This window comes from Panthera uncia, assembly GCF_023721935.1.
Source record: "Panthera uncia isolate 11264 chromosome A3 unlocalized genomic scaffold, Puncia_PCG_1.0 HiC_scaffold_11, whole genome shotgun sequence".
NCBI classification, from domain to species: Eukaryota; Metazoa; Chordata; class Mammalia; order Carnivora; family Felidae; genus Panthera; species Panthera uncia.
Window position 1 is genome coordinate 67,472,449 of NW_026057578.1, and position 144,179 is coordinate 67,616,627.

Consider the following 144,179-nt stretch of genomic DNA (forward strand, 5'->3'; position numbering starts at 1 on the left):
CTACTGCATCACAGAAACTCCCAAAGCCTCCTTTATTTTCCCAGCATCAATTGTCCCTTTTGATTCTTCCCAACCTCTTAGAAGATCATAGACCAATTGAAGAAATACAGTTCTTTGGGGGCACCTGCCTGACTCAGTTGGTTAAGTGTCCAACTTCGGCTCAGGTCATGATCTCACGGTTTGTGGGTTTGAGCCCTGTATCGGGCCCTGTGCTGACAGCTCTGAGCCTGGAGCCTGCTTCAGATTCTGTGTCTCCTTCTCTCTCTCTACCCCTCCCTAACCTGTGCTCGCTTGCTCTCTCTCTCTCTCTCTCTCTCTGAAATAAATAAACTTAAAAGAAATACAGTTCTTTGGAAGCAATTATGTTTTCTAAAGGCAATTCAATGGTTTTTAAAATTCATATACATCTCATTTTTAACCTGTTTATTTTGCTTTGAGCAAAACCATCACTCTAGACACTTGATGGCAGCCAAGAAACAGCCCTTTACTATCCAGGACATCATTAAGGTACAACACTGAAAAAAAATAACACTCTAGATTATTCCTTAGTATGGATCATGTTGAAATATTTGCTTCCTGTGAGGTTCCAAGGTTCAAATTTTACTTGGTCTCATGTGCTCTGAAAATTCTACCTACTTACGCTGGATCACTTCTTTCTTCTGAAGGGCACTCTTGAGTACGTGATTCTTGTCAGTATATATATTCAGTGAATTTTAGAGCATAGATCCCCAAAGACAAAAAGGCTGTCTTTGTCCCCAGCGCCACAAAAGAGTACAGAGTGGCCAACGCTCCCCAGTGGCTGCCCAAAGATAGAATGGCTGCTCTATGATCAGAACAAATACCCAAGAGGCCCAGGGGTTGAGGACCTGATTGGATGGAACAATTACTCTTTTCTGTGCCACTCTGGCAATGTTTCCTAGAAATTCCAATTAGCTCTTGTCATCAAGATCCACATTTCTCACAGAGATATACTGAGAGGACAACTTGATTTCATATGAGTTGGATGAAATAAAATAAAATTCAGAAATATGTTTGGAGAAACTGAAGTCAAAGTCCATTTCATAAATCTATCACTGGCTCCTGATTTCATTAATCATTTTAGTCTAAGGATTTCTGCAAAGCCTTTTTAAAAATATATTTTAGAAACTGCATTTTGTTATTTTTTAAATTAGTTTATTTTTGAAAGACAGAACATGAGCGGGTTGGGGAGGGGCGCAGAGAGAGAAGGAGACACAGAATCCAAAGCAGGCTCCAGGCTCTGAGCTGTGAGCACAGAGCCCGACAGGGGGCTTGGGCTCACAAACCATGAGATCATGACCTGAGCTGAAATCAGATGCTTAACCCACTGAGCCACCCAGGCGCCCCTAGAAATTGTAGTTTGAAACCAGGCTGGCTTCAAATTAGACACCTCCTCCCAGAGAAATATATTCTTTTTGGAAACCAAAAGGAAAAGTAACTTACATTTGAGAATGTTAAAGGCTTATGGTTTATACAAAGAAATAAAACAAATACAAGAAGGAAATGCAGGTATGCCTAAGTGAGAGATCTCTCTCTCTTATAAATACTCTCCCTCTGACATTAACAAGTGATAATGAGTATATTAGTATCTTTATTTAAATTTTCTGCTACAAGCCAAACTGCTAAGGCTATTTTAATGAAGGATTTGTTCATAAATTCCTTCCAAGAGTGGCATGCATTCCCTTTTTTTTTTTATAATTTATGATATCACTTTGAGTTATAAGAACAAGTGCATTAACTAACTGAATGATACAGGATGGTCCACTTCTCTTTTCCTGAAAAAAAGAGACACATTTCTCCCTGAGAGACTGCACTAAATGCAATTTATTCTCTTTGTCTGGACAATCTCATAAAATAAAAGCAGAGAATTCATCCCAGAAAATCAGTCATTAAAATACTATAATTTTATTACTGTTTCTGGACAAATTTTTCTAACATCCCTACAGCCCTCTATTATGAATCACAATGTCTGCAATGAGGAAGTAGATGAGGAAAGAACCCATTAAGAGGCAGTTACTGTACTGTCGGACTCAGCTAATAACCCCTTTATTTTTCATTTTTATTACTCTAGAGTTTATGAATGACAATCTACTCACTGCCTATTGTTATAAATATTTTGATTTAGCAATGGGAATATGCGTCAATAAACAATACCTACTGGAAGCTCTCTGTAATACTTAACAGCCCATGAGTGTACATCATATCATTTGCTGCCTACTAGACGTATTTCTTGGGAATCTAGATAAACTCTTAATCTTAGCTATAATAACTGCTTGTAAACACTGCATCATTTCTGCTCCTTTAACTGTTTTATCTACTGTCTGAAATCATAATGAATCTGCCTTATTCATTTTTCTATCATGAAATACAGTCTTCTAAGCTACTCATATTCTTTCAGAGAGATGAGTCTTGACCTAAAACAAGGAAGGGAAAACTGGAATTGTGAACCTGAAATTTTCTAACAAGAAGTAACCAATGTTTTGGCAAGAAGTGTGACAAGCTTACCGAGAGCAACACAATTTACTGAGTGTAAATGCAGAAAGCTGAGCAGGCTCTCATCGGTATACCCCCTCTAAAAATCTCATAGCTTTTTTCTCCCACTTGCCAATATTAATGTCAAAAGCATCCAATATATCAAAGGTTTTGTAGCAATCTGCAACACTATCATTTGATTTCCTCTAAACCATTTCTACAGGAAGTAAATATAACCCAGATACAATGAATGAAATAGAATCTTGGTGTACTGAGGTATGGTTTTCAAAAGTAAGAACAACTTTAGAAAACTAAACTTTGAATCATCACTGAGAACTTTCTGGAGACCATGAAACTTGCGTTAGGTTAGCAATGTCTTGCCCCCTCCTCTTTTCATCCTTGTCTTTTATTTTTTTTTTCTTTTTGCTCAGTCCACACTAAATAAGAATATGCCACCTATAAAGTGAAGGTCCAGTATTTACCCTTAAATAGCCCTCCTTCCTTTTTGCCCTGGTCTTCTCTTTATACTAGGTCTGCTCTGGTTTTATCCCTATTGCTAATGCTCACTGACTAATTTCTGAGACCAATATCATAATGTCTTTTCACATATTGTTTTCAAGATGTATTATGCTACATAAAATCAGTACACAGTTACTTGCTTGGGACTCCATCCAAGGTACTGTGCTCTATGCTATGCAGAGATTAAAAAAAAATATGCTCACTTCTGTACAGTAGGTTAGACCCTAATGGGGAGCATAGAAATATAATAATCACAAGGTAGTTCAGTGATTCTCAACCTGGGCTACACAACAGAATGTACTATGGGGCACTAAAAACTGTTAATGCCACTTGGATCCATTAAACTAGAATCTAACGTGGTTAATGATGTCTACCAAACAAATGATGCTTTTAGGACTTAGTAGAAGATGTTTTAAATAAGTTCTTACATGTAAGTATCACATCAAGTATCTTTAAAAGTTAAGGGTCCAGTGAAGCTTTAAAAATCTATGTAACTCTAAAGACAATAATGCATTGACACCGTTTTAAAATTATTCAGAGTGCTGTCTTCTCACAACTTACATCGTCAGAGTTTACAGAAAATACCCCATGTCACTCTGAAATAGATTCATTAAGAAAGGAGGATGTATTATCTACTGATGTATAATAAATTACCACAAAACTAAGTAGATCGAAACTACGATAAACATGTATTATCCACACTGTTTCTGTGGGCCTATAATTCAGGAACAGCTTACTGAGCAGTTCTAGCTCAGTCTCATGAGATTGCATGGAAGAATCTCACTGTGGCTGTAATTTGCTAAAAGTTTTGAACAGAATGAAAGAGCCACTCCAAGGTGACAGAGAGTCCTTGTCATGGGGCCGGCATCACGCTGTTCTCAGTCCATTGCATTTGCAGCTCTCCCCTTTGCTATATTTATATTTATTTGTCTTAAATTGTGTTTCTCCCTACCCATGGTTTCTAATACCAGCAAGTCTACTTTTACTCTGTAAATGTAGAATATTTCCTCTGTGCAAGACACTGTGCCTCCTACTTTTCAGTCTTGAAGACATTACAAATAAAATTAGAAAAGAGATGTGTTCATACACAGCTGCTATATCTGGGGTACTATGATAGACACAACAAACCAAGTAATCAAAATGTTACAGTAAATGAAGGGAAAGGGAGATCAATTACAAACAAATGACTATAAGAAGAATGAAAAAAGATGAGTCAGCATTGAACTTGTGCACTGATGATAAATAAGAGTTTTGAGGAGCAAGAAGGGAAAGTAAACGCTATTTAACTTGAGTTTCTTTTCTGGGACCATTGGTGCCTTTGCATTCCTATCTCACATATTTTGCCTAATTAATATGTTTATAAGATAAAGAAGAGATATTAAGTAGAAGCTGACAGATGAATCTAAAGATTATCTTAACTAGTCCAAGTGCATTCAATGATAGGGGGATATGAGGAAAGATTAGAGAAGGCAGGCCAAATAACTTCAACCTTGATGGTAAAACTAAATGCAATGTCTTTGGTAGCAAGTGAGCAAGATAAGGAAGGTGGTGAAATTCACGGGATCTGAAAAAGTATGAATTTTACATGGAAACAATTACTATGTTTTGTTTGTTTGTTTAACTTTATGGCAAAACTCAGTAATCTGGGAGAGAACCAGAAAGAGTGAACAGAATCAAATCATGGAGATTAAAAATGGCTGGGTGTCCATAGAAGAAGGAATTGCAGGTCCAGAAAGGGCAGCCCAGACAATAAAAAGGAAGATTTTCCGAAGCCTGCAAGTGTACGATGCACAGCAAAACTAGGAAAGAGCCTGAAGAACCAAGGTTGTAGTGCAGGTAAAGAGCTAACAAATCTATTGTCAGGCCTTCTGATAACTGACTTAAAGTAATAATTGAGTTCTTAGGGTCAAAGTCAGCATGCTTTGACAAAAGTCAAAAAGAAACAGCTATTTTCCTCAAGTTTTACAAAGGTAACAACAGCAAATTAAATTGGCCTAACTTTTCCTTCACAACTTAGTGTAAGAAACACAAAATCTCAAAAACCAGCAATCAAACCAGCTCTACAGTTTCTGATATGGGCCTTCACATTCTTCAATGTGTCTTCTGTTATTCCTGAACTTCATTTTTGTACTAAGGTCTCTGTTTGAAGTGTTCAGGCATTTTTAGACCAGAGAATATTTCCTCTTCATAGTGTAAGTGATATTTCTATATTCTGGCTTACTCTGGACAGTTGGTTGATTCTTGCTTTGCTCTTTGGATATTGTCTATTGGCACACAGGTATAATGATGCATACAAGTCTGCCTTAGATGTCATGGAGATTCCACTTCTTATTCATAAATGATATCAAAATGCTGTAAAAGTCCATGATCTTAGGATGAAAAGATTAAATCTCTATGTGATATCTTTGTGGATGGAAGACAGGGGCAGATGTATGTTATTGTATTATATTATGTGTGTTATACTTCCAAAATGGCATTTCAATAAATAGCTCAAAGATCAAGTTCCCTCCCTGCCCCACTTTGTCTTCCTCCTCTTCTCCTCCTCCTCCTTCTTCTTCTTTCTTTTTCTTAGAACGGAAAGCTGCTCTATAACTTCATGTTGAAATTAGGCTTCCTTATTCCTGGCACAGCAGTGATTGGGTCAGTTTTCCCAGAGAAAAATAATTCTGAATTCCACAGTGCTTAGGAAATAATACAATCTGAATTTGAGAAGAAAAATATAAAGATAATACTATGTGAAATGTTTCCCAAAATATGTTTTCCACAAATTTTCACGTTTCTAGTTTGGGTTATGTAACATCTACTAAAGTGAACTTAAAACTATGTAAAACATCCACCACGGGAGAGCAACTCCCAACAGCCAGCCCTTAACTTTATGTTAATAAAGAGTACAATAACATAAAATGCTGAAACGATAAAGTTAATTTTTAAAAGCGGCATTCAAAATTGTAGAGATTGTATTACCCAATAATCTGTAATTAAAAATATGAAAGGAAATGAGTGATGGTTCTGTCCATGACTGTCTTTCTCCTTTAAATTTTTTTCAAATTTCCGTTAATAAAAAATGCATTGTTAAAAATATAAGAGGTGTGTGTGTGTGTGTGTGTGTGTGTGTGTATCTATGTGTATGTGTAAGACATATCTCAAAAGGGCTTAAAGATACAAAAGACTGCTTTCTAATTCAAGTGTAGATATTGGCTCTGTTAGTCCTTCAAGCTTTCCAAGTTGCTTATTTCCTTGAGCTTAGACAAATTACCACTGACTAATGTGCTGCTCCCTAGGCCCAATGAGAACATCAACCTTTAAAAGGTGCCTTAAAAATGAGAAGTGTTACATGAATTGATATTTTAGTTGTGTGCATGTGTATAAATCTTTCTGGATATGGCTTGCCATTTGGTTGAGTACCTATTTTGGGCCACTCAATGTGTATATGGATGTGTGCAATTTCATGTATGTGATAAATCTTGGCATTTGGATTATTTTTGGCCAAAGAGTAGGTGTGAAATTATACACACATGGTGGCCAAAAATAGCCAAATGGCAAGCCAATTACATAAATGTAGTCTGGCGTGCCAAAAAAAAAAAAAAATCTGGATTAGTTATCGTAAAATCAGAGTTTTAATCTCAATTATTGTTACAACTACTATTACTTCCAGCTACTACCGCTACAACCACTAATCTCTGCTGTAGATTTATTATGCATGCAACGTTCACAAAGTTTTACGTGAACTGTTCCCTTTGCACCTAACAATAATCTTATATATGAGCTAAGTGTTATTATCAATACCACAGAAAGATGAGGAATATGACACTTGGAACTGTTAAGTACCACAGCCAAGTCATACACATGTAAGTGATAGAGTTCAGATGAGAATCCAGACATACTAAACTAAAAATATCAGACAAGTGAATTGCAAGGAAATCCTGCCATTAATACATTATGTGACCTTGAGCAGTCATGAGCAGCTTTTATTTTATTTACTTTTATTATCTGTAAAACGGAGATGATCACATATGCTCTAGAACAAGAGTGAAACTGCTATGTAAAATATGGAATGTGATCTAATGTATAAATGATTAATATTAAAGTATCTTCTCCCTTCCTATAAACCCAATAGATAATTTACTCTTACATCAACCTTCAGGATAAATATTAATGATGAATAGAACACTAAACAAAAACACTGGCCCTCATATTTTTTAATGTATTATTTTAAGTGTGAATATACATTGTAATTCATTTCAATTATTTCAATTCTTTCTAAAAAAAAGACCCCCAAAATAAAGAAGCTATGTGAAGAAGCTATACTGTAAAATCATATACATGTGTGCATGAAAGGTAACTACTGCCTGTATAGAAACTTGCACAAAGATGTTCATAGCAGCGTTATTCATGAAGTGGAAACAACCCAAATGTCCAGCATTTCATGAACAGATAAGCAAAATGTGATTTATACACGCAATGGAATATTATTCAGTGTCGAAAAGGAATGAAGCACTGATACCTACTACAACATGGATAAACCTTATAGACATTATGCAAAATGAAAGAAGCCAGTCACAAAAGACCACATATGGGATTCTATTTGTATGAAATTTGCAGAACAAACAAAGAAAGAGGGACAGAAAGCAGTGACTGCTTAGGAATTGGGAGTAGGAGAGAGAAAGGGTTTCTTTTTGGTGGTAGAAAATATTCTAAATCCAAATATGTAGATGGTTACACAAGTCTTTGAATAGACTAAAATACACTGAATTATACACTTTGGGTGAACTATATGATATGTGAATTGTATCTCAATAAAGATTTTTATAAACAAATAAAAAGTTCACCACCACCATTAAAAGGAGTTTCTAGAAAACTTCCTTATTTGCAGAATTTTCCACAGCAAAAATTACATGTATCAATACATATAAACATATATAAGATATAGCAAATTGCATAGATAGAAGGAGAAACACATACATGTACACATCTTTTAAAACTAGGCCTTTGAAAAACAGTTTTAGGAGAGATCCTTATAGTTAGAAGTCTTCACTAGGTGGCTAGGCCAATTTTAAATTATACACTTCATGGCATTTTTACTATTTCCCATGCGAGACTATGTCAGAAGATAATAAGATCTCAGAGGACATTTTTTTCTTCCTAGTCAGCTGAAATTGTCCTGACTTAATTTCAATCTATTTCTCCTTATTATATTTCTTTAGACAGCCTAATTCCTCTCCCTTCTTAGTGGCTATATCCTCTGCCTAAACCTGAGCACCTGGATAACACATCCTCAACATGGCAAGTGTAACATTATCCAGGTGTGCCAATAAGCCTAGTCATTATGGGCCCTTAGGCTAGAATCTGAAATAATATCTGTAAAGTTTTATTTATTTAGCCTTGATTTGTTTTTCAAGTAATGGCTAAAAACTTGTCACGTTTTAAAATGTTAACATCAACATATGTATATTATCTATAACATACATAGTATATATGTAAATTGTATATGCATATTTAACATATAATGTTTTATATATTATGAATCCTAGGAACCTGGTATATATATACCCAGTGAACCTGGGTGATGCCCATTTTAGGGCCATTGGGCAATATTGAAATCTATATCCCAAGTATACATTAGGTTAAAAATAGCTACTCTTTAAGCACTCTTTTCCTAGAGAAAATACATAGTTAGAATAGATTCAAAAAATATTTTAGATGCCAAAATTCACCATGAATTTAATGATAGAAAGTAAACAAGATCCATCAAGGTAATGAGCTAAATTTCAGGAGCAGTAAGATTGTGTTCACCAAAACTGATCTGCCTGACATAAAATCATTATCATCATCATCATCATCATCATCATCATCACCTCAGGTTAGAAAAGATACATGAATCCATTAAGAGTATAAGTTGGAAAGTACCATTAAATTGCTGTTGAAATAGTTTTCTTATTTCCCTACCTTGTCACAAGATGAACTTTTAAAAATAATCTCTCTCCAACTCACCTTTTGAATAATCCCTTGTGTACACAGAGAAAAAATCTGATATTTTCTAATATATGTTATTCTCTGTCACAGTAGCTTAATTTATATTTTGTCATTTAGTCTTCTTATAGGAGTTTGACATCATTATTATAATACTACCATTAAGGAAACAGAGGGTTGCAGATGTTAACTTGCTTAAGGTGCCATAGCTGGTATATGATATACCTTGACTGGTTTCAAAGGCTATATATGCATGTTCCTTCAAGCATAAGTTTTCCCCACAAAAGCATCTGACTGTTAAAGTATCTAAAGTCAAGAAACAAATATGAATGTTTTAAATTTCTCCAGTAACTGTTCCAATCTACACTACACTTATTTACTAAATAAGAATCAGCTTTCTTATTTAGTAAATCTCTCTTAATAGTAGCTTGGCCCAAGTTCAAAGCTTTTCGGTCACTCCAAAGCTCTTCTCTGCTATTCACACAAGCATAAATTAGAAGCTTGGGTGTAGCTATGCAACATCAGTTGGGATCTGACTTACATAACTCCTTCTCCCTTCTTCTAGGGCCAGCTTCTTCTTGGACTTTGGGTGAGAAGAAAGGGGAGGAAAAGGTTCAGCTTTCTTTCCTGGACCTGGATAGCCATAGTGCTCCTTCAGTTAGCTGTGGCTCACTGGCCTGCAACGGCCGGCAGAAGAAACCACTGTCTAGTGACCAAACGCAGTTCTCCAGAAAAGCACCACGCAGTGCCCTCTAGTGGAAGACATGATTCCCACTCAACTACTCACAGGTTCTCAGCCAGTAACTCATGCCACTGGGGGCACCCTCACTGAGCACTGAGCGCGCAGACTTCCTGTGTGCCAGCACAGTGGTCTCACTACCAGCGACTTTCTGAGGCATCCGGCGAGTGGGTACGAGACACACACATCCTCGTCACACTGAACAGTGAGTGTGCAGATGTCTCCACCACTACCACCTCTCTGTTGGCCCATTTCCTGATGAAGCAGATGTTAAAACAAGGAAATACAATTCAAGTCCCTTTGTCTTATAGTCATCTCCAATCTTTATATATCCTTCTCATAAGGTATCCCTTTCTGGATTTGAGAAGGGAATAAAAGCTTTTCTTCAAGCACATTACATTCACTAGAAAGCCATCTGTTCCAGTTTTCTCCTTACTTTGGTTCAGCATAGAGATGATGGAGAAAGGTCCTGGCTGCTCTCCGTAAGCCTGGAGAAGCTGTGGTCCACCTCACTTCCCTGCAGTTCTCTAACTTAGCATGCACAAGTCCCAAATACCCACCGTTCTCAGCTTTAAGCCTGAGATACACTGAAGAACATTAAGAAATAGCTCATCACGCATTCGATTACATCTGACTATAATACAAATCTTTCTGATTTTAACCATTTTTTTTAAACATCAAGCTATAATGGCTTTTAAAATGTGCTAATGTTCTTGTGCTGACACATTTGATGTTCAAACATGTGAGTCTTTGTACTGTCTATTTTAATAAGCTACAAAAGGTGATTAGACTTCTCACACCAACCCTGTTCAATACAAAGATTAAATATATGTAATTTCCATTTCAAATCTGCAGCAAATGTGACATTTTACTTTATTGCACACCACTTAATTTCTTCATTCCAAATAGTTCTGGTCCAGGTTTGAAGTGAAAAAAGAATGAGAATTCATGCTTACACTCCAAAGGTGCCAAGATTACATGATACCGAAGTACTCTAAACACTAAAAGAGGAAACAATCTAGCTATCTCTGTAGGCTTCACCACTGGAGTGCTCTAGCTCTCTGACAAAGCTATGATTTTAGTTAAAAAACATACCAAAGTTAGTGTTTCATTTATCCCAGGTTGAGACAGGGAGTTAAACTGGACCTTAGTGTGCCCTCTGAATACTGAGGATTTGATATACTAACAGATACCTAAGAGTCTAATTCAAGAGTCACTGATGTAAAATAATAATTACCATTTATCCAGTACTTATGGTGCATCAAGTATTATGCTAGGCCCTTCACAGGTCTTACTTCGTTTTATTTTTATGTATTCAGTCTAACCCAGTGAGCCCTCATTTCACAAATGAGAAGATGGAGGTTTAGAAGATTATAAAGGTAGAAACTATTAGACCCATGATCCAGATTTATTCATTAACATAATATAATTAATTCATTATTAGTTTTGACCATCTCTCATTCTGGGATATGCTAGCACTACCCAGCGCTGATGGGTATCATAACCAGCTACCTGGGCCAGTCTGGCACAAGATTATCCCATGAGATCAAACCAAGAAATCAGGTAGAAAAGGACATATTTTTGTGCCTGGTGCTTGCCTATTACTGATTCAGCTCTAAAATATAAATAAGATAAGATGATATAAGATACAATAGGTACAATACAATACAATACAATACAATACAATACAATACAAAAGAATCTTATATATAGAAGTTCTCCCATAGGTCCTGTTTATAAATCCAAAGCAGACACATCCTACCCCTAAGAACCTTGTGACTCATTTTGTGAGCTGGAAAATTAAGGCACCGTGCCAAAGTGCCCCTGGAGGTCAGCAACACCTAACATGTGAAGACCCAGGTGTCCTGACTTTCAGGGACTCCACTTCCTCAGAGGTAGGACAGAACAGGGAAATGCCAACTTCTTCTCTAGTCTACAGAGCAGGGACTCTCTGGTGAGGTTTTCTGAGGAAGCCCCAGTCCTCTCCTGACAGGTGAATTCTAAGAACATAGAGGGGCCAAGGCCCCAGGTAAGCTGCTGCTCCAAGCAGCCAGGAGCCATCAGGAGACATGGAACAGATGTGAAACCAGGGCTGGTTCATATGTAGGACCCAGCATATTATGTCAGGACCAAGGCTTGGGTACTAAAATAAAACAAACATAATCACTGTCTTTTGAAGTTTCTATTTAGTTCAGTTAGAACCCAATGCCTACATTCTTAATTACTAAAGTATATATATTACTCAATAAAACCAAGGAAAATGTTTGACAGGTATGTGATTTACTCTCATTAACCAAATACTAGATGTGATTTTGTGTTTTCAAGTTGTTTGTTCCAGTAAAAAATGAGTAAGATTAGCAATATATTTAAATGTTAGCTGTCCTTTAAGCCTCTGCAAAAATTCATTTTGCAACCACTGTATGTATTTATTAATGATGTATAATAACTAATTATAACACTGCATTATAGCTTGTTAATGCTCTCTATATTAATAATTATAATACTGCATTAATGATGTTATTAACGTTGTTTATCTTTCAACTCTCAAATATTCCTTCTTCAATCCAAACAGAAAATTAAAATTGCTTCTGTAATTATTATCACTTGCAGGCAAGTAATACAAATTTGAAGAAAATCAAATCAAAATTTGCCAGTCCATCCTAGGCAAGGAGATCCAACACAGGTACATGCATGAACTTCTGCCTAAAGAAACAGGTTTGTTTTGTTTTCTCATTTCATTCATTTTAAAAAATGTTTTAGTTAAGACTTGAATATTGTGAATTTATTATATAAATAACACATCTCTCCATCATACTGTGTTTGGTTTATTAAAACATACTTTAAGTCATGAATTTCAACTTCCTAACTAGAAAAATCCAATTACAATCTACTGGCATTTTTGGAGATGAGAAGATTGGTAGTACGTTATTGTAAAATTTAAATCTGATTAATATTTAATTGCATCCATGTTCACAGGTATTAATTAGAAGTGTTTTCTATGAGCCATAGCTATTACTGGAAAACCAGGAATAATTCTGCAATTAGCATGAAATGCATTGTAATTTTGAATAATCACTGATAGCGGTTATTGAGTGGACCTTGTAGAAGTAATAAACTTATTGATCCATGTATTAATTTATATGTAGGCTATATGTTATTAAAATGATACTTTGGAGACATTAAAAAAATGACTTCTTCCTTTAGCAGCCAAGTAGGAACATGTATTTCACAGGTTTTCAAACTACAAAGTCCTTCTTTGCTAAATGTAAATTTAAAGCAGTGGCAAGAAACAGATTATTTACTAGCTATGAAATTATTAACAGCACAATCAAAAACACAATTTTATTTCCAATCATATATTACTATGTGCCTATTTTAAGATGCCTCTCAAATAGAAATATTTAGCTTTTTAAATATACAAGTTTTAGTCATTACTTTCAGATCTGGGGAACTTGTGGCTATGCACCTCATAAAATAGGTGCTTAACATAAACACACACTATTCAACTGGTTTAATCAAGTTCAAGTGATGGACAGTTACTGACAGAAATTCCCAAACAACAAAATTAATGCAATGATAAATAATAACTATTAAAATTTTTTTGAATCATTATCATTACCCACTTCTCAAAATGGCTGTGATAACAAAATCTGGACATATAAATGTGATTTGAAAATAATTAAAAGTGGCCACTAGATTCCAGCAAAACTTTACTTTGGAAGAAACTAATTTGAGGAAGGTCCTTAGACCTTATGTAAGAAAAGCCAGTATCTCAATTAACCATAGGAACCACTTAAAAAAGTTTCCCCAAATGTGTAGATGAGTTCAGTGAATAAACCCACATATTTATATAAGACTTTGTTTTCTTATTCTGAGTACTTTCTCCTAAATTTGAAGTACATGTGGAAATCAGAATGCAAAATAACATTTAATGATCAATTACTTGTATTTAAAATGAAAATATTCATGCACTGAAAAGATGATTAAGGCTCTGTATCAACAGACTAGTAATCTGAATTATAAAATTTGCAATTTCCGTATTAGAAAATAATAAAAATATAATGTGCTTAAGGTTTCTAGTGTAATAGCATAAGATATATGACAACTGTATAATTACAGATATCTATTTTCCTATGAATTGAAACCTATAAATCCTTTTGTGTTTATAAGCTCTAATTAAGTCTACTATTATGCAATAAATACACAAGGAAATGACAGCATAATGAAGATTAAAGTTTAGAAATAGCTCAAAACATCAGTACAGTATTTTTTTCTGTAGGCAAATTTCTCAAAAATCAATTATACACATGATATTTATCACTCTCAGTCCTAACTACCAAATATCTCTTCGTCCATCAGCCTTATTTTGATGTGTAATCATTTTATCTCATCAAGAAAAATAAAAAGAAAAAAAAGGTAATTTTTGTTTTTCACTCATTTAATAAATACACTGTTTGACAATTTCAGGAATGTGCTGCAATATCATTGCTTGTAAATCCTGCATTTCCTTTTGCTCATTCACGGAAACAAATCAATACAAAGGACTGATACATCTTAAAAATAAACTAAAAATTGTGCTTATTAGCAAACTGAAAACACTCTATATTCATTATTAAAGTTTTCTGTCCCTTAAACTGTCCCCTCAGGATCTAATTTATAAGCTTGGGATTCACTGAGCACTAAGCATTTTCTCAGAACTGAAAATTGTAATTAAAAAAAAAAAAGTTTGTGCGTAATCTATACTTTTTTTTTTTTTTAATTTTTTTTTCAACGTTTTTTATTTATTTTTGGGACAGAGAGAGACAGAGCATGAACGGGGGAGGGACAGAGAGAGAGGGAGACACAGAATCGGAAACAGGCTCCAGGCTCCGAGCCATCAGCCCAGAGCCTGACGCGGGGCTCGAACTCACGGACCGCGAGATCATGACCTGGCTGAAGTCGGACGCTTAACCGACTGCGCCACCCAGGCGCCCCCGTAATCTATACTTTTTAAAGTTTTAACTCATACTACTAACCTCATTTTAGATGTCACAGAAACTCTTAGAAGAAAAGAAGAAAATGAACAAGAACAATAATTTCAATAGTGATCAAAGTATGCTTTGAATTTGCAAAGTAATAAATGATTCAGCCTAGAAAAGATCATATCAACAGTTTTATCCCAAAGATTATTTCCACCATTACTATGCCACTTTAGCTAAACAGCTAATTTTAAGGCCTATGTGTGACCTTACAACATAATTCTTGTGAAGGCATGGGTTTTTGTCTATTCTGTTTCTCCATTTTATAGCCAGCCTCTAAGAAGTTGCCACAATTTAGAGATTCTCAATAAACAACTGTTAAATAAATGGCAACTTTTGTTATACATATGTAAGTTTCTAGTATCAAAACTGGAAAAAGAAGTTGAGAGAGGTGTGGAATGTTTGGAATTCCTTTATTTAAGTGGAGTAAATGCTGTACTTTACAAGTTGTGTTTGTTCAACATTTTGTTGAATGACCTTTACATCTTGTTAAATGAATGAATTAAATGCATTAATAAAAGTGATATGACTTTAAAAATATAAGGATAGGAAAGAAAAATTATGGTGAATATATGGTTTGCAGAACAGCATGGCAAATCTCTTTCTCAATAATTTAAATTTGTGTGTCACCTGTGGCTTGTCAATTTCTGCTACAATTAATTTACCTTTTCAGTATACTAGAATAACAAGAAAATGTAATAGGATTGGGATGTCCTTTAGTCTTGTCAGTTGGCTAATGCTTTAATCTGTCCAGACTCCTCACAAGGTGACTTGAAGTACTCACTACCTCTTCAATACTCACTACCTGATTCTGTCTCTAAACTATTGTGACTTAGATATTTCTTCAGGTCAATTAATTACAATGCCTCTTTGAGCTATTATCTACTGGCTCAAGTGATCTCCTTTGGGTCTCCTGACCAAGAATCTTAATTCCTTCTAATTCTTCGATGATTCTACAATTTAATTTGGCTTCAAGTTTGTCATTATCTCCCTGTTCTCCTCCAAAGATATTCCTTTTAGAAAGCGTGACAAGTAGAGCGGTACACAAAACACCAGCCGACTGATCAGTATAGATAAGAAGAATTCATCACACCCATCCTTCTAAAAAAGAATGCATCTTGAACTGATTAGTTTTACTTGGTAGCCTCCTAACACGGATGACCTATATTAACTTTAGGCTGATTATTATGGTGTAAAAGTTTGCTGTTCATTTTGTGTTTTACTCAAACATGGGTCTTCATTTCTATAGTTGTCAATCTGGTATTCTTGCATTTCACACTTCTTCTAACTGGAGATACATTTAGCCATGACTCCGATCCTCATCTCATCTATAAACTGAATAACAATATCTTCTATACTTTCATTCAAGGTACTGGATAATTTTTATCAGGCCATGACAAGGACAAGAAACTTTAGGAGGAACTAGGAATTTTTCTCTACAAATGCAATGGTTCTTGAACAGTTATTGTACCTAAAAATGAGACAATCTTGAGCACGTATGTCTTTATCTTTTCCGAATGACTTACATAAGAGATCCATCAGCAAACCTCTAAGACTAAATGTTTTCAGATCTTTCCAAGCTAACCTGCAACTTTATCTTGAAGATTTTCAGTATTTAATGGGTAGATTATCAAATAATTTGGATATTTTTTCCTTAAAAGACTGATATATTATTAGCGTGACAAATACAAGCTTCAGCAATAATATTAAGAGGAATTACTGCAGGTACAGAAAAAAAATCTGTTACCTAGTTACAAAATGATATAAGAAAATCTGAATCCAGTCTTTATTCCAGACACTTCCAGATTTTAAATATAGAAGCCTAACTCTTCTGATTTTTAAAAATTTCTTAAGAGTATCTCTGTAGATTTCATGTCAAAGTTATAACCTACGTTAAATTTTCACACAGTCTGAATATAAGACAATGAGACCTCTTCCTTACATGATTTTTGGAAGCCATATCACTTTATGTTGTTATACCATATAGCTTTATATAATGCTATCAATGTTCCAAAAGTACATTCACATCCTCTATTTCATTTGATCTTCAGAATAATTCTGTGAGTTAGGTGGCAAAGTATTATTAACCTAATTTTATAAACTGATGCAAGGTGAAATGAAATATGTAGCACAGCAAGGATGCAGCTCACTTTAATATAGCCAGGTCATTGATTTGCAGTCAGAGCTTTACCTCAATTCTACATATCACAGAAATGAGATAGGTGTCTATAACACTTGCATAACTCATTTCAGACAATACTGCATTCATGTTATTATTTTCTATGTTCTCCCAAGTGTTAGAATTATTTTTTTTTTCTGATGAGTACTTCCTTGTTTTCTTACAACAGTATTGTCCCTTTACATTTCAGCGCCACCAAATCCTACTCCCATTTCCCTCTCTGATTGTATATGCTGGTGTCTCTCTAGTCTTGCATTAAAATAAAAAGGTTATAATAAGGTTTCTGAAAGCAAAGAACCTTAAGCCCTAATTATATCCTTGGAGTATGTTTTAAAACAAAGACTAGTTATAAATTAAAATCATGGGTTATGGGACCATGTGCTTCTTCGAAATCAACAAATGAGTCCAATTCATATAACATAATCTCTATCATGTGTGAATATTACAGTTCTCTATGCCTAAGATGGTTTCAACCAGAGTATTTAAGGGAAACATTTCATTTACAAATTAAATTATGTATGTTAAATTAAAGTATGGTAGAAAAAATAATGGGACTGAAATCAGAAGAATTCTGATGCTGAATTCTGATCATTGCTCTTCCTCTTAACTCATCATGTCATTTAGCTTCTCTAGGCTTCAGTTTCCTTATTCACAAAATAGGCACAACAAAAACTGCTTTCCGTAGCCTTGGGAGATGTTTTAAAGATTATATGCAAAATGCTTTGAACACAAAACAATATATAAAATATGAGAGCATCGTATCAATAATAGTAGACAATCAAGATAATCTGAATGAAGGAATTACTGTCATCCAGCCAAACTTTTGTTTAGCAAGCAATTATTTTTGCCTATTCTTCAGTTCACCGGCATGCATTCTATAGTTTGGCCAACCATAAGTCCTTATGCAAAGTGAATTATCCAAAGAAAATCTTAGCAAGCACATAATTGGCATGGTTCTTCTGATTCCCCAGTTAATATTCAGGTGGTTTAGGTGCTAAGAGCAAGTGCAACAAACATCTTTTGGGGGGAATAATAGTTATAAAAATAGGACAGTTAAAAGTAGTTACTATATCAGGTATATTAGACTGGAAATTGGTCCAAATTTGTAATTTGGATATTTAAATAATATCAGGTACTTCTTCAGAGAATAAAATATCTATCAATAAATTATCAGAAATAAAAGTTAATTTCACACATGAGCGTAGCTAAACGTCAGCTTAAATTGGTTAAATATTTAAAGGAACTAAATATGCTTCTAAGTACAAAAAAGTGGGGGGAGTGGAGGCAGCGTGAAGATGTCACAGGTTATTCTTTTATACTTTAAAGCTAAATGTATTAATAAATTGTGCCTACAGTTTTACTGTTTTGATGCTTATGAACATTATTATATTGATTGCATTGTATTCAAATTGGATGCTCTACTATGAAGTAGCAACATGTTATGGGAAAATTGGTCCAATTTAAAAATTTTGGTTTAGAAGTTGCATGTGGGGATTGTATTTATAGGCTTCAACCCACATACCCAAACTATTTACAAACTAGAATTAGGAAGCAGAATTACGCTCTTTGAATCATTTTTTATCTTCATGATAACAAATCAAGAGATTCTGCAAGATCTAAATTTTTTTTAAATGTAAATGAGCAGAGATTGGGACATGCCAAAAGACATTTTCTCATTTTTAGCTTTCTGTTTTCAAGCCTTTAAAAAAAAAAAAAAAGAAAGAAAGAAAATGGAGTGCTTTATTGAACTCAGGAAACCACAGCCTCTGGGGACAACAGAACTGCCACACTAATTTTCTGCATATGTTGTAGAATAGAAAGTTCAACTCAGGTTTTAATGATCAATGGGACCATGTTAACATAATTTCAAAGAAAGGATTTCATATTTGTGGGTAATTCCAAATATGCACCTGCTATCCTCAAAGCAGAGAATTCATGTCCAGAGTAATCATAAGGTCTAAACTACACAGAGTATATTGTGAAATATTACTATTTTTTTTAGAAAGTAAAGAAATATCTATGACAGAACTTATTTTATGTGTTGGCAGCCTCCAAAAGATGTGGCTAAAAATAGCTTCTTCATATGTCTTGAAGGGTCAAAAGCGATGACCTTGTCATGTTCCTGGCAATCCTGGTATATAACACTTGGGTCAGATACTAGTGAAGATTAATATGGTAATTAGAAAGGGATCAGATGTGTTACTGTAGCAAAACAGACTGCATAAGCAGTGCCTCCTAATACAGTCAATATTCTCTACATTTTTTCCCACTCCTTGATTATGAGCATCACAATAAATATATTTTACAGACTAATTTTTGTTAATGTTAAGAATAGCAAAGAATGTTTAAAAAGTAGTAAATTTATCCTCAACCACATCTTTACAAATTATCTTTAAGCAGTATGTTCAGTGTGTATATGAGAATTACAGTAAAATATTAAGCATGATTCAACAACACAGCTATTGCTGTGTCTGTGCCCACTGAATTAGTTGAGCAGCCAAGTGACTAGAAAAAAACAAAGCTTGGAAAACCCCTAAAATCATAGGGCCATCATTTATCTGACTTGATCTATAATTACTTACTTTAAAACTCTTTGTTGAAGCATGTAATTATACAAAAACTTCTCATAGATAGGGGGCTCAACTCTCAATTTGGATCACCTTTCAGAAATGTCTAGAGAGAAGGACAGAACTAATTATAGCAGGGGACCCAAAGAACAAGTCTTAGGACAGCATGGGATACAGCATTCTGTGGGTCTGTGCAGCATGTCTGTCACCAGAATGCCTGGTTGAAGGTCATCCTTACAACCTTCACAACCCAGAGTGCTATCCTGAATGCAACTTACAGTAAAGCTTCAGGATGTTACTTTAAATCTCCATGTAGTATGACAGTACTTGTACTCTTGTTAAACTCATGTTGCTTATTTTCTTTCAGTCCAAGTTATTATTATTAGAAAACCAGATTAAGATGTTTCCCATTTAACCATTCATTCAGAAAACATTTTCCAATGCCTCCTCTGTGATATATTCAAGTACACACAATTAATAAGACACTCTGTGCTATATCTACCCTTCCTTATATTATTCCTGATGCCCCCCTTTGCTTACTTTTGTGTATTTGGCAAACTCTTCACCCACACATGCCTGACACACTACCTCCTTGGCAAAAGTGCTCCTGAGGCACCAAAGCAAAATTCATGATTCTTTCCTTTATGCTACTAATGTAAGTTCCAGTGCTTCTATTATTGTCTTTACTATATCACTTAAAAATTCTTTCTTTAGGGGCACCTGGGTGGCTTAGCCAGTTAAGCATCCAACTCTTGGTTTCAGCTCAGTTCATGATCTTACAGTTTCATGGGTCTGAGCCCCACGTCACAATCTGTGCTGACAGTGCAAAGCCTGCTTGGGATTCTCTGTATCCCTCACTCCCTGCCCCTCCCCCACTCACTCTGTCTTTGTCTCTTTCAAAATAAATAAGTAAATTTTAAAAATATTTTTCTTTAAATGTCTTATCTTCACTATTTTTCAATTTTATTGAAGCATGTGCAATCTCTTATACAAATTTATATCATAAGAAACTAACAAGGTTTTGTGCACTTGAAGGTCCTCAACAAATAATTCATGAATGAATGAAAGACTCCCTACCTCCAGTGGGAATTCAATGTATATTAGCTCTAAACATCCTTCTGGAGAGGTCTTCCTGCTTCTAGTATGGACCCCATTCTCTCTGTCAAATGTAGATGATTCTCTCAGAATAGAATAATATCCCACCACAGTTCTCTAAGACTTGATTGTGCTCTCCTTAAGGTTCAGTGCCTTCTTTATTTCCCTCAGATCACAAAGTCCTTCAGTATGCTTCATATTCAACTACAATTATAGCCTCCTCCACACCCAAGATTTTGTACAAAAAGACATTTGTGTATCTTGGTGTGTAAGACAAGATCTAAACCTTCAGCAAATTGCAGCAGTATGATCCATTCACTTTCTAAAAATTCAAACATCTTGGGGTACCTTGGTAGCTCAGTCGGTTAAGCATCCAACTCCTGATTTTGGCTCAGGTCATGATCTCATGATTTGTGGAATTGAGCCCTGCATAGGGCTCTGCACTGACAGCACGGAGCCTGCTTGGGATTCTCTCTCTCTCCCTTCCTCTCTCTCTACCCCTCCCCCACGCTCACTCTCTGTTTCTCTCTCTCTCTCAAAATAAATAAATACATATATATTTTTTTTAATTTGGGCATCTTTAGTCTTTAGTGAGTAAGAAAACAAATGAACATCTAAGTGAGCGCCCTTTCCAGATACTGAAATTCATCTCAACTTTTTGGACCTAGTGACATTTTAGTTCATCTTAACTTAAAAGCACTGAGATTCCTGTTTTATATATGCAAAACAAAGTAGTCAAGAGTGCCCTTTCCAAAAACATTTAATTTTATTCCACATTTGAAAATAGTTTGAGAGAGAGACATACCAGCAGCCTCTACATTTTTTATTCTCCATTGAATAAATCCTATGAAATTAGGTGTCGGCTTCACCATGATGTTCACCAAATATACAATACTCCAGTGGTTACAGGTTTCATTCCTCTGAGTGAATAGTTACCATCTTTCAAAGATTCATTTGCAGTTTTAATGGGGGTGATACTGCTTTCCTTATATTCAAATGGGCTTGGAGCCATCTCTTCATCAGGCATAGCAGAAGACAAACAGCTACATCTAGCAGTCTTACTATCTAACTAACTTTAGAACTCCTCGAAGATGATAATTTGTTTTGTGACTAACTACATCTGTATGTTATCCACACAGTTTTCACTATTTTAAATATCATCCTCCTATGTACCATTTTGAGAGAGAGAATAACATTCTGGTTGGTATATAAGACTCTGGGTTTGGAAATAAGAACTCTTAGTCACAATATGAGAATTTTACCAAAAATTTGTCATCAAGCCTAGGTGATGAAAAGGCCTTGTGAGCTCAGGTTTACGTTAACTCCTTATTTTCAACAACCCAAACAAGTTAAATTAAGTGGTTATAGAAATACTTATATCCTTAGTATAAAATGAAAAAAACAAGGTTAAATCAAAGAGTATGTAAACCTCTTATCCTATTGTCCCGCTTTAAAGATATTCCAGCTTCTCAGTCCTACTGGCCAGAAAACAGATGTTGAAGTGATCACTTATTAGGAATGTTTTCTTGCAGCAGGCTTATGTGAACATGTGAATTATGAGTCATACTAACAGACAGCATAATCAGTCCAACTCCCTAACCATGGCTGCCGAGGTTCAACATTATAACAGAGAGAGGTCTGAGTAGGGGAAAACACTTCACCACTCCTGCAATGGAAATAAATAAATTCTCCCAGTTGTGCAAACCTAGAGGGCTACTTGAAGTCACTGAATTAGTGTGGACTGTTGAGGCAATGATAGATTGGGCATAATAACCATGGGGCCAGGAAAAGACGAACATTGTGAGTGCTTAAACAGATTCTGGGTGGTGATTATGCAGACCCTGCTAAAGTAGATGGTCGATAAACCTGCAGAACTACAACTGCTTTGTCTCTTTCAGATAATTGATAATTGCATTAGGACAGTCCATCAGATTTAAACCAAGCTTTTTCACATTTTAGATTCCATGGCAGTATAATTCCCTCACCACACAAAGCACACCAGAAATCCGTGAAGTTCAATAAAATGTATCCAATTTCAACAATTTTACAATTTTCAATATAGCTGCACAGGATCTTTGGTAAAATCTATTTCAAATGGTCCATTATCAATTCCTCATCTTTCTGTGAATCTCAAAATACATTAGCTAGACAGTCATCTTATTTTAGCTTTAGAATGTATATCAGTATTTTTTTTTCTAGATACAGGCAATTAAAGGATTGGAAAATAGCTCATGGAAAACTCCAAAGAATTGATCCTCAGAGAGCAAATCTTGCAACACCAAACAACCCCAGTTTCCCTTGGGCATCTCTGCTGACAAGAGCTATTGCTAGTTAAGTAAAGCAACTAGAAGATGTATATACAAACCGTCACAACCAAATAACCTGCTTACCACATAATTAGTATCTACTGAAAGGCTGATTGCTAGAATTATCTTACTAATCTGATGCTTACTAATCTGATACAGTACAGATATTCCTTGAAGATGGTACTCTGTCCATTTTGTACTGAATGCATGTATTTTAGGGATATGTCATTCTGAGTGTTGTGCGTCTTACCCAGTCTTGCCCAGTTATTTTATTATAGAATCTCCCAGGCTTTGTATCTTGAAGCCAAACAACCTGTTGGAAGTAAGCAACAGAGAACAGAATCTCTCTTATCTGCTTGCTGCCTAACAAATCAAAACACACTGAAATCTGGGATTATTAGAGAAGGTTTGGGATAAAGAAATAAAACAAAAACTGACTTGTCAAATGGGACTCCCTGCTGCTCAGTACCATGTGTTGCCATAGCAAGATGCATCTGTTCAGCTATTAAATATGTTAGTGGATATAATATAGACAGCCGTGGCATTATCAAATATTCTCAGTGCCTATTAAACTCCATAGTTACATGTTTTAATTTTACCTATCATTAGTAAAACTCAAGGTAGTAGCACCTTGAAAACAATTTAAAAAGTTCAAAGAAAAACTATCATTTGGGTTATATTTCACATGCTTAAATTACATTCATGCATTACTAATAGAAAATGGCAAGCTAACTAAAATATTCTCAAATTTTAAATGTGGTTCTATCAGCTGTGATTTAGCTCATAATGGATATGATAAGACTCAAGTAAATAATCACATGTAGAATTTGAGAAATTTAAATAGCTACATCTTTTTTCCCCTTCTGAACATTTTACTTCTTTCAGTTTAATCTTAGCCATTACCAAATGGTACACAACATATGAGCTGGTCCCTTGATGTAATCCACTTTCTGAGCTCGAGAACTTTCTCATTTAAAAGGGCTATCGAGAGCGTAAGACATCCGTGCCTTACTAAACGCTTAATAGCAGAACCTGTTGTTACTCTGTTATATTAAGATTAACCACAATAATGTTGACAGTATTAATACATTTAAAAGCCTGTCACGTTCCACTGCTGTTGCACAAGTCCTGGGGACTGCATGATCAAAATAAGAAGTGACTAGGGGCAAAATGAAGAATTATGGAACGTGTGGAAGGTGAGGAACACAGAGGCAGACTCTGAAATGAGTACTGCCTCCCACTGGGACATTAACCTCTTGTCTGCCTGTCTCTTCCAAGAAAACTATGTAGCACTGCTTTCCTAAAAAGAGCTACATGATTCATAAACCTGTTATCCAGCCTCCTTAGCCCACTGCTGTTCTGAGAATGTTGTCAGCATATGAGAAAAAATTGTGTCCAAAGCTAAAGGGGCTTTGGTATCACCTCTAAACCAATGCAATTTCTTTTCTTTTCAAGTTTATTTATTTTCTTTTTAAGTTTATTTATTTATTTAGAGAGAGAGAGAGACAGCAAGAGCAGGGAAAGGGCAGAGAAAGAGGGAGAGAGAGAGAATTCCTAGCAGGCTCCACACCATCAGCACAGAGCCCCATATGGGGCTCGAACCCACAAAAAGTGAGATCATGACCTGAGTTGAAATCAAGAGTCAATGCTCAACAGACTGAGCCACCCAGGCACCCCTGGGGCTCAATTATTCAGAAATGATGAGGAAGTTTTTTTATTAAAATGCCCTACTTGTGGCATACTTATATACTTGCTTGTGGGAGTGTTTGACAGTACAGTGTTCTTAAAGGACAATTCTGTACTAAATATAGTGGTTCTGCTTATAGAAGTTTATCTTCCTAAAAAAAAAAAAACATACATATGAAATAATCTTCTTACAAAGTTAAGAAAATTTTTATCTTTGTAATATGAAAGATTCTGAAACAAAATACCCATCATTAGGGAATCATTCAATAAATTGTAGTATATGCATACAATAGGATATTATGAGGTAAATATGGGATTATATGCTCTAAAATGGAAAGATGTCCAAAATATATTAAATAAGAATAATCAAGCTGCAGAATAGTATGTATCATACAGAAACATTTTATTTTTTTAAAGAATGTCCAGGTGTGCCAGCAAATATACAACTATTTACACATATATAAAGGAAATATATATGTACATGTGTAAAATTAAAGATTAGAATGTCAGACATCACAGTAAAAAGGTTGGTGTATTTACAGGCAGTTTTTACTTTTTACTCTCATTGTATTTAATTTTTTTAAAAAATACTTTTATGATCTAAGAAAATAAAATTTATTTAAAATGTGGGTTTTTTTTTCTGGAAAATAAACAGAGACATAGGACAACAAATAAAATTCAACTCCCTCTGAACAATCTGTTATAAAATATTATTGGCCTGGTGGACCCAGTTCTATGCATTACTAATGTCTTGAATTCAGTTTATGTCTAGACAGAAGAATCCCCCCCCCAAAAAAACCCTCAAAAAAATAGCCAGTAAATTAAAAATACAATTATATAATAGAAACACAGTCTACTAAGGAGAAAGTTCACTGAAAGCTAGTTAATTATGAAGACCATGGTTATACTATGGTTCTCCCATAATAATGAACAACATCTACATTTCAATTTGGAATACTAAAAAAATCCAGCTGCTTCATTTATTTAACACTCTTTTCAATATCCAGTTACAAATGACCAACCAACCACTGGTCTTGAATCAGGCATTGGGAGGGGGACTAGAATTTACAACCTATTTATACATGTGAAATTTCTCTGCAATGCCTGTCTTTTAAAGATCACATGAGCTCAGTTCTGAAACCTACATGGCAGGCTGCCTGACCCCACTTCACATATAACTGCTAAAATATCAGCCCCATTTCTCTGCGGTTGCTCTGTGGAAAACAGCCTCCAAAGCCTGGCTTTTACAGCTAATTAACAATAATGAACAGGATGACATACTTTTCCTTTGAAGACTTCTGTCAGGAAGATGTTCAATCAGCAAGAAATACAAGCAATAGATAAATTCCCTATCTCCCCCCTCATTCACATGCTGAGAAACACAGAGATTCAACTCAAAAAAAAAAAAAAAAAAAAAAGAAGAAGAAGAAGAAGAAGAAGAAGAAGAAGAAGAAAAAAAAGTAAGAAAGAAAGAAGTAGGACAAGCTGTCTAGGCTTTATGCATTAGCTTTAGAACCCGAGGAAAGGCTAAAAGCTGCCTCTCCAGCCAGTTTTCAGAGTACTGCAGGTTATTTTTATATTCATCTCCACAGAAGACCAAGAGTCTTGTGGCAGTATTAGTTTAGCCTCACATTTAGGCAAAACTCAAAAAAAAAAAAAACTCCACCCATTACAAGAATTTTAATACTAAATATCATGTGTTATATCATGGCACTCTACTGTTATTTCGTGAATTCTTGTTGAAGGACATAGAGATTCCGCCTTGTGCCCATGCTTAGAGAATCTCACAGTGCAATGCATAGTAAAGACTCACTCCTTAGGGTCAGTAAATTGTTTTGCATGATCATTTGAAAAAGTATCTGGGCTAGCCTGAAATTTTCCTTTGCACGAAACAAAAACGTGGCTTTGAAGTCAGAACTGGCTATGTGATTTGGGTCAATTATTTATAAATGCCGTTTGCTCATCTGTAAAATTGAGATAATAATTCATACCTCAATAGGTGATTGTGAATATCAAATGAAATATAATTTTTATGCAAAGTGTTTTGTGCTTGGCCCATTGTAAGCACTCAATACATGCTAAATAGTATTGTTTAGCTGTTGTTCTTCTTACTAAGCAAATGAATAGGGGAAGCATGATTTCAGTGGGAAATTTTAACCCTACTGAAGATAATTAACAATACCTTCAAGCATTTAATATATATTAATAAACATCATTTTTGAAAGCTCTTTTAATAAAAGGGAGAATCAGTTTCACCTCCATCATTTAAACACATGTCAGAGGTTAGCACAGCAGGAAAACAAAAAGAAGATGGACAAATTGCCAGAGTAGTGGAGGATGATTACCCTCTACACCCTAATCGACTGAGGTTGATTACACAGAGAGCTTGCTTGCTTGCTTTCTTTCCTTCTCTCTCTCTTTTTCTCCATTTGGATTCATCTCTTCTCATCAAGTCAGAATACAGGGAAGTATATCATAGACATTTTTATGTAAGTACCCAAAATAATATAGACAGCAGATGAAAGGCATGCTTAGACTAAATCTCAGGGAAGTGACTACCTGTTTGGAATATTTGAACCTGAAAGTGGTGCTGGTCAATGGTCTAACCTGCAAGATGTCTTCCTTCCCTCAGAGAATACCGTGCGGATAATGAGACCATTTGTGATAGGCCCCAGCACTTGCCTTGAGTGTGTCAGCCTCCATAGGTTGTAAATGGGGAGTCCCAGGGCACTGTCACATGCTTTCACCATTATCCTTTGGGAGTCTACTTCATACTGTGCTCCAAGGAGAGCACTCCTCTTGTGAGCTCCTGTCCCTACAATGGAAAACTACCAGCAGGAGGGAAGGGGAGGCCACAAGCCAAAAAGAAAGGCTCCATTCACTCACACATACATTTCTTCATCAATAAACAGTATTAACATGTATTAATAAGCACTGTGCTAGTATCTGAAAATACAGAGATATAAAGATATATAATATATGGTCAGGGACCTTGAAGAGTTCACGGTTTAATGAGCTGAAAGGACACATAAGGAAAGAGCTGTGACTTGGTAAGTAGTATCATAGAATTAAAAACAAAGTACTAGGGTAGTAACTAACGAGAAGGACCTGATTAGTTTTGCCCTAGGGAACAAAGGAAAGCTTCGCAAATATATGAAGTACACGATCCAAATAAATAAAATGTGCACCAGGTTAGGAAGGAGAGGAGGGCAGGTAGGAGCGAAGCAAACAGGAATATTTCAGGGAGAGAAGCAAACATGAACACAGGTGTCTGGGAGTCTACATTTCCGGACTACAATTTCACTATCGGTACAGATACTTTTTGAAAATTGTGTTTCGAGCCTTTAAAAAATATGCATGCCCCAAATTTATAAGGCAGACTAATTACAAAAGCTGGTTAGCTAATTACAAAATGGTTGAGGCAATCAGTCCACCAGATAACTTTCTATGTGTTTATTTAACTAGAGAAGGTGGTTTTGGAGCTGATAATCTGGAATGCTCCATAATTCATACGATGTTTGGCATACTAAGAGCTAAGGTTGTCTGATTTTATAAAGTGACATTCAGCAGAGTGGTTGGGTGTAACCTGAGGAAGGACTGCCTCCTACTCTTACCTGCCCCCCACATGGAAGGCCCAGAGATTAAGTGCATGGACTCAAGGGTCAGACTGTCTGAATTCAAATTTTGGCTTTACTCACCACCTGTGTGACTTGTGCCTCCTTTCCTTTCTAACCTAATAAGGATATTTTTTTTTCTCATATGGTTTTTCTGAATATAGACAGGATACATATGTAAACTTAGAATAGTTCTACAATTATTAATTGCTTTCATCAAAAGCCACGTTAAAGATTGTTTCAAAAAGTTTAAAAACTTTTAATTGTGCCTTTATGGAATGAAGGTTTGAAATACCAGCCTGTGTCTGTATTCTGTGGCTAATGTGTCACTAGAGTGAAATGTATTCATTAAATTTGAGGCTATTTAAGGTCAAACCCAGACCTTACTTTACGCTATATTCCCAGTGCCTCAAAAGGTGCTTGTTGGGGAAAAATAAAATACAAAGGTTTGCTGGGGTTCCTGGGTGGCACAGTTGGTTAAAAGTGTCTGACTCTTGGGGCTCCTGGGTGGCTCAGTCGGTTAAGCGGCTGACTTCGGCTCAGGTCATGATCTCGCAGTCTGTGAGTTCGAGCCCCGCGTCGGGCTCTGTGCTGACAGCTCAGAGCCTGGAGCCTGTTTCGGATTCTGTGTCTCCCTCTCTCTGACCCTCCCCCATTCATGCTCTGTCTCTCTCTGTCTTAAAAATAAGTAAACGTTAAAAAAAAAAAATTAAAAAAAAAAAGTGTCTGACTCTTGGTTTTAGCTCAGGTCATGATCTCGCAGTTCATGGGATTGAACCCCATATCAGGCTCCATGCCGGCAGAGCAGAGCCTGCTTGGGATTCTCTCTCTCTCCCTTTCTCTCTACCTGTTCCCCACTCACGCTTTTTCTCTCAAAATAAATAAATAAACACTTAAAAACAAAAGCAAGGTTTGTTAAATGTATGAATTAAAGAAAGAATATGTGTGAGCTGCAGTGGAAGTAGCAGCACAAGGAGCTGGAAAATAAGCCCAGATTGTTAAGTGCTCACTGAGGCCAGCTAAGGAGCTTGTCTTTCGAGGTATTTTACTAAAGACCAGTAGTTCCCCAACAGAGCCAGGTAAGGTGTGATTCACCAGACACTTCCCTCAAGATACGCATCAGTAAAGATGCAACATATACACTGGAAATATGTTAGTAGTTGGCTCAGCTTTGCATCTCTAACTCACCCCTAAGAAGTTAAATATAAACTGGTTTATCCCAAAGGAGACAATCCAGCAGCACTGACCCATTGCCCCAGAACATTTTCAGAATGCACACATGTGCATTCTGGCAGAACTTGTGGAACCAAAAGATTATTGCAACATTTTTTTTTCTTCTTTTGTATATTTGCTCAATTCCAGGCTGAAGCAGGACTCAGGGAGTACAAAGGTACAGAAAACAGATCAAAGTCTCTGCCCTCTTGCTGCTTATTGCTGCTCAACATCTCACTATCCAACATAAATGAAGAAATGGCCATTGGAACTTAATCACTTTACTCTGAACCCAAAATTTTGCATGAGCCACATTTGCTAACAAAAACAGAAAAGAGTACAAAGACTACAAAAAAAAAAAAAATAGTAAAGTGTAATTTGCCAATTCTTTGCCAGACAATCGACTATACTTTCTTTTTCTAGGAGTAGTAAAGTACAAAGTGCCTGTGTACACAATTCTGATAAGTAGAAACAATACTACCTGGTGAAAAAAAGCAGGGAGAGTAAGGACAGATCCCGGCACTCTACCTGCCTGTGCCTATAACCCTTCCTTCTCTGCTCTGCCAGATTGTGTCTCAACTCCTCACCTGCTAATAAGACTGGTCAAGGATGAGTATAGATTCCCTGTTCACTCTATCAGTTTGAAGCTCCTCCAAAATATTATGAGAAACATTTCTGGAATTTGGTGAGAAACAGATAACGTCATAAGAGTAACTATGGGGGAGATGTCAGGTTTTAATCCGTAATTATTAGATGGATATGTGGTTGCAAGATGAGAAGTTCAGTTTTTTGGTTTTATTTTTTAATTTTTAAGTTTATTTGTCTATTTTGAGAGTGGGGGGAGAGAACAGGAGAGGGATAGAGAGAGAATCCCAAGCAGACTCCACACTCAGTATGGAGCCCAATGCAGAGCTCAATCCCATGACCCTAGGATCATGACTTGAGCTAAAATCAAGAGTCAGATGCTTAACTGACTAAGCCACCCAGGTGCCCATGAGTTCAGTTTTTAAGGTGGTAAGTTTGAGGTGCCCATGAGACATCCAGGTGGAAATGCTGAGTATAGTCATCAGAAGGAAAGTCAGTACTAAAGATGTGTATTTGGGAGTGAGCAGTCTATACTTCCTAGCTAAAATTCGACTTTGAATTTTATATAATACTCAATATTAAGATTGACTTATTTTCACAGACCAAAAAGCTCCAAGAATCAATTAAATTTTGATCTTTCACCAAAGAGCTTTTCAGGCCTGTCAATCTTGTGTTTCTACTTTTTTTGGACAGGATGACTCTAATGGGAACATTCAGGAGGAAGTATTTTCCTTGATGGGAAGAGCCCACCATTAAAGTGTCACCTCAGAAGCATAATGGCAGGATGTTCTTCCAGGGCTACATTTGTTGGCAGAAAGTTAAACAGCTTATCCACCTGATCTACAGTAGGGTATAGGCCTCCTCTGTCTTGACCTAAGAATTCTGAGGTCCAGCATACTACCTCCAAAAGTAAGCTCCTAAAGACAACATAAATTGGATTTCACAGCTCTGAAAATGTTTTCATCAAAATGACTTTTGCAAGCTCAGTGAACATTATCTCCAGTTCTTTCCTCCTGATTTAAAATGTAGATTATTTATGCCTACCATTAACTTGAGTGTCCCCTAGTATATTCACCTAAGTCATTTCCTTCCTTCATTGAAATGAGATGCATCTGTCTGCAGCGGCCCAGCATCAGCTTTAATAGGACTCCATTGCCATTGTGTCACTTTCATCTTGCTTCCTGATCTGTGGCAGACATATTTAGCTATGCTGTTTGCATTTTTAAATTCTGTTTCTCTCGTGCATTTTGCTTACGGCTTTCAGTGTGTGTGTGTGTGTGTGTGTGTGTGTGTGTGTGTGTGTGTGTGTAATAAAAGGAGTCTTCCTGATCAGTGTATGAATGACTCCTAATTCAGTATGTATTCCCTAAACTAGTTCTTAACCCTAAGCAATGTCTTCATTACTCATTTTCCATCAATCTATATTGTGTTTAGATTTCTACAAAACCAGAATCCTTAATAACCTGTTTTCATATGCTTTCATTGTTGCTCATCATTTCTTCCTCATACATGTGGACTCTGTCTGGATCATAAGAATAAACGTATCAGGCATGTTCTGAGCATGGCAGATCTTAACCATGTCTTCTCCTGGGAATCTCTTAACCTGGTTCAGCTGCTTCTGGATTCCCAAGCTCGTATAAGATTCCAAATATTTTGTTTTAAACTACTGAATTGTAGGTAAATTTGTTATATAGAAAAGGATAATTAGCACAGTCTGAACTGCATCATAGGTGATCAATAATGATGTGTTGAATGAACCAAAAGAGATGTTACTTGAAAGTAGGTTTTGAAAAAGAGCCACAGCAGAAATGGAAGTAGAGTCAGTAGTTAGAAAGGATTCAACAACAGGTCCCTTGTTTTGGGAGCTTGGCATAAGAAAAGATTTGCTAAGGAAACTCATCAGGACCTAAATGAGAATGGATTTGAAACTATTTCTGTAAAATAGCTTGACATCTGGGGCGCCTGGGTGGCTCAGTCGGTTGAGTGTCCAACTTCAGCCCAGGTCATGATCTCACAGTTCGTGAGTTCAAGCCCGTGTCAGGCTCTGTGCTGACAGCTTGGAGCCTGGAACCTGCTTTGGATTCTGTGTCTCCCTCTCTCTCTGCCCCTCCCCTGCGCACACTCTGTCTCTCTAACTCTCTCAAGAATAAATAACAAGGGGCGCCTGGGTGGCTCAGTTGGTTAAGCATCCCACTTCGGCTCGGGTCACGGTCTCGCAGTTTTGTGAGTTTGAACCCTGCATCGGGCTCTGTGCTGACAGCTCAGAGTCTGGAGCCTGCTTCAGATTCTGTGTCTCCCTCTCTCTCTGCCCCTCCCCAGCTCATGCTCGCACTCTGTCTCTGTCAAAAATAAATAAAATAGCTTGACATCCACCACAGAGGAATGGATCAAGAAGAGTAGTGATCATTGGTTGGAGCAGAAACTATGTACAATATTTTCTCTACCTAGGTATTGTTTCAGCAGCTCTTCCAAGGACAGTTCTGAGCCCTAGACTTCTTTCTGCTAGCTCAGGAGGCTACAAGATCCCAGAGACAACCCTGAAAACATCCAACATTTGAATAGAGAAGTTGACGACTGAGCAGAATTGAGACAGTGAGATGAATAAGAAGAAACTTTCTGGACAGAGTTAGATATAGAGATATGACAAGAAGTTCATTAACAAATAGATTAATACATTTCCTGGAGTAAAAAGATAAGTATAGAATTATGTGAAAATGGACCTGAAAATGGAAATTAAGTTCAGAATGTTGAGGACATTAAATGTCAGGCATAAAATGTGCCTTTCATTACCTGTACACAATTGGGAGACATCAATGTGTTTAATAGAGGAACAAGTGAATCAAAGAAACATTTTAGCAAATTAACCTGATATAAGTATATGGAATGGCCTGGAAAGTATTCAGAATAGATACAGCAAGATAATTCTAATTGATAATTACATGGACTGAGAAGGTGTATGTAGAGATAGTTGTTTTGGTTCTCTTTTCTTAAAGTACAAAGCAGTGGAATTTCAAAAAAGGAAATAATTCTAGAAATCTAGCAGTCAAATTCAGAGAGTTACTGATGTACCACAGGTGACAACCAGCAAATCAAAAAATGAGAAACTGAATTAACTTCCAAGGGAAAATGATGAGGGAAATAGTCTGTATTAATGCACTTGACCACACCCATCCTGAAAATAAAGACTATATTAAGATATCTGGATGACACTTAAGCCAACAGAACTATGACCATAACTTCCCCCATTTTCTCCAAAGATAACTTGCATCTTTCATTCCTTAGAAGCCTGAACAAGAATTTTACAGCACATACTATAAAAGACATCATTTTAGTCTTTCTTTCAATATTCTAGTCAAAAAGGCAACATGTTCTCTAATTCATGCAAGAACCAGGAAAACAAAACCAAATAAAATATTTACTGTATATGATTAACAGGGTCAAATTTTAATATTACATGGCAAAGTAAAACTCTTAAAATAGGTGAATCTATTGGTTAGAAAGAAAATTTCAGATGGAACATAATTTAAATTCAAGAAAAGCCTGTAAGAGAGTAATTGTGTTTTATCTTGCACTCATGTATAATTGTTGACTTTAAAAAGATGTTTTTACATTTAGTTTTAATAGAGCAGGATTATAAAGTATACAATATACTAAATAATGTTTATTAAATAAAATTTATTAAAGCAAAATAAAATGTAGAGATGAGGAGAAAGATGAGAAAGTGTTGACTTGCCACTGATATTGATAAGTTATTTTAGGACAAGTAATATTTACTCTAAATATATTATGCTTCTAGGCTACACTAAAACCACTGATCAAAAGGTGTATTTCTAAATCAAAATCAATTAAGAGCTTAGTTTCAAAAATAAGGCTTCCAACCCAGCAAAGTACAAAGAAGAAACACTTACGGCAAATATGTACAACAATTCACTAATCAAATTTGCAATGCTCTTTCATGCTCCCAAGATGAAAGAATTTCAAAGAACACTCTTCACTCTTCCTTTCTACCACCCTCCACACATTTCCCCTGGTCAGAACCAATGTACACGTTAATATTCATGGCAGTGAGTGAGCACACATTTGCACTGGCTTTCTCCTGTAAGTCAAAGAGGGGTTAAGCAATCTGTAATTAATGTTGCCAGACTGACATATATGAGATGCTTCCTCTAGAGTGAAAACACTGACAAAATTTCTAGATATGCCTTATAAATTAATTTTTAATGAATTTAACTTTTTTGTTAATTGTTTCTAATAATTATTTTACTCAATATTGATTAAATAATCTTTAACACTAACTTCAATGTGTATAACACTTTACAGCTTAGAAGTGTCTTCTTTATATTCTTTATCCTAAAAATCAATCATCTGTTTATATTCTTACAAATATTATACAGATAAGAAAGTTAAAGCTGCAAGAGGAAAAAACTGAGATGAACCAAATGGAGTCACATTGGGACAAAGTATGTTTGCTGTAAATAACCTAAGCTATCTGGTGACAAGGATCCTATTTGGCTCATTCATTCATCCATTCAACAATTGTTCATTGAGATGATTACTAAGTGGTGAGATAATTTATTTTTGTATCCATGGAGCCTAACATAGACCTGGGCCATACTAGTTGCTCAGAAAATATTTCTGGATAGGCTGCTAGCATGTAGTAAAATGAATGTTGAAAAGCCCCAATTCTATATTATGCTATGTTTCTTATTAACCATCATTATTATCAAGTTGTGTTCTCTGACATGAGACAGTTTATCTCTTTTGGAAAGTAATGGGCAGATATGAAACAATTAGAGGACAATTCATGATAAAAATGAGTTATAATAAATGAGATAATTACTAAAGAGAGACAATCATTCATCCAACAAAAATTCCCACCACACGTTTCCTCTAAACAACCAACTACCATAATCAATTCTTACTTGACGATTCAAAAAACAAATCAATAAAAATATGCAACTTTTCAATAATATAGCTATTGCATATCAAGTGCTACATTTTTTTCTGTTATAACTAAGTAGTTAAATGACTTTCTGAGTTACATAAAAACTATACTGCATCTTTGGCTTCATGTTGACTAATGAAAAGCTGTCTATTCTTAACCTAAGCCATCATATTTTCAATATATAATTCATTAATTCATTTATTATTTCAGAAAATATTTATCAAGTGCTAGTATTCTAGGCTATATGCTAATTAACTGTTCCTTACTTCATGAGTGTATCTTGCCCTCATCCCCTCCTAAAACCTTACAAGTTTCAATAGCAACGTCATATGGCTTTGAGCATAACAGTGGTAGCAGAAATATTAATATTATTTAAAATATCTTAAAAACCAGGCTACCTGACTCAAAAAACATTTTATTCCAAGTTGTTATAACTTTAAGGGTACAATTAATCAAAATTTAAATATGATTATATTTTCAAGTAAAAACCCAAATAATCAATGTAATGAAATGGGATGATGTCAAACATTTACATCTTCATCGAAATTATATGCCAGTCATACTTTAAAAGTTATCTAACTGAAATGGCATTGCACATTTCAGCAAGACTGGAGTCCCTTGTGAGGAGTACAATCAACTTTCCAGCTTACTGATTAACTTATTAATTAAAGGTAGAAATACAATTTTTAAAGATTAGCACAGAGTTTATGTTTGGCTGATCTTGAAGGTTTACAGAAGTTTTTCTGGCATTTTAATGGATAATAATTAACATTTACAGATAAAATATATCATCTATGATATCAATCAGGTTAATTTTTAAGTCAGTAATGTTCATAAACAAAAATCAAACAACAATAATAAACAAACTATAATTCTACAAATCTTGCTTTCCTTTGAAACTTCTAACCCTGAAAGAAGCAGAATAAGTGATTCAAAGAAAATTGGGATAGATTTAAAGGCACCTAAATAATGTAACAAAATACAGTCTGAATATTCTCAAATCTAATATTATTTAAGAATATTTCTATCACCCACTGGTATCAACTCTAGTACTCAGACATTTAATTTTCCTTTCCTTTCCTTTCCTTTCCTTTCCTTTCCTTTCCTTTCCTTTCCATTCCTTTCCTTTCCTTTCCTTTCCTTTCCTTTCCTTCCTTCCTCCTTTCTTACATCCTCCCTCCCTTCCTCCCTCCCTTCTTACCCTCCCTTTGCTTTTTAAAATATCTAACTTCTCTTTGTGTTCCTCTTCTATGTAGCCAACATTATAGGAGTTAGAGGTAACTTCAATAGTGTAAAATGCGTAACAAAAACAAAAACAAAAACAAAAACAAAAACAAAAAAACCCACAACACTGGCCTTGTGTTAATTTAGTTTGTATGTTGAAATATGTTAAGAAGTGATTTATTTCCATATAGGCAACTTGCTAGGTCATTAATGGCTGATCACCACTTACATGCAATGAGGAAAAAGGGAGGGAGATAAATTTTAGTTAGCCAGGTTTGGACTAAGACAGATACTAGTAATTGATATAGGAGAAGTAGGGCTGACCAACAAGGGTGTTTAGTAAGCCCAGGGAACCAATATACATTTTGCATTTCCCAGTCAAGTATTGGCTCTCAAATCAAGGGAAAGTTTGAAGATAGCAAATCCAAGAGGGAGAATGTATAGAGACAAATAATGAATCCACAGTGAATAGCCAGGCAAAACCAAGAGGGAGATACAGAAAGAAGGAGGCCTTCACAGAACAGCTGTCATAAATTCATGGCAAGTAAAGGAACTGTGGAAGGTACTAGGTTGGTACAGACACCTAGAAAGTCAATCCATTATGTATGGAGGGACTCTTAAACCCACATTTGATCAGATTTGGAAGAAAAAGAGAACACCCATTCTTATAGACTAAAACCCTCTGACCATAAAACAAACAACAGTGGTTTGAGTAAATTCAGTAACATTGCCCCTTACGATTTGAGAGTGATCATTGTAGAAACTTTTCTGAGGGTAAGTGTGTAATTGGTAATGGATCAATAAGTAATTTCTTTCAGGAGCAAAAGCTCTTGTTTTCTTATTTATTTATTTTTTTGAAGTTGCAAGGCTCTTAAATCAGAGTGGAGCAAATACATTTAGAAAGTTGAGATTACTCTAAACAGCAACATTCCTTACTGCACTAGTTAAGTTTATCTCAACTAATCATTTATTTATGATGCCATAAAAATCCAGATGCTTTCAATTTTGATTGTTAGATATTTGCTGAAAGGCAGTTGAAATTACTTTCCCAGGGTTCCGATTTGACAACTGCATTTTGAATTGAAAATTTATGGCAGTTCAATAATGGTTGTGCTGAGGTGTGTGTGTGTGTGTGTGTGTGTGTGTGTGTGTGTGTTGTGTGTTTTCTCTTTTCTTCTTTCTAAGATTAACAATGAATTTAGTTCTTGTGGTCAGTGTAAACCCCTACTGAGCTTATTTGAAATCATAGAAGTCTAATGGAAAACTAATTAGAAATTATGGAACTAATGGAAAACTAATGGAAAATTTATTAAGAAAATAAATGAATAAAACTGAAAATTAAGACCCTGCAAAAGTCTGTGATAATGTATTTTCCTCCTATATGTGTTTGGTGGTTTTCCTAATTGTTTTAGGATGAGTGCCTGAAAGCCAGTGTCCAAGAGGAAAGAATCTGTTGACCTAATCAAATTGTCCTCTGAGGCATGGGTGCTAGTAAAAGGAGAACCTATAGGGATGGACAAAAGCAAAACAAAACAAATTTACACAATCACATGAGACAGAAAAGATAAACTATGCCTCACAAATACAAAGGGAAATGGAAAGACTTATATATGTTTGGAACCTTCCAGAAGATACAGATTTTCAACTAAGAACTATGATGATAATAACCCTTTAGAGTTTAATAGTTGACCCTTTCTTATGGTTGTTACTTTTGTATATCAGTAAAATATTGATATCTCTTAGCAATAAGAGATTACCTGTACTTTGCAAATATTTTAATAAAACAAGAAGATAAAGAATTACAACTATACAAATTAGTAACTCTGAATGCAGAAATATATGGCAGAGTCTTCAAGCTATAAATCAGTTAAGGCAAAAGTTTAAAAAAATAGCTTTCTATTCATGACCTATTATTTTCCATCTATGATATACTGACTAAATTCTTCCAGTAGGCTTAGAAATTGGAGCAAAAGGAATGGTCAAGGGTTCCAGGATATTAATGGTAAGAGCTTACTGTACTTTCTTGATATTTATGTATCAAAATGAATATAAGAAGGCACAGAAACAATCTATTCACTGCAATTCCCTGTAATTCTAGAGTGAGGAAAGAACTAAGGACACCAGATTCAGATCTTTTGATGTTACCAGTATTACAACCTCCTGCTTCCAGTCAGATGTAACAGTATCAACTAGGCAATAACTTAGTTTATTAATTTGGCAAATCTGCTTAAAGTCAATAAGAACATACCAAAATAAATCTTTGTGAACAGAGAACTGAGAAGAATTCACACTTAACAACCAAAAAAATATATTTTCTATTGTAAAGAACATTTTTAGCAACAATAGTAGGAATAAGGTCTTATTACTTCTAGATTGTATTTATATTTTCTGTACCAAAGTACTGGTTGCTGGGGAAGAGAAACTTCCAAAAGAAAAAGTATAAGTTATTAAAAAAAAAAAAAAACTAACAGTAAAGACAAAAGTTAAATCTTATTTTTAAAGTACTTACTATATGAAGCTCTAGGTAGTCACCCAGGCCAGAAGAACTGTCCACTCGCACCAATACAGCTTCTTTTTGAACAGTGCTAAACCCTATGGCCAGTCTGTCTGCTCGTGTACTTGGCCGGTCATTAGGAGGCCACTTATACGTGATTTGTCCACCACCTTTGCTAAAGATATATGTTGTCCCAGCTGGAAAACAAAAACCAAAACCAATTAGTCCAAATATATCAGGTGTACAATTTTCCTATGTTTGTTACATTGACATATCCGTAAAGGATTAAATTTATACCAAGGCAAAAATTAAAAAAAAAAATGAAACTATAGCATAAAAAGTAAGCAAATCACAGATTTCAATCAAACAGGCTCAAGAGAGTGAATAGAAGATTTTTAAAAGAAATATCAAGGCAGCTCAGTTTTTAATACACTCATTAAACCTACCAGCAGGTGTTCCAGAACAAATGGGAGATTACTACTTTTTCCACTGAGTTGGACAAGCATGGAATCTAATGGGGTTTTATTTCTCCCTGCCAGTTTTTCAGAAATGGTTTAGTAGGAAACACTGACTTTGGCCGCTTCCAAAAGGAGCGGAAACATGTATCAACTCGCTTTTGTTTTTGAAACAAGAGTTGCATGTGCATGTGACAGGGTCATACAGCACAGTGAAGCAAATCACAACAAATATACTACAAATCAACTCTTATGGGGAAAGGGTCTATTCACATATGACAGATAACTAATGGGTAAACAGTCATAAGCCCCAGGAGTCATGTCAGAAAAACACAGATAATAGAGCTCATCAATAGAAGTGAGATCTTATTTAACAAGCAATATCTAGTAGCTGTCAAACTATCCAGCATCATAAAAAGACTCATTTTTTTTCTTCAAAAGTGAATGCTTGTCTTACAGTAGTAAGAATATTATAGCCTCATTTGGTGAGTGTTCAATTTTTACTTTATGGTGCTGATGTCATTAAATTATCCATCTTACTTTAAAAGATTTTCATTTCAAACAAGTTTACACTAAGCATCCAATGCACTGAAGTCCTATCTCATTATATCACAATGAAATCTATCTCACTGAATGCAATAAAATGAAATCTTTAAGTCAGAACATTTGGAAGAGACATGCAAAGAGACATGCAAAGATATAGATATAGATACATATAGATATAGATATAGATATGAACACATATCTATACACACAAGAAAAGACTTTACTAAAAGTAAAGTTTGTCCATACTAAAAAGGACAATAGAAATATTTGCATAGTTATCCCAGGAAGAGCCATTGGGGTAAAATAAATTTAGAGGCTTACAGTAATAAAGGATACCAATACATGTTTATTGTGTTCCCACTATGTGTCAAACGTGGTAAAGAAAATGGTAAGAGTGAATATTAAAATTAAGCCAAGGGTGCCTCAGTGCCTCAGTCGGTTAAGTGTCTGACTCTTGATTTCAGCTCATGTCATGGTCTTGTGGTTTGTGGGATTAAGCCCCGTGTTGAGCTTTGTGCTGATGACACAGGATCCTTGGGTCCTCTCTCTCCCTCTCTCTCTGTCCCTCCCTTGCTTGTGCATGTGCTCTCTCTCTCAAAATAAATAAACATTTAAAAAATTTAGGCCACAAAATATCTTGTGTTTATAGAAAAAAAGCTCCTACCAAGAGTGAGGCTTGTATGTAAAAGGTGTTGGTACAGCAGTATGTATTCTGTCTGAAACATTTCCAAAGTCCTCTGCAATATGCCTCCTGCTTGACTGGTTAAAAGGGCCTTGGTATGTAGGGATACCTGGGTGGCTTAGTTGGTTAAGGGTCTGACTCTTGATTTCAACTCAGGTCATGATCTCACGGTTCCTGAGTTTGAGCCCACGTTGGGCTCTTTACCGACAGGGTGGAACATGCTTGGAATTATCTCCCTCCCCCTGTCTCTTTGTTGCTCCCGTGATTGTGCTCTCTTTCTCAAAACAAATCAATAAAAAAAAAAAAAAGAAGGCCTCGGTATGTAGACATGACACAAGAAACATGTCAGAATAATACTGAATGTAAAAGTGATAAAATAGAATCTTGTTAGAATGCAATGGTAGAGAAGCTGTGTATTCTCTATTAATTTTTTTGGATATTAATGCATGAAAGTAGTTTATCTCTCGCATGTGGAAACAGGTAAGTTATACTTCAAAGGAACCAGGCAGTGTGCAAGTAAAGAACATTCAGAATATACAGATTTGTGTATCAGAAATGTTGGAGCCTCCAGGACCATTTATGTTCTATATCATCAGAAGCTTGTTACTCAAGATATTAATAAGCAAGAATCATTTGATAAATATTCTTCAGCGTGGTAATTTTTGTAGATGATTAACGAACTATTGAATGGTTCAACAATGCCCACATTGATAAAAATGGGACAAGAACACATAAAAGTGAAGGTTTCTTTAACAGGAGAATGTCGTGGTGACCTCTGAGTACAGGTACTCAATTTTATTTTCCTCCTTTTAATTAATTTTGTTCTCTAGTGACTATGCAGTTTCTATGAATTAAGACAAATATTCAAAACTAGAGATGCTGCATAACAATGTAAATCATATCTAAAAATTCAGGTGTCTTCCAGAATCACCAGAGGAAGGTGATGGTGGAAAGCAAAATATCTTGTATTACATAGCAATTTTTAATATTAAAAATATCACTTTCACAACAATTTTTCATGTCTTCTGTACTTCTGTATGGAAAGTAGGGTAAGGGCGTCTGGGTGGTTCAATCAGTTGAGCATCCGACTTGATTTTGGCTTAGGTCATGATCTCATGGTTCATGGGTTCAAGCCTTGATCAGTCTCTGCACTGACAGCAAGGAGCCTGCATGGGATTCTCTCTCTCTCTTTCTCTCTCTCTCTCAGAAATAAATAAATAAACTTTTGTAAAAAGCAGAGGGGAAGAAAGTAGGGTAAGCAGTTAGCACCATGTTACATCTGAGGAAACTTAGTCATAAGGATTGATTTGTTATCTCAAGTTGCAACCTTAGTTAAGTGACAGAGCCGGTAGGAAACCTAGTACCCAGACTCCTACTCTTGCATTTTTTTTTATGACAGAAATGTTTCTGTTATCATAACAAGACAGTCGAGAAAAAGTTAATTGGATGTGTCAGTCTGAATTTATCAAGGCCGACTGTTATCATATTCTAATGTCTCATATCCATAAAGTGACATTTGCACCTCATGATCATATACTGTCCTTTCACCTCACAAGGCTTTCAAAAAAAGAAAAATAACATGTAAATGTGAAGTGACAGAACATTTAATATATGTAGATTAACATTTAGTTTAGAGTATACTTCCCAAACTTATGGAACTATGAAAGTGTCCAGTTGCTCAGTTACAGAATGCAAGGATAATAAAGGTTTGTATTTTCAGGAAGATAAATGTCACAATGCAAATATCATTACTCAAGATTTGATTTCATCTCATATTTCAGTGAGTGCTAAGACCTAGCAACTAGCATTCTATGAACCACTCTACAATGATTTCTGGCTCTTTCATTTCACCAAAACAAAGTAAAACCAATTGTACTACCTTGTGCCAAACAATGCAATTATTTCCAGCATCTTTTGTCTCCAGATGTATCTGGAAAGCAATCTCTCTTCCCTCTTCTGTATGCATGATAGTGCAAATGTCTTGTATTCATCAGCATAATCAGAATCAAGAGAGGATAAGAGAGGATAAGATGTCCACTCCCCACCCACAGCTCCCTTCTACCTACCTGTATAAGCATCTTGGTTTTCTTTAAAAAAAAAAAAAAATCACTTCCTATAAAACTCTACAAAATCTCCTATGTTCTTAAATCCCCCTTTCAGAAAGATAGAAAATTACCTTATACTCTATTCTGGTAATCTTAAAAATGTGAGAATACTCCTACAATAAAATATAGTGGGTCATGCGACTAAAGTTTCAAAATCTACTTCATTTAGCATGCATCTTCTGGAACCAGGGACATAATGTCCTTACTATAGCAGATAACTAAAAAATAAAGAATGTAAGCTCTGAACAGACCTGGGTTCAAATCCCAGCTGAATCATTTACTAGCTACACTGACCGTGACTAGCTTTTTATTCTAAATCTTGGATATTCTGTCTGTAAACAATGAGGATACTAAAACTATACACCCCATAGAGCTTCTGTCAAAATTCGATGGGTATCACACAGTCACGCCTTAGTCCAATTCCTGGCATACGGTAAGTGCCCAGTAAGTTTTACAGAGAACAGATGTGTGTGTGTGTGTGTGTATGTGTGTGTGTGTGTGTGTGTTAAAACTATAAAATAATGGAAAACATACAAAAAATAACAAACACTGCAACATTGTTGTTTTATTTTAATATAAGATGTCTTAGGAAAGTTTGATTCATTTCAAAGTTGTGTGAAAGCCAAATGCCTTTGAAGAAATGACTTTCCTCCCTCCCAGTTTTTATTAATCTTTTCAGTATTTCATTCCTGGGATTAGCACTTTTTTCACATAAACCCATTATATTATTATTTACATTCACTAGTAGTTGACAATGAGAAGGATATTAAATTGCATCACATGGGAGCTTTCATGAGAAAAAGAATATTAGTTCATCATCATAAAACATCTCGCATGCTAAGATTTATAGCAAGATGCAAAAAAAATTCACTTTGTTAAATAAAGGAGTAAGTCTACATAAAATGACTGCAATCTAGCTTTATTATTTTAATTTTATTTTTATAGAAACATGGTTTATTATATTATATAAGTGAATTCAATGTGCAAGAACTGTACATCTTAATCACAGTTCCAGGTCTTAAGAACACAGTAATGTGTTCACCTCTATTATTTATGCATGTTTCTGTATGACAATCACTGACATATCAATGCCATGACTACTAATGGATTTATTGTAAATTAACCTCGACATCCGTCACATTACTGAATGTATGGATGACTCAAACTTAAAGTGGTTTTCAGCAACCTCCACATTTAAGTTGTGCAGCAAATCTGTATTACTCCAAATTCATTAACAGAGCTGGCTCAATCAGATGCAAATTTATTTGTGTCAACATACTTTACATGGCAACAAATGTTTGTACAAATTATACATGGGCTCTTATTTCTAATCTCAAAACTGTCCTGTGATGTTATGATAAGAAATATTTTTAGATTTTATTTAACATCTATTTACCCAAAAGGCTCTCCCCCCTCCTTGTTTTATGGCCAACCACTCATTATCTAAATTTGCCCACTTCAGCTTCGTTTCCATAAAAGTTAGTATGTCCCCAAATGGATTGAACCTTTCTGAAAAAGAAAACCAACTGGCATGTATAGGTCTGTTTGATTACTGGTTGTTCTGGATCCTTGCTATATGAACAATAACTTCTAAGTAGATTAGCTTCTAACATAAATATATGAATAAAAGGTTCCTTTCTGAAAGCCTGTAATTCTTCAAATGTCACTGTGTAGCCAACATGCAACATTCAGGCCATTATAATTCTATTAGATATAACAGAGATATAGCACTTTTTTTCCCCTTTAAAGTTTTCCAGGTAGTCACATGGAATTAAAATAAAACAAATAAAAGTAAGAGGAGCTTTTATTCCTCCAGTAAACTTATTGGAATAAAGAGGCTAACTTAAATTTAAAATTTCTGAACAATTTCTACCTATGTAAAGGCATTCTTTTGAGTAAAGTTCATAGAAAGCAAAAAACAATGAAAAAAATTGTATAAAAAGTTTTTGTATAAAAATTATTTGTGACCATGATAAAATTTATAAACTGGTGAAACTTAAAAAAAATAATAAATGTTAACAATCTGACAGGTACATAAAGTAACAATTCGTTGCAGTTCATTTTCTTCCTAAGTTCCTGTAAATTCTTTGTAAGATCACAAGGAATTATATCATGAAATTGAGCACTATTGTTTCCTAATTTCTGAAATTTCATATAGGAGGATTAACAACTCAAGACAGGTGGCCATTATATTAGGAAAGATGAATGGAATCAGAACAATAACAGTTCCTACCTATAAGATGTAATCAACTCTACATCAAAAAGTAGTAACAATTACCAACTTTGAGAAGAGACAGCAGCCCTCAATGCTGCTATTCATCTAAAGGGGAACAAACACTAGGAAAAGACAATGAAAATAAAGACTATATATCTTAATTTGAGCCTTCTTATGGAAGACACAGACTTGGTAGAATTGACAACTGGCTAAAAAAGAAAGAAAATGACATAGGATTTTTACTTATATGTCTTTGAGAAAAAGAGCAGGATAAGTTCTTAATAAAGGAAACAGGGCAAGAAACATGGCCTGTCACTAAAATGGTTTTGATACTGACCCTATAGTCTGAATCAGACCAAAGCAAAGAAAGTCAAGAAGAGTTTAGGTAATTCCCAAACAATGCAAGTCTTTTCAAAGTAGCTAATAACTACACTCAGGATAGAACAAACAACAGGAGGTTTCTCATATATGGCAAGTCATGTGTTCCAGCAGAATCCTAGACCCTGAGGAATTAAAGAAATTTATTCAATTTTAAAAGAAAACAATTTGTTGACTCTTTCTTAAATTTAATGCAAACTGAGAAAAAGGGGGAAAGTCAACGTTGTGAGCACCTTGTTTTTGTGCAATGAGATTTCCGAAAGTGACAGTGGACGGGGTCACTGCCCACATGCTAGCTATTAAATACCCATCATGAACTCTGTGCAGGTTCTTTCACAACGTTCTTGAACCCCATACAAGTCAGTATGCCGTTAGACTCTCAGGGTCTCCAAAGAATCACTAGGCATTGACAATTAATATCTCCCAAACTTTTCCTGGGATCAAAGGAGACTGAACCAGTCAGATTCCACAGTAAACTTAGGGGATGTGCAAGCAGAGGACTTCTCCTCACTAAACTGGCCTATATGACATTTGGTTCTGGGCCAGCCAAGATACCATTTTAAAATAAAAAGTGGTGTGTGCTTATTCAATAAGAAACTTCAATCAAAATAAAACCATCAAGAAAATGGAATAGCAAAAAGCTATCATGATTCCTATAAGGTCAGAATTATTATTCTCAAAGATAATTTCAACAGTAATTATGCACTTCACTAAGTAAGGAAGTTTCCCTTCACCTACTGGCCCAAAACTTTTCTCTTAATAAAAATCTTTTTCTAACAGGGGTGCCCATGTGGCTCAGTCCGTTAAGCTTCCACCTCTTGATTTCGGCTCAGGTCACAATCTTACAGTTTGTGGGACTGAGCCCCACATCAGGCTCTGTGCTGCTTGGGATTCTCTCTCTAACCCTGCCCCACTCATGTGTGTGTGCATGCGCAGTCTCTTGCAAAATTAATAAATTAACATTTAAAAATCTTTTTGTAATAAATATTCCATATTTTTCTATGGTCTATATTTTCTTTAATAAAAAATCTATATTCTGCAATCTTGGGAGAACAATATATTTAAAAGTGAATCATGTATATTTCCCATTTTAATATGTGACATTTCCATATTTTGACATTTATGTAAAGAGTATATTGCATGAAAAAAAATATTCATTCTTTTGAAAACAAGTGTGTTCCTCTTTAATAACTTAGGTAATTCTTTATAATATAAGTGGATTCATGGTTGACCTACCTTGTCCATATCTTAGACATTTATTCAGGAATACCACAAATAATGCACAGACTATGCATTGTACAATTAAAAAAAAGGCAGCATTCATATAAGGGATATGAATGGTGTTCACCAGTCTTGAATTAATCACAGATGCCAACTGCAGTCATTTGGATAAGTCATTCTCTTTTTCTGTCTTATAAGGAAATTAATTGAAGTAGGAAACATTCTTAAGCTGACCTATCTGTTGGTCATCTGATAATTGCCAATTATGTGAATGGAGTTAAGAATACAAAACTTAAAACACAGAGCCCTTTTTTCCCAAAGAGTTAGGACCTGTGCATTAACAGTAAACATCAGGGCAGGTTGGGGCACCTGGGTGGCTCAGTCAGTTAAACATCTGACTTCAGCTCAGGTCATGATCTCACGGTTTGTGAATCCAAGCCCCACATCAGGCTCTGTGCCAACAGTGTGGAGCCTGCTTCAGATCCTCTGTCTGCCCCTCTCACCCTCTCTCAAAAATAAATACACATTTAAAAATAAATATCAAGGCAGGAAATTTATGCCTTGTCATAAACTATGAAACGTCAGATAAATGATATTTAGTCATGTCACCATCTATTCTGGATTTTTAAAAATCTTGCAAAAGGTGACAACAGTAAAGGTACTGATTAATGGCAACCTTAAAAATGAGCAGAAAAATGAAAAGCAAGAATAATTATATTTATGTTTTATCAGATCAAAGTCACATAAGTAGTGAAATTTGGAGATAATTCTCAAGCCAGAGAACACTATTTTTGAAAATCTATTCAATAAGTAACACTTCACTTAGTGGCTCCTTTGCAATGTACTTTCTTTAAAAAAAAAAACACTTTATTATTTCCTTCTCTAAACATGTTATTTAGAAAATATACCCTCCAGGAAGAGTTGGGTTCAATAGATTGAGCTTCCCAAGCTTGTTCCGTGATCAAGTTCTAAGTCCTAGAAACTTTTAAAAGGCTATCAGGGTCTAAGTTCTCTTGCTGAAAAGAAAAACAAATAAGTGGTATTCCTTCCACCAATCAGATTAGGAAAAGATCCATAAAGATAGCAAAGTGATCTAAAGTTAAAAATCAAACCGAGCAAAGCAATCTCACAACCAATAACCCTAAGAACATCAAATGCTTATGTCTTCCCTTCTGAAACTAGACTCCCTCCAGCAGTAAGTGAACTTTATTAAAAAGTCTCTTGCAAGGATTTCAGTAATCAATTTGCATTAGAGCTATAGGCAGCAGGGATGGGGAGAAAACAAATCTCACCTTCCGGTATTTCAAGAAAAATCTTATTTTACAGAACATATGATAAGTTGTGTAAGTCCCTAATAAATTCTTAAAATTATTAGCTAGTCAGTAAAAATTGCAATTGACTACTGATGCCCTTAAATTTACTTTTTTTCAAAAGTTAATTGCAAAAATGGCTTTCATCAGGGTTTCAGAGTCAAGAATTTATTAGAATTAAGGTGCCAAAAATTAATAAGTTAAAAAAAAGTGACAGAAGCATAGATTTAATGCTGAAATTCTCTTAGAGATAACTAAGCAAACCTTTTCTTTTCAAATGACAAAATGGAGGCCCAGAGAAATCAAGTGGTTTTTCAACGTCACACAGGCGGTTAGGGTCTGTATCCAACTCTATTCTCAGTTTTTCCACAAGACAATGAAAAGCTAAGATCCAATGACTGCTTCTTGTTTAGAAAAATAACTAAAATTCACAAATCAAGGTCTCACTTCAATCATCTCTAGAGTCTTTTTAATGATGCTTTCCCAGACTGGTTTGGAGAGACACAAAAGTTTCTGTAATGACACTTAGCAGAAATGATTCACTCACTTTCTGACATTTTCAGAGTTTAGCCTGAATCTTTAAAAGGTGTGAGAACTTTGCACAGCTTTATTGTAACCATCCCGCCTCAGAAGCTATCCCTGCCTTCGGCTCTTTCTAAGGATTCCAAATTACTGAACAGAGATGCAGAAAACAAATCTTTATCACTAATGCCATGATCACTTCTATACCAGAAAGGCCTTATAACTTTTGACAGTGACACTGTCTCCTGCCCTTAACAGTGGAATTGAATCCTGAACACAAAAGTGCATGTAGTTATTTTGAACATTGCATTACATATTTAATATAGAAGCCAGCATACAAACAATAAAATTCATAATAACTTTAAGGTAAAACCAGAAATATGCTTTTATTTGTTTCTCATCTTAGCTCCTCTCATTGACCATCTTCCTGCCTGTATGCTATATTTGTCATTCTTCACCTGACAAGGTCCCAGTTAGAACTATTTGCTACTTATTTTGTATGAGAACTAGATAGAATGCTAGTTTCTGAGTCAGAAGTCACTTCAAACTAAGCTCTAACTTTACCGTGCGCAAGTGGAATACACATTCTCTTCTCCAAGTGACTTTTACTTTGGCGGATATATGCTTCTCTGCTGCACTTGGTTTTCTTTTCAGTCTAGCTTCCCACTTTCATTCCAATCAAAGTAGATTTGTTCCCTTTATCATCTACAAAACCTATTTTTAATTTACAAACTATTATATAATATCAGAGCTGACTTTTACTGTAATTTCCATCTTAAAGGTATGCCTACTGAAAACAGGGCCTTGCTTTACTTCTTGGTATTCTCATCAGGTTTGTGTGCTTTTATTTGTCAATCATGGACAGGGGCCTAATATATTCCTTGAACTAAGTTAGGACTACTGACATAATAAATAGCATAAAGGTTCTGATTGATGAGTATAAAAAATTCCATGCCTATATCCATTAGTAAGATGGGATATCTATAGCTGTATAAGAAATCTAAATAATTTTACTAAATACAAAAAATTCAGATGAGGGCATAGATTGCCTAGATTACCCTGATAATGAACACCATTCTCTATTTCATTACATCTGTGTGAGAAACAACTGTAATGAAGAGTCATGAAACACTTAACCAGGTAACGGTGATTATGAGAGAGTTCTAGATCCCACAGTTTGCTTGAAGAACCTAGCCCAAAGTTCTCCATACTTTACAGGAAGGAGCTAGATATAGTCTGCCAGGCTTTAGGCCTTAAAATTTTATTAATCATCAGAAAAACCTAGAAGATGGCACCACAACCAACTGATCAAAATTCACATCACCAGTAACAGGACATACCAAATTCAGGGGAAATATGATGGGCTGAAAAGGGCACAACGTCATTTCTGTACCATTTTGGCATAGCCTCTATCTAATCATAAAAGATCCAAGAAACTGGAATTGAAAGATAGTCTACAGAATAACTGATAGCATTCTTCAAAAGAGTCAAGGTCAGGAAAAACAGAAATACTAAGGAGCTCTTCCAAATTGGAAGGGACTAAGGTGACATGACAACTAGATATAACGTGAGACCTTGGTTTAGAACTTGGACTGCAGAAGAGGACGTTAGTGGGACAACTGGTAATGTTTGAAGGTGTGTAGGTTAGTACATTGTACCAATGTTAATTTCCTGGTTTCACTCATTGTGTTATGTAAGATGTTAACTTTGAGAGAGCTAGCTCAAAGGATAAGGAGAATGTTTTTGTGTAACATTTTTCTCAGTCTAAAAGTATTTCAAAATAACTTAAACAAAGACACGTATTAATTATGAAAAGCAATTAAGAATCTTGAATAAGATTGTAGGCCATGGGAATCTATGCAACAGAAGTAGCTTAAAAAATCCCTAGCTCTTGACTTTATAAAGCTAAATATAAGAAATCTCATTTAAAATGGAGTCTGGAGGGCAGAAGGAGGAGCTCTCATGCCCTAGCACTCTTTGTCAAGTGTAGACCCCAATAGGAAGAAGTTGAGAGAAACACTTTCTCCAGGCCCGGCAACAGCCCAGCTAATGAGAAACTCAGCCAATGAAAAGCTACTACACCTCGGAACTCCCAGTTTACTCCATGGTCTTATAAAAGCACTCCCTACTCCTCTCTTACCTCTATAAAAGAGCATTCCTTTCCTCTCCTTTGTTCACCAGACTTGCCTATGGTCTTGCCATAGTTTGCATGTCCTGATTTGCAATTCTCTGCTCTTCCTAAATAAACACATCTGCTAGTAAAATAACTGGCTGTTTTATTTTTAAGGTTAACAAAATAAAGTTTTGTTTGTTTGTTTGATTTTACTCTTTAATTCTCATGCCCTATTTCACCCTTTCCCCACAACCCTCCACCCAAACACACACACACACACACACACACACACTTTCCCTTTGGTAACCAACAGTTTGTTCTCTGTAATTAACACAAAATGCAGTCTTCAGTTTGTTTGGCTATGAGAAATGGAGAGTATTTAGAGGTAAGTGGAAGACTTAATTTTTGTTCTACATACAAGAAATTTGTTTAGGGGCACCTAGGTGGCTCAGTCGGTTAAGTGTCTGACTTCAGCTCAGGTCATGATCTCACTGTTCTTGAGTTCAAGCCCCGCATTAGGCTTTGTGCTAAGAGCTCAGAGCCTAGAACCTATTTCTGTTTCTATGTCTCCCTCTCACTCTCTACCCCTCCCCCACTTATGCTCTGTCTCTCTCTCTCTCTCTCTCTCAATAATAAATAAATGTTGAAACAAAAAAAGAAATTTGCTTAATTTGCTAAATAAGAAAAATCTCAGTATAAACACTATTATTAAGGTTTTCAAGTAATAAGATACTGGGAAAATTAAGATTAAAATAAAAATTGCCTAAATAGATAAGCCCAGTCTAAGATCAGTTCACTCAGAAAACCAAGTATTATTTATCAATTTATTCGTTCATGTATTCAATCACTTGTTAGCATGGGTCATTGTAGAAATCACTGAAACTCTTATGAAACAGTTTCCAGTCCTAAAATCATGTAGGTAAACAATCTTGAGATAAAATTATTTGTCTAACCTTATGATAAGAGATTACTAACATTAGTGTGAGTTAATTCCTTCTATAAGTTTGGAATCTAAGAGAGACACTAGTACAAAAGAGAGGCAAAAGAGAGTAGTACCAATGGTAATAAATGTTTTTTTTAAATATATTACTTACGTTCACATGTGTGGAAATTAGTACCATTGACCCTTTAACAACATGGAGGTTAGGGATACTGACTCCACACACAGTGGAAAATCCAAGTATGACTTTGACCTGCCCAAAACTTAACTACTAATAGCCTACTGTTGACTGAAGCCTACTGATAACATAAACGGTCACTTAGCACATATTTTATATGTTATATGTACTATATACTGTATTCTTGGAATAAAGTAAGCTAAAGAAAAGAAAAGTTTAGTAAGGATATCATAAGAAAGAAGGCACCTTGGTGGATTAGTCAGTTAAGTGTCTGACTCTTAATTTTAGTTCAGGTCAAGATCTCATGCTTTTTGGGATCAAGCCTAAAGCACACAGCCTACTTGGGATTCACTTTCTCTCCCTCTCTTTCTGCCCCTCCCCAGCTCATGCTCTCTCTCTCTCCCTCAAAGTAAACTTAAAGGAATATCATAAGAAAGAGAAAATACATTTGCAGTGCTGTACTATATTGAAAAAAAAATCTGCATGTAAGTGGACCCATGCAGTTCAAACTCATGTTGTTTAAGGGTCAACTCTATATACTACAGTTGTGATGAAAGAGATGAATACAAAGACAGAGAATAGTGGTCATTACAGAGGAAAGTTTCAAATCTCTTCTAATATAACAAGAAAAAAAAATCCTGAGTGACATTATTTTCCAAGTTGCTTGAAAGACTCAAAGCCAGATGGTTTAGGGAGATGTTAGGGAAAGACTCTAACTCAAAATAAGGAGTTGGGATTTGACAAAAGCAAACAAAGCACAATTGTGAGAGGCAGAAGAATACTGCTGGAGAAAGAGAATGCAATAATTCAACAATAAAAACATTCATACACTCAGTAAAAATTATTTAAGCCTATGCTATGTATAAAGCACCATGCTACACCCTGGGAATACAGAGGTTATGTCAAAGCTCTACAATCCAGCTTTTCCACAACTCACTATTCATTCAACCAGAAGTCAATTTTTTACTTTCTTTTTTATATTCCCATTCATAAGCCATTGTTCATATTATATGACCTTTAATCTTCAACATTGTAATAAATACACATCCTTACTGATATGATACCATCCTGCCTCTTCTTAATTTGAATCTACCTTAGAAACTAAAAAATTGTTTTTTGAAGCAGCCTGTGTAATCACTCTTGTGTTCAAAGACCTTCAATGATTGATCCATCATCTGCCAAATTAAGCAAAAATATCCTTATTATAACTTTAAACATCTTTCATAGAAACCAACCCTCTACTTCAGCCAAACTGGAGAATTCACTTGGTCTCCCCAAATATCCCCAATTCTCTTTGGAGTAGACAGAATTTCATATGGTTCTGGAAAAATAAGAGAAAATATATTTTTTGTGGGCAGGATTTTCATGAGAAAAGTCACAGAGGCACAAAATGGGTTCCAGAAATAAGCAGCAATAGTTCCACTTGTATTAATGGGAAGTTACTTTCTTTTCTCTTAAAGAAGCTGATGCATTTTTAAGCACTACTATTTCCTATCTCCTTGCATCCTGAATTAAGTCTCTACATAAATACAAAGTACAAATCCTATAGTAGAAATTAGGACTGTTCAAGGTCAGTATTAAAAAGAGATTAGATCAGTTCCAGTATTTCAGCATATTTGTAATTCTAGGAAATGAAAATTTCCTTTAACAAAGAGTCACATAACTTCACAGAAGTAGAAAGAAAAAAAAAAAACATGATACTACTGTCTTAAGAGAGAGACATTACTTAATAAGAAGTGTCTTGGTGATATTTGCTATTTGTCACAAATCTTTTCATTCCATCGTTATCAGAAATAAAACCACTTCTCATTTGTCTTTAAGTCTCGGTTTATACTTACTAGAAAAAATAACAGTAACAGCATCCAAAATTAAAGTATATGCAATTTTGGTTTATTTGTTTATTCATTCGTTATCCTAGACTCTGAAACAACATATGAATACAATAAGAATAAAATTCAGCCAACTGCCAGAGGTATCAATCCACCTATTTTCATAATAAAAATTACAAGAAGCAAAAAAATTGGGACTTAGTCCACCGTCTTTGACAAACAATTGTGGCTATTTATCATTTACAATACCAAGATGGAAGTTTTTTAACCCTTGAATATATTTAGCCAATGAAATTCAACAAAAGAAATGAATTTTGAAAGCCATGAAGGGGGTGGGGGGGGGGGAAGTTTCTCTACAGAGATCCTTCTATTTCACCACCCATGTGAAGATATATAACTATGTGTGAGAGTGGTTTTTGAAATTGAAATGATTGAAACATTAGAGGGTGGATTAAAGTGCCAAATCAGCCCTGGGGCAGGGAAGTGTCAAACCTTTTTTCTTTTGTATTTGGTTCATAAAACTCTATCTTCCTAGACTAAAATTACAAGGTGGTTCCAATCTGCACCTCAGATCCTCAAATGCTCAGGTCCCCAGTCTCAAAAGACCCTCAGGTTTAAAACGTAAGTCTTTGAGCTCTATCATCTTCAAATAGCACCTCTGAAAATGGTTGAGAAAGACGTATAGGACAAAGAGGGAAGAGCACTATTAAGGGGTGAAGTGCGCTTCAAACTTAGAAACAGCCAAATCTAGGATCAAGCTTAAAAGTTTAATTCATTGTAAATTGGTTATTGTATTCAAATGAAGTTTGCATGCCATCTGTCTTTGAAGTCATTTAAATTAAGTTTTATGACTCTTGAGGGAAAAAGAGGCCATTTCTAACTCAGTATAGTCTGCTTACTACTATCAATCACTAATTAGAATTAATTATTAAGAAAGTGATTCCTTTTTTCTTGAATATTCTAAATCATTTATCAAAGGATGACATGACTTTTTGTTCCTTCTTTGGTATATTGAAGTGATAGCCCTATGACATTTGGGTAGATACTACTGAATCGATGATTTTAGTCAGATGTGTGACAATAATGCCATCTAAAAGCTACATTTAACCAAGAGAGCAGTATTTTTGGAACAGCAGGCAGTATAAAAGTGCTCTGTGAATATTAACATATTCTAGCAAATTAGTGTGCACTCATTATCATAAGCAATTACTTACTGTTTAGATGCAGTTCGTATTAAATTGGCAAGCAATTTGCAAGAATTAAAACATAACGTAGAGGGCTTTCTGAAAATGCAACAATATACTGAGACAAACGATGCTACTAGGTTCACAGACCATGCACCAAACATGGTTACCCATTAAACATATTTAGCATTAAAATAATAGTTGGTTGACTACATGGGCTTTTAATGCAAGATAATTTTGTAACCATTGTCCAGACACTATCAATAGAATTGTACATATCAGACACTAGAAGGTATTTAAAAAAAAAAAAAAAAAAAAAAAAAAAAAAAAAAAAAAAAAAGGTCTCAGGAGAAAGCAGGATGTCTTTGTTTTCTGAGAATGAACTACTTGTCACTTTAACTAAATTTGGGTACTTTATTAACCCACTGCAATGTCTTAAGCTATCTGGTACTACCCAAGTCGTCCCTTTTAAAACATGTCTATTGTCTTGATCATTGTATTTATCTCCATAGTAGACACTGCTGATGTTTAATCACTGATATTACCTTCTTTAATAACAGAACTCGAAGCTAGGCATACAACTAAACTGTACATAAGCTGGCCATACAGCTTTCCAGCTACAGTCTACATTTTCCATTCTCTCTTGCAGCTTGACATGGCCAAGCAAGTAAATTCTGGCCAATGATACATGGGCAAAAATGATCTTTCCACTGGGGCTCTGAATGTACCTGTACTTTCCTGCCCATGTCCCTCTTTCATCTTGCTGAGTGATGACAAAAAGCTGTCAGCTGCCTTAAGACCTAGAGTCACAGGTCTTCACTGCCTGTGGCTAAGCCACAGGTTTACAACAGGTTTAGAACTGTATTCTCCTAGCCTGGGCCCCTTGAAGTTTAACTACTGTGTAAGGGAAAAATAAATAAATAAATAAACTTACATTTTGTTCATACCTAAATATGGTTGAATCTCATTTTTATAGGAGATGGTGTTTATATAACCTTTAAAACAACACAAAAAGGAGTGCCTGGGAGGCTCCATCAGTTAAGCGCCCAACTTCGGCTCAGGTCATGATCTCACAGTTTCTGAGTTCGAGCCTTGCATCTGGCTCTGTGCTGACAACTCAGAACCTGGAGCCTGCTTCAGATTCTGTGTTTCTCTCTATCTCTGCCCTTCTCCCACTCACATTCTGCCCCTCTCCCTCTTTCAAAAATAAACATTAAAAAAAAATTTTAAACATGACAAAACATCCCCATCAATTTTTTTGATGTTTGTAACAAATAAATTTGATAGGAAAACTATGATTATCTCTGTTTTACAAATTTGAAAGAAATTGGTGTTCACTGGGGTAAAATGATTTGTCCATGGTTACAAAGTAATGTGAAACTTTTCTTATCAAAACCTTCCACAGAAGGCTAATAATAATGTTACTCTTTTTATAGTCAACTAACCTAACTCACTCTAGCAGATTCTTTGGTGGGGGTGTCAAATGTTTTCATGGATCTACACAATTTCCAAAGTCCTTTCTTCCTTACAAAAACAAAGTGGCACATTTGCAAAACATGGTAAAAGGATGTTGTCTGTGACCCTGAAGCACAGTGAAATTAATTGACCCACAATGACCCCTTAACCTAAATATACAGCATTTACTTTAGAAAACTTGTAGTTTTGAGGTGCCTGAGTGGCTCAGTCAGTTGAGCCTCTGACTTTAGCTCAGGTCATGACCTCATAGTCCGTGAGGTCAGCCTATCATTGGGCTCTCTGCTGTCAGCAGGGAGCTTGTTTTGGGTCCTCTGTCCCCGCATCGCTCTCTGACCCTCCCCCACTCACAGTTTCTAAAAAAATACATATTTCAAAAATGCTATATTGATGATACAAAATCATCAATATAGAGTAAATTCTAATTATTTCATTTTGCCTTTTTTTTTTTATTGTTTGCCTCTAATATTTGATCCTTAGGATAATAATTAGTTCTAATGGTTCTTTGTATTTACCTCAGAGCCTAGAACAGGTCCTTACTTCATAGATATATAACAACATTTGATGTGGTAAACAAAATAAAATACATAATGTTCCAAACTATTTTAATGATATCTTTATTTTAATTTGATGTTTCAGTATCAAATATCATTATACTATATGTATAACAAGGAACTTGTAAATGAGAAGTTGGAAAACAAAGAAAAGTCTAATGCATTAAAATCTATGTCAGCAACTTTTCTCAATGTCTTGAAAAGAACTATAATTTAGAAAATACCATCAAAGTCCTATAAATTAAGAGTATGGAGCAAAAAGATCATTAATAAAATATATACTAGACAATTATTTTCTCAATTTAAATGTTAACTTTGTAATAAAAGAAAAACTTAATTTTCTGTTGATTCACATGTATGTTACTTTGGAGTATACATTTATATGTATTCATGTAATCATATGTGTATATTTTATACACTCTTTTTTCAACTTTAATGAGTATGTTCTTAAAACTGATATAAATAGGGGCACCCAGGTGGCTCAGTGGGTTGAGCATCGACTTCGGCTCAGGTCATGCTCTCGCGGTTCGTGAGTTCAAGCCTCATGTCGGGCTCTGTGCTAACAGCTCGGAGCCTGGAGCCTGCTTTGGATTCTGTCTCCTTCTCTCTGCCCCTCCCCCACTCAAGTTCTGTCTCTGTCGCTCTCAAAAATAAATAATTAAAAAAGTTTAAAAAAACTGATATAAAGACTCTATGTATATTACATACATAATCTCAGGAAAGAAAATAAAATATCAGTGGCATCTGGGTTGCTCAGTCGGTTAAGCATCGACTCTTGATTTCAGCTCAGGCCATGATCTCAGCCTTGAGGTCAAGCCCCGTGTCAGGTTCTATGCTGATGGAGCCTGCTTGAGATTCTCTCTCTCCCTCTCTCTGCCCCTCCTCTGCTCATTCTCTCTCTCTCTCTCTTTCTCTCTCTCTCCCAAAATAAGTAAACTTTTTTAAAAAAAGAAAAGAAAATCTCATGTTCCCTAATCAGAGAAGGTGAGCTGTCCCCAGTATTATACTGGGGACAGATAAGTCCACATAACAAAACAGAACAAATAAAAAAACTAAAGAATAACCTTTCCCTTGAAGAATGGACTAAAATAATTCTCTTTCTGTACTATTCAAATTCAGATTTTTTTTTTTTTAACTAAGATAATCAGGCTCTAAATCCAAGAACAATCCTCAAGCTGGAATTTCATTTATTCCCACAAAATAACTACCTAAAATAATTACAAACGGGCATTTTAAAGGATAGAAAAATAATACTTTTTCCCCACAAGATGCTAAGGCTTTTCAAGCATAACAAGAAATGTTCAAGCATTTTTTTTTTATTTTTCTGCCATTTTAATATTTGTAACCAACAGTTATTTCCATTTTCATTTACCATGACCTTATCTATTTGGCAAATAACATTTTTCCCTCATGTACTATATTCTACATTTCGAGATGCAGATTCCCAAAAAGCACAGCCAATTTCCCTTTCAGTCCCTCTAACAATAGGAAACGAAAAAACCCACACTGTCTCCGCCCATGAGTAAGATGTATGGAATGGATTCCGAATCAAAAATGGTAACTTCCACTGTATCTTCGTAGGGCATTCACCAATAAGTTGATGAAATGTTCCTGTGCCCATGAAATGGTGATAGCATGCTGGAATAAGTGTTTAAGAAAATGCACAAAACAGAAACAGCCCTTCAACAAAGAGCCTGGTCACACCGTATAGAAATGAGTTACCACGCTTTTTACTATCTTTAGACCATACTCTTCCCAGATAATCTTCAACATGTCAAAGAGACTCATGCCAAGGATTGGGTGTACACAAAAGCAAAAAGGTATCCATGTGGAAGATTTTCACTGGGGAAATAACATGATAAGTTATGAATCTTAGAAAGATTACCAAAGTTTCTATATGGAAAACGGGATAGGTGTGAAAGAGGTAAGACAAGGAGGCTCAGCAGAAGGTTATTTCACAAAAAGAATAAACTATAATGACCTATGAAAAGAAGTACACGGATGTGAGAACATAAGGGGTAATGTTGTGAGAGAGTTTGATTATTGACGGGCTGTGGAAAGGGGAAGGGAAAGGAGAAATCAAAAGTCACGCCTAGGTTTCTGATCTGAAAGGAAGGTAGATACTGTGCCATTCATTCAGTGAGACAGAAAGGATCATAGAAGGAATAGGATGAGTGGCAAATATGAGTTTGATGTGGCTGAATTTAGTCATCTTCTTCCATGAGAATATTATACCATCATTACAGTCCCATAATATTTAGCACACTGAAGTATGCACAGAAGACATTTTTCAGTATGCTACTAGACATAGAAATCTTCAAAGATGTTCCAATGGAAACCATTGCATGAACTTTTTCCTAAAATATATATCTTTTAAATTTTTGTTTGTTTGTTTGTTTGTTTGTTGAGAGAGAGACAGAGAGAGCACACGCAGGGCAGAGGGCCAGAGAGAGAGGATCTTAAGCAGGTTCCACGTTCAGTGTGTAGCCTGGCATGGGGCTCAATCCTACAACCCTGGGATCATGACTTGAGCTAAAATCCAGAGTCAGACACTCAACTTAGTGAGCCACCAAGGTGCCCATAAAATAACTTTTGCAGGACGCAGAAACCTTGTACCTCCATATCACCTTTGAAATATTCTCTAGATATCATACTTAGCTTTTAATAAGCCCTTTCTATGAAATCCACCTGATTGGCTACATTTGTCATGTGAATATTTGCAGTGTTGTTTTGCTTCCAATAATTTTAAGAAACTATTTTGAAAGAGGTTTAACTACACAATATTCTCCCAGCGTGTCTTTTGCTTGATTGCTATTTGGTTCTCTGCATGTAATTGCTTGGTTAACTTATTGTGCCTAGTTGATTTGCTTCCTCTGCTCATCAAAATTTTATTAACTGTTTTCTGCATGCAGAGCACTTTAGTAATTTAGGGTATACTACATAGGTAAGCAATAGGGTTAAATGTGACAATATTGACTAAGCTTATGCTCAAATCCCAGCATCTATATATAAAGTTGAGTTTTCTGCATGTTTTGCACCTTTGAAAAGTGGAACGAGAGAAGCAGTGATGTAATCTACTACTATTAGAAAGTATGCTCTATACTCTATTAACTCTGTTGACCCTGAGTATAAGTTATTTTAAGCCCTCCCCCAAAGACAAGTCTAGTTAGATATTCTGTATCATAGCCATAACTTTGATCTACTAGACCGTCTGTCTCCTAGAACATAGTGATCATGGTTACTAGTAGCCCAGATGATGCCTTTAGGCAAATTAGAAAAAAGCAAGTCTACCACCTCTAAACCCTTTACCTCCAACTATTCAAAATTGTTGTAGGATACTGATTCTGGCAGAATCAGCCACTGGCTTACTGCTTCCTAGAAGTTATCATATTAAATATGTAACTCCTTGGGGTAACAATATGAATGAGGCCACCTTCACAAGTCTATATCTTGCACAAGAGTACATGGCATCCCTTCAGTGACATGTAGGAAGTGTTAGGGTTTGGTTCAAAGGGGAGATTCACAACTTCATTTAGGATTCTATTGTTCTGTAGAATACAACCATGTTCCTCAGGAGGAAAGAAATGCAAGAGACACAGAAAAGAACCATAATTCCTATTCAGCCACTTCCTTTCATGCATTGCAAACACCAGTGGCAAAAGAAGTTCAATCTTTTTCTTGGAAAGAAGCAGTTTTGCATAATTGAAATAAGATCAGTCACAGACCTAACTTATGGAAATAAAATTCCAGAAAAGAGAGACAACATGAGAGCAACGCTAATCCAAGATGCATGAAGAACTAAACTACAGCAGCTAAAGCCATATATTTGAAGCACAGATTCCAGGCAGACAAAACAGTGACTTGTAAAAACGAGACACTCAGGAGAGCAGTCTCTTCCTCTATTCCTCTATGGCTGCTCTAAAGTACAGATTCAATCTTGAGGCAGGTTAAATTGGGGGTCCAAATGGGAATATGTGGTTAATGAATTTTGTACAATCTTCCTTCTTTTCAATTAAAAAAAAAAAAAAACCCTCAAAAAGATTTGATGGGCTTTACTAAGTCTTTTCAACTTTTCCCCCCAGATTGATTTCAGGCCATGGCAGAGACAGCCAGAATGCTAATTAACCTATTAACTCTTTCTTCTAAGTTGAAAAGCTTTGGGTGTTTAGATTCTAGAAGCTACGCCTACTCTGTAGCCCTCAAAGACACAGACTTTGCACAGATACCCAGGGGAGTTACATACACATTATTCTAGGCCAAATTTGGCCTTGCAAAAGAAGCCATATCCACTAATTCAAATTTTTAATGACTTTCCCAGACTTTGCTTAAGAAATGTATGTATCAAGGAAAGACTCCAAGGTGAGCCAAAAGAGGTTCATTTTTTCCTGGGGTTAAACTGAAAGGTGGCAAAAATGAAAGTTTCCTTATGACACTACTGAAAGCAGCAAGTAGCCAATGGAATATAAAGTTGATGCAGAATAAAATGCTATCAAAAACGAAGGAAATCTGCTGAGGTCCAGAAGCCTCAAGTTACAAGACATATATACATGCTCATCGAACAGTAATGCCCGTTATGTTATTATCTAAAAGAGATGAAGGCATTCAATTTTAAAACAAACCATGCAGTGAATTCAGTCTTAAAACAGATTTCACGAATTTTGAAAAGATATTCTCACAACGTAATATATAAAAATACAATCTTTTAAAAATATAAATCAGATCCTTTACCTCTCTCATCACAGCAATGTGTGTGCTCTGAATTCATTAGTAAATTCTACTTGCTGTATATTAAAATGAGTGAGAATAAGATTTCAAAGGAACATAGTTAAAAAGTTATCATGTAATATGGAAGCATTCAACTCTGAATGATGAAAATGTGGATCTGCTCCTTACCTAATACCTCTCTAACTTTGCCAAAATTATTGAAATTATCCAATAATCCCCCTTTTCTTCTTCCAAAAATAAGGGGGTTGTTCCAGGTAATCCCTATAGTCAATTCCAGTTCAATTCTCTGAGTTTAAAATAACACTTCACTAAAGCTGACACTAACCTTGAACTTGATCCCAGAATACACTGAAATACTGAGCGATCATGAGCATGAATAAGAAACATGTTTACCAGTAAGGCACAGTAGCACAAAACAGGAAAAGATTTCTTTCAGTGGATGTTTTCTTTCTGATTTGACTTTAAACAATAATTATAGAATGTTTGCTATATTTTATAATCAAGTGATATAATAGAGGATATTTTATTTCATGTACTAATTCTTTTTATGCTTAAGGAAAATTGAGACATAAATTGAAGGAAAAAAAATAAACAGTATTAGCTGAACACTGTTAGCAGTTAACATTTTTATTTCCCCAAATCGTATACTCCACATGACTGGTCTAGCAACTCCAAAATCAATACAATACAGAATCTACAGAAATGATGGTCTAAAATGAGCCCTCGGTTTATTAAAACCTAGTTATGTAATTACTAAGGTCTTCTTGGTCTAAAATCTATAATTACTGCAGTTACAACTAAAAAGGTTGGGTTAAATGTTATTAAGCAAAAACCACCCAAGCTGATTTGTTTTGTGAATACATGTTAAGATAATTCCTACTTACAAGAACAGACTCATTCCAAGCTGCAGTGATTATGAGCCTTGGTAGGTCCTATTGTCACAAATATGACTCAGATCCAGAAAGGGATTCATTATCCTATTTCAACAGTTGATTTAAGTTGTGAAAATACAAGGAAAAGTAAAAGCATATTCTCTACAACTGTAACTGCACTTGTATCATTTTTTCCCCTATCTTTCTAGTTGAGAAAGACCAGACATCGGTTCAGTAGTCCAAAGCTTAGTGATTCTTAACCTTAGGCAATCCTGACCATGTTTACCAAACTGTAGTCATTTGTGTTCATGTGTTTGGGGGTTTTGGCAGAATTTCAAGTCCCTTATAGACAGCTAGTTAAATCATCACAGTTCTCACTCCTGGGTGGATTAAGAGTACCATCTGAAATGTCATTAAAATTTTCACACCAGAGGGTAGAAAACCATGTTTTCTTCTGGTTACACGACACCACCCAACACACTGGCTGCATTTCATCTATCATGTTGCCTATTTTTTTTTTCAAGCACCTACTGAAGGCTAATTGGAGAGGTGATGGTTATTTTTAAGAAGAAATACAACAAGTGATGTGTCTTAGGTCATAAAATTAATAAGCAGAAAAAAATCATTTAGGGATATCTTCAACAATTTATTTCTCAGGTTTTAAAAGTCTGCCCTTCACACAAGTGTCCCATATTAAAGCAATAAACTATGACATACTTAGTGTAATATGGCACCATTTGTACTTCCAAAAATTGTTGAAAAAAATGAACCTAGGGCAATCTCTACTACTCAACTATCTAAGGACCCCAAATGTAACAAATCATTATATACAGATAACTGTTAGTTCTTCAAATATATATGACAATTCTGATCAAAAACATTCACAGGTTATGTGTAACAGGTTTAGTTATAATTTGTGATTAAATAGTATTTATATATTGCAGAAATTGTGAACAAATACAGAAATAAAAAAAAAAAGAGACTTAAAACAGGTGAGGAAAATTTTAAATGATTTGCCTATTGAGAAAGGATGAAAATAAATAAAGAGAATAGTAAGAGCAGTAACATGCACTAAGAAGTTAGAACATGCAGACCTTCCAGAGGTCTCCAGGCCATCAGCCCCACCAGTCTTAACACCTTCAAGGGTGTGGCTTGTTTAGGGTGTGGGCTACATCCTCAGACATTAACTTAAGTTTGTTTCACTGTATTGATTGGATATTTGGCCTGGGACCAGCACAGACCAGAATTGGTCTAAAGGTTGCTCTCTTGGTTTAGAAACAATTTAGCAAGTGACATCCTGTGAAATCAATGGCTTGTTACTCCTTTCATCTTTCTCAAGTTCAATATCATAAGGGTCCTTAAGATTTAATGAACCTAGTCTGTTGAGTGAAGCTTTCAATCTGCTTTATTTCTTCTAATGCACTAAAATGATTTGTATGGGAAATGAGTAAAACCTTATACAGTGGGACAACTGTAGCAACTAACAGATTTATGACTTAAGGATAACATGGCAGTGAGGTATATATTTAACCACTTTTTAAAAAATAAGATTTGTGTTTATATCTTATCTTCAAAGAAAAGAGATGAAAAATATCCCTGCTGATTAAAAACAAAAGAAGAAAATCAGCCATACTTGAATGAGTATGCCTATACACCCCCAACAGAATAGATAATAGAATAGATAACTTCTAAGGCTCTAGAAATCCATTAACATTTCATATCCAAGGAAACTAGCCACTCCCTCCTTCTAAAAAAGAAAGCATTTCAAAGCAAGATCCAAAAACAGATAAATGACAAAGCACTAATTTTGAAAAAAGGTAAATTATAATCAGGTGGAGAAACAAATAAGAAATAGGCATTCCCATCAGCAGTAAGAGGTAAACAACAGAAAAATAAAAAGAAAGAAAAGGAACATAAATAATAATAAATCAATTCAAGCAGGTCAATGAGAAGGACATTGTCATGTACTCTAGCAAAAAGATGATTTCCCTGTGGTATAGTAAAATGGAAAACCTTCCCCAGAACATTAGAGTACAGTTATATTTCAATTTTCTCAATAGATTTTGAATGTGCTGAGCACATGTCTGGATGAACATTGAGGATGCATTTCAGAGAAGAGCTACCTTCTAAGGCTCCTGTTTTTTGGAGACAAGAAATGGGAATAAGACCATATTTTCATATCAAGACTATACATCCATTTTCTTCAGAATAATACCATCACCAGGAAAAACTTGTCCAACTATTTGTGAAAGTAAGTCTGTGATGCCAGATCTTCAGAAATAGGAGAAGAAAAAGGAGAATTATGGCAACTAATGAGCTATACTAACCAATGCAGTTATTATATTTATAAATATGTTCACAGAAAACTAAATTTCCAGACTGATGCTGTCCCCAAAATTACCTGATTCTACAATCCATATTAATCCATATCTACAAAACAGTGGAACTTTCAACACAGTTTTTTTTTTTTTTTTCGTCAAAACATTCACTATGGATGGGCTTAATATATCATATAAAGAAGTCTAACAACTGCTCCTTCACTCCTAGGGGATTTATCCCAGGGAAAAGCAAATTCATTGATTCTAGATCGTCACGTACTGGAGATACATTTGCTGTTCGGCAGAAAAGACCTGGGTACGGGAAACAACTACTGAAAAAACAAAGCGTTCTCTGATCTGATTTTGAATTCCCAGAAACAAGCAACTTCCCCACTAACTCAACCTACCAAGTCCAGAGAATCCAAAAACAGCAGATACTTTCTTTTTTTTTTTTTTTTAATGATAGTAGATAATGTGCCATTACACTTCTTTTGTTTGTTTAGTATTTTTTTTATTTTTTATTTTTTAAAATTTACATCCAACTTAGTTAGCATATAGTGCAACAATGATTTCAGGAGTAGATTCCTTAGTGCCCCTTACCCATTTAGCCCATCCCCCCTCCCACAACCCCTCCAGTAACCCACAGTTTGTTCTCCATATTTATGAGTCTCTTCTGTTTTGTTCTCCTCCCTGTTTTTATATTATTTTTGCTTCCCTTCCCTTATGTTCATCAGTTTTGTCTCTTAAAAGTCCTCATATGAGTGAAGTCATATGATTTTTGTCTTTCTCTGACTAATTTCATTTAGCATAATACCCTCTAGTTCCATCCAAGTAGTTGCAAATGGCAAGATTTCATTCTTTTTGATTTCCGAGTAATACTCCATTGTATATATATACCACATCTTCTTTATCCATTCATCCACCGATGGACATTTGAGCTCTTTCCATACTTTGGCTATTGTTGATAGTGCTGCTATAAACATGGGGGTGCATGTGTCCCTTCAAAACAGCACACCTGTATCCCATGTATAAATGCCTAGTAATGCAATTGCTGGGTCATAGGGTAGTTCTGTTTTTAGTTTTTTGAGGAACTTCCATACTGTTTTCCAGAGTAGCTGCACCAGGTTGCATTCCCAACAGCAGATACTTTCTATGTAAGAATTAAACCACTTTCTATATAATAGGAACAACATTGGAAGAAACTAGTGTAAAGGCTTACCATGAAGATGAAACCCAGTGACTATGCTGCCAGCCTCTTCATTCAAAAGCACTAATATCATTAAATCACACCATAAAGCCCATGGATAGGTCTATTGCATTATAACATGAGCTATTAGTTCCTAGAAAAAAATGCACAAGACTCCCTGTTTCTGTTTCCTTGCTTGTACTACCCTACAGTTACCAATTATTGCAAAGGGAAGGACCACTGCCATAGTTAAAACAGCTACAATATATTCAAAGGTGGTTTCACACAGTGCATTCAAATATTGCTAGTGAAATTTCCTTTAAAAATGTGGAGCAGTATTCTTCTCCCATAAAAGTTTCAAGTTCTCACCTGACAAAAACAAAGGTGATAGTAGGACACAGGGTCAGAAAAGGTCATCTTTTCATCACACCTCCTCACCAGTTATTCACACTTAAAGGCAACAAACAAACAGACAGACAGACAGACAGACATATTCCTTAAGGGTCATGGAAGCTAACATTTCATTTTAGAAATTATTTCTTTGGCTTACATTGCCTATTCTTACTTTCTTCAGATGCACAAGAGGGGCAAGTCAAAGCTAGGAAAATGGTCACATAAAGATAAGAGTTTTGAGGACCAGTTTTCAACTCAGTGATTCCAAGGGTTTTCTAAGAACCCTCCTGGAATGGATGGTGCTAATTCAATACAATTAAAAGTGAGTAGAAATAAACCCCTACAGTTACCACATTATTAAGTAGGCGGGGCATGGGGAAGGCGGGGAGAAGCAAGATTAGGGCTTTGAGACTAAAATTCCTCAAAAAAACCCCACATTTTTTGGGGGAGCACCTGGGTGGCTCAGTCAGTTAAGCCTCCAACTTCAAGTCAGGTCATGATCTCATGGCTCATGAGTTTGAGCCCCACATTCGACTCTGTGCTGACAACTTGGTACCTGGAGACTGCCTCAGATTCTGTGTCTCCCTTTCCCTCTCTCTGCCCCTCCCTGGCTCATGCTCTGTCTCTCTCTCCTTCAAAAATAAATAAACATTAAAAAAATTAAAAAGAAAAACAAAACATTTTTTTTCCTCAAATGACCAAGGTGATGTTTGGTTGGGAGTGGTAGCGAGATAGAGTGAGAAGGAGGTTAGTTGCCAATAATAACGACTGGGGTCACCTCTCATCCTGTCTACCTTCTCATCTTTTTATCTTTCCTCATTACTGCTTTACCTAATAGACGTTTTTATGTCATTAGTGAGTCCACTGTGACAGAGGATGTATGGTTTCCAGTTGGCAGACACAAAAGGCTATGTTTGGTATTTAAGAAACCATAAGTCGAACATAACTCTATTCACCTATGTCAGAATTACTTGGATAAATGAATAGAGAAAACATTACTTATTCTTCCTTATTTCCTATCTTCTGAATGTTATGGAAAACTCAGTTTAATCTCAACATACAGATAGCACAGCCACCTAGGGAATTAATTATTTGCTTTGTGTACACCTTATGATCATGTCTCGTAAAAGAACTCCCAAAGCAATCCCTAGTACAGGTCTGCTGCTATTCTGTTTTTCAGAGCCTAACGTGCTCTATGAGGTTGTTTGGAAAAAAAGAAGAAAAAAAAAAAAACAACAATCAGTTGTTTCTTTGTTTAGACAGAGAAGCAAATGAATAACACAGACAGGAAAGAGCAGCTTAAGTATAAATACAAGTTAGTCCTGTCTCTGACTTTGTGTCTGTCTCTGGCCAATGGCTAAACAACTTGTCTCTGTTTCTGAATTTGGAAGAAAAATATATATATTCATACTTTTCTCAGAAATACTATAAGTATTAAATAAAGTAATATAAATACTATAGTAATACAGTATGTCCTTGAAAAAGAAAATATGAAGCTCAGAAGAACAATGTTTATAGTATACATATTTCCTCAAATAAAAAAAGGAACACGAATTACAATAATGCCTTAATTTTCAAATGGACCATTTATGTCCTGTCCTAGATTGTTTCAAAACTGAAAATAAAAAGCAGGGGCACCTGAGTGGCTCAGTCAGTTAAGCATCCAACTTTGCTCAGGTCATGAGATGGAACCCGGTTTCACAGTTCATGAGATGGAACCCGGCGTTGGGCTCTGTACTAACAGCTCAGAGTCTGGAAACTGCTTTGGATTCTGTGTCTCCCTTTCTCTCTGCCCCTCCCCAACTCATGCTCTGTCTCTCTCTCTCTGTCTCTCTTCCTCTTTCAAAAATAAATAAACATTAAAAGAATTTTAAATAAATTTTAAAAAAAGCAATAAGAATATCAACACTTTAACTTCCTTGGAAGGATGAAGGTCCTTATGCGTTTTGCAAGGGCACCTGTTAGATTGTTTTCCTATCTGAACTGCCACTTATATTTGATACAGTTTAGTACCTGAATAGTAACAACTAATCAAGAAATATTTATCTAATGCCCAAAGCATTTGAGACATTATAAGGAACAGAAGAAAAGCTTATATACTGGATAAAGAACAGTCCTATCTAGGGTGAACTGACAGTTAACAGTTGTTAAGATCTAATAGTCACATAAATAATATTTACATTTAAGAGCACTCTATGGTTCTCAAAATCTGTTTTGCATGATCACTTCATTTAATGGACATTAAATAATGTCAATTCTAAAAAGACAGAGATCCAGAGGCGAATGTGACGGAAAACTCTCAGTGGAGTGGGCATTTGAAAGATAAGTTGGGTTTGAATAGAAAAAAGACAAGGCAATTCTGACTGAAAACTAAATAAAATTGGTTTTTATTTTCATAAGCATAAACCTCACAAATTCCTTATGGACCCAAATATAAGCTTTCTTATTATCCTCCTTAGCCTTGGTACTCCACCTAACAGCAACCTGACAAGCACACAATGAATTAAGAAGTGGCGAGGATTTGTCCTTCTGTATCTGCCTTCATCATTAACACAATATCTTACAAAATAGCTGGGGAGTTCAGGGTATAGCCCATGGCTATGGAATATAATTATGCTCACAGACTCAGAGAGTCAATCCCTTCACTTAAGGTTCATTAGCCTGAGTTCCAAAGATCCCAAGAGGTGATTCCTTCCTGCTGACTCCCCATAGCACATATCACCCAGACAATGTCTGCAGCACAACCTTAGCACTTCAAGTGAAATACTGTCTGTTCGCTCTTTGTCTTCCAATTGAATCGTATTATCTTTGTTTCACCTCTCAATTAAACCCCAAAGCTCCTTGCAGATAGGAACTATGTCAACCGGATTTTTTATGTAGGCCACGTAGCTGCTAGCAAAATACGTGGCATAGCATAGGTGCATAATCAATGTTTGCTTTGTGCCGGGATGTTGTAAATGCTGCTGCATATTTATGTTAAAGAAATAATGCCGTGCTTGGATTTTAAATGGTGACACTGGAGCAGGGGAATAACACCAAGCAGGCTATGTAACGTCTTATGGTTTCTGACTATCAGATAAAAATTACTTAGTTTGGTAATTGTGGCATTTTAGATTCGGAAAAGCTAAGCTCCTTGCTTTATATATGAAACAGGCTAAGAGACAGGGGAAGGATCTTGCTTTAAGATCATAACTAATACTGTACCAACAGGAAAGAAACTAACATTTATTGTAGGCTTATCATACTGTAGGCAATTTTATTGCAATGCATGAAGAGGCCACCAGATGTGGATCACATGTCCTCCTGGTACTTCAGCTGACAAGGCAACTTGTTATTCTGTTAGAGTCATCACAGGTGTGTTAGACTGTCTACTCCTTTATTTTCCTTTTGCTGTACTATTTCTTCTAGATATCCAGCAAAATATTTGTAGTTTTCTCTACAAAAAAGGAAAACATGTGCTGGGTAGCATGAATGGCTCTAGCTAACTTAATAGTGAGGTGCATGGTTATGAACAAGGAAAAAAAGAGACAAAAGAAAAAAACAGTCTCTTAACTATAGAGAACAAACTGATGGTTACCAGAAGGGAGGTGGATGGGGGATGGGTAGAATAGGTGAAGGAGAGTAAGAGTATAGTTATTGTGATGCACAGTGAGCAATGTATAGAATTGTTGAATCATTATTTTGTACACCTGAAACTAATATAACACTGGTGCTAATTATACTTCAATTAAAAAACATTTTTTAAATAACATATTTGAATTTGCTATTCACCACAGACACTCTAAAGAAACATTCTGTTTATCTAAAATGCAGAAAAGAGAGGCACCTGGGTGGCTCAGTCGGTGAAGCATCTGACTCTTGACGTCAACTCAGGTCATGATCTCATGGTTTGTGAGTTTGAGCCCTGCATCCAGGCTCTGGGCTGACAGTGCAGATTCTCCGTCTCCCTCTCTCCCTACCCCTGCCCTGCTGGTGCTCTCTGTCTCTCTCTTTCTCAAAAATAAATAAACATCAAAAAATAAAATAAAATAAAACACAGAAAAGAATGAAATTTTCTATCACCTTACCCTCTAGCTCTTGATTTTCTCCTCTGGACCAGAAAGTTATTGAATATTCACACTATCCTCCATACTTCCTCTGCTCTCCTCACCTTCATTTCTCCTTCTCAATTTCTTTACATTGACTTCCATTTTCTACTTATACTACTTATTCTTACCAGATTCCCTCCCCCTTCATGCTCCTTCTTTTCTCATCTTGTACTGGGAACCACTTGCTTTTCCTAAGAAACTTTCACTCTATTTTTCTTGTCAGCACAATCTAATGAACATAATGCTGGGCTGAGAGTGAGATACGGCTTGTATTGCTCTCTCCCTGTGTCTAGCAATATGGATGTGCAAATCATTTCAGTTTCCTTTTTGCTTTTATCTCTCAATAAAGTGATATATTATTGTTTTCACTCCGTTTTCTTCGAATATATTTACTTCTGTTTTCAAAAGAGAGAGATATGAAATATGGTAATTATATCCAGCTGCCAATAATGGAGGAGATCATGATTAAATTGAAAATAAGGATGACAAATGACCGTATTTTTTTCCTTTGAAGCAAATTCTATTTGGCTGACTTCGGAGTCAAAACATAATAGTGATTATACCAGGGAGGAAAAGAATATAGTTGACATCTTAGCCCTAAAAATTTAGGTGCCTCTGGATTTAAGTTTCAGGAAGGACTTGAGTTTTATTACAATCCAGATGTTTCAAAGTTCTAGTGTAAATGCCCTTTCTTACCCATCATTCATCTGATTCAGTTGCTGGTTCCAAGGAGTTAGGTCATTTTCAGCCCCGAGTGTTTTAGTAAATGAGGGAAATGCTGAGATCCTTGAGCCCTCTTCATGGGGCCGAAGGTAGCTTCTCCTGAGGTCAATGATCTTGGCCCTCTCCAAGATCCAAGCTGCCAAGGTGCATTTCAGTGCAAATTATGTCTAGCCCTTAAATTTGAGTTTTAATTTTAAAATCCCCTTTTAAAATACTTATTAAACCTGGGGTGCCTGGGTGGCTCAGTCGGTTAAGTGCCCGACTTCAGCTCGGGTCATGATCTCACAGTTTGTGGGTTCAAGCCCTGTGTGGGGCTCTGTGCTGACAGCTCAGAGCCTGGAGCCTGCTTCAGATTCTGTGTCTTCCTCTCTCTCTGCCCAACCCTGTTCACACTCTGTATGTGTCTCTCAATAATAAATAAATGTTAAATAATTTTTTAAAATAAAATATTTATTAAACCATAAAAACGTCCACTTAAATTGAATATAAAAGCAGATATAATATGGTATGTGTTCTCTCCCAACTTTGTATTTAAACATGATTGTGTCTATGTATTTACATATTTTCATTTTTAAATCACTAAAAATATATCTACCAAAATAATAATAATTATATCTGCACAATGGAATTATGGGTGATTCTAATTTTTTAAATTTTTTTAACTTCACTGTATTTCCTATATAGTCATAAATATATAAACTTATCTTAATTTATAACCGGTGAAAATCGAATGTGTGTATATATATATATATATATATATATATATATAAAAATATATATATATATATATATTTTTTTTCCCCTTTAAAGAAATATGCTCTATGTATACCTGTCAAAAACCTGCTGTTCTGTCAACCAGTTCTTGAGTTTCCTAATGAGGTTTGAATTAGTGAACTTCTTAAAACTGCAAATTTGAATTAATGTAAGTGTTTTGAAAAATAACTCTTAGCATGTGGGAATCAGAGGTTCTGCCAAAGTGGAGTTTAATGCTAAGCCTTAAGGAGTGGGAAAGGTCCAATTTAAGAGAAGAAACCTAAAAGTTTGTCCCTTAAATTTCTCCTGTCATTCTTTCTTTTTCTCCCCACAAGGAGTTTACAGAGGCAGATTTCAAATTTTGTTATTTGGACATACAAGAGGTAAAATCTTAAAAAAAAAAAAAAAGAAAAAAGAAAAGAAAAGAAAGAAAACAAAACAAAAGAAAAAAGAAAAAGAAAAAAAGTCCATCCAACCTGCATGATGATTAAGAACTTCCCTCATTTACAATGATGGGGTTCAGCACACCCTACCCCAAAATTTGGCAACTTGGTAAATATCTTAAAATGAAGTAGTCTGGGAAAATAGCAGAAGCAAAAAGGTGACTGAGGAAGGTCCTCCACTCTTTGCCCTTCTTCCCTGAAAGAGGTCAGAAAAGTCCCATGTGAAAAGTCCCCTCCCCATACCACGGGGAAGGAAGATATTTTTATCACCAGATGTAACTGAAAAACTTCAGTCCTCCATCTGTAAAGGGAAAACCCAGTTCTTCCCTCCTATGGGTCTTTAGCCTTCGGGGTGTCTCCTTTACTACTCACATAAAACTCTTCATTTCTGGTCACCAATCATGTGGAGGTTTTTCTCCACACCAAGCAATTGTCTGCAGCACCAGCTGGGGGTCCTATAAATTAATTAAATTCTGACATTATCTATCCAAACAGAGTATCAGTCCTGCAAGACTGCCTCCCCCTATGTCAGATGCTAGTTGCAAGCCCAGAATGTCATCTGTACTTCTGACCAACTGGTTAGAAGTCAAAGGTTCCCTACTCCCTCTCAGGTTCTATTAATTTGCTAGAGGGGCTCATGGAACTCAGGGGAACATTTACTTCATTTGGCAGTTTATTAAAGGATATGATATGGATGAACATCCAGATAGAAGAGATATAAGGGTGAGGTATGTGGGAAGGGCCCACAGCTTCCATATCTTCTCTGGCTGGGCTACTCTCTAGTACCTCCATATATTCACCAACCTAGAAGTTTTCTGAACCCTGAAGTCCCAAGAACCCAAGTTTTTATGGAGGCTTCATCACAGAGGTGTGATCAGTCATGAACTTCATTTTCAGCTCTTCTCCCTCCTTAGGAGAATGGGGGAGGAGGCAACTGAAAGTTCCAAGCTTCTAACCAAGGCTTGGTCTTTCTGGTGACTAGCCCTTCTCCAGGAGCCATTCAGGAGCCCACCCAGAGTCACTTTGTTAGAACAACAACAACAACAACAACAACAACAACCACAACAACAACAAAACACTCTTACTCACCTAGGAAAGTATAAGAGTTTCAGGACTTTGATGTCAGTAATAGAAATCAAAGACCAATATTAGAAAAGAGATACTCCTAGTGCTCTTAACACTTATGAAATGACAAGAGTTTTAGGACCTCTGTGCTAGGAACCAGGGGCAGAGACCAATATATAGTCTCTATTATCTCTCACCAGACAAGGAGAATTGGGGCTGAGAAATTTTATTTGCCCATCTACATGGGACTCTAAGCAAGATTCAGTGAAAGAAAAACTAATGATAATTGTTTCATTCCTCTCTTTCATCCCCACCATTCCAATGGCCACTCAGAATGATTTTTTTGTGTGTTTTAAATTTTTATTTTATTTTATTTTATTTTATTTTATTTTATTTTATTTAAATTTACATCCAAGTTAGTTAGCATTTAGTGCAACAATGATTTCAGGAGTAGATGCCTTAGTGCCCTTTACCCATTTAGCCCATCCCCCCTCCCACAACCCCTCCAGTAACCCTGTGTTCTCCATACTTAAAGAGTCTCTTATGTTTTGTCCCCCTCCCTGTTTTTATATTATTTTTGCTTCCCTTAGGTTCATCTGTTTTGTGTCTTAAAGTCCTCATATGAGTTAAGTCATATGATATTTGTCTGTCTCTGACTGACTAATTTCGATTAGCATAATACTCTCTAGTTCCATCCATGTAGTTACAAATGGCAAGATTCCATTCTTTTTTATTGCCGAGTAATATTCCATTGTATATATATATACCACATCTTCTTTATCCATTCATCCATCGATGGACATTTGGGCTCTTTCCATACTTTGGCTATTGTTGATAGTGCTGCTATAAACATTGGGGTGCATGTGCCCCTTCATAATAGCATACCTGTATCCCTTGGATAAATACCTAGTAGTGCAATTTCTGGGTCATAGGGTAGTTATATTTTTAATTTTTTGAGGAACCTCTATACTATTTTCCAGAGTGCTGGCACCAGTTTTCATTCCCACCAACAATGCAAAAGAGATCCTCTTTCTTCACATCCTCGCCAACATCTGTTGTTGCCTGAGTTGTTAATGTTAGCCACAGAACGATTTTTTAAGGATGCACTGTAACCAGGGGATATTTTAGGCATGGGTATTACCATAAAATTCTACTCTCTTTCTTCAGTCTTACTTTAAATGGTGCTTTCTGTCTAAACCATCAAGATGTTAACATATATTAGGACAAGTTAAAACCCAATGAGAGCAACTGATACATTTTAACAAGTTTTTTTAGGTCACTGTCTTGCAAACACAACTCAAGTGATATTTTTCTGTCACAAAGGGAGATTTCAACATATATTTATAGATCAGTAGAGAAACCTATTTACAGGTGTTGCATTTATTTTAAATTAATTTACTAGACTAATTTAAACAACAATTTGGCATTGCAAAAAAAGAAAAAAAAACTTGAATGTTCTGGTGAAAGATGGTAGGATGATTATACTTTCCTCCCATTTTTTCCTCATAAGCAATTGCGGTTTTATTATTTTTTTTAAGTTTATTTATTTTTAGAAGGGAAGGGGGCAGAGAAAGAGGGAGAGAGAGAATCTAAAGCAAGCTCCATGCTGTCAGCACAGAGCCTGACATGGGCTTGATCCCACAGACCTTGTGACTTGAACTGAGATCAAGAGCCAGATGTTCAACCAACTGAACCATCCAGGTTCCCAGCCAACAGTTTCTTAAAAATAAAAAGAATGAGAAAAAAAATCTCAATAAAACTAGGAAGTAACCAACCTATGAAGAAGTGCTTCCAATTGCACAGAAAATTAGACCAGGTAAAGGACAAAGCCACTAGGTTAGAAGCAGCTCTGTGGGTAATGGGCAGTGCAGTCTGAGCCCATCAAAGGTAAGTCACACAACCCCAGGAACCAACATGCTCAGATGGGAAGAGCTGGGTGTCAGGACAAATTACATGGGAGTCATTGAACTGGGGAAGCATGTCTGAGTCAGGGAACACACAGGCTCATCTTTTTGCATAGAACAGGTTACAAGTTCAACAACATGATAGGGAAAAGTAGATAACAAAAACTCTTAACTGTTCACTTTGGTCAGCTGAATAGAAGTAAATAATACCATTACTGGGAAGCCCTGTGACATCAGCAGTTCACTGCCACTGGGAGTAGAGACAGCTACAGGCACATATGTGCTGACAAAGATAGGTAATGAGAGGAAGTGAGAAGGAAGCCAACTGGTTCCTCAGTCCTCCTTCCTTGTGTTTCCTCCCTCCCGCCCCATACTACCATTCAACAAAACTTAGCCCTGTTTTAGAGGCTAAAAACAAAGCAGTGAATCAATGTGATTAAAAAAAAAACAAGGCAAATGAATAAATACCAGGAAAAAAAATCCTTCACAGTTTAGTTAAAAACTATGGACACTCAAGTCTCCATGAAATCACAAGAAAATACAGATTCTCTGAAACAGGAGCAAAAAGAAAAGATGAAGGAAATAAAAATACGCTAGAAGAGAGTGAGGAAGAAAAAAAAAGAGCATATGAAACTATGACAGAAATCAAATCCCCTTTAACAGTTAATTCTTCCATTTTAAAATGGGGAATCAATAGAACCTAAAGGTGATAGGACTACAATAAAAGGAATGAAACATGGTTTCTACAAACGATACTCAACAACATAAGCACTGATTTTTTAAACACCAAGAATACCAACTCATCTGTTCTGTTCTTTTGGAGGTCTTAAATAACTGGAAGTGAAGCTACTGGACAACAACGTTATCTTTTACGATGAATTACCAAATTTATATGTCAGACTGATGGTTCAAGAAAAACTTAACTCTACAAAAATGAACTAAGTCAAAATTTAAAAGGAGGCTTCAGGGCAACAGATTTTCTCTTGGTATGCTTAACTCAGCATAGAAGGGTGGAATGTGTTACAGAACTGATGCCAAATAACTCAGAAGATTTCATGTGTTTTGAAAGACAAGGTGTTGACCATGGTTTCTACTGAACAGACTGAGCAAAATAAAAACAGCTTCTTTAAACACTAAGAATCTCATCACTCCGTATGCTCTGTTCGTTTAGAGGTCCTAAATAATTGGAAGAGAAGCCCTGGACAACAATGTTATCTTTCATGATGAACTACCAAATTTAGATGTCAGAGTGACAGCTGAAGAAAACTGCTTGAATGGAAAATAAATGAATAGCCACAAAGTAAACCAAGTCTACTTGCCTAACACTTGTGTTATTAACTAGAGGATGATTATTGCAGCAAGAAGCTATAGCTTATAAAAATTCTGTGAAAATCAATAAAGATTTGTAGACTGTAACTTCAACAAAGATTTGATTTGTCAAATATTAGCCTAACTTGCTTTATTTAGTGCATGCGTTGTATTTCTAAAAATATTAAAGACAAATATTCACAGTGATGTCCAAATGCAGTATTTTTTATTATTTTTTTTAATGTTTATTTATTTCTGAGACAGAGAGAAACAGAGCATGAACGGGGGAGGGTCAGAGAGGGGGATACACAGAATCTGAAACAGGCTCCAGGCTCTGAGCTGTCAGCACAGAGCCTGACGTGGGGCTCGAACTCGCGACCACAAGATCATGACCTGAGCCGAAGTTGGACACCCAACCAACTGAGCCACCCAGGTGCCCCAAAATGCAGTATCAAAAAAAAAACTTCTTCAATATCCAAAGTTTCAGGCTGAAAATATTTCTACGCATGGCTGGTGGTCCCTTATAATAGTATTCAGAACATTATTGTCTCTCCCTTGACCTTTATGCAAAGGATTGGGTTCCTCACCATATTTTTTCTTCCCCTGATATGTTAACACTGTATTATGCCAATTAATTATTTATTCATTGAATCCCTTCCTGATTGATTTATGCATCTAATCGCTACCTTACGTTGGCGAAATTCGCTCTTTAAGTTTAGGCAAATTATGGAATTCTTGTTTGCTCCAAATAAATCTCCTTCAAATTTAAAAGAAAATGAAAAACCTAGCCTCTTAGATTCGGGGTAGCTAGTTATCAAAGGAAGGTATTAAATATTAGAAATGAATTTTCTGTATGACTGGTCGTGTCTAATGCCATGTTTGTTTAACGTGCCCTGCATACTGCAAAATGAACCACTCGAATCACTGTACTTCATGATGACGCTAATGATTCTATTACAGCTCAGTAGTACCTTGCCAAAAACAAAAACAAAAACAAAAACACAAGAATCTGCAATTTTACGGGTCAGTTTAAATCAGAAGACTAAGTGGCAAAATGGAGATATTTAAAGTCAAATGGCCTGTGCTCTCAAACAGGATTTTACTCAACAACAAACAGGATTTTACTCAAAAAAGAACAGAAAAGAAAAAGCTTCCTTGATACCTCTTTGGATTTTGAGGAGGTGGTATGTATTGGCAGCCAAATGTTTATATCCCTGGAGACAATCTTTCACCTTATGAAAAACACAAAGCTGTTTTTTTTTTCTTTAAAGTACATAAATAAGTACATAAATCAGCCTAACACTTGTATTCAGAAGATACATGAAACCAAAGAGTCACATGAAAACAATGCCTGCTATGAAGAATTCTGACTTTTACTCAATTGGAAAAAAAAAATCTGGAGTGGAAGACTATTTTGCTGATTTTTGGCTTTCTTAAGAATGTAGGAGGTGCATATTGTTCAGCCAGTAAGAGCACAAAATGGCTCTGAGATTTTTTATTTTTAAGTCAGGAGCTTATAAAATGCAGTGTCTAGGCCATATTTGTTTTGAGCACTAAGCTCAAAAGAGAAGTTAACAAATACACTTTATTCTAGAAGGATATCCTCATGACAGATCAGAGCTAGACTGCTTTCATAGCACACTCACTAAAACACCAAGTGCCTTTAAGATCATAGTGTTGTGTGTGTCTGCTTACACAACTCCAAAATACAGATTTTTGGGTGGATGTTCCAGGGGATGCTGCCATCTTTATTTTTCTTTATGCTTTTGATGCAAATTTCAACTCAATTCACATGCTTCTATACAATCTACCATTATTAGAACCATTTATTTAACACACTGTTAGATATGTTCTGGATGATGGCAGTTAAAATACTAGCATCCGTTTTGTGGGGTTTTCTTTGCTTATAAACATTATAAATTTATTCATCAGGCACTGGTTATTCTGTGGAATCTGTCACATGGCTCAAAACCTCAAATAGTACTGGAATCATACGCATTGACCATGGATAATGCCTCCTGTAAAAATGTCTTAATGTACCACTTATAATCTGAGAGAGACAACTTAAATTGGGCCCTAAAGCTCAGCGGGGGCCACTACATTTTTTTTAATAAAAGCTCTCTATAGGGCTTTGTATTTACCTTTAGTAGACAGTAGCCTAGTGAAGTAGGATGGTACTTCTTTTACTGTGTTGGAAAAAAGTCTACAAGAAGCATCAAAACTCAAACACGGAAACACCACCTTCCCGAGCAAAAGCCCACTTTGTGTTCGACAGTACAGCACAGGGTGGCTTTCAATGCTCTCATGGAACTCTTGTGGGGAAAAGGACCAGATTGAGATAAGCAGTATCCCCAAGTCTTCCTGGAATAATTCTAATAAGACATTATTTAAAATACAAAATAACTTACTGATGGCTCACCAGTCTGACTAATCATTAAAAGAATCTCCAAGCAGTGTTTTAGTTACAAACGAAGTACACTCTTCAAATAATAATAATTCCTAAAATTAAACATGTCATGCTTATCAAATTATGCCACAAGCCATTCATTCACCCTTTTTACCAAATTCAAGTTTCTCTGCCCTTATTTTACAGTTCAAGATTTAAAAGAATATGTGTTCAAAAAACGGCCTGGTATCTGTGGTACCATTTGTCAGCGGCTATCAGCTAACATATTCTGGTTCCCCGGGAACTATTCTTCAAATCATTGGCCTATCGAAAATAGGAATAATGGTGTTGATATTACTGCTTGTACCTTAGCCACCAAATGACCCATCAGGTGCTTGTCAAATGACACAGTCATCTATAAAAGGATGCGAAGATAATGGTCATCATCAAATTTATATTATTACAGCTGTTAACATTTTACATTTAATGAGAAAATGGATCCAATCTAAATAACAATAGTTTAAAAGTTATAAAATACATTGATATAATATGCACCTTAATAATTAGCACTCAGTCTAACATGCCAACATTTTCTGATTATAGTAATTTTCAAAACTAGAACTATTCAAAGAAATATTCAAATATGCAAAATATTAGATACTGTTATCATTAATGATAAAAATATGCTCCTGGTTCCTGCCTTAATGAAGGAAGTGAAGAGGTCCCCTTCCACCATGTAAGAGCTTAAAGATAAACTGCACTAAAAAGAACCAAAAATACTGCGTGCATTTGACCTCCTTTTCCACTCAAAGATAACTCTTTTTTGCTGTCTGCCCTAGGATCATGATGGCTATGAAGAATTATCTTTGGTTGGTAAGTTATTAAATGATCATGATTCATTAATTAATCTACATAAATGACATATAAATAATTCTGATGAAGCTTTTTAGATAAATCAAACTGAAAATGTGTTCTGTCACTTTGTAAATGACAGCCGCAATGCCTTAAATAGTACTTGTTTACAGACTACTTTGAAAGACAAAATATTTGCTTTGTAGCTTTTATTATTGACAACGCAGCAAGAATCACTTTCGAATTAGTAAAGATAATAAAATGTTAAGTGATCCATAAATTACAAAAGAAAACAGAAAAGTTAAAGTGAACATAGCTTGAAAACATCATTATCTCAAGAGATTAATTTTAAAATAATTTAAAATGGCAGTTGCACTCGGCCACTTTTAACTTTAAACGTTCATTTATCTTGGAAATTTAACTCAGGTTTCCCTCCCATTTATAAAAAATAAATAAATAAATAATAAATAAGTAAGTACTCAATGGAAAAGCTAAGCTTACAAAGCAGGTATGTTAGAAGCCAATTATTCACATCAAACCTGTATTATTAGTTTATAAAATAATTCTTAATATGATTGCTTTAAATCAGTAATATTTCAAGTTGCCAATCCTCTGAGATCTTTCTGAGGCTGCCAATTATCAAGAGCATATTAACCACATGGGCATGTGGCACGAATCATGATGAACCTTAGCCTTTGGGAGTCCAACAGGCTAGAGTTGAAAGTGTGCCCCTCTGCACGGAGTAGCCATATCATCTCAAGCAGTACTTAACCTGCTGGAACCTCAGTCTCCTCATCTATAAAATGGAAATGATAAATACCTCCCGAGGAACTCTGTGAGGATCATCCACAATAAGTATGGTAGGTAGTTAATAAGTGGTGACTACTTTATTAATACTAAATCACAGGCAATGCCACAAGTCAAACTCTCTTAGGCCCATTAATTAGTTGTTTGGTGGACTTCGGACTCACTATTCTAAATCCAAAGAGGACCGAGGATACTCTTGCAGAGCCTCTCCTCAAGAAAGACTATACTAATAAGGGAGAGGATTTTCTGTTTGGTGGTTTGTTTCGCCTTTTGCTTGGTTTTGTTTTTACGTAGTGGAGATTGAGAACCCATTTTTGAATCATCATAAATTGGATTAAAAACACATATTTTGGGGGACATGTTAGAGAGGGCCAAGGTAAATTTCATCTGTATTAATTTATATTAAAAATCCAAAATGGGAAAACAACAACAACATCAAAACCTTGTTTCTGTTTCTTATGTGGGGTATGTACATGCTACAGAGACCCTTGGTGAGTGAAAACGGCAATCTGTTTAGATTTAAACCTTATCTTTTTATAATCAGAATAAAGTTCCTTAACTTTTTTTTTTTTTTATGGGGCTGTCAAGGATCAAATAAGAGAATACACAGTAAAGTCTCTAATGAATTGATCAATATCATATAAATATTAGGTACTGTTACTATTCATGATAAAAATGTGCTCCGGGTCCCTCCCCTAAGGAAGGAAATAAAGAGGTCCTCTACACAAAGCAAGAGTTTAAAGATAAACTGTTTCCCATTAACCCAGGAATTTAGATACATAAGAATCAAAAAAAGAGATGCACTTATCCTCATGAGTACAGAGTAATGTATACAACTGTTGAATCACTATATTGCTTACCTGAAACTAATCAGCATTGAATATTAAGTGTACTGGGATTGAGACAAAATTAAAAAATAATAGAAACACTAAAAATAATAAAATAAAGCACCCCAAAAGAGAAAAAAAGGGGGGAAAAAGCCGCTGTTAAAAAAATTTTTTTAATTAAATTAAAAATAATGAAAGAGATCCAATCATCTCTAGATCATTAGGTGGTGCACTCTTTTACAACTTGGATTTGCACCATGGTCTACAAGTTTCGATGTTCAAGTCATAAAGCAAAAGTAGTTTCTTTTTTCTTGTTTTAACGTTATTTATTTTTGAGGCGCAGGGTGGGCAGAGGTGGGTGGGGGGCAGAGTTTTCAAAACGGGCTCAGTGGTGACAGCAGAGACCCCAATCTGGGCTCAAATTCATGAACTGCGAGATCACATCCTGAGCCAAAGTTGGACGCTTACCCAACTGAGCCACCCAGGTGCCCCCAAAAGTAGTTTGTATTAGCAGAAGAAAACCCCAATTCCTTCTCAACCATCTTTAAAGTAAATATATCAATTAAGCAGAATTTTACAATCTGCTTGGCCTAAAGAAAAATATGCATTTACTATTGAGAAAATGATTTTACTTTTATCATAAAACTATTTACCTAAAGCAAAGTTCTATTTCATACCTGAGTTATGAGGCATTGAAATATTTAATCAAAATGTTTTTGAGTATTATTTTTTTTACTTTTATGGTCTTCTCCATCCGTGCTTTATAGTCACATTTTTGGAGCATTAAGTGAGAAGCAGGAAGCAGAAAATGTTACTGGCCAGACAGGTAAGGCCTATGTCATAAAGAGGTATATGAACCACACTAAGTATTCTGAAGTTTAGGACTTAAGTGCTGAGAATCCACTATGTGGTTTTAAGCCAAGGAGAGAAACAGTTATATATTTAATTTTAGGCAGATCACACAGGTGGCAATATACAGTATTTTAAGTCATTTATCATAGACCCATACTAAGATATAATTTGAAGTCTGGACTAAATGGGGTAATTTTGGTCATATTGGTTACTTCCTAGTTTCATATCACTATCTCCTTTCATAATGTGAAGTGAGATGAATTCTTTAAAAATATGAATTAATTCCAAGTAAAACCTAGGTTAACATTTCTTCCACACATTGATGACTAATTGGAACAATAACATTAATTTTGAGTAGGTGAGACCAACAGAGAGACACCTGTTTTGAGTGTCAGGAATTTATCAATTAACAACACTATCAACCCTAATCTCACTGTGAAGACAAAGAGTGATCAAATCAACATCTTCTTTAGCTTAAGTTAAGCAAGAAAGACCTCTTTTACCACAGATACTCATTTAAACTGAGTCATGGATAACATATCTGGAATGTGGGAATTATATAAAACCCACTTATCTCCCTTTATTTTTGAGAACTATAAACTATGTGAAGGAAGAAGCAAGCAATGTGCCTTCTTCACTATCGCCCCAATAGCCTCCTGGGCAGCCTAGCATAGAGTGTGGGTGGAATGAATGAAAATAGCAAAGAACTGTCAAATGAGTTAATGAATGTGAAATCCCTCTGTAGCCTGCAAAGTATGACACAAATGTTAGTTATTGCTGGGGTTTTTTTGTTTGTCTATTCTATAAATAGCCTCTAACTTCTTTTAAATACCCAGTTTTTAGGATATGCTAAAAAGAAAATGCTTTTTCTTCAACAAAATAAAAGCAACTATCCCTCAAGATTCATTTAAGGAAAGTATTTTTGACGGAAATGCTTAAGGAATGAACAAAAGTCCTTAAGCTTTAACCTGTTTGAAACCTTAAACATCTTTCTTGTTAAAAAGACAAAACGTGCTTGCCAAACTGAATCAATAACTTCCTTTTCTGGTGCAGAATTTTAAGATTTTAATTTGAACAAAGAAACTGAACTTAACATTGAATGTCCTTTACAAAGCTTGAAGAATGCACTGACACAATATTTACTTAATAATTTGTCATTTACTCCTTAAATGGAAGGATATCTGGTATCCTATATATCTGTGATCATTTTTCTTAATTCATCTAATTTTTCCCTTTCTGCTATACATAACTGCTACATATGTGAATATGGAACCAGGCTTATCATGTAATGTATACTCTCCCTTGTAATACCTATAGCTTCTGTCCAAATACCTGAACAGACATCAACAGTGCCTCCTATTAACAGCACCTGCCTTCTTACCCAGTCTTAACAGAAACTCCAGGCTCATTGTCCTCAAGGCTGGATTTGGATAACTCTAAGCAAATGCCTTAAGCTCTCCCTGCTTCTCTCCCTTTCTCTCTAGTCTTTCTCTGTGCCCCCCTCCCACCTTGTTCTAACTTCCTTTTTAAAAAAATGTTCATTCATTTTTGAGAGACAAAGAGAGAGAGCATGAGCAGGACAGGGACAGAGAGAGAGGGAGACAGAGAATCCAAAGCAGGCTCCAGTCTCTAAGCTGCCAGCAAAGAGTTCAACGCGGGGCTTAAACTCATGAACCATGAGATCATGACCTGAGCTGAAGTTGGATGCTTAACCCACTGAGCCACCCAGGCACCACACAATTTTCCTATTTTAAAAAGGGGAGCAAGCACCTGGGAGGCTCAGTCATTAAGCATCTGACTTCAGTTCAGGTCATGATCTCATAGTTCATGAGTTCAAGTCCCATTTTGGGTAAGCTCGAGCCCCACATCAGGTGAGCTCATGCTCTACATCAGATAAAACATGAGCGCCAGTGAACCTTGCTTCTCTCCCTCTCTCTCTCTCTCTCTCTCTCTGCCTCTCTCAGCCCCCAGCTCACTTGCACCCTCCCTCTCTCTCAAAAACAAAAAAAATGCATGTAGTAATTTAAATGCTTCAATATGCAAAAAACTCTTTAGAAATAATTTCATGAAATTTCACTTTATGAAATGTTTCTATAAATTTGGTGTTCATTTTACTTGCATCTACCTGCTATAGCATTATATATTTTTTAAGTCCTTCACTTACAGAAAGACCCATATAAAAAGAATTTCAAAAATACCCATGTAGATCTTCTTTCAATAAATAACAGCAATTGAAACAGCTTGAAGAGACAGAAGTGCATGATAGAATGACAAACCCTGAACTTGCAACTGTTATGAAAAGTAACAGAAAATTTTAATCAAAAGCTACCCAAGAAAAGGGATATCTCAAGTAGAAAAGATATGTAAAACAGTTAACCAGTGACCTAGTAATGGAAAGGATCAGCCAGACATTATTGAACACCCTAATATATAAGTGTGCCACAAACGTTCGTCAAAGGGGTAGAAGATGAACTGATAAACCAAAAATACCAGGCAAACATCCACTCAGCAAGCAAAGAATGACAACAACAACAAAAAATAAAACCTAGAAAAATCTCCTACATCTTCTTGTTATCTCTGTGAATACGTTACAAAATCCTGAGGAAAAACGATGGCTGTAATAATTGAAAAGATACTTCAAAGAGTTCCTATAAATATATATGAATTCACATTATCTCAGAAGTATTAAGATAAAATTAGAGTTTGAAATTCAGTGTTCTCTTGATAATTGGGAAATTATTTTTAGCCCCTAAGAAATAGCGTGGCATTTTGTAATAATCTCATTGGTGTTGCTGTTTCTGTTTCTACTTCTTCTTAACATCATCATCACCATCATTGTACAACATTAACTTACATTGATTTTGGCATTTAAGTGCAAAGGATTAATGAATAGAACTCCCTATGTTTTAATGATGTTACTTTTCAATTTACAATATTCTAAAAATCATGACCATCAATAGGTATAGGCTTATAAACTACTCTACCATATAATTTTATCGAGCTAGAGTCTCAGTACATTTTAAAGAACAAGTATACAAAGGGGCGCCTGGGTGTCAGTCAGTTAAGCGTCCCGACTTCAGCTCAGGTCATGATCTCGCAGTTCGTGAGTTCCAGCCTTGCATCAGGCTCTGTGCTGACATCTCGGAGCCTGAACCTGCTTCAGACTCTCTGTTTCCCTCTCTCGCTGTCCCTCCCTGCTTGTGCTCTCTCTCTCTCTCTCTCTCAAAAAGAAACATCAAAAAAAAATTGTTTTTTAAATAACAAGTACACAAAACCAAATGAAAATAATCCAGGCGACTATGTGTTAAAGTTATTCAAATTCAGTACCTACATATTTTGTGTACTTACATCCCAAATTTAATATCGTTCCTATTCTTTCCTGCACTGAAAATTAATCAGATAAGGCCTTCTCTTTTTACATTCTTCCCCCAACATGATAACAATTATGTGTTTAATCTTTCACTATGGTTTTTAATATACCTTCAGTATTGGTAAGCACGGAAAATATTATGGGGGAAGATAATTACAAATGGATAGAGATTTGTTATTGTTGTCTTCCAAATGGGTGTTTATATAATTTTTATTTTAGATGTTAACCAGTATTTGAAGGAATGTTTTCTTCTTGACACTGCTCAGAGCTCACATTGTCTGAACATTACAAAAGCCTTATTTCCCTAAGACAGGAACTGCAACGGAGGGAAGATGACTAAATTTGGCATGTCTCAGGATAAGTTTGCTTTCCACTGTATGACTGGAGGGTATAGACTTCATTGGGGCACAAGTGGATTATAATGAAGTGGTCTGATCTTTCTTTCCAAATTTTATCATTTGATCTACCACACGGAAGATTAAACTACATTTTAAACAAATGAAAATAAGTGCTAGTTGCTGATGAGAAGATCAATTTCCCTTAAATTATAGCTTGCTTTATTCATTTAAGAAGTGGTATTAAAATATTATTTCATATGTATTAAATATTTTCCTTTGATGACCTAGAAATATTTCTACACTATCACTTCCTGATACATCAATTTGTAAATGATCTTGTAAAATGAATAGGCAATAAGTCATTCTACTGTCAGGGTAAGGACCTTGAACTGCAGACACAACAAAGAGGGAGGTGCCTTGAAATAAAAGTATGTATCGTTGGTACACACCTTAGATACATGTTTGAAAAAAAGTTTGTCAAAAAACTTAATGCCCAATCCAAACAAAAAGTCAAAGAAATCTTTCTCTTGGATGTTTAAACAAGTATGTAATTACAGTGCATCATATGAATCAACTTTTCATCAAATACTTACTGAATACTTACTTGCCACCAGTTGCATTTAATAATGGGTCTGAAGTGGTGGCTTCCAAGTTGGGGGCAATTTTGCTCCCAGGGAACATGTGACAATGTCTGAAAACAGTTTTGGTTGTCACAGCTGAGAGAGGAGTACTGCTGTAATCAAGAGGATAGAGGCTAGGATGCTGCTAAACATCGCACGAAGCACAAGTCAGCCCTCTCTACAAAAAAACAGGTACCTAGCCCCGAATATCAATACTTACAAGGTAAGAAACTCCACAATCAAGACATAAAGATGATTCAGAGTGGTGTAAAACTGGAGAAAGAATACCTTTCAGGGAGGTGATTGTGCCAAACCCAGTGAGAAGAAATGGATTCCTAAACCAAAATGGTTAAGGTTAGAATAGAGAGTCAGATGGAGAACTTTTAAGGAAAGACCACAGACAAGATTCAGTGATCAAGTAGTTTTGAGAGAAGTAAGAAAAGTGAGAAATTTAGGACACTTCCTGGATTTCTGACTTTGCTGACCTTGTGGTGACTGTCAATACATTGAGTTAGGGGATGTAGAAGGTGACCTGGAACTAAACAGATAGTTTGCTTTAGGAGATGTTGAGCTGAAGGAGACTGAGTACATTTAAATGGAGTCCATTGCTAAGAAGGTATGAAGAAATAATGAATGTTCAACTCAGCAGAGCCCCAAGGTTGAGGTTAAAAAGCCAAGGACTGATCACCAAGTAAGTTGCAGTTCTGCACATTATTATTTATTAAAGAGATGACTGGAAAAAAGGGAGAGAGAGACACACACACAGAGAGGGAGAGAGAGAGAGAGAGAGAGAGAGAGAGAGAGAGAGAACTGTCAAATGTCTTTCTCACAATGTAACCAGGATGTCTGAAGCTGGGTAGCTCATTTACTGTACAGTGGTGAGTTCTCCCCTAGGACAAATATGTAATTTGTGGTAGTAATGTCTTGTTTTCCCCCCTCCAATATTATTCTCCACAGAAATCTTCACTTATTCACTACTGTCCTTTTATATTAGTATGTGACATAAATCAAGACTGACAGAAGAGACATCTTATTAGAAACCAGGAACTGTTTTGATGTATTTGCCAAACTCCATATTATTTGGCTTCTTTCCTGCTACATAAAATAAGTGTCATTTCACTATAATTCTAAATGCAATTTAATATTAGCTATGAATTTTCAGGGCAGGCTTAATTAATCAAGGTCTTAAATGAAATTGAGATACATATTACAAATATGTGCATTACAAACACATTTATGTAATTTATAAAGAGCCATATATATAAATTACTTATCTATAAAACATACAGCATCTCACTGCTATTGATTTCAAATAGAATCAAGACACTTGAATCCAGGGCATAGGAAGGAAATATGATATCTGTACATTCCATAATCAGCTAACCTTTGGCAAATTCATTAATTTTTTACAAGAAAAAAGAATTCTAAACCACAAGCGGTAATGTTTCCTGAGGCAAGCCAGTTATTGTTAGTACTTATATGCTGAGAAACAATCAGAAATTAATTTTAAATGAAACTGGAGGATAGTTTTAGAAGGCACTAAAAGAAGATAATTAAATGCAATAGTGAGAAAACAATTTTCAGATTTGTTCTGAATAAATGGTATCAGATATTTTCTTTAATGCACACATGTACTAAAAAACACAAACTCCCCAAGTTTACATTTAGAACCAAGAAAGGAAAAATCTACAAGTGCAACCTGTTTATGCAAGACAATTAATGACAAGTAGCACTTCTTTCCTCCCCCCAAAAAAGTTCATATGGCATTTAATTATTTCATTTTCCCAGTCTTTTATCCAAAATTGAAGAAGACCTCTTTCACGAACTACCTAAATATCAGCAATTTTATTCAACTGGGTTTGCTTTGCATGAGTTGTTCTGTAGATAACATGAGAGCGAGGAAACAAAGAGTTTTAAGTGTGACACTTCTCTCCAAATTTCCTCTTTAAAAGGTATGAGTGGTTCCTTGACATAACTGATAGGCATAACATCAGACCTGTGCTTTACTGTAGTCATTAAACTTGTCCTATTTGAGTATCCCTTCTGATTAAAAATGGAGAAAACAATGACTGCAGGAAGATAGCAAGACAATGCTGGTTTCCTGGGTTTTGGAACCAGTAGAGCAAGGGGAGCTCAGTGAAGGAGGCAAAAGGGCAAGTTCCCCACTCCCACTATAAAGCAGAGGAGAAGGAAGGAGGGAGTTTTGTGGGTGCCTGATAATCTGTTGCTTTGGATTGCTTTGGAGTTAGGAGTGCCGGTTCACAGCAAGAGAAATGGATTTAGTTTTTAAAGAAATAAACAACACTAGCAAAATCTGATCTCCTCTGGACAAAGAGCAGGGCCAGGGAACCGAATGCAGTGGTTAAGAAGGCGCTCTGCCTTACGTGGTTGACAGTCTGACTGAATAATGAGCACTTTCTTCAAATGAGGCTGGCACAGGAACACTTTCCAGAGCTGCGTTTTATCTCAGGGCCCATTTGCCTGCAGCTGAGGTACTATTACCAGTCGAATGTGGATGTAATATAGCCACGTGACACCAGAATATTTCTATTTCTAGAAAGATAGCAGAGAGAAACCCTCCAGTGTAATCATGCCTGTGTATACTTACTGTAGGAGGGAAAGGGATTTTTCATTTTACTCCTGGAGCTGAACCACCAAAATTGAAAGAAAAAAAAAAAACTGTAAGGCTCTGAATTAAGGGGTAAAAAAAAATCTAATGTTAGGAAACACTGGCTCGTGTGCTTTCCCACTCCCAGCAACTAAACAGTTTCGACAAATAGTCCTCTTTTGTTCTGCTTTGCTTTCCCAGATACATGTATCGGTTAAAGCATTGCTCTTCCGCCAAGTACCAAACTGAAATATGAGGAACTATTCTAAAACAAGAGAGGATTTTAGCTTAAATAGTCTCCCCACCGGCTTGCTTGGGCACCCGTTCTATGCCAGGCATTGGGGGAATGGGCCAGATTTGGAGGAATTTATTAAACAGGCCATACTTTGCTGAGGATAGAAACCAAGTTGGCCAGATGTTCAACATCGTCTTTGTAACTCATAAACCTACCTCTGGAGAGGCATTCATCCCTGCAAATCAGGCACCCCCAGAAAGGCCATCCTCCTATGAGTCACACAGGAATGTCCCCAGTACCAGCTAGAAGTAATTGAACCATGCCTGAGGCCTGCCGAATTTTCAAAAGATGAGTATCCTGCTCTCTCGAACATATTGTTCTGATATTTCTTCCATGAGGGCAAAGTCTCTAAATAAATCCACACCGACTGTTATTTGAAAAGAGCAAGTGTAGTTGGTGTGTCCAGGAACTTAAGTCGCAAGAGCAATAAATTCTAGCACCTTGTTTCCTCTAAACAAAGGGGCCTCCAAAAGACTGTTGGTATTTACGGGGACTGCAGAGCCTTGAGTAAGCATTTTCACAGCAGCTACAGAAGGTTCTAATGCATAGCATTACTGCTCCATAGCCAGCTTATTAAACCTTAATGGTACTCTTGAAATGCTTTACACCAGGCTGCAGATAACTCACACACAGCATGGCTCCTGGAAGGACCCCCAACTCTGCAGCCACTCTGCGGCTTACCAACCTTCAACTGGAAATTCCCAAATGCTGGTTTCTTTACTCAAGTCAAAGGGCAGCAAATAAGGTCATGGGCTAAATCACCCCCTCTTTTTGTACTGCTGGTGGGTGAAGAATGATTTTTATACTTTTTTATGTTAATTTATTTTGAGGTGGGGTAGGGGCAGAGTGAGGGGGAGAGAAAGAATTCCAAGCAGGCTCTGCACTGTCAGCACAGAGCCCCATGCAGGGCTCATTGTCATTAGCTCTGTGATTATGACCTGAGCCGAAACCAAGTCAGACGGTCAACTGATTGAGCCATACAGATGCCCCATGATTTTTACACTTTTAAAACATTGAAAAGAAAGAAAAATATTTTGTGAGACATGCAAAACCACACGATATTAAAAATTCAGTGTCCATAAATAAAGTCATATTGGAACACAGCCACACCTGTTCATTTAAATATTGCTTAAGGTGGTTTCTACATGGAAGAGTGGGGTATTTGTGCCAGAGACCTATGGCCCACAAGCCTAGAACATTTACTACCTGGACCCTTTAAAGAAAAAAAAATTGCTGCACCCTAATTTAAAGCATTATCAGTCATCTTCAACCTTTAACAAGTTCTGAAATAGATGAATATCAATTTAAAGGAGGGTTCCGTGTCACCCGCTGCAGCCCTTGGTCAGAACCAATCATTACCTCACAGTCAGGTCTGGTGCCCCCACTTAAGAAAAGCACTCAAGAGCTCTTGGTGGGCTTACCAAGCATCAAGGACACAAAAATTATGCCTTCAGGAAGTTCAAGACTGACTTAGGCAATGTGTAGTTAAAAAGTAATATGACAGAACTTTTTTTCCAACGAAACATACCAGAACTTACAAATCAAAATGAAACGTTGTTCTCTTCAAAGAAGACACTTTGAAATTTGTCGCAAAGAAGCTGCCAGTGCTCAAACACATTTAGAGTGTGCCTCTGACACTGCCTCCAGAACCTGTTCTTTGACTGCCTCTTATATACTCTCAATGATGCCAAATTTCCATCCATTAAACTTGGATGATTTGATTCATATTTATTACCTTAAGTCATTTAGAACTATAGTCAGTGAATCAAAGAGAGAAGCCCATTCCCTGGAATAGAAGGGGGTACCTCAATAAATATTTGTAGAGTGAATTGAGCTGGCTCAAAATAAAACAAGGCTGTTGCCACTTAAAGGAATTAAAACCAGCTGAAGACACACAAATATATCCATTGTCTGTATCCTAAGTGTACATATCCTATGTTTTTCTGAGGAAAAACTCATTTGGGTCTTGAGTATTTCTAGCTTTCTCCACCTTTGAAAGATTTTCTACCTTCTCCACCCAATTTGTCACATCTCCAACACTGCCTCACTGTCCCACATCTAAGTTGTCTCATCTCCTGCTGTTCACTCCAGACTTCTAGAATCCTATTTTTGTTTTTAATGTCTTCTAATTTATTTTGAGAGAGAGAGCACATGTGTATGCATGCCTAGCATGGGGGGGGGCGGGGGGAGAGAGAGAGAGAGAGAGAGAGAGAGAGAATCCCAAGTAGGCTCCACACTGTCAGCACAGAGCTCAATGTGGGGCTCATCCCATGAACCATGAGACCATGATCTGAGTGGAAATCAAGAGTCGGACACTTAACCAACTGAGTCACCCAGGAGCCCCAGATTTCTGGAGTCTTATCTCTTCTCCATCTCTTTGGCCACTTCTGATCAATAGCTCTATACAGCTATAAATAAATATATATATTTATAGCTGCATAGGTAATATATAATATATATACCTGGTGTATGTATATACCAGAGATAGTCCTCAACCCAAAGTGTCTTCCATATTCAAAAATTTGTCTGAAGGAAGTGGCCAAAGGGATTCATTGTGCAAATATGCCAACCTATCTAGGAGAGACTACAGAAATACACCATACCATAGGCCAAAGTAACCCTCCACAGGGAAGAAACAAGAGAGGCAAGAATCCATGAAGCAATATGGCAGAGGAATTCCATCTGACTAAATTCTATATATTGAATCCAAGGAGAACTTCTCCCGGAGAGACACAATACAGTGGTATAAGTAAAGGGTAAATAGAGAAAAGGAGATAAAGGAAATGAGAAGTCAGTAGGAATAAGTGAGGTCATTAGAAAGAGAAGTACACCCTCAGAAATTAGAGGGACAGGGAGAGGAGCCACGAGAAGTAGAAGTAGAAGGAGATGGTAAAACGACCAGTTCACTAAATTTGCTATGATATTTCAAGAACATGACCATGTTCTAATTCTTTATAATGCCTGGCTATGTGGCTACTGGGAAGGTTATATATATATATATATATATATATATATATATATATATATATATATATTTTACATTCTCCATTTCTCACAATAACCTAAGTTTGTCTCTTCTTTATAACCTGAAAAAAAATCTGTGTCCACAGAAATGCAACTGATTTCCTAAGCATTTAACAAATTGATTCTGACATCAAAAGCAGAGAATTCTAAAACCTCACTGAGTTACATCAGTATCTTTGTAGTTAAGTGTATGTAATCCTAGGTGACATCCTAAAAGAATAACATTCATTTGGACCCTCTGATAAGATTTTTCAAAATGAGTTTCATGACTTTATATCCACTTCTAGTGAATGTGTCATTTTATGAAGTAAATAAAGAGAAAAATAATTAATTTACAATACTTCAGAGAGCAACAACAGTCTAAGTAACCAGTCAATTATCTGTACATCAAATGTACATTATCTCTAATCTTCATTTTCTAGGAAAGGCACAATGTTTCCACTATGCTTACTTAAACAACAATGACAACAACAGCAACAGGTGTATTTATTTATAGTATTTGGAAAGAGTAACAAAAGAAGCATTTTATAGATTTTTCTTATAACGCTTTGTATTCTTTTATAAGAAATTATCTTAGATAGCAGATACTAATTTATCATTCATATGTTCATTAAATAAGGATTCACCATATGCTAAGAACTGAGGACATGTTGGATAAGACACTGTAAAGGAGAAAGATGGTTGAATAGATAAAACAACAAAGCATCCAGGAGGGATAGCTGATCTAACTGGGGAGGGATGAGTGGGTGGGAGTGGAGGTGGGTGGGTAAGGATGTAGAGTTCAGGAAAACTTCCTGAAGGAATAGGGCTAAAGCGAAGTCAGAAGAATGAGGCATTTCCTTCCTTGTTGGGACAGGCTGATCTCTGTGGTTTGTTGAGTAACATACATCAGGATCTTCTTGCCAAAAAAGCATCAGTACTGATCAGTGAAAAGATGATACTGGTATATCATCTTTTGATATATGTATTTATATCAAAAGATGGAGTATATCTTTATATGTATATGTATATATATATATACGTATATATATCAAAAGATGGAGTATATCTTTATATGTATATGTATATATATGTATATATATCAAAAGATGGAGTATATCTTTATATGTATATGTATATATATGTATATATATCAAAAGATGGAGTATATCTTTATATGTATATATATGTATATATATCAAAAGATGGAGTATATCTTTATATGTATATGTATATATATGTATATATATCAAAAGATGGAGTATATCTTTATATGTATATATGTATATATGTATATATGTATATATATCAAAAGATGGAGTATATCCACTCCATTTTTAGAGAGCCCTTTTATTAATAGGCAAATTCTCCTGGGAAGGTTTAGCCGTCATATCTTCCCAAGTACAACTTTGTCCCTAGCAATTGATGAAGGAGAGGACAACTAAACTCCAAAAAAAGAGGGAAGAGAAATGGTTTCTTAGGGAATTGTTGCTTGGTCCAGCCCTGGCTATGGACTTGAAATCATTTAAATTTGATAAAATATATTAACTATTAGATGTACTTTGCCTGTACATTATATGACTAGATTCTTGTTCTTGTGATTCTTGTTCTCATGCCCTACCCTCCATTAGGTACAATACCATGTGGCATCAATTAATGTTAGGTCTGCATCTCATAATTTCTGCTAAACTTTACAACATTACAAAGCACACCATTAACTCAGATGACCATCTTCTAAATTTGTGCTTTGATTATAAGGAGGAAGAGAGCTTCCATAGGCCATAAGGACACATCCCAACTCCTACAAAAGAGACTCAAGGTAAACATATTTAAATGGAAGATAGTTAATATTGTTTGTATTTCCTATATTTCCTGTACCTAATATTAAATGGAAAAATCACAAAAATAATGAGAAATAGTAAATGGTTGTTCAATATTACCATTGTGGGAAAAGATCTGTTCACCAATGCAATTATGTTGAATAGAAAGAATATGAATGATAAAATAAATTTGAACTTGCAGCCTGATACTGTTGAGTTCAATTGTGTCCTATAAAACACCTTTCACAAATGTAGGTTCTGAATTTTGTTTTATTCTGTCATCGCTTAATTTACCAAATTCCAGACAGTCTTTTGGGAGATTTGCAGACTGACTTACTTCAAAAGGCAATCTGACAGAAATAACTGGAAATTTCAATGAGGATGAAGAATAACTCTGTAAAGAGTGAGCAAGTCAGTAGGCATAAGGGAATTTCTCACAAAACCGCAATGCAGACCACTTCACAAATAACTCAGCAAATCTTAACATTTTATTGCACTGAAAGACAATTGGGAGAGAGAACAAACCCCCACTTTCCTGTAAAAAGCTTCACTAGTTTATCAATTTCCCTGGAATTCACCCTGAATTTATTTCTAACACCTTTAAATCGGTCTTAATCACCAGCATATGCAAAACACAGAACCACTGCTTTATAAAAGCCATTACTTCAGATGATGTGACTACGTGATGTTCCTCAGTGGGCACCATTTCTAGGCAGACCATGTTACTACTACTCACTGTGACTATATGAAGATGAATGGGATGCTTAGCTTTCATGCCTAGTTGATACACAATTATTTTAGACAAATTATAGATTGATTACATTTAATTATAGAACTACCATATTACTAAAGGATTCCAAGCCTTTGTCATTCATCCATCCAACTTTGGTACACAAGGGAAGCATGGGAGAGTATGTGAGGGAAGAAAGTGCTTCAGAAACGACTGACTTCATGCAACCACCACACGAGTTGTGCTTGAGGTCGTTGATGACAAAGGACCATGAAAAACACGTGAGGGGCCAATTTGGTCATGAGTACACACAAGAACCAATGTTCATAGTTACCTACAATTTTCTCTCTTAACTCACAAAGCTACCAGTAAACTATATTTTGTTGTTTCTGTTTCACAAAAAAGAACTAAAGCTCCTCAAAATTACAGGTAATGTGCACAAGGTAAATATTCAAAGACTACAAGTTCAAACCTACATTTCTCTTATTTCAAAGTTTACATTCCCTTTCCATTTATCATGATACCTCACAAGAGGAGCCTCCAGTGTCATGAGAAACCTGGTGGTAATTTAACTGAGATCTGACTAGTTCCTGGGATAGCTAGATGTACTGTAATAAGATAATTAAATCTCTAAAGTGAAATAATCACAATAGTGATATAAACTATTGGCATAGGCACAGAAGAGGAGGATCATTTTTCCCAGCAGCATTGAGGAAGACTTCCCAAAAAGATAACAATTTCAAATGGGTCTTGAAGGATGAGTAGGAGTTCAATCATATCTAATGGCAAAACGAGCAATGTGGGCAAAGGATTAGAGGAAACAAACCAGGCACTTAATTTGCTCAGGGAATCAAATACTCCAATGTGGTTAAGAGGTAGTTTTCTCCTTACTCTCCCCTTTATTGATTAGCACATCCTAATTCTTCAGCCTTTCTTAATAAGCCTAATTTTATACTAATATTAGAATTAATAGAAAAAGGTGATTTCAAAATAACAAATAATTCAGTGATGAAGTTGCTATAGTGCTGATGCACCAAAGAACTAAAACAAAGATTGTGACAAGCCCCCTCTTTGGATCCCTTTCTTCAAGATCCAATGTCTTTCCCGCTAAAAAAAAAAAAAAAAAAAAAAAAAAAAAAAAAAAAAAAAAAAAAAATCATGTGTTTTTTGTTTGTTTTTGTTTTTGTTTTTTAAGGCACATATTTTTCAAAGGAAATGATGATAAATTAACATAAATGGAATATAAATATAAACAGATATTTAGACACATTATACTCTCTTCTTGCCTTTTTTATTCTAAGCAACACTATCCTACAAGAAAACATGCCTCAGTTTGATACATTACATCTTCCTTGAACATTTGCTGGGAAATTCCAGGGAAATCTTCAGTGAGAAAACCTAAAAATTATATGGAAACCCAGGCTAGTAATCAAGATTCCTGCTAGCCTTTTGCAGTACCTCTCTAAATTTATGAAGTTCTTTATAGACCAACTTGCTAAATCACCAACTTAAAATGTCCATAGAACCTGCAAAAGATATTTCACCTGCCACTTCTTTTCTCCCCAAGAGAGAAATTCTACTCTCAATAAGCAAGCACCTTTCAAGTGAATAGTTCCTCAGACCCAGCTTCTAAAATTTCTGCTGAGTATACCACTTTAGTAATTTGTTACATAATCTATTTACAATGTCTTATTCTACACATAATATTTGAGAAATGGATGTACCTTAGTTGTCTGTGGATATATTTCTTGCCTCCTGCAAGATCCTTAAAACTGATTTTTATGATTAAGGGTGTCTCTGCTGCTAATCCAAGTCACTCAAACTTTCCTTTTGAAATGAACATTTGTTTCAGATAATACATGCTCTCTACGGGTAGCCTGTCCACTTTTCAAATGTAGTGATCCTGTCTTCTGTAGATATGAAATTTTCAAAAGATATTGGCATAATGCAGGAGAAAACACCATCCATTCATTATGCTCAAAATTGATCTGACCCAGAGCTAGTACCTTGGGGAATTGTGCTCCATAATCACATAGACCCTTCCAGGAAATGGCTTGTTTATGTGTGTGTATGTATGTATATATATATCCATAAATACTTCACACTTCTGGCTTTATACAATTGCATCCTCTCTTCCTTTCCAATATGCTTCCAAAGTAGGAAAGCTATATCCGACAGAAGGGCTAAATTTCTACATCAGCTAGAAATCTGTTGTCTGTTATATATTGGCTCTAATGATGATGCATTAAGAATACATTCATTCCATATTTGCATTCAGTCCTCTCCAGTAGGTTTTTATGGTTCTCATTTACCGAATAAAATAATGCTAAAGATGGTTTAATACCCTGGTCATTGTTCAATGTTAAAAAAAAAAAATCTGACCTCTAAATTTATTACTTGAAAAAAAATTTTTTTTTCTGAGGAATTGGTATATTTTTGCCTCTTGGATAACAGTTAATTGTGCATGTGTTTCTTCCATTACATAGTTTCCACTTAGTAGCTCATCATTATTCTATTATAATTTCAATAAATAAATCATACTCAGTACATAGTATAAGCAACAAGTTCTCATTTTTAAAAAATGAGTTTCTTCTTATTTCAACTTGTTCCTTATTTTTCAAAAGAGGAAAGAAGAGGGGCATCTGAGTGGCTTAGTCAGTTAAGCGTCTGACTTCGGTTCAGGTCATGATCTCACAGTTCGTGGGTTCGAGTCCCATGTCAGGCTCTGTGCCGACAGCTCAGAGCCTGGAGTCTGCTTCAAGTTCTGTGTCTCCCTCTCTCTGCCCTTCCTTTGCTCATACTCTATTTCTCTCTCAAAAATAAACATTAAAAAAATTTTTTTAAGAAAGGTGAAATAAGAAACGTGGTTAACGTATACATCCATATAAAGCAATAAAAAATAGTCTAACTTGCTGATCTACTTTGCTCCAGTCCTCAGAAATGGCTGTTTTAAATAAAACCTATTTCCTTAGGCTAATAAACAATCTATAATCCATTAAGGCTTTATGAACAAATCTAAGGCTTCTGAAATTAGTGCTTAGGGAAGAAAAAGTCAAGTAATGGATTTCAAAGAAATATGAAGGTAATTAAAGAAGACCAAGGATCAAACACCCATCACCATAATGATTCCTAGACCAGAGCCTTCCAAATGGCCATTTGGGAAGTTTACATATTACCTAACCCAGAATATGAAATAAGATAGCAAGGAAGAAGGCAAGAAACACATTATTTTAGAAAGGAGTTGAGACAGAGCAATAGAAGAAGAAGGAAGGAAGGAAGGAAGGAAGGAAGGAAGGAAGGAAGGAGGAAGGAAAGAAATATCAGGATAGTTATTCCCTGCAAGAATGAATAGCTTTAATGGATATTTGTAAGCTAAAGAGAAACAAGGAAAGTTAATAATATTAACAAAGGAACTGTGGGTTTTGAAGTTTTAAAAAATGTCACTTGAAGACTGAAAGTTGGATTAAATAGTTTAAGAACACCACTCTTGGCAAAGCTAAAAATAAGTTACAAGATGCTTTGTTATAAGGAATGATTGGAGTTGTGTTTATGTTCATATGTCTGAAAAATGCAAAGTTACTTTTCTCCCATGTATTAGACTATAACACAGAAAATCACTATACAATCCACCCGCTCTGGGTACGAAAGTCATCTCTGTGCTGACTCCATGTGAGCTTATCTGTGTGGCAGAGATTGAGAACTGTCCCAATACACTTTCTCCTCTGTTTCCCTTGTACAGGTAACAGTACTTTGAGCTGGGCACATGGCCAAGCAACATAAAGAAAGAATTTTCCAGTCGACCCTGAAGCTAAGTATGGCTGTGTGGCCAAGTTCTGACCAATAATAAACAAGCAAAACTGATGGCACTTCCAAGTCAGGCCCTTAAAAGGGAAAAGGTCTTCTTTCCTTTCTATGAGAATGTTTGCGTTGGACCAAGCAGATGAAGACAATCCCTCAGGAAAATTCTGAAAATTCTGCAGAGATAAACCACCTCATTCAGATTTTCTTGCTCAGGGGTCAGATTTTATGGTAAACTCTTATATGAACAGCAAATACACTTTGATTCTGTTTAAGCCATTTTTAACTTATGTCTCTTTCACCTGTTGTTACACAAAAATAATAAGCACACCATGGCACTTACCATGTGTCAGTTTTCTAGGTGCTTTTAATATACTAATTCAGTAAATAATGCAGTAATCTGAAAAAAGGCACTAATAATTCCTGTAGTGACAGATGTAGAATTCAAGCACAGAGAGGTCAAATATGTAGATGCAGGATCCGAATCCAGGCAGTTTGGCTTTAGAGTGCGTATGCTTGGTCACATGATTAAACATAATGCTATCCATTTAGCAAATATTAAATAAATATTTGTTTAATTAAGAGGTAATCTATTTGTTTAACACTGTTCAACCATATTTAGAAATCTCAGTGTGGGTGGTTTTGTTAATGTGATTGCTGATTTTCTTCCCCAAATGATTACTTTACATGGTCAGCAGAGTCCTTTTGGACATTCTGTACTCTGCAGCCTTTTGCGTAGCCAGTTTGTAGCAACGCTAGAATTACCCTGGCATATCAGCTATTGTTAAGTAAAGACCTGATCCATCAAGAAGGAGCACTAGAGAATTGAAAAAAGACACAGATGCATAGCTTAAAGAATCAAGGGGAGGTATGTACACCACCTGTTTGTTTTCAATTCTGTTAGCACTGTGCCCATCAAGCGCCAGGGACAAAGTGGTTGGTGACAGTGGAAGACTTATAAACATGAATAACACATTCTTCCTCCAAGGAATTCAAAATCCAGCCTCCATCAAGTACAAGATATTACCAAAGATCTCTTCTGTGTTTTTTCTCCTACTACAATAGGACTTTTGAGTATGACAAGTCTCAGAAAACTGCTTTCAGTGGAATGGAAAAAAGGGAATACTAAGAACTATAATGAGATTTTGTTTCTTTTAAATTTTTCTTTGCCCTCCAAAATGCTATCTGGGATTTATGTGACAGAGAACAGGCCCAACACTTTTGAGATTTTTTCCTTCTATTCCCATGTATCAAGGAATGAATCCATAAAGAATCTTTTTGCAGAGATTCAGATTTTCAATGTTTCAATAATGAATAGCCACTTTGCTTTAGATAACTTTAATTAAAGTTTCAGAAATGAACCAAGAGCCATAGGGCTTTCCATATTCCTGAAATAAAGAATTTAACCAACTAATACATAAGGGGAACAAATGATTACTTGTGGATTCAAGGCACAATTTTGTCAGTCATCTTTATGGACAGTTATAGATTATAAAATCCACCACGCCAAAAGTCAAGAATGTCTTGATTGACAATTAATTACTAAAACCATTTCTATTAAGGTGACTTCTATCCTTCATTTTCCAATTTGGAAAATGCATTGCAGTTTTGATTTGGAAACCTGGAAGCTGTACTAGTATCAACTTTGAGCTTTATATAAATGTGGTATGTCTTAATAAACGCTTCCCAAATTAAAGGAATACTTTGTGTCTGCACATGAGCACCAGCACATAGCTGAATATGTCTCTCATTATGCCAGTTTCAAGGAGAACACTCTTTTATTGAGGCTTACAGTCCTTAAGATGTTTAGAAGTACCCCTAGTTTATGTTTTTAATTGCATGTTAAAGGAAGCAGGGAGTAATAACAGTTCAGAATATCAGTTGCCAATATGAGAAATAAATGTGCATTTGCTTATTTGCTATGGTCTGCCAAATTACATCCATCCATCCATCCAACCATTCATCCATCCAATACATATTCATTTCTTAATAGGTAGAAAAGGAGTTTTATTGATCTAGACTCCAAAAGTAAAGCTTCTGGACTCAGCTTGTCTAGAACACCACCTATAGGTCAAAAAATCTGGGTGCACTGCTACAAATTGATCTTCTTTGAATCTCATTGGAATAAGGACGAGAGTAATCATCAGTTTGTTTGTTTGTTTGTTTGTTTGTTTTTTTCGCTCTAAGCAATATCACCCCAGAGCACGCCCAGTTTGTTCACAGCCATCTGCAACATTCATCAGCAGTCTTTATGTTCACACCTAAATTTTCACATTGCCGTCCTTGAATTGTACCCGTACATTACAGTATAAAATTTCTGGGAGGAAGACTATTACTTAGAATGAGGAGTTTCTGGCAAAACTGTGTGTATTAGTTTTCTCAATGCCCAGAGAAATTGGCTTATATTGAATTGACACATTAACTGAAATCCATGAAAGTTTTATTAATTATACTTCAGGGTGGCCACATTTCTCTTCTTCAGCTTTCTCTTCTTTATACTCAACTTCAATCATTATCATGCATTAATCATGATGTGTCTATCATACCTATGTACTTCTACAAGTTACCCAGCCCTAAATACTTTCTTATAATTATTCTCTGTAAACCTGTCAAGTGTATTTCAGTATAAGTAATAAAAGCTTTTGAGAATCAGACAATGCCACAAAAAATGGTATTTTTGTGATAAAGCCAAAATTTATTGGAAGACACCTTCACTGTTATTGCTGCTCTCACAAAACCAAAGATCTACGAACCTCTAGATTCTTCAGGATATATTTTAGGGAAAAAAATCCTATTTCCATTTCAACACTTACTACCCTATGAAATACATTAATTAAGCATAGCCAGCATAATTATTAATTGGAAGCTCTGACTTCCTCTCTGTCCTCTTTAGCAGTCTTGTGTTGCAAACACATTCAAGAATTATAATACAAGACATCTTTTTGTACATAGCTTCAGATAAGATACCATTTTATAGATCATAACATTAATGTAAACATACATAACTTACCCCAATTAGCTCAAAGTCCTGACTCACAAGATTACAGCCATAGATCTATTAAGACGCAGCAGCAGAGATATGACATATTGAGAAGGCTGGTTACCTTTATCATGATTATGGAAACTGAAAATGTATTCCCCTGTTATCTGTTCTGGACAGAATGCTTTTTCTGACCTGGCGCACTGAAATAAATTGTCAAAAGAGAGAGACAAACCCAAAATGTACCCAGAGCTCCATACATTAAGTAAATTTTTGGTAGACTACAATAGGGATCAAGGATGATGTGGTCTATGAAATAAACTGAAAAGGCTGAAAGGGCTGAACATTTTCTAGGCTTTCTGGAGATATGAACTAGCTTTGATTAAGTAGAAGCTAAAAATATTCCAAAGATTGAGGAAAACACAGGTAGTAGCAATGCACTATAGATATATGTAGTATATACTCCGTCCATGTTCAATAAGTCACAAGTCCCCAGGAGCCAACTAAAGCCATTTTCAGCACTGGTGTTCAGAGATTTCTTCACTCTTTGCAGCTGGGTAAGATATAAACAAAAACACCCCTCCTTTGTACTTGAACTCCACAGGAAAGTAATTTTACTGAGCTACAGAAGCAGATCTTATTAATTAAAGTCTATTTTTTGTACCTCTCCAAATTTCCCTCCCTTTATTATCAAGATGGTATATTCTGAAGAATGTGTTCTAAATTAGCTTTATGAAATGTGTATTCAATGAACATGGAATACATGTTCACTCTCCATTAAAAGTATTTATTGATCCAATTGTATTTAGAGTTCAACTCAGTAAAATTAAACTGTATCCACATAACAAGACTTTTTAAAATATAATTTTGGAGACTAAAAGGATTGATTCCTTTTTTTTAAGTTTATTTATTTTGAGAGAGAGAGAGAAAGAGAGACAGAGAGAGAGAGACCATAAGCAGGGGAACAGCAGAGAGAGAGGGGAGACAGAACCCGAAGCGGGCTCAAGGCTGCCAGCACAGAGACTGACATGAGGCTCTATCTCACGAACCATGAGATTATGACCTCAGCTGAAACCAAGTTCAGACACTTAACCTGAAATAAGTAACACAACTATCAACTTTTATTTAAAAAATTTTTTTGCATGGTTTAAGAAAGAAGTTAAATTAAGGTATATGTGATTGTCAAATCTTTAAAAACTCAATGTAAACATGTTTATCAAATATTCAGGGCCCCCCTAATCAAATAGCAACTGAATTTTGTAATCTAATTTTTAATCTGTTCATACAATTCCAATGATAATCCAATAGCTAGATTTAAAGTTAAACAAATATAATAAACATACACCAGAGATAATTTTCATTTGTTAAATTCAGGATTCAAGTCACAATTTCAGGCCAATTGATTCATAATATTTTAGATCTTAAATCATTAACAATTAATATCAAATAACCAATACCTAAAAATCTCCTTTGCTACCAGATTAGTTCATATCAAATGACAAGTGCACATGCTGATCAGAATGAGTCACAAATTTATGAAAACGTCTGTTTGTGACTTGTTTTTCTCAATATTATTGCCAAAGTACATGCTTTGCAAAAACTAAACTGCTTTGTTGCAGCAAACACAAGACAAGGAGCCTCCCGCAGAATGGAATCCCCAATGTTCCCGCTCTTGGGAGCTGTAAAGAGAGAAACTGTCTACCGATTTCCTGTCCCTTTATGCAAGAATGGGCTTTTAGAAGAAAACTTTTTCCTTCTTTCATGGTCAAATTGACTCCACCTTGATTATTCCTGGATGAATTGACCCCTACCTGTTGCCTCATGGTTGTGTTGTTTAAAATGAAACAAGAGAAAAGCAGTGACCGTCTACCACGTCAGTGATTATGCAAGAATCACCACTACTTTAAAAATCAAACTGAGTATCAGACAAGAAGAAGCCTCCAGCCTTCTGTCTTACAAGATAATTAAATTAATCACTGAATAATTAGATTAATCAATTGGGACTTGAAAGTACTGAAAGTGGGACACCTTACAAAAATTACTTGCTATAAAATGAGAGCCAAAGATCACTGAATTCACTGTCTGCTCTTAAAGTCATGATGGTATTGGACTTTTACTAATAAAATCGATGACATCTTATTAAAGGAATATTCACACTGACTAATCGGGACAGTAGCACCTGTGGCCACTAACAACTATCTCTTTAAAAGCCAGCCTGAAGCTGGTGCTCAGGTGTGCACCCTGAGTCTTTTGTCTTTAGACCTGGCAAACACCAGCTCAGAAATAATTTTGTCATTCAGAGGAGAAGCTATTTTATGGATAAAAGATTATGAATTTCACAGCTGACTTGAGATCTACTCAAGCCAACAACATTGGTTTCTACTTTGCCAGTAGGATTTGTTCTGTCATTGCAGATTTTTCAGTAAGTACTTCTCCCTTTCAGAGGCCAAGTCAGATTTCAAAGAAACATTTACATTTTTTAATACAAATCAAGTCACTGATTATATTAGCTCAAATCAAAATGGATGCATTCTTTGTGCCCCTCCCCCCATTTCAGTTAGAATTGAAACTTACTTGGTTTCCAACTTCTAATACTGACATTTTTGAGTGTAATCAAAATGCAGAAGCATTGGCTTAGATGCAGTAGTAGACTGAAGAAAAGATTAAGGAATGCAGTGGCTTTTTGTCGTTATAAGTGTATATATGTTATGTGAGTATTGTGTGTCTTTTTAACAACTAGTTCTTTCTCTTCTTGAATAACACATGTAGTAGACAATATGTGCTGTCTACTTTAATGTGTGAATTTATTTTCTTTCTCTTATTTGGTTTCTGCTTTTATCATTGCATGTTTCAAAAGCTTAAGGACATGTCAGATTAGGCAAAGATCAAGAAGATTAACTTTTTGACTGGGGGAGTCCTCTAATTGTGAACATCTCTAAAGCCTGAAAGGCAATTTAATTAGCCACTAAGTAGGGAGAGTCTATTTAACAACAACTCTAATTGGCATTACTCCTGGTCATCTGAGTAGAACATAGAAAGGCTACAAATGAAATGGCAATAGATTTAATTGCTCATTCTGAATATTCATAAAAGTCCAAGACCTTGCCTCAAACCAAGTTTAGATGATTTATAACCAATTTCACTTTTCATTATAATTGGTGATCAGGACCAGTATACTGAAACCATGTCTATGGAAGAACACCACCAGATGACTATTTTCAGGATTCCTATTTACTCTCAAGTGCTTTCATGATGAGTTTATTTAAACCATGATTCACTGAAAAAAACTAAGGAGTTTCAATGCTTCCCTTTATCCTTTCTTTGGATTTATACCCAAATGTCTAGAAACTCTGCATGAACAAAATAAAAGGAAGGAAGGAAGGAAGGAAGGAAGGAAGGGAGGGAGGGAGGGAGGGAGGGAGGGAACACAAAAGGAGGAAATTTAAAAAAGGGGGATGATACACTCCAGGTAATCAGTGATGTAACTTGCTTCAGAAACTGTCTCAAATGAAATTGTCTGATTCGTGGAGTTTGTGCACAGTGCATCTAAGCCGTCATCCATAATTAGTGAGAGGCAGTATATATGGTGCTGAAAAACACAGAAGACAGGAAGTCAGACAGATTTTAGTTAGTGACCTGAGCCACCAGTGTGGCCTTGGGCATTATTTCTTCTAGCTTCATAATCCTCACCTGTGAAATGGGGCTAGGTTGCTAATCTCTTAAGGCTTTGGTGAGGATTACATATGTTTATAAAACATATAATTAAGTATTATGTAATGTATTAAGTATTATGTATATATTAGTAAAAGCTGCTCTATATATTAGCTATAATTTTAGGAATACATATCAAGCGATCTCTCTTTTAAGAAAATTGTTGAATGAAAAGAGGGGTATTTTCTCAATACTTTAATTGAGAAATGGATATTCTATCCAAGATCCTTTCCTATCTAAAGATTTATTATTTGATGCTTTTTTTTTAAAGAAGATGGTTAACTATAATTTGGTTACACTAACCTTAGTTATTATTTAGAGCTCCAGTTGGAACACATATAGAACAAGATATTCTTACAAGTCCAAACTGGAAAATCCTCAAACATCAATGTCTGAAATTGTACTACACAGCTTTTTGCTAGGCCACACAGTTTTCATCTCTAAATTGGTGGGAAATCAGTTTGGACTTCCAATGTCACATCTGCCACCAATTGTCAGAGCCTCAGTCTCTTTCATCTATAATATGAGAGTTTGTATCTCATAGGTCCTTTCGATGTGTCTAGAAGCTGTTTTAGAATATAATCCCAGTCCAATTTATGAGGGAAAAAATATTTCCTCCTATATGTGGTAAATCCCCAAATGTGACAAATTCATCTTCATATATATGAAATTCTGGCCTGGTTACCTCTGGGAGACCCCATGGTGGACATTCATTTAGTCATGCACAAAATCAGGTCAAACTGTTACCCAGGAAAGGTGGAGAGATGACACACTCCCAGCCTGCAATGTCTAGACTAATTTTCTTGTTCCCTTTGATGCCACCACTGGAGTCTTGCCAGCTGCTTCTGTAGAAACAATTATTAATTGCACTTGCTCAAATTAGCCCTTCCTCCAAAATTCCCTCCAAGATCGCACTACAGAGCTATCCTGAGATCGTAGGTAGAGTAACTTAAAAACTACTCAATTGTTCCCTTCCAAACAGATTCTTGCAAAGACACTCATGGGTAAAATGGACCTCATGACATATCTGGTTCTTGGAATAGACCTTTTTTTAGGGCTAAGGGCCTGAGGGATGCATCTAAAGTAAATAAAGCTTTCCATGTTGTCAGTTCTGGATGATATATATGCACTAATAGAAGAAAAAATCCAAAACCACTTGCCTTTGCAATACAGCATTTTGTGAGTTTTAGTACAAAACTAGGCATATACCAAGAACTTAGTAAATACTCATGCTTGCTGAATGATAATTTGGCATGAGATTCATTTTCTTAAAAGGATTTTTACTTAAGCTAACATTTATCCTACACTACAGTCCTTTTTAAGTTTGATCCATCTGTCACTAGGATTTGGATGGATGTGCCATGCAGAATATAACCTTGTCTATGGCTTCTCCAAGAAAAAAAAAAAAAAAAAAAGACTCTGAAGCCTGTATGTACACTTCTGAGCTGTCTTTGGCCTGCATGCATGCAAAGTTCCTAACTTTCAAGATGTATTGGCTACAGTTTTGAATAAATTCAGGACTGAGATCTATGAGTGCATTTTATTCCCTGGTTGAACAGGAGTAAGGGTCCATAAGCTTAAATTATGATCAGTTATGTACCAGGGCAAGTTATTTGATCTCTCAGTTTCCTCATCTATACAATGGAGAAAATGTTAGTACTTAGTTCTTAGTTATTGTGTGGCTTAAATGAAATGGCATATAAACTCAGAGCTATCACAAAGCTTAGATTAAGTAACACGTAACATACTGAGCAGAGTAACAAGGTAGTAAGTGTTCAATGAAATATTGCAGTTATTACAATTGTTACTGCTATATAAGAGAAAGCTTATATTAAAATACACTGTTTCGGGGTGCCTGGGTGGCTCAGTCGGTTAAGCGTCCGACTTCCACTCAGGTCATGATCTCGCAGTCCGTGAGTTCAAGCCCCACGTTGGGGTCTGTGCTGACAGCTCAGAGCCTGGAGCCTGTTTCAGATTCTGTGTCTCCCTCTCTCTCTGACCCTCCCCCGTTCAAGCTCTGTCTCTCTTTGTCTCAAAAATAAATAAATGTTAAAAAAATGTTTAAAAAAAATACACTGTTTTGAAAGTCAGTGTGAAGCACAGACCTTCATCCTCATGGAAATAATATTGTTCTACCAAATATCGTCTCCTACATACCATAACCTCTTTGGCTGCAGTTCCTGATGATATGTTATTTTCACAGAGCAGTGATGATCATCTTTTATTTAGTGAGTATGGGATAAAGGAGAGATTTACTAAATTAACTGCTCTCATATACTGCAGTTCCCGTGTCCACAGCCCTGTGTTTTAGGCCGGAGCAACTAATGGACGTAGAAACATGGAAGGTAGGAGAGAGAAAATATAGCCTCTCCCTTAGTTATATTTATAAATATTTATCAGATTCAACTGTAATGATAATGACACATTTTTCTTATCCTTATAAACTATGCATAACATGTTCTTTGATGTATTCAGGAAATAAATGAAAATTCCATATCTAGTCATCGTGCTATTAAATTTGATGGAGAAATATGTTTTTCACTCTCACTGAAGCCTTCTGTTTCAAACTGAAGAAGATATTCTGATCTGTCTTTAGATTATTACTACTGAATGTTCCAAAAATAGCTTAAGATTTACCCTTAACCTCTAGTCTTAGAGCTCTGGGTATGAATATTTACCTTCTCTTTTGATACCTGGCTTTAGCAAAACATAAAACTAAGCCTTCTTCAGTTGCCTTCAAGTATTAACACTTTGAAAGAAAACATCAACCAAGTAAAAATGAAACCAGCAAACTGATTTACTTATTATACAGGATTAGGACTCAACCACTTAACTTGTGTCAGGTAAGTTAGTTAAGGGTTTTTTTTCCTTGTTAGCTACTGTGTTATTTGGGAAGCGGTGTTGTTTTGTGGTTTGTTGTTATTGTTGCTTTGCTTCTCACGTGATCTAGTTCCTTGCTGTTCAAAGCATGCTCCCAGGACCTGCTGCTACGAACATCACCTGGGAGCTTGGAGACATGCAGAATCTCAGTCCCCACTTCAGACCTACAGAAAAAGGTTCTGTGTTTTAACAACATGTCCTTGTTGGAAGTCTGAGGAGCCTCCAAATCAGCCAGTCTCATTGGTGAGGGTTATTTTTTCCCTGGCTTCACCCACAGTCTAGGTAACTCAAACTAGGAACTAAGTGGTTGATTTCCTTCAAGTGGGTGTGATATTCTGACCCAGGGGATGAATGATGGATAAGGTGCCGTCCACCTTCCATGACATCTAAGCCATGGTTCATCAAGGCTCTTTCATGATATTTTTCTTACCACCTAGCATAGTTATTTTCAAAATTGTCATGTCTCCGTAAGTACTTTGAAGACTCCTTGCATGCAGAAAACTGTCTAGGGCTCTCAGTTTTAAGCAGAATAACTTTTTAATCAAAATGATATATTAGATTTCAAAGTCTGCCCACAAGTATTTATTCGATGCTTCATGTAGCTACAATACAGTTTTGATGCCTCTGACTCTATCCTGGGTTCTCAGGAGCAAGGGGGAAAATGCAGCGCAAGAGAAAGGAGAGCATGTCTTGGGTCCCATCAGTGCTGGGATAGGCCAAAGCTACAATTCAAGCTCATAAGGATGCTCATAGATTATTTTGACCAAGATTGTTTATTGCCCCCTTCTTTTTGTTTCTTGGATAACCTAACTGGCCATTTAGAATGGTTCCCCTTACAATAGGAGAACAAAATCTATGTCCTCTAACTCCCAGCACATATTTATAGAAAACTAAAAGTGCAACACTGTATAGGGAGAAAAAAAAAAACCAACCAACTGCCACTCAATATATTTCATTCAGAATGAGGCTTTGAAAGAAGCAATGATCCTTTGTGCCCAAGGCTGCTCAATTTGAGCAATGCATCCTGTACTCTCTGAAATGATATTTTGTTTCTATTTGGATTCCAGGATGCTAAAATAGAGTCCTCCTCAGGCAAATGTACAAGAATACAGCATATTTTGTCCTCAGATGACTCTACTTACAGAATGATCCATCAATTTGAATATTACTTGTCATTACTTCAAAAATTAAATCTGTAACAAATATTAATTGATGTAATACTTTTGGAATTATTAGATAACATCCAATTTTAATCTATAAATTACATGTGGATGTCATGGTACAGTTTTTTAACATACATATTTATATGTATATATTTATGCATAATTAAGTGTTTATGTAATTGATATAAAGAGGAAAGGAGACTTTAAGAAGATAATAAAAGACAAAGAAAAATCATTACATCTCACTTTATAAGGTGGTATGTATAATTATCATTTGATGGGATGATGTGTGGTATTTTTTACATTACTAGATCTCTTAATATTTTTCATATTAAAAACTTTGAAGAAACAGGGGCGCCTGGGTGGCTCAGTCGGTTAAGCGGCCGACTTCGGCTCAGGTTACGATCTCACGGTCCGTGAGTTTGAGCCCCGCGTCGGGCTATGTGCTGACAGCTCAGAGCCTGGAGCCTGTTTCAGATTCTGTGTCTCCCTCTCTCTCTGCCCCTCCCCTGTTCATGCTCTGTCTCTCTCTGTCTCAAAAATAAATAAACGTTAAAAAAATTTTTTTTAAATAAAAAAAAACTTTGAAGAAACAAAATATAGAATCTTATAATTTATACAACATAAATAAATTTGATGTTTTCCTAGCTAATGACAAAGGCTCTATGACTAGTAAAATTTTTAGATGAATCTGTACACCAAAAATAAATGTAGAATTTTTTTTCTATTTTAACATGGGAGAAATAAGCTAAGAAGGGTAATGCTGTCTACTCTTCTAGTAAATAGGATATTATACAATAAATGCTTACAAAAGGATCGTGATTATCAAGGTTTATCTCATCTATTCTTTAAAATAAAACTATTTTCCAAGATTGCTTAAGCAACTCACAAGAGTATACCATAACACTCAATTTAACAAATTTTCTCAAACAAAAAACAAAACAAAACAAAAACAGCATCAAAGACAATCGAATGCTCCCAAATACTGACTTATCAAAAAGTAATTTTGGAGAGTCTCTATTTACAAACTAAGAATGTTAATTTGAGGGGCGCCTGGTTGGCTCAGTCGGTTAAGCGGCCGACTTCGGCTCAGGTCACGATCTCGCAGTCCCTGAGTTTGAGCCCCGCGTCGGGCTCTGTGCTAACTGCTCAGAGCCTGGAGCCTGTTTCAGATTCTGTGTCTCCCTCTCTTTCTGACCCTCCCCCGTTCATGCTCTGTCTCTCTCTGTCTCAAAAATAAAATAAAAACGTTAAAAAAACATTTAAAAAATAGAATGTTAATTTGAATATTCAGAGATATGAACTGTGGCAAATAAGATCTATTTATGGTACATAAGTTTGGTGTCCAAAGGGCTCTTAACCCCCTTCAGACCAAGAATAAGGAAGGCCTGCATTGACAGTCCTAGTGTGGAGGGGTCTTGCCAGCCAACCAGATGTGCCCTCCCCTCACAATCACACAGGAGGTGGCCAGAATTTGTGTCATTCACCATGCTGCTTATGAAGAATTAGACATTTAAGAGGAAAAAAGGCATAATGGTAATAAATAAATAAATAAAGGGACATTTTTTTTCTCAGGGCACAAAATTTACTTTCGAGCTTTCAAAAAAATGTTTTTTCATTATAAAAAGAAGTGGTTACACAAATTACAATTAGAAATTTGGAACACAAAAATATCCGAGTGCTTATACACTATGGATTGCACAGTTTATTCAATCTCCCGAAATAAAGAATAGTTGCCAAAGGAACATTTGCCTCTATGTTTTGAAATATAAAAACATAGGGGTGCCTGGGTGGCTCAGTCGGTTAAGTGTCCAACTTCGGCTCAGGTCATGATCTCACAGTTCGTGAGTTCGAGCCCCGCGTTGGGCTCTGTGCTGACAGCTTAGAGCCTGGAGCCTGCTTCGAATTCTGTCTCCCTCTCTCTCTGCTCCTCCCCCGCTCATGCTCTGTCTCTCTCTCTCTCCTTCAAAAATCAATAAACACATTAAAATATTTTTTTAAAAAAATAAAAAAAAGAAATATAAAAACATATATCTCCAATGTTATATATTCCCATACCCGGAAGCAGTGAAGAAGTACATTTAAATCTGTGCCACAAGATCCAAATGGAAACTCTTTTGGAAAAGGAGTCACACCACAATTGTCAAAAGGAAATGCAGAAAAGGTATAAACAATGACCAAAAGGACTCACATTGAAAATACTGACAATGCCAACTGTAGACAAGATATTATGGGAATGTAAATGTGTAAAGCCACTGTGGGAAATAGTTTGACATCATCTACTAACATTGTAGAATGTGGCCCAGCATTCCACATTTCACTCCTGCCTTATACCAAACAGAAATGAGTGCAAATATGCACCAAGTAAAATGGACAAGAATGTTCAGAGCAGTCATATTTATAATGGCCTCAAAATGGAGAAAATGCAACGTCCATCAATAAGACATTAGATAAATATGTTTTGGCATATTTAGAAACCAAAATACTATACAGCAATTTTAAAAAATGAACTACAGTTATATACAAGAGTATGTTTCGGGGTGCCTGGGTGGCTCAGTTGGTTGAGTGTCCGACTTCAGCTCAGGTCATGATCTCACAGTCTGTGAGTTCGAGCCCCACGTCAGGCTCTGTGCTGACAGCTCAGAGCCTGAAGCCCGCTTCAGATTCTGTGTCTCCCTCTCCCTCTGCCCCTCCCCTGCTCATGCTCTGTCTCTCTCTGTCTCAAAAATAAGTAAAAACATTAAAAAAAAAACAAAAAAGCAAGAGTATTTTGCTCTCACAAACACCAAATTGTATGAAAGAGGAAAAACAATTTATGTGCTGTATGATTCATTTATATGAATTTTACACAAATGAAAAATTAAACTCTAGGGAGAGAAGTGAAAAGAGTAGTTACCTGTACACATTAGTTTATTTTGTGATGATTTCACTTAGCCACACATTTATGTTCAGTCCATTTTTCTATATTTTTGGTTATATTTCACATTATTAAAAAACCAAATAGGAAAAAATATATATGTATAAAATGTAATAGTAACCAAAATCATTGCCTGTGTAAACACAGACTGGTACATAACACCTTTTAGTAATAAATATGACTCACATGGGGTTGTTACCAATTAATCCGTGGGTATATTTTCATATAACAGCTCACAGTGTCCTGTGGAAACCATGAACTCAAGGGAACTCTAGAGTTATCTTTATTACTATGCCATGATAGTTTTTATTGTGCAACCACTGTTCTTTCTGTCTTAAATTACAATAAGTAATTACATAAAAAGTGGAGGACACCTGCATTATTTAAAAACTTACAACTTCTTTGCCTGTTATTTGAATTCCAGGGCAGGGAGACTACTTGGAATATTTGGCTTGGCCTTCCATCTACATTTGTGAAAAAGAGCCTTAGGAGCATCCTAAATATGTAAACACAAATATAATTAATAAGATACCTCGGCACTTGGAGCAGGGGAACTGTATTGACGAATAAAGTAATAATTGCTTAATTTAGATATGCTAGTGTGGTAACTGGAGAATGGGAGTGAGAAGAAGGGAAGAAAAAAAGAGCAGGATATAGTTAGCCACCATCCTGGCCTTGATAATGATGTAATTATTCTTTAATCAGTACATAAATTCACTATTATCTGAGTTTAACCTAATCCATTCATTTTTTAAGCAGTTGTGTGTGTGTGTGTGTGTGTGTGTGTGTGTGTGTGTGTTTTAAGGAAGGCTCCATGTCCAATGTGGGACATGAACTCAGGACCCTGAGATCAAGAGTCACATGCTCTACTGACTGGGCCAGCCAGGCACTCCAACCCAATTCATTCATTATGCAATTTCATTTGCTTGGCAGTATTTCTCTTGGGCAAGACTGCTAGTTAATTTACCCCTTGCCAGACTAACCAAATTCTAAGATTTCTCCCTTATTCCTAGTTCACAGAGGAATGTGGATATTCACAGATTGAGAATTTTGATTTTTTTTACCTTGAGGAAAGGGTTGTATTATTAGAGGTTGAACAAATCATGCAGGGTTGGAGAGCAGTCATAGTACCCAGTGGGGGGGGGGGGGGGGAGAAGATGATGTAGCCACAACTGATGGAGACAAGATAGTGATAGGTCTGTAAGATGGCTGTTTGTTCTTTGTTTTGATCTTGGAAAATTTTGCAGATTTTCTACAAGATCCCAGAGCTGTGATCTAAATTCTCAATCTAGCTCTTTTAGATAGTGCTTTTGACAGTGATCTTTCATTTTCAATGCATTTTACTTCTTTATTTGCCCTCTAACAATTCAGGTTATTTATTCAGGTTATTAAATGTAACCACATTTCCCACCACTGGCTCCTGCCCTGCACATATGCTAAAACTGAGGTGTGCTTTAGGAATCAGAAATCTCTTTTGAATTTTCTCAGAAGATAATTCTTAACACTGCCCTGCTGAATCTTGTCACTTCCTCTCATCCAGTCACTAGAAAATGACTCTGTAAAATTTATTCCTAGGATGAGCCAAAATAAATCTATAGAAGTTTCAGTGATCTTGTTCAGCACCAACTAAAACCAAATAAACAAGCAAAACAATAACAAAAATAAACAACCCTTTATCTCCTGGGTTCAAGGATTTTAGGTTTTGACAAAGGCAGTGATTCTTAGACTTTGGTGTGCCTAAACACTACTTGGGCAATTTGTTAGAGCATGCCAGGATTCTCTTGAGAGTCACTGCCTACAATGGACTAGATATTTGTTTCCTTCCCTTCCTCCCAAAATCATATGTTAAAACTCTAACCCTATGATCATATGAGATGGGGCCTTGGGAAGTAATTAGTTCATGAGGGCAGAGACCTCATGGGTGGGATTAATGCCCTTATAAAAGGAACCCTGGAGAGCTCTCTCACCCTCTTTCCATCATGTGAAGATACAATGAAAAGTTGGCAGTCTGCAACCCAGAAGAGGGTTCTTACCAGACGCCAAATTTGCTGGTGTCTTGATCTTGGACTTGCCAGCCTCCAGAACTGTGAGAAATAAATTTCTGTTGTTGAAGCCACCCAGTCGATGGTTATAGAAACCTGAACTAAGACACTGCCACAGGCAGAAAACATTAAAACAGTGATAGCAGAGGACACTGGTCATATAGATTAAGAGAGAAATAAAAGTTGAAGGTAATATTATATAAAGGTAAATGAATGTTACAAAGAATAAGTTCAGAAGAAAGTGAGGTTTCTATTGGATGCTATGGGTAGGGAATTTTTTCTGACAAGGTGAGCTTGACCTGAGCTATAAAAATGTAGTATAAATTCTAGTATATCAAAAATTATTACATCGGTGTCGATTAATCAAGGTCGGGAGGGTGAATAACTATATTCTGTTCTTTCTGCCCTTCCTTAAGCTCGTTCCTACTTCCCCAATCCTACCCTAACCTCTCATGACTATACCATTATGACTGGATCTCTCAATCCCAGCAGTACTCCTGGGATGAGTGTTTATTTATATATTTAGGATGCTCATAAGATATTTGGCAATCAGGATCCACAGAAGTTGGAGGAAGGTCAGGCCAAATACCCCTTCAAGCAGTCTTCCTGCCTTAGAAGATGTGGATCCTGATGTCATTTACCAGATAATCTGCCCTATGGATGCTAGCACACTGTAGTCCCTTTGGGAATGTGGTGATGGGCTCATTGTTAGAAGAAGAAATCCGAGCAAGCATCAAAATGCATAGCAGAAATTGTATATTTAAGCAGATTGAAAGCTCACAGAGACATATGCCACTACTTAGTTAAGGTCATTAACAGCATCTTAGTCCAACAGTAGCCAGGCCAATTAAACAAATGTATAAGTGATTGGTATCATATTCTCCCTTTTGTGGAAGACATCAGCACTGGTAGGATATTTAATGTCTTCAGAGAATAGAAAGAGTGAAGAAAAGATAGCTGAGGATACTGAAGAGAAATGTCTCACACTTTCATAATTTTACCTCTTCACCTTCCACTTTGCAGATAGAATCAGAGCACAAAGACTTTGCCTGGCAGCTGCCATGTAGAGCTCTTGTCTAAATGTTTCATATAGTAGTATATAAGCACAGTATAAGGGGGAATTTTTTAATCTGATAGTACATAATGTAGTTTAATCAATGGAACTGTTGACAAAAATAATTTACAGACAATTGTTTGTATGTGTATTCTTGAATATCTGGGAATGTTGATGAGAAAAAAATACGCATTTTTCATGCCCAAGATTAAAGTTTCAGAATAGGTATACTGGCTATCGGGGAGTCTTTACCTAGAAACCTCCAATTTTGATGGTAGAAGCCAGGCTTTCTCTCACCTGAATACTAAGGAATGCTAAGAAATGCTAGTTTCTGCAGACACCTTTCCTGCTTCAAAAAGGTAAGCTTCACTTTCATCTATTTCCCATATGGGGTCTGTACCATTTTGTTTGTAGGGAAAAAAAAAGGTGGGGGGGGGAGGAAAGGGTTCTACCACTTTAAAAATGAAAAAAAAGACACCTAAAAACCTTGAAAAATTTCTAGAAAATACTTCACCCTTCCTTTCCTTTTCCTCCTCAGTTCAAATTAGAAGCAATTCACCACAGCTACAATAAATGGGTTCTTTCTTCTGAATGAATCAAGTTCCTTTTTCTCATTATTTATCACTCATAAAGTCAGAAGATTTCTAATTTCCCAGAGAACAAAATTCATACTGCATGATTATATGTGAATTAAAGTCAATGATGTTCTAAATATTTTTTTAATGTCATTGTGTTCACATAGAGTAGTTCTGTAGTGTTGAAGTACAAATGAAAATATAGGATGGTTTCTCTGTAACTATATGAGAGTTAAAATAAAAGGTTCTGAGGACTGTATATTCTCCACAAGGATCATAAAAAACTAATGCCAAGAATCAGAAGAAACAATCAGCATTTACAGTAATGCTCACATGGGTCCCTACCCTGAGTCTAGGGAGGCTTGAAGCAATTCTTGAATCCCTATGAGCCTCATTTCTCTCACATTTAAAATGAGGGTCCTGGAGGGGTGCCTGAGTGGTTCAATTGGTGAAGCAACTGACTCTTGATCTTGGCTCAGGTCACGATCTCAGAGTTCGTCAGATTGAGCCCTATGTAGGCTTTGCACTGACAGCATGCAGCCTGCTTGGGATTCTCTCTCTCCCTCTCTTTCTGCCACTCCCACACTCTCTCTGTCAAAATAAATAAATAAAGATTTTTTTTAAAGAGGTTGTTGGACTAAATGATCTCAAAGTCTTTTCCTACCTAAAATGCCATGATTTTACTCATCTTTGGAAACATTTTTAAGTTCTGATTACAAAGTAACATACGCTTGGGGAGAAAAAGAAATATAAATAAGAAAATGTACAATATTGATAGTTCCACCACTCACGGATAATCACTTTGGTGGGTAATTTTGTAGGTAATGCTCTGATTCCATAAAAATGTGCATGCCCACATACACACAACCACAAAGCCATAACAACCACAATACAACAAAGTGGGATCTCCTTTCTCCTTTATCTCTCTAAAGAATACATGAGCACTTTTCCTGTTTTAGCATTTAAGTGCTTAACAATTGAAGTTCTGGCAACTAAAACTGCACAGGCAGCAGCTCCATTTTTCTTAGAATCAAGTGAAACTGAACAGGCAATTAAAAGTTACTGAACTGCAAGGTAAAATTACTTCATTGCTCTGCTGCTGGGTGACTAAAGAGGGGAGACAATGGAAATCATATTTAGAATTAAGATAGAACGACAGAACATAGCAGTCTGCTCCACTAAAATGGAATCTATAAACATTAGACATAATCAGCAGCACTTCAATCATGCTCTTTGCTCACAGTTAGATGGAAGATTACACAAAACAAATGTGCAATGTTCAAATCTGTAGCATTGCTGGTTAACAGAAGGCATTTCCCTCCCAGCCCACACAGTGATCCAAATTCTCTCCTGGACAGTCAGTGCCCAGCTTACAAACGGGCTATACTCCAAGAGTCCATTATAAGCCAGTTGTACCAAGCTCTGCATCAATCTTTCCATAGAATTAATGTTATAAAACGTGCTTAGAACAAAAGATAAATAAATGCTGCTTAGGTTTCTGGGCTAGCCCACAAAAGCCAGTTTATTAAAAGATGCATTAGTAAAGGACAATGTCAAGAGTACCACGGAAACTAACCACGGTAGTAATGCTTCTTCAGAAATTGTCTTCAGAGTTCAATCTTAGAAGTACAAGAATAGAGGGGTACCTGGGTGGCTCAGTCAGCTAAGCACCCAGGTCTTGACTTTGGCTCAGGTCACTACTTCCTGGTACATGGGTTCAAGCCTCACTTCGGGCTCCGAGCTGCAGTTTGGAGACTGCTTGGGATTTTCTCTCTCTCCCTCTCTCTCTGCCCCTCCCCCAACTTGTGTGCTCTCTCATTGTCACACTCTCTCTCTCTCTCTCTCTCTCTCTCTCAAACTAGATAAGTAAACTTTAAAAAAAAAAGTACAAGAATAGAGCTCTTCTACTCTTAAAAACTGAGAACAAACTGAGGGTTGATGGGGGGTGGGAGGGAGGAGAGGGTGGGTGATGGGTTTTGAGGAGGGCACCTGTTGGGATGAGCACTGGGTGTTGTATGGAAACCAATTTGACAATAAATTTCATATTAAAAAAAAAAAAAAAGAATAGAGCTCTTCCTCTGAAAATTACTAGTGGTAGTTCCCATCCCAAGAGACACATGGTAGGGTGAAAGAAGAAAGTTTAGAAGACTTCAAGAGTTTATTCAGGAAGTTTAGAGGCCAGAGATGTATGAAAAAGACTGACACTGCAATTTGGGAAGGAGAAAATGGCATGAGGTGGAAGAATTCGTATTATGTTTAGAAAGCATAAGAAAGAAGATAATAATCAGAATATGGAAGAACAGGACCTTTTTATAGGGTCTCCTGAACATCATGGTCTTGAGCTCTTAGTTGGAAGGTATACAGCTGGATAGTCAAGAGATCAGTTTTCCCTACCTAGAAGAATGTCTGGGAAAGATGATTTGGTAATGTGGGAAGAAGAGAGAAAATGGCAGTGGAAATCTGGGGAAGTAGTAACACATTTCCATTTCAACTGGGATCTCATGTCTATTACCTGCCCCTCCACTAAAAACCCTACCCAGTAACCTGAGCTTTGGGAACATGTAGGAAGCCAAGAAGATGCAGTGTGATTAAAATGAGAATTTCAAGGACTTAATAGGGTAGCTCACACATCAAACAACAATGAAAGTAAACAGGGAAGTGGTAGGCAAGGGAAGATCTTGCCACTTTTAAATGGCACAGCTATTTTCCCAAAAAGTAACATATTAAAATGGATTAAGCAATCTGAGGATCTCCTTTGGGTAACATTTTCCATAACCTAGGGAATAAATAAACGCAGCAAATTTTACACTTGATATCACAAGATAAAATATGAAACCCATTCTCAATAGTTATCATTCCACAGGTACAGGTAAAAAACAAATATGCTTAAGACAATAAGGTGGTAAATAATATCTACACGTAACAAACACATATTCTGATAAAGATTTAATAAAATATAACAACAAATGCCAACATATCAATGGGGAAGGCTTAGGTAAACTGAAGTGAGTTACTATGCAGACCCACACTATAGGAATAATTCCAAATAACTTTTATTCCTGCAATACCATCAAACCTTAATTAATTCCTTCTTTTTCCAGGAAATCAATTAGAAAATACCATAAAAATAACAATAACAGGTTTGAGGAGATATGAGGATATTTTTTTAAATAGTACATTGGAATTCCGTTTCCTAGCACTACAGTGAACTAAATGTTCAGACAAACTCTTCCTGATATGCATTTAAAAATGACAAATAAACTATGAAAGTAGGTTCAGAGACATGGAGAAGATAGATAATGAAAAGATCCAAAACACTTGTAGTCAGTAGTCCAAAAGGAGAAGAGAAAGAGAGTGGGGGAAAGGTTATCATCATAAATTGATAAATGATGCAAAACCTTATAGCAGGAAGTTCAGTGAATACAAAGTAAAAAAAAAATGCTTACATAGAGAGTCATATGGTAGTAAAAGAATAGAACACACAAGAAGAAAGATGTTAAACACAGAAGGAATGAAAGAGTAGTTAGAAATAAATGATAATTAGATTTACAACTGGATTCTCAACACTTACAATGGAAGCCAGAGGAAAATGGGGTAACATTTTCAAAGTATGAGACATTAGCTGTTCTACAATAATCACTATCCCTAGTGAATAAATCTTTTAGAATGAGGTTAAAATAAAGACATTTTCAAAGAATTAAAAAACAAGAGAAGTCACTTCCAAAAGACCCTCAACTAAAGAAACTTCTAAAGAATGTACATCAGAAAGAAAGAAAGAAAGAAAAAAACAGAAAGAAAGAAAGATTCCGAAAGAAAGATCTAAAATGAAAAACAAAAGGAAAGGAAAGGAAATGGTGAACTTCTGGGTAAATCTAAAGAAATACTCTATAAAAATATACACTCCATCTGATTGATAGGGTTAATACAACTAAAATCAAAGCCAACAACTGCATGTCATTCCAAGGAGATCATGATGGAATTAAAGCATTCAAAGATCCTTTTACTGTCTGAGAAGAAAATATTAGTTAATTCTACACACTGTAACCTTAAGTACACATATTTTTTATTTAATAACTTCATGGTAGAAAATTATTTCTTAAATAAGACATCAAATGCACACTACAAAGGGAAATATTGATTATTCTTACAATGAAAACACCACTAAAAATGTGAAAATTTAGGGGTAGCTGGATGGCTCAGTCAGTTAAGCATCCAACTTTGGCTTGGGTCATGATCTCACAGTTTGTGAGTTCCAGCCTTGCATCAGGCTCTCTGCTGTCAGCACAGAGCCCACCTCAGATCCTCAGTCCTCCAATCCCTCTGCACTTCCCCAGCTTGTGCTCTCTCTTTCAAAAAATAAATAAACATTAAAAAGAAAAGAAAATTTCATATGTGGAATTTGAGAAACTTAACAGGTGATCATAGGGGAAGAGGAGGAAAAATAAGGTAAAAAGAGAGAGGGAGACAAACCATAAGGGACTCCTAAATACAGAGAAGAAACTGAAGGTTGACAGGGGTGGGGTGAATGGGTGATGGGCATTAAGGAGAGCACTTGCTGGGAGAGTACTGGGTATTATATGTAAGTGATAAATCACTGCATTCTACTCCCGAAGACAAAACTACACTGTATGTTAACTAACTTGAGAATAAAAAACAAATAAAAAAATCCATCATATAACAATCAATCAATCAATCAATCAATAAATAAAACCGTTCTAGAAGTGGAAAAAAAAAAAGAAAAAAAGTTCAAGCCACAACCTAGGAGACTATACCTAGAAAATATAATTAACTTCTGTGAATCAATAAAAGCAAGACAATATACCAGGGGGGAGAAAAGGACCAAAAATGTGAACAGATATTTCACAGAGTTCACTCAAATAGCCAAGAATCATGTGAAAATATGAACAGCTTCCTTACCAACCAGGAGAATCCAAATTAAATCGTAACAGGATAGCACTACACACTCACCAGCCTGTCCATCATAAAGAAGTGTAGATGGGTACATGTAGCAATGGGTGTCCCTACACTCCAAAGGAGAGACTGGGAATGGTAAGCAATTTCACTAATAAAATTAGCATGTGCATTCCATATCCATTATGTGTACTCAATCCCAACTCATTTGCATGCCCTAGAGAAATTCCTGGGCACAATTCAGAGTCACACACAAAGTTCAAGGAGCACTGTTTGTGAGAACAAGAAATCATCTAAATATCCACAAGTGGTAGGGTGGAAAAGAATACTGTGGTTTATTCACTTACTAGCATGATATGCAGTGGTAAGAATAAATGAATTATATCCTATAGTAAATCTCAGACAAATAAGCTTCACGGACAAAACAAATCAATGAATATTTGAGTAATTATTCCATTTATATAAAATTCAAAATGAGACAAAACTAATACACCATTTAGTGATACATATACATGCAGTTAAATTACTGTGAAAAGTAAGGAAATTATCAATACAAAATTCAGGATGTAGCTATCTCTGGAGGGAAAGAAGAAGACACAGTGCTTCAGATATTGGTAGTACTTTGTTTCTTTTTAAAAAAAATTTTTTTTAACGTTTATTTATTTTTGAGACAGAGAGAGACAGAGCATGAACAGGGGAGGGTCAGAGAGAGGGAGACAAAGAATCTGAAACAGGCTCCAGGCTCTGAGCTGTCAGCACAGAGCCCAACACGGGGCTCGAACTCACAGACCATGAGATCATGACCTGAGCCGAAGTCGGCCGCTTAACCGACTGAGCCACCCAGGTGCCCCTGTAGTACTTTGTTTCTAATGTCATGGGCCAAGCACAGAGATTTTAACAATTATACTGTAGTGTATGTGTTTTATAACTTTTATATGTAAAGTAGTTGCAAAATGACAAAGTGCCTTTGATATTGTTAACCGTAATTTAATAACTGGAATTAACAACTTCAAATTCAGAAGGTCAGCTTTTCTTTTAATATTTCAAATTTGGAGTTTTCACCAAAAATCCCATTTTAAAGAAACATGGCAAAACTGTAGGTTAAACTGGGGGTCATTGTCTGAGTCATACATTTTCAGAGCATCAGTAGAATAATAATGATTCTAGTTATACCAAGTGAGAGTTGAAAATGTCTGTTTGCTTAATTATTTCAGTTTGTGGTTCAGTTTTATAGCATTTCCTCATCATTAATTATATATTGCGGTTGCATTTTGCAAAATGAAAACAAATAAAATTAGAAACAGTATGCTTCATGAAATGCAGCACAATGTTACAGTGACTCTTACCACAGTCATTTTTGAGTATCTAATATTATTCAGTGACTGCCCTGATGTATCCTGATCTCAAACTCCTTTATCTTCAAAATGTCCACATTTTGTTCCTGTACAGAGAGGTCCTCTGACTCAACCAGCAAAAAACAAAAAAATGTGTTTTCATCCAAAAGGAATGAAACTTACTCTTTTCTCCACCCCTACTACTTTTATCAAACTTACTGAACTAATTTATGAGAAAATGATTCAAACAAAAACATTAATTTACCAAATGAATTGTGTAATTCGCCCCACTTCCAGTCACTCATTAACCCTTATGGAAGCACCTGCTTGAAGAAAATTGTGTTGGAGAGGAGTGGAGAGAAGGGAATAGCACCTCACAGATGCAAAGAAGACCTGAGGCCTGGAAGCCTGGACACAGTCAGAGAAGCCGCTCTCAGCCACAGTCTACAGAAATCCCTTGGGCCAACCACTAACTTCCTTTTACACTTACTCCTTCTGTCCCCCAAGCCCTAACTTCACTACACAGTCACTTTTCCATTCTTGTCTCCTTCAGTTCTAACAGAAGTTGCAATCTTTCTTGTCAGAAGTACAACGCAGTCATTTCGGCAAGACCCAGCTCCTCTCCTACCCAGAGGGCAAAGCACTATATAACAGGAGGTATTTGAGTAATAGTATAATCAAAACCTAGCATTTTCCTGGGAAAGGCTCAGCTTTCTAAACATGTGCACAATATTCCTACCCTAATCCCTCCTCAGGAAGCTTTTCCCATAATGAGGACCATTCCAAACTGATGGGTGACTTAACCATTTATAAACAAAAGCTTCCGTAGCATTCTAAAATCACCAGTTCAAGTGACTAACAAAGCTAATCACAAGGGTCTTGAATTAGGACATTTGAAATAATTTATTCTTACTTAGAGAAAAAAAATCAATGATTTCAGTATTCATTGAGTCTCATATGTGAGTCTTATTTGGAGCATGTGATTAGCACTAAGTTAGGAGGTAGGGATGGGTTTGTGGGGTAAAGGAATAGAAAAGAAACAGCACCTTACAATTAGGATGTTACACTTGAGAGGATCTACACGTGGAGAGAATTAGGCAGAATATGGAAAACAGTACAAAAAGGTGCCAAGTGATTTGGCAATGGCATTACATGATTAAAAAAAAAGTTCAAATGAGGCAAATCAATGTGATCAGAAGTGTCAAGGGAAGACTTTTAAGAAGAAGTAAGAAGAGAGCTGAGAATGGACAGGGTCTAAAAAGTCAGAGAGGAGAGAGGAGAGCATTCCTGGCTGTAGAAATAGAATACGAAATTAAGCTCAAGAATGTGAAGAAAACGAGGGGCTATTACTGTGAGATATGACGGGGAGTTTAATGGCCGATCCCATCAGCTACTCTGATGAGAATATGAAGAGAAGGGCCACAAACACCCAGAAATCTGGCTGTTTGATCACTGAACTAATGCAATGTGCAAAGAATGCCATCTGATTCAAAGAGCAATGATTTGTACTCTTCTATCCTCTGATAATTTGCTGGCAGCACACACGTTCTGTCATGCCAAATTACTGCAGTCCTGAAGCTGTGTAGGAAAATCTGTGGTGGCAAATTAAGTCCTTGCCATCCTGAAAGAATTCAGGCATTCAGGACTGATTATTAACAAGTAGAAAGCCAGGGAAGCAAGGAGAAAATCATCACCCTCTAAAGCCAAAGTCCCAAAGCCAGCAACCATGTAAACATGAACATTAGGCAGCCTCACTGGAACAAAAGCATTCTTTGGCCTCCAGCCATGCACAATTCAGAGAGAGAACATAGTATGTAGGCAAACCAGGACATAAAAGAAAATGGGTCGCTGGAATGCATGTCTCCACACCAAAGAAACACACAGGAGGTGACATCCAAAATGGCACTGTCATAAGTCCAATACATATTGGCTTCCTGTCTGCACTCCTAAATCTAAAAAAACAGATCTAACAGGGATTCTGTTACTGAAGTCAGCATATCCCATTAAGATAAGTGGTGAATTGAGATTTGTTCAATGAGAGAAATAAACTGAAGTTCACATCTAAGATGTAGGAAGATTCACATTTTCCATCCTGTGACATATGACACATTCTACACCTTTGAACTTTAAATGGCTTACACAGTGCAAAGATTTGCAAATCTGGAGAAAAGGGAGACTGTGTTACAAAATAAACACTCTTTTGTTTTTTAAAGGATGGTACTTACCAAGAAATGGGAGGGATTGAATTTGGGCTGCCTTTCAAAAGATAGCTTTTGGGAGAGGCATGGTGCTACTTGTTTGGTTTTATTTTAAGTTGGAAAAAAATCAGAGAAATCAGCACTAATTAACCTTACCTCTAACCAGGACCTCTATTACTGAATTCCATTCCACAATATTACTATATTTCATTCCATAACAAAATAATAAATAATAAAGTAACTAAAAGTAGCTAACATTTATAAAAAACTTACATGTCAGATGTTGTATCAAATAATTTTAAGATATTATCTCACTTAAACTTATATCTACTATACTACATAATTATTATCATCTCCATTTTATGGATGAGAATCAGGTAAGTCACAACTAAAGCTCAGTTTAGTAAAGTGACCCACCCATGACCATAGAGTTAAAAAATGATGAAGTCAAAAAACAGTCAAGTCTAGGGACACGTGGGTGGCTCAGTCGGTTGAGTGTCCAGCTTTGGCTCAGGTCATGATCTTACAGTTTGTTGGCTCCAGCCCTGCGTCGGGCTCTGTGCTGACAGCTTGAAGCCTGGAGCCTGCTTTGGATTCTCTCTCTCTCTCTCTCTCTCTCTCTCTCTCTCTCTCTCTCGCTGTCCCTCCCCTGCTTGTGCTCTGTCTCTCAAAAATGAATAAACATTTAAAAAATTTAAAAAACAAAGTCAAGTCTAAGGCATGTATTAAATCACATGCTATATTTATTTTTCTGCATACTTGTTAATTAATTGATGTGTTCTTCAAGGCAGAATTGGGCTTAATATAGAGGCTTAGCAATAGCAATAACTTCTTGCCCAGATATCACATCAAGGAGCATTACCTGGAGCCCCAGTTAACCAGAAGGTTACTCCAAGAACCACTCAAAGCCACTTCCCTTTTGCCACCTCAGCTTTTTTTTTTAATTTTTTTTTTTAACGTTTATTTATTTTTGAGACAAAGAGAGACAGAGCATGAACAGGGGAGGGGCAGAGAGAGAGGGAGACACAGAATCAGAAGCAGGCTCCAGGCTCTGAGCCATCAGTCCAGAGCCCAACGCGGGGCTCAAACTCGCGGACCACGTGATGGTGACCTGAGCTGAAGTCGGATGCTTAACCGACTGAGCCACCCAGGCACCCCGCCACCTCAGCTTTATAACAGAATAGGAACAGCCTCAAAACAAACATTTAAAAAGAAAAAAAGTGCTCCAAATGCACCTTAATGAGTGATGTTTTAGCATAGGATAGAGAGAGAGAAGATGGATTTTATAAACTGGCTCATCAAGAACTATCCTGTTCAATTATATTAAGTTGGGGCACCTGAGTGGCTCAGTCAGTTGAATGTCTGACTTTGGCTCAGGTTATAATCTCATAGTTTGTGGGTTCAAGCCTGGCATCAGGCTCTGTGCTGACAGCTCAGAGCCTGGAGCCTGCTTGGGATTCTGTGTCTCCCTGTCTCTCTGTCTCTCTGTCCCTCTCCCCTCCTTTCCCCTCTCTCCCTGTCTGTCTCAAAAATAAATAAATATTAATATTGTTTAATTCATTTTTAATGCTTATTTATCTTGAGAGAGAGTGATGAGCAAGCAAGAGAGGGGCAGAGAGAGAGGGAGACAGAATCCCAAGCAGGCTCCATGCTGTCAGCCAGAGCTGGACGCAGGCCTCAAACTGAGAAACTGTGAGATCATGACCTGAGCTGAAATTGAGTCCAATGCTTAACCGACTGAGCCACCCAGACGCCCCTATAGTTAAGGGTTCTAATGTACTTGATCACTAGACAATACCTTCTCTAGTATGCATACACATTTTAAATAAGGAATTGACAACAGTGATTTCTTAAACAAGGAATTTTTCAGATGATAACTCTTTGAGAATTATGCTATCCTGTAACTAGGCAAAGCTCTCTTATCTATCATTAAATCTGACAACTAATAAGGATGAGTAGAGACAGAATATGAATTTAAATGTAGATTCATTCCTTGCCTTCACCAAAGATTTACTTATAAGTCAATGCTATTTTATTTTTCCCATTTGTGATATTTCAAGTCATTCTCCCCAAATTATAGAATTTACTTGAAAAAAATAAATTCTAAAACTATAATTTAAAAAATTAACCTTATAGAGTTAAATTTTAAAGGATACTGTTAGCCCTGAGGACAGTCTATTCCTTGATATCAGTGTTTGGTCTGTAAGTCATTCTTTATTTATCAACCCAATAACATGTTAAAGCATATTCTACAATGACGATTTCTCATAAATTCATTCCAGTATCACTGTGATTCTAAAAAGTTGAAATGATTTAGTTATATGATAAGCTATATTAGAATTTAGTAAAATGTAAGCATAGAAAACTATTAAACAAGACTCAGCCCATATGCCATATCCTCCATAAAACTTCATCAGAAACCTTCTTCCACCTAATTAACAAACCCCTGCAGAGTCACTGTACCCTCTACAGGTGTCCAATGCTTGCTATGGCTCAAGTGCTATGTTATAACAGTTCTCCAACTTTATCAGGCAGCAGATTCTCCTGGAATGCTAGTTAAACTATAAATTGCTGGGACCCACCCTTAGAGTTCCCCTATTATGACGGGGGCACAAAAATTTGCATCTAACAAATCTTCCAGTGATGCTGAGGCTGCTGGTCTGGGGACCACACTTTGAAAACTATTGCCTTTAGTGTTTGAATTTCAAAGTGTGCCTCCCAGTATGAGACTAGAGCCACTAGTCATAGTGTCTGACACCAACACTAGGCATTCCATGTGCATTTCTAAATAAGGCAATGCAAATAGGCCCCTTTGATGTTTAAGGGAGAATCAAATGGAAGATGGGAAGGCTGAACAACCTGAGTTTCAGTAAATGAAACTACACCACAGGGTAGTCAATATTCTGACCTTATGAATGGTTTGGTAGAAAGCATCACCGTTTAAAGAAAAATACAAAGTTTTTGAAAGCAATATTTGATCTAGCTCCCTCTAAGTCTTTTTCCAAAATATGCATGTACGTACTTGTTCAGTGAGTGTTTAGTAAACATACACTTTAGTTAAGTCAATGAACTAGAAAACATGGAATATACCTAACATGGAAATGGAAGAAAACATTTCTTCTGTTAATAAAAAGGGATCCAACAAATAATGTCATACAATTCCAGGTATGGGGAGTATCAATTGCCTAAAACAACAACAACAAAAATGTTCTAAAACTCAAAGTGATTCAGGGTGGATTATGAGGTGCTTATCGCATAAGTAGTTCTAGAAACAGCTGGAAAATCATGGAAACATAGGAGGTTCAGGTCAAGGAAGGGAAGGTTTTGAATGTAAGATTTGAGAATTTAAACTGTTTGAACTTATTTTGGTAGGAGTATAGCAATTCTTTAGGGAGACTAAACTTCAGGGGCTGTAGGCTGGTGTAGAAGAACTCTAGAGGCAGGAAGACTGGTGAGAAAAAATTATTGAAATGGTCTCCATAAGAGGTAATGGGATCTAACTAGGGGTAGCAGTAGGAGTGGAATACTAAGAAAGCACAATCAGCAAATAAGCCAGTGATTGGGTGCAGAGCCCCAAGAAAGGAGAAATTGGTTTAAAGTAAAGATGCTGAGCCTTGGGGCACTTGGGTGGTTCAGTTGGTTAAGCGTCTGCCTTCAGCTCAGGTCATGATCTTAAAGTTCCTGAGTTTGAGCCCCAAGTCAGGCTCTCTGCTGAGAGAGACCACATCATGGACCACACTTTGGATCCTCTCTCTCTCTCTCTCTCTCTCTCTCTCTCTCTCTCTCTCTTTACCACTCCCCTGCTCACTCTCTCTCAAAAAAATAAAGAATGAATGAATAAATAAATAAATAAATAAAGCTGAGCCTTAGTGACCAAAATAATGGGGGCTCCATTTAAGAGGCAGGAAGAATAAAAAGATAAAGTCAATTTACTTGAAGCTCTTGAACTTAAAACTTCAGGATCACTCACCTAGGGACTTCTTTCAAAGCCCTAGATAGGGGAAGCCCCAGCAGTGTGTTCACACAACCCTGTATTTTTGTAAAATTTATAAGTCATTTCTGTCTCTACTGCTTAACCTTCTATCTCTTTCCACTCCAACTTTTCCTTGGTCATACTTCCACTCACACCAGGTGGCACTGAAGAGGTTGCGGTCATTTTTATTTAATAAGTAATATTCTTTTCCTTAACTGACATTCATTGAATTATATTAACTTTAGTCCCCACCAAAAAAAAACTCTACCCTAGTTTTTCTAGGAAAAGTTTCTACTTGTGGGAAATATGTGCTCACTTTTATTCTTGGACTTTGATGTACTGCCCAGAAATTCAGGTGGAAAAAGTCCAGCATGGGTTTAAACATCCAACAGAACAGTTGAGAGCGGCGAAATAAATGAGAATGGCTAATGAAATCACTGAAAAGGGGAAGGCAGCGAGAGGGAAGATAGAATCTCTGCACCTGGGTGACAAAGAAAGGAAGGAATTAGGAGAGGGGGAGAGGAGGGGACAATCAGAATAGAAAAATGGTGCAGTTCAGTGAAATAGATGTCAAGGGAAGAATGAATCATTACAAAGAACATAGACTGTTCCCCCTGTGCTAAGACCAGAAAAGATGGTGCTTATATGAAGCTATTACACCTGTAGTTTTAAAGGACAGGTCCTATAGACTGATCATCACTGGAAAGGTGGATGCAAACAGATGGGAAAGAAATATGCAATGACCTTCACCAGGAGGTAAAATAAAGAATAGTTTTCCTAATGTCACTAAAGGGGAGTGGAACTAAAATATGCTCCTGTTCCAGCGACAAGCACTTTGCATATCCATTTAGATATCATAAAGTGAGTTAACACAATTATCATTTTGAGAAAACTCAAAATATGAGGAAACTTGTCCAAAGTCACACACCAAGCAGGGCTGGAATTCAAATTTTCGATTTGCCTAACTCCAAGTCCATGGCCTTATTCTCACAGCACATCTTAACTATAATCTATCTGCATCTATCTGCCCTCAATATTATGAATAGTGTTATTCAAATAATTATCTGGAATTTAGAATCAGAAAAAGCTTGATTCTAATTTTAGGGATATTTTTGAGATTCCACTTCAATTCAGAGATAAATGCTAATACAAAGTAACATTAGAAAAGTATACAATCATGGGAGAAGATATTTGCAAATGACGTATCTATCAAAGGGTTAGCATCCAAAATATATTAAAAACTTATACAACTTGACACCCCAAAACCAAATAATCCAATTTTAAAATGGGCAGAACACAAGAACAGACATTTCTCCAAAGAAGACATCCAGATAGCTAACAGACACATGCAAAGATGCTCAAAATCACTCATCGTCAGGGAAATGCCAATCAAAACTACAAAGAGATATCACCTCACACCTGTCAGAATGACTAAAACAAAAAACACAAGAAACAACAGGTATTGGTGAGGATGTTGAGAAAAAGGAACCCTCATACTGTTGGTAGGAATGCAAACTGGGGCAGCCACTGTGGAAAAGAATATGGAGTTAAAGAGTATGGAGTGTGGAACCTCCTCAAAAAGTTAAAAACAGAACTAACCAGTAATCACACTAGTGGGTATTTACCCAAAGAATACATAAACATTAACTCTAAGGGATACATCCACCCCTATATTTATAGTAGCATTGTTTACAACAGCCAAATTATGGAAGCAGCCCAAGTGTCCATCAGTAGATAAATGGATAAAGAAAGTGGTATGTATACACAATGGAATATTATTTGGCCATAAAAAGACTGAAATATTGCCATTTACGATGACATGGGTGGAGCTACAGAGTATATTGCTAAGTGAAATAAGTCAGTCAGAGAGACAAATATGAGATTCACTCGTGGAATTTTAACAACACCACCACCACCAACAAGGCAAAGAAAAAAAAAAATAAAAAGACAGAAAGACGCAAATCAAGAAACTCCCCAGAGGGGAGTTATGTTGGGGGATGGATTAAATAGGTGATGGGGATTAAGGAGGACACTTGTGATGAGCACCGGGTGATGTATGGAATTGCTGAATCACTACACTGCGTACCTGAAACTAATACAACATGTTAACTAAAGTAAAATTTAAAATAAAATTTAGAAGAAAAGCATACTGTCATTACACTAATGTTCTATGTTTATTATGCTTTATTTTTAAATCAGTCTAATAAAATTTGTAAACATGTTTAAAAAGCTAAGAATTCAGTATATTGCTTTTCTTTCACAGTATTCTAATCTGTTGGTTCTAATAAATAAAAATGATTAGCTTTTCAAAAGAAAATGGGCAAAATACTGGAAGAGATACATTGAGCAGAGAAAATTTCCAGGTAAGATGTTATATGAATATATTGTGAAAAATTCAAAGTAAGCATTTTGATCTTCTCATTGCATTCATATAATGTTTATTAGTTTTCATCAAAACAGAAAAGAAGCTGCATTGTTTTATTTTTCATTTCAGGCACTGACTTTTCATATTTTTAAAATATGTATGTTCACAGTCCAATATTAATATTTAACACATTAATTAATGTATTATGAACAGTGTTGAAAGATGTGTTTAATTAATGCCAGCAATTATTAACAAGCAATTTCAACTAAAACTATAAAACAATTTTAGCAGCAATTGCCTTAAACAATGAATTTTTCTCTAATTTAAAAATAATTTTCTTCCTTACATGTTTACTGAGATTATATTTTGTACTTGCTGTATCTAAAGACAGCAAGAGCTTTAGCACATGTAAAATTAGAAAGTACTTTATAAGTATTTTAACTTCTTAAAATAACAGTTTGCTACTAAATCAAATTGCAGGCTGGCAGCTGCAATGTCAGGCTTATAATGAAAGAAAAAGAAGAGAATACAAAGGAAACCAGGTGGTTATAAGGAAGGACCTGAGACTTTACTATAATTGAAGTTTACACGTGAAACTTTATATTCAAACACTATTTAGAATTACTTACATACAGTTGTTTCCATGTCCATTTACTTTTTAGTTCATTACCGTCCTGAATTATATAGAATTGATACTATACTAAAAAGTGCTTTAAAACATATATTCTATAATTCTTAGTCTTCTCTTTGCTAAGGAACTTCAGCCTGTAAATATTTATACTGTTTTTCATTCTGCTTGGTTCAGCCAGAATAGCCACAATACAATTTTGAAAACACCTAACAACATGGCTAAAATTTAAAATACTGACAATACTAAGTGTCATGAGGATGTAGAAAAACTGGTACTCTTATATATTGTTGGTGGGACTGTAAAATCATATAGCCATCTTAGAAAACTATGGGACACTGTCTACAAAGCTAAGTAAATGCCTACTCATGAAATGAATGACTACACCCACAACTCATTTAAGAATGCTCATGGTCAGAGTAGTCCCAAACTGGGCATAAACTATAATGTCCATTCATGTGAGAATCAATAAACACATTGTGGCATATCCACACACTGGAATACCACTCAGAAATAAAAGAGAATTAACTAATGATACATATAACAACATGGATAAATTTCAAAAATATTATGCTGAGAGAAAGATACTAGACAGAAAAGAGATTACTCTTTATGATACCATTTATATGAAGTCCAGAACCATCAAAATCAGAAGTCAGAACAGCAGGTGGGATGGGGGGGTGAGCTCTCCAGTGAGAGTCACTCTCTACAATGACAAAATTGTTCTATGCCTTTACCCAGGTGGTTATTACATGGGGGGAAAGAAATAGGTAAAAATTCTCCCATCAAATTCTCCCATCAAATTCTGCCCTTTAAATTTGTACATTTTATCATATTTAAATTAGACTTCAATTTTTAAAGGAAAAATTGATAACAAAAAGGAAAACAAAGATCTTCAGTATACTTCACAATATTATAGGCTAAAGTTAGTACATATGTGTTCATATTTTCCTTTTAGCGTCCTTGCTTATTAAAGTGAAGCGATCAGCAAGATTCATACAACAGAGCATCTTGAAGGGGAGGCCATGCTATAGCAGATGAAAACATCTCAGCACCATGGCTAACAACAGAGGAAAGGAAATATTTAACATTTAGTTACCTCACTCTCTTTCTCTACATTGAGATATTCTTAAGAACTGGAAGCCCTGGGGGCGCCTGGGTGGCTCAGTCAGTTAAGTGGCAGACTTTGGCTCAGGTCACTACCTCGCGGTTTGTGAGTTCGAGCCCCGCGTCGGGCTCTGGGCTGACAGCTCGGAGCCTGAAGTCTGTTTTGGATTCTGTGTCTCCCTCTCTCTGACCCTCCCCCGTTCATGCTCTGTCTCTGTCTCAAAAATAAATAAACCTTAGAAAAATTTAAAAAAAAAAAATGGCGAAGAAATTATTCCATTAAAAAAAAAAAAAAAAGAACTGGAAACCCTGTACTCATTTTCTACTAATTCTGTTACCCCCATAGCACTCTCAAACTCCAAGATCTATCTCACTGTGCTGTTAATAGCTTCCTATACTTCACTTGTGACTCCACAACTGCTTGCTTGGTCAACCTTCTGACACACCTTGTCTCTTGTCATTTCTATCAAAGTTATCTGACTAAATGCTGGTTCAATATCTCCTGCCTGTGGAAATACAAAAAAAAAAAAAAAAAAAAAATCCCTGACATGTAAAGTCATCTCCATGGGATGGAGGGTAAAAAGAGACAAAAAATGTAATTAACAATAGAGAAAAATGTCAATAGATTTGACTACAGGAAAATATTAAATTCTTATATATTAATAGTACTGTGAACAAAATTAAAAGGAAAGTGATTAACTGAGAAAAAAATGTTACTTACATATACAATAAATTCAGTAAAGGGTTAACAACATTTATACACAATTTTTATAAATCTACACAAACAAAAGGAATACTCCACTACAGACTGGAAACCATGGTGAATAGGCAATTTGGTGAAGTAAAATTGGCAAATCCACATATGATGATGTTCAAACACAGTAAAAGCCCAAAGAGTGTAAAATAATTAAAGTAATGAAATATCTCGGGTTTTGTTTTTTGTTTTTTGTTTTTGGCCTACAAAATGACAAAGACTGGAAATGGTAATTATAACCTCCGATGGCCAGTGTGCCAGGAAATACACAGCACAGGAGATAATGTAAAACAATACCCTGGAGGAGTGGGGGTGGAATTCAGTTTGGCTATGAGTACCAAAAATCTAAAAATAACTATACCTCCTAATTTAGAATTTCCACTTGGTGCACAACACAGATATTTGTATTTAAGTATCATTCATAACAGCAGTGTTTATAAAATTTTTAAATGGAAATAGTCTAAACATCCAACAACAGAAGTCCTGGTGAAATACATACAATCTAGGTGGAATGCCATGAAGTCATTAAAAAGTTAGAGTTCAAAAAGAAATTAATATCAGAGAAAGATATTTAACATGTTCTTAACTTGAAAAAGGGATGCAAAATGGCAGACAGTAAAATAATAATTTTTAATGTTAAAACTATAAATAAACTATAAATAAAATAAACTATAAATAAAAACTACTAAAAATGCCAAAATTTTAATAGTGCTTATGATTATGGATTTTTTTTTCTCAGACTTCTGTGTTTTCCAAATCTTGTATAGGAACAACATATTTCATTTAAAAATTCAGTTACCTCTAAATATCTTAAGAGTGTGACAGAATTCAAAGACATACGAAGTCTCTCCTCTTCCTTCTTTCATTAAAAAAGGCAGAATATTAAAACAAGGCCATGTCCTCATGTTTTAATCTTGCATCTCCAAGGATATTCACATTTGCAAATCTTTCCTCCCAATACCTTTTCCCCACCTCCCCCAACCCCAACACTATTTTCTCTACATTAAAAAAAAATCTCTGTAGTAATATAAATTAAGCAAGGAAGCATTTAAAACTGTCAGCTTAATTGTGCACATAGGAGTTACGGTTGCTCTCAGTTCAAATAAATTTTAATGAACAAAGTAGCTCAAAAAGTAAAAGATATTCTCAAATTATAAGTAGACAACTTGTTCAGTTTCTCAGACCTTGTTTATTTCCATCGGAGTCACTTGGTTTAAAATTCTTCACAAGGAATGGCATGGATATGGTTGGATTACTCTTTGGGTAATTCATGAAAAAAAAGCTGAGAGGAAAAGAGTACTGAGCTGGGGAAGAAACCTGGAACTGAAGATTTAACCTTCCTGGGTCTCAGAGTCCTTGTTTGTAAAATTAGGGGTGAGAACTAGTTACTCTTTAAATTCCCTCTTCGTACTCCCAAATGTCTGATTCTAGAGATATATTCGTCATCTGTACAAAGCCAAAAAGAATGAAGAATGATAACCCAATAATAATGTCATTTTTTAGAAAGGTATAGACGATTTACGAAGAAGAAAGAGGAAGTTCATAAAAGACTTAACATTAAAAAAATCACAAACATTAAAGGAGATGAAACTTGGAAAAGACATTACAAAATCTAAAACATAAATAGACTATGATGAAATGTATGCTGAAACAATACCTGCCTCAAAGCTTTCATGGTCAAAGGAAAAAGCCTAACCATTAAAAGACTTTTTTACTTGGGGGGAAAAAAGGAGAAAGGACACCTTAGTTTGCATTATTAACTAAAACAAAAAAAACAAACAAAAAAACCCACTTTCTAAGAATATTAGAAATATAAACCAAAGAACGCATAAACGGAAAAGCAAAAGGTGGAAAAGGAGATTGCAGACTAAATTTTTTTTAATTATCTGTGTGCATCTATCCACTTACATACACATGCAGATGACCCTCAAAAGTATACCTATGGAGCAGAGTTGGCTGAATGCAGGGACACCCTATTCCAAGAAAACAAGAACAGTGAGCCTTTAAAGGAAATCTGCTTGGGCACCTGGGTGGCTCCGTCAGTGAAGTGTCCAACTTCTGCTCAGGTCATGATCTCACGGCTCATGAGTTTAAGTCCCATGGGGGGTTGTGTGCTGACAGCTTGGAGCCTAGAGCCTGCTTCAGATTCTGTGTCTCCCTCCCTCTGCCCCTCAAACGCTCGTGCTCTTGCACACTCTCTCTCTCTCGAAAATAATTATAAATAAATAAATAAATAAATAAATGGGATCTGCTTGTGCCCTTTTTTTTTTGTATGAATACGTTTTATGTATAACAGTCCTACCTAGCAGAAAGACTTAAAAGACGATAATGTGTTAGTATCCTTGTTAATATTGTTTAAGAGCAATTGATCACTAATGTGATATTAGGTTTGAGATACTTTCCCACACCATTCTCCCTGCATCCAAATGACATTCTTGTGTCCTCTGATATAAAGCAATCACTTCCTAATTGTTCATTAGACAATATATATTGGAATTTTACAAAGAGCTAGGTAAAGGCCAGCCGGTGAAGATAATACTTTGATAATAGTATGAAGTCATTCCCCCAAGAGCTGTCCAGGAACAATTTACATTGGAATCTTAGAAATGCAAATTCTTGAGTCCCACTCCAAATTTACTGAATAGAATTTCTAGAGGTGCAGCCCAGGCATCTGCAATTTCAATAAGTTCCCTCAGTGATTCTGATACAGTTTAAATGCTAAGAATCATTGGCTTACATCAGCTTAAAGCATTATGATTCCTTAAGTCTCTGGATCACATATATTATTAAAATGTTTTTATTCTGCCTAAATATAATTTACATAGCACTTTACAAACATATGCCATTTATTCCTCACATAACATGGTTCAATAAGGACAAGGATTGTCACTTTTATCCCATTTTAGAGAGGTCATCCAGCTAGCAACTGGTAGACACCAAATTTCACGCTCTTTTAACACACAGCAAATTTTAATGAAAACTATCAAGACACTAAAGAATGGTAGAATCACAGTCAATGGGAGAAATATTTAGATGTTTCAGGCTATTTATATAGCTCAAAAATAATAGTGTTGACTGTATCTTTAGTAACAGTAACAGTTCCAAGTAACAGTATGAACATATCATTGTTTATCAGTAAGGAGGCTTTGTAGTAATCATTCTATAAACATTTCTGTACCTTTGAGTATTTACTGTTGGACATTATATTAGGTGGTATAGCTATAACAAACACCATACTTCCTGTCCTCAGGAAATTTAATCTAGGGGAATTAGAGGGCTGTTTTGAAAATGTAGGGAGTGTTTCTACAAACACATATTTTGAATGTATCTCAGCATGATCTCTGAACTAAATGGTAACACCTGGAAGCATTCACTTTTACCTAGTTGGAGAGCTCTCTGCTTCATAGGAATGCTAACCATCTTGCCAGCTGGGCATCATTTTTCATACTACTAAAAGCAAAATACATTCCCAAAGTGATACTCTTTTGGTAAATTTCTTTGCCATCTTTTTGAAGAATCAAATGCTTTAATTATTAAGTTTTTTTTAATGTTTGTTTATTTTAGAGAGAGGGGGAGTGGGGAGGGGCAGAGAGAAAGGACAGAGGATCATCGCTGACAGCAGAGAGCCCAATACAGGGCTTGAACCCACAAACCGTGATATCATGACCTGACACAAAGTTGGATGCTTAACCAACTGAGCCACTCAGGTGCCCCAATTATTCAGTTTGGACAGAATATCTCAGTTTTTCAAGTGCTCTTAAATAATTCCATACAAGTAATTTGGATATTTTAATTATATGTGGTTTCTTCTCACTGCTCATCTAAAAAACATTACAGCATTAGTTAAATAAAGATATGTCAAGCTAGAGTGTTTTCCCAGAGTTATGTATACTTTTTTGAGTTATTTCAACAATGATAAAAAGTCAATAAAAGTTCATTCTTCAAGCTGGAATTCTCATTTCTTTTCCAAAAGACAAACCCTAATAAGCAACAAGAAAATTAAACCATCACACTGGTAAAATATATTAAAAGCCGATCTCTAATATTGACCATCTCACTGTAGGGGCCAAGGACAGGCTGCCCTAATGTGTCACTTTTGGATATTAATTATTTTAAATAAAAGTTACTTAAGAGATAGCCAAAAGGACACTCAGACCCCCGCTATTACACTGAAAACAGGAAATAAATCTCCCATGTAAAAGGTACCCTCTCAAGACAGGAGGTAAAGAGATATCCTTATCACCAGAGATAGGAAATTCAGGGCCAGAAAGGTTATATAAATAATCCTTGTTACTTTTCACTTATTTACTACCCCAGCCCAGATTCTGTTTAGAATTTTTACTAATTGAAGCTCCTAAAGTTAAGTTTTCTTTGTCCTGCCAATTCTTCACAGATTTATTGTCTCTTCATCTAAAAAGTATAAAAATTAGCTGCCTTGGGGCACCTGGGTGGCTCAGTCAGTTAAGTATCTGACTATGGCTTAGGTCATGATATCGTGGTTCATGAGTCTGAGACCCACATCAGGCTCTGTGCTCACTGTGTGGAGCCTGCTTGGAATTCTCTCTTTCTCTCTCTCTCTCTCTCTCTCTCTCTCTCTCTCTCTCCCTCCCTCCCTCCCTCTCTCCGCCCCTCCCCTTCTCATGCTTTCTCTCTCTCAAATATAAATAACTTAAAAAAATTTTTTTAATGTTCATTTATATTTGAGAGAAAGAGAGAGAGGGCAAGGAGAAGGGCGGAGATAGAGGGAGACAGAAACTGAAGCAAGCTCCAGACTCCAAACTGTCAGCACAGAGACCAAGGCAGGGCTTGAACTCACAAGCTGCAAGATCATGACCTGATCAGAAGTTGGATGTTTAACTGACTGAGTTACCCAGGCCCTAAATAAACTTAAAAAAAAAAAAAAAAAAAACTGCCTGCCTTTGTCATTTCTTTATTCATTATTTGGCTTCAATTTCATTACTGGGCCTTCATGCACACATAATAAAACTTTGGTCTTTTTCTATTGTTAATCAGTTTCATGTAAATGTCATTATTTGTCCAGCTGGAAGACCTTGAAAAGTAGAGGAAAAATTTTCCTTCCCTTCATCACCAAATACGCAGTTTTTTAAATTTTATTTTAAAAAATAAATACCTTTTCCCTGTAGCCCAGCAGATCTGTAAGACTCAGTTCTTTCAGTGGTTCCTTCCCAGAATCCCTACTGAATCATTAGGTATACTCGTCTCCTAGGGTTTCTATGGACAGTACACAAATACTCTGTGTTCACCTACTTGCATGGCAGAAGCAGCACTGGCCTTTGGGAGCTAGCATACAGTGTTTTAAGTCCCAGGTCTCCCATTTATAAACATGTGATCAAGTCAGGCCACTTAATGTGAACGAGCCACATTGTTTCCCCAACTGCAAAGTGGGGCAAAACCTGCCACAGGTTTATTGTATGTATCATGTAAGAAAAAAAAACATGAGAAACCATTTTTAACAATTAAGAGCACTACAAATGTGAAAACACAAATGCAATCAAACATCTCCCCAACCACCAACAGGACACTGGCCAGTTTTCTACAGAAATGTGTAGAGAAGGAAGGTCTGTGTCTGTCTACTCCATTTGATGGTGTAAATGAAGCCTCTGGTATGTCTGTAAAGCAGTGGTAGGGTGAAAAGGAGATGTATTTGACATCTCATTGCTGCTGCTCTAGGACATTGGGAAGGCCTCCCAGAGGCCTGAAAGAACAGGATGCAGGCAGTTTGAATTTTAAAGCCCAAGGCAACAGAATGGATTTGACTGTCTCTTTCAGGCCCTGTGTCCTGTGGGAGTCAGTAAGACAATGTCCCACCACAAGTAGCAGGCACTTGATAAGCATTGTTGACTAATGATTGGTCTCTGCATTCTTGGCACTCTTAGGACAGTGATTTGCCAGCATAGAATGTACAAACACCCACATTTGGTAATAACCTAAATATCTGCATATTGTGAATGAGGAGGCTAAATGAAAGAAATTGTGTGAAAACAGAAAGTCAGTTCCCTACATGTCCCTCCTTTATCATTTTCTCTCTGCAGATAAAGGACATTTAACAGTGAGGATATCAGGGCTTCCTAAAGGCAAGGGAAGGACAGAGCACTGCCCTGCTCTTTGAAGGTTTTTTGTCTCTGTGTGTTTGTCCATCACTCAGGAGTGTGTTCCTCTGTAGTACCTTAAAGCCAGCATCCAGTAAGCACAACATCGTGTTTTACAGCTAAACTAAGAATGAGTTCTCTGTAGAAATTATGTCTCTGCTGAAAATTGTATCTCTGACTTCTAAACACCTACAGTGCTATAGTGCAGACTGCCAAGGCATGTTCACTGGGCCCTGTTTTATGAATGGCAGGCACTCCATATGAAGAGTCTCCAGACTCTCCAAAATACTATGGAATGCATGAATGCATAAGGTAGGACTTAGACTCATATGTCATAAGCCCCAGAGGAGCCAGGCAATGCTTTCTCCAGGAACATTCTTCATTATCTGTTATCTAGAAAGTCATCTTCATTTAGGGGAAAATTCAAGCTGCCTGGTTTCATAAGTTAAACTTGTTGGTGGCACTCATATACCACAATAAGAAAACCTTGGGGGAAGCGCAATAAAGACAATAACTTTAACTTTATCAGCTGCTTATCTTAAACATGTCTTGCTTTGTCTGAAATACTCACTTCAAAGCATTTCTTCACACTTTGGGGTATGAAAGTAATGGGTCACTCCATAAAGTTACTCTATCTCAAAGGCTACATCATCCCAGGTGATCACATACTTGAAATAAATGTGCTTCTGACCATCATGAAATTTTGCCTATCACACAGTCCCTAAGACAGCCTCTTTTTAGAAAGGATAAAAAAAATCAAGCATGGATATTAAGTTCCTGTTAAAACATTCATTTATTTTAGGAAATTCGCTAGCTACCTTTTAAAAGTAGGTGATTAAATTACAGTTGCGGCATTTTCATTTGATTTAGTATTCTCAAATGCTTATGTTCTGTTTAAATGCTAGACTCTTAGCATTTGGCTATGACATAAGCAAAGTGGCCATTGTAAAAGAAGTGACATAGCGATTCTGGGCCAGGAAATACTGTTTCTCTTACGGAAATCTCTTTCAGCTGTAATATAGCCAGGTAAAGTTGGCTTTGTGTTTGCTGACATTTTCAGAGGCTGATTGGGCAAAAAAAAAGTGTATGCTCATTTTCCTAAGTCTCTCATCATCATCAATGCTCTCTCCTCCCCCACCCTATCTTAAGGAATCCTCATCTAAATTCAAAAAGAAATTTCTAAAGAAAACAAAGTCCAACACTATGATGCATCAATAGCTTTTATAGTTCAGCCCTGATGCAGTGTTCCTGGTTTAACTCCCAAAGGAAGAGAGGGCATAAAAACTGTTGGTTTTATGCATATCTTCTAATTAATATCTGCACCATCCTTTTTCGGATGAATCAAATGCCAGGAAAGGATCTCGATTTCAACCCCTTGTCTTTATCCACCAAGTTGATCTAGCATGATGAGAAGACAATCTATTTTAAAAGACTCCAAGGATAATAGTGTTTATAACTAACTTCAGTCTTTGGTTTTTTTCCTTAATGGAGTCTAGGGGAGAGAAGACCCAATGTTGGAAAGAGGTTAATCTATTACTGGAAAAGTAGCCACCATTTATCAGGTCCTGTGTCAGATGATTATATAAAGTAGTCTTCATGACAGCCCTACAGAGTAGATATTATAGGCCCTACTTTACTCTCAAGGAGGAAAATCTTACTCTTGAGGCACAGAAAGGTTTAGAAACTTGCCCAAGGTCATTTAGATATAGATACAAGACCTAAAAAAACAAACAACAACAACAAAAAACCCAATCCTTTATCTCATTATGGAATTCCTAGAATTTCAGCAGTGTTAATATAAGTGGTATTAAATTGGAGAAACAAACAAAAAATCTCTAAGAAAAATGTAGCTCAAACTTCAAAGCATTTACCACCTATTATGAATGATTTCCCAACTTATAGTCTAATTAGAAATGACTGGCAGATGGGCACCTGGGTGGCTCAATCAGTTAAGCATCTGACTTCAGCACAGGTCCTGATCTCACTGCTAGTGAGTTTGAGCCCCGTGTTGGGTGTAGAGCTGAGGGCTCAGAGCCTGGAACCTACTTTGGATTCTGTGTGTGTGTCTCTCTCTCCGCCTTGGCTCGTCTTCTCTTTCTCTCTCTCTCAAGAATAAACATTTAAAAAAAATAAAAATAAAACAAATGACTGGCAGAAATCCTTAAATTTTTTCTGTAGTCATATAATACCATGCCTAAGAGAGAGGGAGACACAGAATCTGAAGCAGGCTCCAGGCTCTGAGCTGTCAGCACAGAGCCGGATGCTGGGCTCTTGAACTCGTGAACCATGAGATCATGACCTGAGCCAAAGTTGGATGCTCAACCGAATGAGCCACCCAGGCACCCTTAAAAATATACAATTTTATTTAACCATTTATAGAAGGATTCTTGTCATCTCATAAGACTATAATCATAATCAGATAAAATGCAACTGTTCTTTTTTAATTGTAAATCATGGCTGCACTTGCAAATTAGTCTATTATCACAGCAGATCTACCAGTTTGGTGGGGAATGTATTTGCCAACTAGAATGAAAGAAGTTAATAAACATTAATAAGCCTCTTTAATCAATCACTCCTTTACTCTTGGTGTGGTGGTAGATATTGAGATTAATAAGTCATTCAAGGGGCACCTGGGTGGCTCAGTCGGTTAAGGGTCGGACTTCGGCTCAGGTCATGATCTCACGGTATGTGAGTTTGAGCCCCATGCGATCTCATGGTATGTGAGTTCGAGCCCGGAGTCAAGCTCTATGCCAACAGATCGGAGCCTGGGGCCTGCTTCAGGTTCTGTGTCTCCCTCTGTCTCTGCCCCTCTCTCTCTGCCCCTCCCCCCGCTCACACTTTCTCTTTCTCTCTCTCTCTCTCTCTCTCTCTCAATAACAAACAAACATTAAACTAATAATAAATAAATAAAAATAAGTCATTCAAAACAAATAAAGTGATGAGGAAGGGAGGCACAGGAAGCCTCCTGATGCCCTGTGTAGTTAAGGAGCACAATGCATAAACACAAATTGGCAGATAAGGATAAGGTACTAAACCTTCAGCAAATGACTTGCTGGAAATTAAAGTAAATCCAGATAGTCATCCTTGGTTGCCCCCCTATGTACTGCTGGTGATAAGAGCTGGAGGAGAAAATAAAATGCTCAGTCAGGATAAATGAGGCTTGTTGGTAGCATAATGCAGGGGTTACAAACATGGGCTTCCAAGTGAGCCTGCTTGGGTTTAAATCCAGGTCCCAGAACTTTAGTTTTTATAATCTTGTCATTTCTTAACCCCAGTGTGCCTTAATATCCTTGTGTGTAGAATGGAAGATTGATATGAGTACTTCATAGAGTGTTGAGGATTAAATGAGTTGATATTTGGTTAAGGGATTAGAACAGTTCCTAATGTATAATTAGGACTAATTGATTAATAAATAAATAAATGATGTAATTGGCCATTTACCACCACTTTCATAGCCCTGGTTCTTCTCTGCACAGCCTTTTCACTGGGATAGAATAAGAAATAGTGAAATACCTCAACAGCATCTAAGTCACTCCATTACTATAAGCCAAGAGCTGAATTGATTTTTTGTGTAAAGATAGTTAAAATTTTAATTTTATTTAAAAATAAGAGCAACATCTTATGTTTAAAAATAAGATTACTAACACAAAGGTTTTATAACTGGCAAGTTCAAGTAGACTATTGGTATATATTTCAATCATCACAAAGGTACCCAATCAATACCTCGTGTGTATACAAAAACATAGGCTATTGTATAAAGATGTTTGTCAGAGATTCATTGGCAGTATTCTACTTTTGATTATGGTATGATAAGTTGTCCATTGTAGAATCAAACCTCTATTATCTCATTTAGGACAAGTCCCAAAGAGAAGAATGAATGGGGAAACCAAATATATTATTTGCATACATAACAGCATGTCCAATTAACCACTATGCTGAAAGATTAATTTAATGTTGATCTTATTCTGCCATATGCTATTACTCTGACAGTAGCTGTGGAAAATGACTGATACAGAGTATTGCCATTCTGAAAATGTTAAAGGTACACTTCAAGGAAATTTAGTCTAGAGTGTTAGAAAAGTTTCATTACTTCAACTCTGGAAAGGTGTAATGTAGAAAATGATCAATTTTCAATGAGTATGTTAGGCATAAATAATCCAAAATGGCAAGATTTTCAGAAGTCTATGTGAAATACAAAATAAATAGACTAGCAAATAATACCCTTCAAGAAAAAGAGAAAGCTCAATTTCTGTAATACACCTTCTAGGCAAAAATTCTGAGATATTTAAACTCGTCATGATCCAGTCCTATTTCTCTATAACAGATTGTAACATACTTGATAATGAAAAGGTAATGACATATACATTGGCATGGATATAAACTAGAGAATTTATCAGATTAAGAAAGGCAAAATATTGAAAAAAAATAAAAGGAAAACTCATCAGGAAAACTGCATACTTCTTTAAAACACCATGCTGCATACCCAAATGAAAGTGCTAACTGGATACTCTCAGAGTACTATGACATTGAACTTCCATATTTGCTCTGAATATATTTTTTAGAACAGCACTGCAACCAGAGTGATGTGCTTTATTCTGTGTAACTATCCATACTTTAGATAATCCGATCTTAAAGTAAAATTAGAGATTTCAGAATCCTAAATCATCTCAGTTTTAAGAAGCATCAGAAATACCACTTCTGTTTAGCAGCCCTGCATCCTGTAGTCATCTAGAAAAATATGCTATGATGACCAGATGGTAACTAATAGCCAAGACAGGCTGAACCACATAAATAATTACATGTACCAATGTTAGTCCAATGGCAACTCATATAATCAAAACAACTGTGCAGAACTGATGTCCAAGTCAGTAAATGTCACTGCCGTATATTTTACCACACAGTAAAAATCACTTCTTTAACATTTACTTAAAAGTTTTATTTCTAGTTACTAATCCCCAGACATATTTCATAATACTTTTTGCACCAATATAGTTATATGAAAAAAAAACCCACACCAAATATGTACATGACTATATAGCAAAGTC